Genomic DNA, 144,179 nt, shown 5'->3' with positions numbered 1-144,179 from the left:
ATCACAGTTATTACAGTTATCACAAATAATGAGAGCAACATGGTCGCTGCATTCAAATTGGAAGAAGCTCTGCAGATTCTGAAGAGGATGAGGAGAGTGGGGGAGAACATGAAAGTGAGGAGGCAATGTAAGTCTATTAGATTTGTTAAATGTCAACTCAAAGAAAAGTACATTAAAGCACATTAAAAAGTACATAAAAAAATACAAAAGTACTGAGATCTCTTGTTGCCCTTTGCTGACCACACAAAACAATTTAAAGTGATACAATGTTTCTGGTTTTGATAGTGCCAGCCTTACTGGACTTGATTAGTCACCTCTCTCAGTTCTCTGTTGTATCAGCTCACAATGACCTGCGTGTACTGGCAGATAAAATGAAAGTGAACCTGGAACAATGCTTCAGCTGCTCCCAATTTCCCAATGAGGCAAAGTTCTCTCCACATCACTCAATTGAGCTAGCTAGCTGCTAAATAGATATATATTATTAATAGCATACAGGGACGTGACGGTGAGGTAAATAGCTCTAGAGTCCCTAGCAAGTACCAGAGCCAGATTTGCACACAATACATGAGCCACTGGGTACATGCCGGCATTATACACATGTGCAGCAGTATATACTGCTGGGGATTCGCTGAGTTTTGATAAGCGATATGCAGAAAAGGTAACCAGGTGAGGCACTGCCTCACCTGCCATAGACTTTTTCCTCCAGAGTTTTGACTAAAAATTATTAGCACAATAAAAATAAGATTTTTTATATATATTCTTTGTATTTTTTACATAATTTATAAATTCAAACCACCAGCATATACGTTAGTATGACAGGAAAGGCTGTGCCTCACCTACCTCACCCCACCGCACGCCACTGATTCCATATGATATGCATCCACATTCTTTACAGCTCTATTTTTTTAGTAGTACTACCACTGCTTATTATCTTCTTAGGTAGGGGTCGGAGGATCAACCGGGTTGTATTTTTTGGCTGCACAACTCTTTGTCATGATGAGAATCACTCAATTGAGGTAGCTAGTTGCTAAATAGTTTGGGAGTAGGAGTAGGACAATAGTTTTATTGTATTATTTAAATTAATACTGTGTTTTTATTTATACATACATACATACATACATACATACAATCCTGGCTGGATCATACAAGAGAGAATAATAGTTTTCAGTATGACTTTGTATATGTAATCATACAGTATGTTCTAGACCAGTGGTCACCAACCTGTGGCTCTTGAGCCTCATGCGGCTCTCCACCTTGTAAAGTGCGGCTCCTGCTCCCACTGCTGCCCGCCGCCCACCGTCTGTCCCAGTCACCCCTGCTGTCGGTTCCCTGAATCCCTTCTCCTTCTGAGGGGAGGAGAGCGCGCATCGCGCATCTCTCCTACCCCTTACTGTGCATCCTTGTGACTGGGCCGTCCGCCAATCAGAGCTCGTGGGCCAGCAGCCAATCAGGAGTCGGCCAGTGAGCTTTGATTGGTGGGCGGCCCAGTCACAGGGAAGTGAGGGGGAAGGAGATGCGCGGTGTGCTGTGCTCTCCTCCCATCTGTGACATGACAGGACTGCAGGAGGACACCAGACTGTCCTCTCCCCGCCTGGCAGCAGCAGCAACAACAGTGAGTGCTGCTGATGGGAAATTTGCACTGTGGGGGCATAGCAGTTTGTGGCACTGTGGGGGCATAGCAGTTTGTGGCACTGTGGGGGCATACCAGCTTTTTGGCACTGTGGGGGCATACCCGGCACCGTGTGGGGCATACCTGGCACCGTGGGGGGCATATGTATATCTGGCACTATTGGGGGCATATGTATATATGGCACTGCACTATTGGAGGCATATTTTTTTGGGCACATGCGCCTTTGGCGCGCGCATGATGTCGGCTCTTTAGCTTGACTACCGATATTTTTCGGCTCTTTACCTCTGACCGGTTGGCCACCCCTGTTCTAGACTGTATATATTATATTGTAATTGTAGATTACTTTGTTTTTACACCTTGATGTATGAATGGAAGTGTACGTTCGTTGTCAACTTCTACTACCGTGTTTCCCCGATAATAAGACCTACCCCAAAAATAAGCCCTACCCTTGATTTTAGACATTGGTCCTAAATAAGCCCTACCCTGAAAATAAGCCCTAGTAAAATTTCATTATCTGGCGTTCAGACAATAGATTCTAAACCTGCTAAACCCCCCTGATCCCCCACTCACCACCCCTAACCCCCCTCACCTCCGTTGTGTAGGTAAAAGCACAGGCTTCTTCTGAAGCCGCTTCTATTCCCATGGATGCATTGCGGTGCGGTACGTCACTGCGCACATAACGCGGCTGCAGAACGGAGCTGTGTCACAGCAAAGAAGAGCTGGACATTATTGAGACTTAAAGGAGTACTGGGGTATGTTTACCTTTATCACGGAGGACTGGGGACATGTTTATTACTGTAAGGAGGACTGGGGGCATGTTTACCGGTATAATGGAGGACTGGGGGCATGTTTATTAAGGAGGACTGGGGGCATGTTTCTTGACATTTGCTGTCAATGTTTATTAAAATAAGCCCTACCCCTAAAATAAGCCCTATGGAGTTTTTTGTTCAAGAAAAAAAAATAAGACAGTGTCTTATTATCGGGGAAACACGGTACTACTAATTAAGTAAGGGTTAAGGACGGTCAAGGTTTAAATGCTTTTTTTTAGATTAAAGAACTAATGTATTATTACATTAATATTTGCAGAAAATAAATTAAAATAAAATAACATTTGTGTCTGTTATGTTGCACTTATTTAATACCTAATTAACAACAGTACTAAAACACAAGGGGCTAGATGGACTAAGCTTCAAAAAGTGATAAAATGGAGTGTGATAAACAACCAACAAATCAGTTCCTGCCAGACATTTTTCAAACTCAGTCCATTACATGGCAGGTAGGCTGGCTGTTTTTCACTCTCCATTTTATCACTTTTGAAGCTTAGTTCATCTGTCCCAGTGACCGTAGTTACAGTATCATTAAACTGCAAATCTATGATGAAATCAATGACTAAAATTAGACGAAAATGATTGTCAAGATGCACTGACCAAAACTTGACTAAGACGAAATATGTGACATAATCATAAAAATGTAAGGAAAGTGACTAAAACAATATTGTAAATCCCTGTCGAAATTATCACTGCCAGGCAAGGGATTGCTCAGCGTTTAATGGGCATTCCACTGGGAATGTAAATGGGCCTATGCCTGCTTGGGGCAGCAGCTGAAGTCATATGACACCAGCAATCACCCCATATTCGGCCATCTCCATGTGAAATAAAGTCAGTTTTTGTTCCCTTTGGTGCATGAGAGGGGATGTGTTCTCATACACATGTTGTCGCATGCTAGTGGGGGGGAAGGGGTCGGGCTTTCGTCGGGACGGCAGGCGGAGCTTACCTGCTCGCTAGACAGCAAATATATGCTGCCTAGGAAGTGGGTATGAATCAGGCCCAATATTCTGCACAGAAGAATGAACAAAAAGTTTCCGCACTTCTAAATAAAATCGCTAAAATAAATGTAACCTAAGCAACCGAACACTTTTTATTTTTTGTTTTAAATCAATTGATAGTACTATATTGACTTGTAAATGCCATTTAATTGGTACTGATGAATGAGTATTAAAAAAAAGCTATAATTTTACATAGACTATAATGTTTCGATCTTTGGAATAAAACCCTGTTTTTAACCATTTCAGTGTACTATTTTAGGCAAGAGAAAGGGAGATATTTGCATGGGTGTGTAGGTATGTAGAATACAAGAGGGTCAAAAATGGGCCTGAACATGTTTATGAAACTTTGCCAATTCACAGCTACTTAGATGAAGAACAATTTGCTGAATAATATTTTTATTACTGAGATTAAACAAGAATGATGCATGACCTAATGTTTAAATGACAAAATGTTTTTGATATTAAATGGGAAATATTTTTGAATTGAAATCCTCAAGACTTCTATTGCATTATCTGCAAATATTCCACTCTATCAACATAATCTATCACAAATCCAACATAATAAAAGCAGTTTAGAGAAATTTGAGCACATTTTCTTTTTTATTTTGTTCTATATCATTATGGAACAGCAATTTAACATGGAATAAAATTTCTATCCACGTATACCAACAAAATCATTATTATTCTGGCTATTGCAGAATTACATCTCCCATGATACTCAACCAGATTTATTAGTACAGTATTTAAAATAGCTAACATTTGTGGGAGGGGAGTTTATGCCCATTCATTTTGTAACAAATAGTTTATTTACTATAGCGTGTTGATTCTTGTCACATAATTCCCAAAAGCCAACACCTCTGCAAAAGCTTGCAATCAGTTACACATCAATGGACTTTATGTTCTTGTATGAGATAACTAAATAGGACACATTACAATCCCACACACCCCATTTCTAATGTATAACATATGCTGGCTGTAAACTGTCAGCTGTCATCTATACATAAGTCTCAACTAGCTGCATTGTGGGCGTGGGTCTTGGCCATTTCATACATATCAAAGAACTGGTAGCAGAGGTGCCACAGGTGAAACCCTAATTTGGAACGAAGGGGGTTCTTAAACATTTCTGTGTGGGACGATGGAAGTGAAGGGCATCAGACAGACGTTTCAAAAATTAATTTATGTATCCAAGTCTCTCCTACATACCAGGTAATGAAAATGAAATGGTCAACACCAATGTTCTAAATGATCTACATTTATATAGCTAAAACATTAAGGGATCTATTTAATCCAGTTTAAAAAAAAATATATATATATATATTTATTTTTTCTGCCATATTTTAGATGGTGAAAGATATAGTTTTCCCTCATTTTAGAAAACTGAGAAGGATTAAATGGGGCAAAGCAGAAGCAGTATTTATATAGATAAGTTTCATCATTTCTAAACATCATCCCCATTGGACTTCCTCTGTCACCTACAGTTATGGAGTCCCTGGAGAACATCTCTCCTGTTTATGTGCCATCTCGAGCTTCTCCGCTTGGACTATCCACGCTGTGCACAACCTCTTTTCCTTCTAGCTCAACTTCAGAACTGCATCAAAATGCATGTGTTCAGTGTGACACCTATATGCCTTTGTAATTAACCTTTTTCCAACCTCACTTCAACCCCACTTACATCTTATTTCTGCCAGGTACTGCATTAAGAATATTCGCAGTTCTACAATAGAACATTCACTGCAACACTGGACAAGGCAGATCCTTAAACACCCAAATTCAAACACTGGCTTTCTGAAAGACTCGCAACTGGCAAAAATGTCCAAGAACACACTTAGGATCCCTTGTCCTGCCTCTCCAGTTACAAGCGGGCATTAACTTCAAATGTAATCAAATCTGCATGCATACATGCATACATACATACATACATACATACAAGCATGCATACATACATACATACATACATACATACAAGCATGCATGCAGATGATTTTTTTGTGTATAACTAGAGCCATGTTGCATATTTTACACAAAAAATACTGACATAAGTCCAACTCAGTATTAACCCCTTTGTTTTACTTTATGTTGTGTTGCAGCCATCAATGACCACCCGTAGAATAATACTAGGAAAGCAACCTCAGGCAGTAGAATTTAATTTAATCTCCATGGAAGTTAGAACAGGGCTTCAATCGGCAGGGGTTTTTCCAAGATCCAATGGGACAACTCTTACCAATTAACACAAATAACTTCAAAGGGTGTAAGGCATGCTAAACTTCCCTTCCAGAATGGCTGGGAGCATTAGGTAGCACTTCCGGACCATGCACCACTTGCCGCCAACTTATAAGCATAAGTGGGAGCCCCAAGGGGGGCCCAATGATGCCCCCACTCTTCCCTCACTCAATGCATCTCAATGCTGGCCACACCCCCATGGGATGACCAGGCTGACCGCTTCTGGAGAAGGGAGCAGAGAAGTATTTCACCACTGTGTAAGGGAAAGACAAAGGGCAGTATTCAATGAGTTTTATGGCGATGTGCAGCGAATCCTGTTTAGCATTCGCTGCACAGTCGCCATGTTCCAGAGCCTCGCTGTCCCCCTGCTGTTCCTGTATTCAACGTCGCAGGGGCTCGCTGCCCCTGACGGCGATTCTTAACCCCTGCGGCAGATGCCGCAGGGAGCCGGGGGACGGTGGCAGGCAGGGAGACGAAAGTCTCCCTGCCTTCCCCAGAATGTATGTGGTGGGGAGGAGGGCTGCCCCCTGGGAGAGCTAGCAGTGGACCGGCTAGCACTGCTCCCGATCGTGCATATGTAATGATCGGGAGCAGTGAATATATGAATATATAATGAGCGGCTCTCGGCTCCCGGCCCCCTGCTGGCCAATGTGTATAAAAAAAATAAAAAAATAAATAAATTAGAAATTAAATATATATTCATGTGCAGTAAGCACATGAATAAAAATAGCATGCCCCTTCACATAATAAACTTCCTGATTTTTGACACCACATTTAAAAAAAAAAAATTTTAGGTACTTGTTTCCTATCTGGGCGCCCACTAAGTAAATTGAGCACCATGCTATTCTCCGTAGTGAAATCTGATCGCATCGCATCGTACACATACACGATATTGAACGATGCGATGCGATGCGATGCGATCCGATTCGATTTCCCATAGGAAACAATGTTAAATGGCTCAATTTAGCCAAATTATCATAGGAACAATAGTAAATGGGCCAAAAACACCCCTGAACATTGAAATGTCCCCCCAAAAGTAGTTGACGCCACCCCACCATCAACGTGAACCCGAAGCGTGGCGAGCGCAGCGAGCCCGCGAGGGGCGGCGGTACGCGTCCTCCGACCTTTTCATGCCCTACTATCCACTAGGGCGTGGAGTGAGAATAGAATAGTGTGGCGAGCGCAGCGAGCCACCGAGCCCGAAGCGTGGCGAGCGCAGCGAGCCCCGCGAGGGGACGCGGATACCTTCACAGGTAAACGCGTCCCTTTGCGGGCTTCCCAGGTGTCCGCGTCGCCATGGACACCTGGGAAGCCCGCGAGGGGACGCGTATAACTGTGAAGGTATCCGCGTCCCCTCGCGGGGCTCGCTGCGCTCGCCACGCTTCGGGCTCGGTGGCTCGCTGCGCTCGCCACACTATTCTATTCTCACTCCACGCCCTAGTGGATAGTAGGGCATGAAAAGGTCGGAGGACGCGTACCGCCGCCCCTCGCGGGCTCGCTGCGCTCGCCACGCTTCGGGTTCACGTTGATGGCGGGGTGGCGTCAACTACTTTTGGGGGGACATTTCAATGTTCAGGGGTGTTTTTGGCCCATTTACTATTGTTCCTATGATAATTTGGCTAAATTGAGCCATTTAACATTGTTTCCTATGGGAAATCGGATCGCATCGCATCGCATCGCATCGCATCGTTCAATATCGTGTATGTGTACGATGCGATGCGATCCGATTTCAGTACGGTGCCGTACGTAGAAAACCTGGGCGCCCAGATAGGAAACAAGTACCAAATTTTAACTTAAAAGTTCACATTCCACTTCACCATAAAAAGATAGCGATTGCTACACGGCGAAGCACTGCGATAATAACCTTGAAATGTATTCGCCATCTGGTCATTGAATAGGGCGATTCACTTTTTTAATCAAAAAATCGCCTTACAGCACGAAAATAGCACAAATTTGCCGTAGAACATGGCGAATCAGCCTCATTGAATACTGCCCAAAGATGTGTGGATAAATTTGTACTTAATACACACTTTAATTTGCAGACTGCACACACTGGGAAAATAATTTGATGGTGAGCACCTTGGCTATAGCTAACCTTGTGTTAGCTATTGTCCACCTGTGAAACCCCCTGACTCCTTTTTAGTCTGTTCTTTATCTGTTTGGATTTTTTGGATGTACTCTGAGAAATAAATTCTTTAATGAAGAACCTGTGGTGCATATGCATATGTAATGAGCAGCTACGGAAGGAGGGAAGCACAGGGACGGTCGCACTGCTGAGACACAGCCGGGCATGCATATAGAATAGATTCGGAACTTGTTTCCTAGCACGGCGCCCATCGCATCGCATACCATATGGCATACGATGGTATGTGATGCGATGTTAGTCGATGTTATGCAATTTTAAATAGTATACCATCGAATTGTATGCCATTGTATGGCATATACAATGGTACACGATTTTAACTTGTATAAGCACCCTACAGGGTGTTTTCAATGTTAAATGTGCCCTTTATAAGATAAATAATTGTATAAGCACCGTAATAGGTGCTTACAATGTTAAAAGCACCCCCATGCCACCCGTACTATCAACGCCAACCCGAAGGGTGGTGAGCGCAGTGAGCCTGCGTGGGTCGGCAGTACGCATCCTCCGACCTTTTCATACCCCCACTATTCACGTCGGCGTGGAGTTGAATTTATATAGTGTGGCGAGCGCAGCGAGCCACCGAGCCCGAAGCGTGGCGAGTGCAGCGAGTTTAGCGAGGGGATGCGGAATACATGTAAAGTAATGCGCGTCCCCTCGCACAGGGTCACCGGGGACAGCACCAGGCTTCAGCCTGGTCAGGTAAGTTCTGGAGGGGGGGGGACGACCCCTTTATTGGGGGGGACCCCACTTCCCCAGGACCCCTGGCCAGGCTGACCGGTCAGAGGGCTGAATGCTTTGGCCAGGGGGACTTGTATAAAAAGTCTCCCCCCGGCTGTAGCATTACCCTGCTGACTGGTTTGGCCTGGGGCTGGTTCTTAAAATACGGGGGACCCCTAGTCATTTTGTCCCCCGTATTTTGGGAACCAGCCCCGGACCTGGAGCCTGGGGCTGGTTTTAAAAAATCAGCGAAGCCCTATTTGTCGGGTTTCCTGATTTTTTAATACCAGCCCCGGCTCTTCAGCCTGGTGCTGGTTACAGCCGTGGGGGGGGGGCCCACTTCGGTTTTTTTTAATGGGTAAAAGGGTGACTAAAATGTAGACGCATAACCCGTCTATATAGAAGTTTAGTCACCCTGCCGGCTTCTTAAAATTTAGACGCACATCTATATGTGCTGTAGGAGAGATCATGCAGCTATGGAATGCCCACATGGGCGTTCCAGCTTTGGCAGTATAGTCACAAGGAAGGCCAGCATATCGATCGAACGTGCGTACACACTGTACTTTTGTTCCGATATGGGGCCGTCCTGTCAGCTGAAAATTAAACAGCAAAGAACCTTCGACCGAGTATGGACGGACAAGACTGATTTTTGCCGTTTATCGCTCCTACGGGACAGCGTACACACCTATACAATTGAACGACCGTCTGACCCAGAACGGAAGAATGGCCCGACAATTGTATATATGTGTACCCAGCTTAAGTTCGTCCATGTTGCCCAGAGGCAAGATAAATAGCTAGAGAGAGGGAGAATGAGAGATAGGGGGATTGAGGGAGAGATAGACATAAGGAATTATGGAGAAAGAGAGAAACAAGTGTGTCAGAGAAAAAGAATGAATGTCAGGGAGAGAGGGGCTTTCATAGACTCACTCTCACAGGCTGCTGCAGTGTCTCCCACCCAGCTCCCAGCTCTTGTTTGACAGCTGCTGCCTGCTTCAGTGACTTCAGTGAAGTGGACTGTCTCCCACCCGACTACTGGCTCTTTGTCACTGACAGTGACACTGTTGGCTGACTTGCTCAGGCCGACTTCCGTTCTAGCCAGCAGCCTAGTGACAGGGAGGCTACAGGGGAGAGGGGGCCACCCGCCCACACCACTGAACACAAGGATATGGGGGTGGGCCCATTTGCGCTGCTGCATAACATAACCGCCCGATGCTGAATTAGATAACTGCGGCAGTGGCACTAATGAGCGGAACAATGGAGCCAGTGCCCCCTTTAAGCCTGGTGGATGACTCTGGGAGTTCCGCCACTGGTCCTGCAGTTGGTAATAAACCTTCTGACTAACCCTGGCCACAGAGTATGGTCACAGGAAGTAAGATGCCAGAGCCATTGTAACTGCGTATAGTATCGCGATTGCGAGTAGTGACACACACCCACAATGCCTGCGAGATGCCTGCGTTTGATTTAACACTCCCGTATTGCCTCCCACAAATGCCCCCTGCCTGTAATTTACTTTGCAAACAAATACTCATCGCGACTGCGCAAGATAATCTCGGCACATGCACATCCATCCAGTGAATCAGGCCCACAGCACACCATATATATATATATATATATATATATATATATATATATATAAGCTCCCTTGAAGGGCCGGCGCTACCCACTCAGCAGAGGATGCAAAGCAGGTAGGCGCCGGGTAGGAGAGGCGCCCTCCCTGCTGTACATCCTCTGCTGTCCTCCGTGCCTGCCTGCCGGCTGCTGCTGCTGTGCCTGTCACACTTCATTACAGGCAGCAGCGCCGGAGGCACAGAGATCCCCCTGGCTCATTATCAGCTGGTCATCGGCAGGGGGCGAAAGGGGGCGGAGCTACACTGACAGAGGGGCGTGGCTATACGGACCAGAAGGGGAGGAGCTACAAGGGAGCAAGACTGCCTGAAGACAACAGGAAACAGGACAGGATGAGCTGCCACCATTGTAAAGTGTGAGTGTACTAATGTCGGCAACTGATGTGGGCATGTGTGTAGGCAGCACTACTAATGTCAGCAACTGGTGTGGGCACATGTGTAGGCAGCACTACTAATGTCGTCAACTGGTGTGGGCACATGTGTAGGCAGCACTACTAATGTCGGCAACTGGTGTGGGCACATGTGTAGGCAGCGCTACTAATGTCGGCAACTGGTGTGGGCACGTATATAGGCAGCGCTGCTAATGTCGGCAACTGGTGTGGGCACATGTGAAGGCAGCGCTACTAATGTCGGCAACTGGTGTGGGCACGTATATAGGCAGCGCTGCTAATGTCGCAACTGGTGTGGGCACGCATATAGGCAACGCTACTAATGTCGGCAGCTGATGTGGGCACGTGTATAGGCAGCGCTACTGATGTCGGCAACTGGTGTGGGCACGTGTATGGGCAGCACTACTAATGTCGGCAACTGGTGTGGGCACGTGTATAGGCAGCGCTACTAATGTCGGCAACTGGTGTGGGCACATCTATATGCAGTGCTACTAATGTCGGCAACTATTGTGGGCACGTGTGTAGGCAGCGGTACTACTGTCGGCAACTGGTGTGAGCACGTGTGTAGGCAGCACTACTAATATCGGCAACTGGTGTGGGCACGTGTGGAGGCACCACTACTAATGTCGGCAACTGGTGTGGGCACGTGTATAGACAGCACTACTAATGTCGGCAACTGGTGTGGGCACGTGTAGAGGCAGCACTACTAATGTCGGCAACTGGTGTAGGCACGTGTAGAGGCAGCACTACTAATGTCGGCAACTGCTGTGGGCACTACTTGTAAGCAGAGCAACTACTTTTCGCAACTGCTGTGGGTGTTATGAATAAGCAATGCTACAAATGTGGGCATATGCAGGAGTATTCGGGGCATTATGTGTAGCATAATGTGTGTCAATGTCATATGGGCATTATAGTGCATGGCATAATATGTAAGGGGAATTACAGTGTGTGGCATTATGGTGTTCTGCATATTGTGCAAGGGGCATCATGATGTGTGGCATTACGAATAATGTGCATTACTGTGTGGTTACTATAATGTGTTATGGGCTTTGAGGTGAGAAGCATAATGTGTTATGGGGATTATGGTGTTATTGGTACTTTTATGTGACCACGCCAATTCCCCATGAAGCCACGCTTCTACAATTTTGCGCGCGCCTTCGGCGCGCACTGTCCCTGTTTTTTCACACATGGCACCAAAATGGCTAGTTACGGCACTGGTGCTGTGTTAGGTGAATAGGATTGTGCTACTGTGTGGTGTCATTTGGAGTGGGAGCATTATTGTGTGGCCACACCCCTCCCTTTGTAAAGTTTGGGTGGGCGCAAATTTATAGTTTGCAGGAGGGCGCCGAACCCCCTAGCACCGGCCCTGCTCCCTTGTTTGCACAAACAAGATGTATTTTCATGTCAGCCTGACAGAAAATGACAGAAAAATTTCTCAAGTTTAGCTGGTTTTAAAATAGCAATGGAATAATTTTAGATGCCAATAACAACTGAACGTATTGCTCTCTGTATCATAAGCATTGCTATACATTCAGGGGACGTTTTACAGTGACCTGAAACACAAGGTTAACGCAGGGTTGCCGACTTTGAAGAAATCCTCTCCGGGAGAAGCCCGGAGAGGAATCTAGCATTACCCGTTTTGGGGGCGGGGCTTAACTGTGACGTCATTAAGCCCCGCCCCCATTACAAGAAATAGCCGAAATGGCAGTTATCCATGGAGGGGGCGGTGCTAAAACGTCACGATTGTGCCGTTTTAGCTCCGCCCCCTCCCCTGAGACCCGCGGATTGCGGCATATAAATGCCGCGATCGGGGGGCTCAGTGGGGGTCCCCCTGATTCCGGGAGGGTTGCCCACCCTTCCGGGGGCCGGGAGGAAGGACCCGATTTTCGGGAGACTCCCGCAAATTCCGGGAGGGTCGGCAACCCTGGGTTAACGTATATGGTTGCCCTTCTTGTACAGAGAAAGGCAACTAAAATGGTACATGGACTACACCACAAAACTTACCCAGAAAGACAAATAAATCTCAATATATATATTTGTATTTAGCGATGGGATATACATTCGTATTTATATTTACATATACAAATGTGCCTCAAATACAATTCTCCGTATTTTCACGGCTGCTAAATACAAATATGAATCATCAGCCTGCACAGATCAGTCAGATTCGTGCAGGCTGCAGTGTACAAAAAATGTATGAATAGATAAATATTTTTTTTAAAAAACGGTGTGGGGTCATCTCCACGGCCATAACCAGCCCCGGGCTCAAAGATCCAGTCCTGATTCTGGAAATTCACAGGGCAAAACAGGTAGGGGTCCCCCTGAATTTCTACAACCAGCGCCAGGCTCAAGGGACGGTCCTGGTTCCCAAAATATGAAGGACAAAATGACTAGGGGTCCCCCGTATTTTGTGAACCAGCAACGGGCCCAACCAGCCAGCAGGGTAATGCCTCACTCAGGGGGAGACTTTTTATATAAGTTCCCCCGGCCAAGACATTACCCTCCAATGAAGGGGTCCCCCCCTGCAGGATTAACCCTGCACGTGCTGAAGACCAGGGCTGACCCCGGTGCCCCTGGATGGTGGAATATTTTAGCAAGCCATTTTTAGACTTGCACAGGGCAGGATTTCACTGTCGGGGCAGCGGCTATCTGATATCAGGGCTCTGCAAAATTGCACAGCAGTGAATAGGTCTGACTAAAACCCAATGTAAGGTGCATGAATCAGGGATTTTTTTTTTCCTCAGGTGGCCAATGTCTAATTATGTGTATCTACAGTATAATATATTGGCACTGGCAGCAGGGCCGCCGACAGGGGGGTGCTGTGGGTACAGCTGACCGGGGCCACGGCCTCTGGAAGAGTCCGGGCAGCACATTTTTCTATTGTTGATAAAGCACCAACCTGTGCAGTTTCTTCAATCTCCTTTCCCTTTCATGAAGTTTCATTACTCGGACAGTGTACACCCTAATGTATGTGCTGCGCACACCTGGGTATCTAGGTATAAATGTATGCAGTGATAAGGAAGGAGAAGTGATAAAGTGCCTGGTACTTTATCACTGGCCAATCAGCTCCTGACTGTGAAGTTACAGGCTGGGTTTAAAAAGAGACAGTTACAGTAGGAGCTGATTAGCTGGTGATTAAGTACCAGCAGGGCCGGCTCGACCACTAGGCAGCTTTAGGCAGCTTCCTAGGGCGCCGGGATCTGGGGGGGGGGGCATCAAGTCTACAAATCAATAAATCAAGGATGTCTATGAGGATCCTTGTTGTCCTCTATACTTTCCCTTGAGTCATACTTCCTACATTGCTGCAGAGCACCTCCAGGGAAAGCAGGGACTTGGCCACCTTCCTGGGGGGAGGGGGGAATGGAGGACCACAAGATTAATTTTTTTTTGGGGGGGGGGTAAGTTGAAGTTTTGCCTAGGGTGCTGAGAAGCCTTACACCGGCCCTGAGTACCAAGCACCTTATTACTTCTCCTCCCTTATCACTGCTCCATACATCTACCCCTATTTAGATCTTTTTATTTCGGTCAGTGTAATGTACCAAGCACGATACATCCACCACACGTTGCGCGGATATTAATTCCATATGTACAGTGGCATAAGTTCTTCCCAGTGTCCCGGGGGCAAGATAAATATTGTTGCCCCCCCCCATTGGCGTATCTATAATACAGCAGCCCCTGCTACAGCTTGGGGGACCCAGAGCCAGAGGCGCGCACTAAAAGTACCTTACCCAAGGAGCCATTATAGACGGCCGTGCGTGGAGTAAGCGCTCGCCCAGATTGCCTCCAATCCCCTGACTACTGCTCTGAGGACCGCAAACTTTTTTTCGCAGGAGGAGCAAAATTTAAAGTTACGCCTCCTTCCCAACACACACACACACCATCTTATATAAATATATATTTGTATGTTATGACTATTATGTTTAGATTAAAGAGAGTGGGACAGCTATGATCCTGCTAGGAAGAGGAGACAGCCACATAAGTGATATCAACGGCTTTCAATTAACTGATTCAAACTCACAGGGGAGGAGAGGTTCCCCCTTGAGAGCAGGAGCCTGGCGGAAGATGACTTTATTGCCTCCCAGAGTTCTGACACTGCATATGTACCTACATATGCGTTTAGTAATGCAGAGGGCAGCTATCTATAAAAGAGCCCTTATTGGGCTGTCCTGAGCCTTACGGGAGGAGGCCCAATGGGGGAGGGGGTGACACCTAGGGATGGCCATCAACCATCGATGAATCAAAATCATCAATGGTTTATGGCCAATGTTGAATACTTTTGCCATCGATGGGGGAGAACCAGATGGTTTAACTCCATCGACGGTGTGTTTTTTTTAAAGTGTCAGGGCACAGAGCATAGCTCCGCCCCCAACACCCACAAAGCCCGGTCCCCGGATTTTGATTGTCCCACAGGTCAATCAGTCAAACACAATGGATGTCCATCGATAGGTCAAAATATCGATGGTCATCCATTGCATAGTTTAGCTCTATTGATGGCCAGTTGCACTATTGCCATTGATGGCCACCATCGATGGCAATAGCAACGATGGCCATCCCTAGTGACACCATGAGTCACTACACCAGGTGACGCCAACCCTAGAGACGCCTCTGCTCAAACAAATGGGCAGTACTTTAAAAACAGTCCTACTGCACTCATATCGGCATAACATGTAATTCTGGATTAGACCCTCTGAGTTTAGTAAATAATTCATTTTACAGCAGAGAGAGAATATTATGGAGGAGACATTAGCAAGACAGAAGAGGAGATGTGGAGAGATGACAGCTATTAGGAGACAGCAGCAACACAAGAGTCACCTGGATGGCTTCCTCGGGCCCAAAAGTTATGGAATGGATGAATCTAGTAAACAGCACTTGCGAACATAAGAGATACTTGTACGCCACAAGGGGGGTAGGTTCTAAGTTTCTAAAGATTTGGGGATACTGGAAAAGCTCAAGGTTTTATAAAGTAGAAAGAAAAGAGAGCCAGTGGGCGCCTTCTGTACACTAAAAAGATTTAATTGATATACACATAGATACAATACACAAAACACAGATTACATATGACGAATAGTATGCATGCATGCAAACAGAATAAAAATTGGTGCTTGTCCCACTGGATTTTACTTAATCACTTCCCTGATCCCCGCAAGTGGGTACCTTCATCCACTGTGATACACATCACCCCAGCCGACCGCAAACAACAGAGTCGACGCGGCAGACGCCGGCAACAGAGGTGGTACGGCAGACGCCAGTGGATTACAACTGAGGCGCAAGCCTATTTCCAGTGGGAAGGTAAAACCAGGGGATGGTGTAGTGCCAACTATTCAGCCCTGTCTAACACAAGATTTGAAGTGTCACTCTTGCGTGAATAAGTGCTATTTACAACACAGGTGCCACTAACAACTATCAGGCATCCAAATAGTGAGCGGCAAGAGGTGATTAACCCGTCTCGTTCTGCACATTATTATACAGCTCTTCCTATTATAACTCTGGAGAGGTCTGAACCCGTGATGGGACTATAAATATTGGCCCCTACACCATCCAATCAGGACTTGGTAAATATTTGCTGCAGTTCAGTTTTTATATCCATTTTTTCATTTTTATAATTTTTTTCAATTTTTAGAATATCTCTATACAGAATATACATTTTTATTCTGTTTGCATGCAGGGGCGGATCCAGGATAAAATGACAGGGGGGGCACCATGATAAAAAAGGGTTTGGGTGGGGGAGGGGCGGTGTTAGTGGTGCCAGTGTACATGCTAAGAGAGCGGCAGGAGAGGGTGGGAATGGAATTAAAAATAGGCCCTGGCATTTAAAGTACGCAGGCCCACCATGGCGACAAAAGTGAAGGATGTAGTTGTGCGCGCGCCAAAGGCGCGCTCCGGAAAAGGGTGTATGGCCACTCAACAGGGGGCGTGTCAACACCATATACAACTTCTACACATTATGCAACAAAATACTAGACCCCATTATACTTGCCCCTTACACATGATGCCACATGGATTGAGACAAAATTCAAATAATGCCACATGGATTGTGTCAAAATTCACATAATGCCACATGGATTGAGCCAAAATTTACATAATGCCAAATGGATTGTGTCAAAATTCACATAATGCCACACGGATTGAGCCAAATGCATAAAATGCCATACAGATTGAGCCAAAATTCACATAATGCCACATGGATTGAGCCAAAATTCACATAATGCCACACGGATTGAGCCAAAATTCACATAATGCCACACGGATTGGGAAAAAATTCACATAATGCCACATGGATTGAGCCAAAATTCACATAATGCCACATGGATTGAGCCAAAATTCACATAATGCCACATGGATTGAGCCAAAATTCACATAATGCCACACGGATTGAGACAAAATTCACATAATGTCACATGGATTGAGCCAGAATTCACATAATGCCACACAGATTAAGCCAAAATTCACAATACACTTCATAAACAGGGACATTGTCCACCAAAGGCGCGCATTAAACATTTACACCATAATGTCCATTACACGTTAAGTTACACGCCATTATATCCATTATGTGTTATGCCAAACACCATAATGCCTATTAAAAATTATGCTACATAAGTGCTGCTTCTCTACATGCTCATTGCCAGAGGTTCCATGCTCGTTGCCATGTGGGATTACATGCTCATTGCCAAGGGGTTATACATGCTCGTGGTAAATGGGGGACAGCCGCCGCCAGGCAGAAGTGATAGCCACTGACAGTGGCAGAGCCTGGCTGTATTCAGAGCACTGCAGGTCCTGGCTATTTGAAATAATACCCCTTTCACACCAGAAAATGCATTCCCAGGTTGGCCCCTTTTACACCAGCCTAGTCCCTGCATTTTCTGGTGTGAGGGGGAGAGAAAACCACCGCTCCCCCCTTTAACCAGTTATCTCATTTAACCGGCTATATATTCAGAACCAACTGACCCATTTACATGAGACAAGTATTATATTGAAGAACTTTTGATCGGGCTTTGAATGATTTTGGTCCAGTGAAACTGGAACGTTTGGTTCCAGAGTAATCTGCCCTCAAAGAACATGAACAGCTATGAAATTAAATTTCAAAAATAAAAAAATCGGTTTACACGCAATATCTCTGGAACCGATTGACCGATTTGGACCAGCCTGATATCATATTGAAGGCCCAGCGATTTGGAATTGAATGAAATCAATCACAAGCTTCTGTGATGCCAGGGCAGGAACTGGCAGCCGTCGGAACCGGGTGGGGGTCGGAATTGACGGGTCCCATATTATCCTATGGGAAAAAACGTTACAGGTTTGCCAGGCGATATCTCCGGTTCCCGGGGGGCTAGAGACACGGGACTGGGCTCGTTGGAAAGCCCTGGTCCTCAGCTACAAAATAAATGACAGGGGGGGCACGTGCCCGGGTGCCCCCCCCCTGAATCCGCCACTGTTTGCATGCATGCATACTATTCGTCATATGTAATCTGTGTTTTGTGTATTGTATCTATGTGTATATCGATTAAATCTTTTTAGTGTACAGAAGGCGCCCACTGGCTCTCTTTTCTTTGTAAGCACTCTTGTTAGGGCGGCATCCCTATACCAGAGGGCAGCATTCTGTACCACACAGCACAAGCGCCCCTAGCGCTCAAGAAAACCCCAATTGCTTTATAAAGTAGAAGCCTGGAAGAAAGGTTAATGAGGAAGAGTGGAGAGAAATCTTTTGTAGCAGGGCACATGATTAGAGGTGTTGATTCTCACAAATATAAGGATGTGTAGGAAGGCACATCATTTGTAATTTTGATGAAATAGTTACTGTAAATAGAACACTGTAATTTTTCGTATGTGTTTTTTGAGATAAAAATTTTCACAGTATGAATCACGATATGATACACTATAAGTTAGTAGACACGAATAAGTGGATAATGGATAAAAGTTCACACTGATAAATGATTAAACAAGAAGGTTGTTGAAATTGGGATATTTTTTTTTTTTTTAATATATATATATATATATATTTTTTTTTCCTTCTGCTCCTCCTATCTCTTGCGAATTAGCGGAATAAAAGGGCATTAATTGACTACAGTTACCCTTAAGTAAATATGGTAGAATAAAGAATAAAGGAAGTGATTAAGTAAAATCCAGTGGGACAAGCACCAAGGTAGAAAAATGAGTTTGGAAATGGAAGCGTGTGAAATCTCGTAAAAAGGAAAAAGTGAAGGGAATAAATAGGAAAGGAAGGAGGAAAGAAAAAGAAAAATCTCTTTCTCTCTCTCCCTCTCTCTCTCTATACATATATACCAAGAAGTCAGAATTAGTAAGAGTATATGGGCCCTGAGGGTCATGGCTAAAGTGAATGTTTTTATGTGGGTGGGTATATGTGGTATTCTATGTATGTAATGTAATGAAAGAGAAAATGTTTGTGATTTGTATTGATGTTTATGTGTACTTTTCGGAATAAATGAAAACTCAATAAAAACAGACAGCAGAGAGATAACTATTCATAACAGCTAACAGCAGGGAGTTAGAGTACAGCTGTCAAAGTTTACTGTATATTTAAAATGATCAGTACAGAGATAGAACACCACTGCCAGTGGCACTAATAATTATGCATTAATTAAAATTAAGCAGGACCTGGGACAGCCAGTATTCCTGCCGGGTGTGGTATAATACTCCGACAGTCGGGATTCCGACAGTCATTAGTCAGACGTCGGAATCCCAACTGCACAGCGTGGGGAGCGCAATGAAGCCCCTTGCGGGATGTCAGCCATAATGAGACAGCAGAAAGACTGTCAGCTAAAGAATATGGCAGAAATACAGGAATGATGTCAGTTACTGTAAAAGCAGAGCTATTTTTGCAGAAAAATAGGTTCAGGAACTGCGGGGCAGAAGTGGGTGGTGCTGTGGGTGGAGCTACCAAAAGGATGAAGCATCAATTGTTGTTGTATAAACTTTTTTTTAACACACAACGCCCTCAGCATTGCATACCCTTTGTGTAGGGCATAAATCGGTACATATTCGGGGAAGGGGGAGTGGCCACGTGTAAAGTGAGTGTGGCCACATGAAGTGGGCGTGGTCACATCCCCTTTCCAAATGTGTACTTTTTGCAAGATGCCTCTTGGCACTCCCCACCCTCCACATTCACCACTGCTTACCGGTGGATGTCTGGAGGAGGAAAGTGCTTCGCCACTGCAGACCCATGACCGCTCCCCCTTCCCTGAATATGGACTCCTTCTGAAAGAAGGTTCCCACCACGGAAGCCACCCAGCCCCTCTGTGGTCGCAGACGGGTGACATGTCATGTCTGCGACCAGAAACTAGAGCCCTCACAGGCAGCGTCACTGCCACCCAGCCTCTCTGTGGTCGCGGACGTATGACACATCACGCCGGCGACCTCAAACTAGAGCACCGGCATCTAAAGTAAGAGCCGCGGAGCGGGGTAATAGTTAACACTGTTAAGCTCCGCTCCTCCTTTCACCCCAAACACATGGAGCCGGACTCCGGAGACAATGGAGAAGTGGCGACTCCATTGCCTCCGACAGAAAACCGGTACAATCGGTACATCCTTATTTAGTCAGTTCAAAAAACGGTACTTTACCGTCTTAATCGGTACAGTTGGAGGTTATGGCTTTGCCATATATACAAATAATGCCACCAGTAATGACATATATACACATGCCACCAGCAGTGCCAGTTACACAATGCCCCCAATAACCACAGTAATGCCAGATAAACAACGCCCCCAGCAAGTGGTCAAGTCTAAAAAAAGACTTAGTGGTACTAAGGTACTAAACCAAAAAACAAATTTATAATAGGGGTATGCTATAGACCACCAAATATAAATGAAAGGGAAGAGGCTCTTCTTTTAAACCAAATCAAACAAGCATCAAATCAGGGTCAGGTATTAATTATGGGGGATTTTAATTTACCCGACATTGATTGGGAAAACGAAACAGGTAAATCAGCAAGAAGCAATGGGTTCTTAAGCTTACTTAAAGACCAGTTTATTACACAAACGGTAGAAACTCCAACTCGTGATGAGGCGCTCTTGGACTTAGTATTAACAAATAACACAGACTTAGTTTCAAACACAAAAGTAATTGAACAATTAGGGAATAGTGATCACAATATGGTTTCACTGGAAATCAACTTCAGTAAATTACACCAAAAAGGATCTGCAAAAATACTAAACTTCAGAAAAGCGAACTTTGAATTATTCAGGGAAGCCCTTACAGGAATTGGGTGGGAAACGGTTATGGAGGGAAAAAATGCAGAGGAAATGTGGGATACTCTAAAAAAGGTGCTTGATTCACTAACTATTGAATACATTCCTAAAGTAATTAAAGGTAAATTCAACAAAAAAAAGCCACCATGGTTGGACAAAGAAGTAAGGTCAGCTATCAACAATAAAACCAGAGCCTTTAAATTCTATAAAAATAACTTGAATGAGAAGGCGTTCGCAAAATACAAAGAATCAAACAAAACTTGTAAAGGGGTAATCAAAGCAGCTAAAATATTATATGAAGAGTGCATAGCCACTGAAAGCAAAACCAACCCAAAGAAGTTTTTTAAATACATAAATAGTAAACGTTTAATTAAGGAAAACATAGGCCCACTAACTGATACTAGTGGAAAAAGTGTTACTGAGGACAAGGGAAAAGCAAAACTGTTAAATGAGTTCTTCTCATCAGTATTTACTAAGGGAGAGCAGACTGTGGAACGAACATTTACCACAAACGGGACAAATAAGCCAGATCTCATTGTGGATTTCACGCCGAAGGAAATAATACTGAGGCTAAGCAAACTCAAAACAAATAAGTCACCAGGGCCAGATGGGATTCATCCGAGGGTATTAATGGAATTAAGGGATGAACTAGCTACCCCCCTACATTATATTTTTAGCAAGTCACTATCGTCAGGTATAGTACCAAAAGATTGGAGAATAGCAGAGGTAGTGCCAATATTCAAAAAAGGAAAAAAGGAAGATCCCGCTAATTACAGACCCGTTAGTTTAACATCAATTGTGGGTAAACTATTTGAAGGATTTTTAAGGGATGGTATCCAGGAATATTTAGATAATCACCGTCTACTCAGTACTGACCAACATGGGTTCGTGAAAAATCGTTCATGCCAAACTAATCTACTAGGGTTCTATGAAGAGGTTAGCAAAAACCTCGATAATGGAAATGCTGTAGATGTGATTTTCCTAGATTTCGCTAAAGCATTTGATACTGTCCCACACAAGAGATTGATTAATAAAATGGAGAACCTAGGATTGGGTGAAAATATCTGCAGATGGGTAGGGAATTGGCTATGTAATAGAGAACAAAGAGTGGTTGTGAATGGTGCCGTATCAGATATGATACCGGTACTAAGTGGAGTGCCCCAGGGCTCGGTTTTGGGGCCCATTTTGTTTAACATTTTTATTAACGATATTGGGATAGGGTTACTCAGCAATGTATCCATCTTTGCGGACGATACAAAACTTAGCAAAGTCATCAAATCACCAGAAGATGTCACCATGCTTCAAAATGATCTTGCAATTCTAGATGAGTGGGCTAAAAAATGGAAGATGAGGTTCAATGTAGATAAATGTAAGGTTATGCACCTTGGGAGACACAACCAGTGTGCAAGTTACAACCTTAGCGGAGAGGAACTGGGTAATTCCATACTTGAAAAGGATCTAGGAGTCCAAATAGACAGCAATCTAGGATGTAGTGCCCATTGTAATGTAGCTACAAAAAAGGCCAACAAAATTCTGGCATGTATTAAGAGGGGAATGGAAACTAGGGACTCAAGGGTAATTATGCCACTATATAAAGCATTGGTGAGACCTCACCTAGAGTATGGAGTACAGTTCTGGGCCCCACACTATAAAAAGGACATCATAGAATTAGAAAAAGTCCAAAGGCGAGCAACAAAGCTTATTAGGGGAATGGAGAATTTAAGCTACGGGGAGAGATTAAGCAATTTGGGACTATTTACATTAGAAAAGAGACGTTTAAGGGGGGACATGCTCAACATGTACAAGTATATCAAGGGCCAATATAAGGAACTGTCACACACCCTATTTTCTACTAGAAAGGAATCTAGGACGCGAGGGCATGAGTATAGATTAGAAGAAAAAAGATTTCATTCAGCTAGTAGAAAGAATTTCTTTACGGTCAGAACAGTCAAACTCTGGAACTCTCTTCCCAGAGAGGTGGTAATGGCTGGCTCATTAAATGCGTTCAAGGCAAAGTTGGACAAACATTTACTGGAGAAAAACATCCATGGGTACAAATAAGAAATATAATTTGTCTGTAAAATACCAGAACCTACCAAATCAGCAATGGATATCTATACCAGGTTGAACTAGATGGACGCAAGTCTTTTTTCAGCCTTACCTACTATGTAACTTTGTAACTATGTACTTTGGTGACTAGCTGATCATAGGACTCAGCTAAATAGACCAGCAGTGATCAGGTCTGAATTAGGCATTTGGGGGTGATTCAGGCCCGTCCCTTTGGGTCCGAATTAATCTCTGTCCCCCTTGTTCGGGGTTTGCTTATGCACAAACCCCAGGAGCGAACGATGAGCCGATCACTCCCAGAAGAGAGGCCTGGGGGAAGGCAGGGGGAAGACTCAGGGGTACACTCCCACAAAAATGGTGGGTGCGCCCATGAAAATGCTGGGTGTACCCCTGAGAACACAGGCTTGTTGACATCTGCTCGGAGCATTCGGCTGATGTCGACTGACGCCAGCACCCACCCCGAATTCTGCAGATATTGGCCAGAATAAAAGTTAGTCTGGACTGATTTTTATTACCTATGGGGAAAACAATTATTCAATGTTGACCGACCATCGAATGATTTCTCACCTGTTTGGTCGTATGCGAGTGGACTACCTGTTCGCTAGACTGCAAGTATACCCAGAGTACCGAACAGGTCTGAATCAGGCCCTATATGTCAGTTGATGATGAGTTCAGCTAAAATATTGTTATTTGTTGCTACTAATACTTCAAAAAAGGAAGAAAACAATGGGTGTGGGTTGTTGGGTCTACAACAACTAGGTCGACAAGCATTGGGTCAACAGGCAGCAAGGTCGACATGGGTCAAGGTCGACATGGGTCCATCTGATGTACAGAGTAGAGCAGGGGGTGGAGCATTTAGGATAAATCGCATATCCACCCAGGGTCGCATTGCAATATGTCATCCCATCGGCTGGATGTATAATTGGGCACACATAGGTTCAGGGACTCTGAGAGAAGCTCGCCCCTGCAATGTGCTGTGAGGGCTGCTGGGGACATACACAATACCTACTTCCGGGGGAACTTTCTGCACATCCAGATGTATATTGGTTAATCAAGCAGCATTGCATTCCTCAAAGAAAACTGTCTGAGATGTTGCTGTATGTGATGTGGGAATGGGTAGATCACAGGAGGCATCAGAGATTCTTGGGCGGTGACAGGGAGGTGTGCACAGAGATGATTCTAGTCAGCGCTGACCTTTATGCTAGGCTGCGAGTATAAGCAGCCTAGCGAACCGGTCTGAATCAGGCGCTGTGACTCTATGGTAATACAAAGCTGCAGTATTACACCAGTGGATCTGGCTTTTAAAGGTGTCCATACACTGGCTTTTAAAGGTGATTCCACAACAATTTGGGCTCTTTTCATTTGATTTGGTTGGGAAATCAGATGAAGTGTCAAAATCGCATATGTTTGACATCAGGTCTGGAGATCGCATGGGCCCATATTGCATGACAAAGCCTCGGGTAGGCTTGGGTGGGATCGCATACGTTACATTGGGCCTTATTCTAGTTCACTCTTAGAGGCAAATTCCTTCTTAGCTGGACAAAACCATATGCACTGCAGGGGGGGCAGATATAAAATGTGCAGAGAGAATTAGATCTGGGTGAGTTATTTTGTTTCTGTGCAGGGTAAATACTGACTGCTTTATTTTTACACTGCAATATAGGTCTCACTTTGAAGAAAAACCCCACCCAAATCGAATTCTATCTGCACATGTTACATCGGTACTTGTTTCCTAGCACGGCGCCAGCGATTAAAATTGTATCCATCGGGTCCTAAAAAATCGCGTCGATCGCATCGCATGCAACCAAATCGCATGCGATGCGATCAACGCGATTTTTACATTGGAGCCAATGTAAAATGGTCCCTGAGACCCGATTTTACATTGGGCCCAATGTTAAATGCCCCCCCAGACCCCAATTTTCATTGTATCCCCACCCTGATGGGTCAAATGCCCCCCCCCCCATTGTTAACGCCACCCCACAATGAACGCCAACACGAAGCGTGGCGAGCACAGCGAGTACTTGTTTTCCGAGCACGGTACTTGTTTCCTAGCACGGCGCCCATCGTGGGTCATCGCATACCTTAAGTTAAGGTATGCGATGGACGCAATTTTGTAATTGTCGGGAAAAAGGCTAAAAATATCCCTAAAATCGCGTCCTTCGCATACCTTAACTTAAGGTATGCGATGACCCACGATGGGCGCCGTGCTAGGAAACAAGTACCGTTACATCTGCCCCACCTGCAGTGCACATGGTTTTGTCCAGCTAAGAAGGAATTTGCCTCTATGAGTGAACTAGAATAAGGCCCATTGTATGCAAAAGGACTGCACATACGGTGTATCGCAGGGGACTTCTCCTCTTGGAGCCCAGTGTATTGGCGTATGTGGTCATTAGCTCTAGTGTCTACGTTGTCAGTCAAAAGGTCAACCACTATTAGTCAACAGACAGGAGGTCGACACATGAAAAGATCGACATGGTAAAAGGTCGACGACTCGACAGGAGTTTTTCAGGATTTAAGTTAAAAAAATGACTTGTTCATACTTAACAATCCAGGGGGCATAAAGGGAAAATAGTGTGCCAAGCGCTACCCTAATATGGTGTTCATGTTGACCTATGTTGGCATAGACACTAAAAAACGTATTTTTTATCTGTCAACCAATAGTGGTCGACGTATTTACTCCTTTGACTTCATCCAAATCATCTGTGGCGAAATCAGGAACTACAGCACTTTAGCCTTAATAAAGGACAAGTGACTATAGGAAACCTATCAGATAAAAGACGAACCCTGTATTTGTATCTAACCTATATAAGTATCCTTTACATTACAACAATAATCATATCTATAAAAAGAACCTCGGCTACCGCTTAAAAACACCTCATGTCAGACAACAAAAGTATCTGTGTTATCCCGGAGTATATAAAATCCCCATGACGTTTCCTCAGTACAATGTAGCATCCTCCTCATTACAGTTTAATTACAGATGCAGCGAGTGTCAGCCCCCATCTCAGCGCATTATTATAAGTGGGAATTTCCAGCCAGGAAGTGAGAACAGCAACTACTTCTTCTCTGAGCAGCGCCGCAGCAGCCGCCGCCGCACACCTCCAGCCCAGCGCCAGCCCAGCCACTGCCACAAGCAGCAGCAGCGGCGGGGAGGGAGGAGGAGGAGGCAGCGCAGTGATGCCATCATCTCGCCCACAGCAGCACCGCCCATAGCCCGGAGCACGGGGGGAACAAGGAAACTGAAAGAGAGAAGCGGAGAAGACGAGAACTGGCAACAGGCTGCAGTCGCACTTTATTTTCCTGTCACTGGCTGCAATGGAGAACCACTACAGCGCGGATCACTGGTGCTAGAGGGAGGCGACAGCTGCATCACTGCGGCCACTGGATTGCTGCCTGTCACTCTCACCTTACAGCCTGCTGTGGATGCTTACACCGGACAGTGGAGAGGAAGGAGCATCTCAGCATCTCAGCAGCAGCAGAAGCTGTGGCACCACTACAGGTACACCCTCAGCTCCAGGCTGCTGCTATGTATCTCTGCTGTGCTGTCACAGGGGCGAAGGAAATGCTGCTGCCGGGACACATGGCAGTCACTGTACAGGGTTGGCTGGCATTTCCCTACCCCACCCTCTGATATGCTCAGATGGGTACACCTATCTAGTTGTTAGAAGTGAGAGATGTTGCCCATTGCAACCAATCCGATTATTCTTATAATTTGTCTAGTGCCATCTAGGTAGAGTTAGATATGGGCAACATCTCCCACTTCCAAAAAACTAAAAATGTAGTGACTATATCCCCCTAGCCCGCACCTCTGTGGTGCACTCATGGGCAGGGAGAGATAATTTGTTTGAGGTATAGGCAGCACCTGCCTAGTCCCTGTACAGATGGTGTGGAGGAGACTAGTGCAATGAACACTCTGCCTTATCAGTTTATTAGTGGGGTTTGTTTCTAGTGTAGTGTTACCTTTGCTTTGGCACTAGAAAACTATTTTAAGAAAAAATAGATATTGAGATAGAACATACGTCATTTTTTTAAAGAGTTTTTGCTTTAGACATCATGTAGTTATGCTTCCGTTTGTATACAATCATAACATTTATCCAGCATTGTAGGAAATAGTATATTGTGATGTTTCTTTTATGCCTTTTGGTAATCTCAAGGGGTGTAACACGGTGCCATTGCTTTGCGAATCGTTATTGAATTGTAAGGCGAACACATTTGATTTGGACTATATAGTATATATTGTATCTGTACTTTAAGCCCTGTACACACTATTTTTATATTCGATTTTGCTTATGGAGTCAAAATCAAATCGAAATCTAACGGTTGAACGATTGAATTGAATTCTAATGCATTATTAGCAAAATAGACCAAATTGAACTGTGCCTATGGGGCAACAGAATATCATTATACTGTACAATTAAAGGCCTCTAATATAACAATTGAGATGAGATAGACTGCTGTATACATATAAAAACCACAAGAGGGTGTATACTGAAGTTCTGGATGTTCACACTGTGTTTGGAGACCACAAACTCAGTGTATACATCCAAATTGGGGTTATTTAAAAGTCTCTGCAGTTCTTGCTTATTGCTGAGAGCCCTTACCTTATCTTACCCTGTACTCACACCTCAGGCTAACCCACACTTCTCTTTCCAGCATCACACCTGCTCGCTTCCTCTCTCACCTCCCTGGCCAATTACATTGCTGCCTTTTAAGAACTTCTGAAAAAAAAAATAATGATGACATGATTTACAGGTCTATGAGGGTTATTCAGAGCTGATTTCTGTTGTGAGAATTTGCAATCTGTTAGATTATCAAACAACTGCGCATGTGTACAGATTGTAGCACATAGGCGCAATCCAAGAAATTGCAAAAATATCTCATCGCAATTCTCTCACAATTTGACTGACAAGAAGCTAGCGATTGGGGGTGTTAACCTGCCATTTTCTGGGAGTATCAGGAAAAAACATGTGTACCCAGGCATTTTAAGGGAGTATGTGTGACAACAGCAATGGCCTTGATCAGTACGTCTCGTCGCAGAATTGTGAATGGGTCAGACATAAGCCCTGTGCATATGCATAGATTTTTCCCTATTTTCGATTAGATTTTGTTTATAGAAGCAAAATCGAATTGAATCCTAAACAAAATCGAATGGTTTTTGTGTCACTTTCGATCTACATTCGATTCGATGCGTGCTCCCGTTTTCACAAAATCGAACAGAAAAATCTACTGTGCAGCCAAGGAAATATTGAATTCGATCTAGTAAATCGAATGTGTACAATGTACCATGAATGTATATCGAATTCGATATCTAATGCAAAAGTACACATCTAATGCCAAATCGAATGGAAAGATCTAATGCCAGATCTAATAGAAAATCGAATCTTACATCGAATCAAAAGCAAATCGATGTGTGTGTACAGTGCTATACATTTGCACAGACTGAGAAAAGCACATTTGATGGTGAGAATGATGCAGATGAATTGAGAGTAGCGTTCTCTTTGCAATTAATTTGCACAGGGTACTATTTTACTCTATTTGGGTGGTGGCTATCTACTTGCAGTCACCTGCAAATTAGTAGATGAGCGATGAGAATCAGGCCCTATGTTTTGTTTGTTAGTACTTTCTAATTGAAAGCCAAATGGATGATTGCATCTCACATCATTTATTTTAATGATTAATTTCTACACTTTTATTTAGGGTTTGTTTATCACATTGATTTCTTTTTTTTTATAAAAAAGTGCAATGTCACTATCTTGTGTTTCTGGAAAACTGCACAGTATCACTTCTAAAGGGGCCCATATACGGGGAGATTTGCTGAGCACTCAGAACGCTCAGCAGGATCGCTCAGCATACAGATGTGTTAGCGCTGTGTGCTGAGAAATCTGTCAGGGCCAGTGTTATCGTAATGGCCCCTACACACGGAGTGATGTACGGGCATTTTGTAAGCGATCTAGTTAGATCCCTTAGAAAAGGCCCTGTAATCGCCTCCGTGTGTAAGCTCCATAAGATGTGATTCATACACACTGAGCGGCTCTCCCTCTGCCCGGCGCCGACGTAGAGGGGAGGACGGCTTTGCATTGCGCTGTGCTATGCAAAGCCGTCATCAAAGCCGCTCATCTGCTTGTATAACCAGCAGATGAGCAGCTTTCCCAGCGATGATGCAGGAGCGCGCAGCAGTGCTCACCGCTCATCACCGGGGCATACACACTGGGCGGCTTTGAGCTGAAAGCCGCTCAAACCTGCTGTTTTTGAGCAACTTTCAGCTCAAAGTCGCCCAGTGTGTATGGGCCTTTACGCACCTCTATGGAGTTTGATTCAAAATCAGTAGAGATATTGGTTCTGCCTGACCTGAAGACACTACACACATATCTCACTTATACCCTGTTTTTACTTCCAAGCAAATGACTGTGTCCAGCATTTCCACCCGGTAATTTTGTCTCTCAACAAGGGTCCTAGTCTAGTGTGAACGGGTTAACCAGGGTCAACATTTCTGTGTCTTTGACCCGCGAAATATGGTTGAAGACCCTGGAATGTCGACTCTGGTTATCCCAACACTAGAAAAAGACAAGTGTGCTACCTGGTCAAAATGCTGGCGGAAGGGCGGGGGGGATGGGTCAGCCTGCACTTACAAAATTACCCGGCTTTCTAATGCTGGGTAAAAGCCAGATTGTTCACACTAGCAGTGTGAACATAGTATAAATTGAGTTTTCCCATTACTACCAGACATTACTACTGATTTCCTTACCAGGAAGCAGCACTCATATATACTGTACAGTGTCTGCTCTGTTTTAGTGTAGCCGCATGTACTTATGCCAACATATGGCAGTGCCACGAGAGCATGTAGAAAACAAAAAGCAGAAACAGTTCCCTTTACACGTACTATGAACTTGAACACTCCAAAGTGCAGAGGGGTGCATGTTGTTGCACAGTATACAGTCATTCAGTCGACACATATCATGCATTGCGTCAACTTGGCTTAGGTCGACACATGAAATAGGTCGACATGGTTGGAAGGTCAACACAAGCATTTAGTCAACAGTGGCAAGGTCAACAGTCAAAAGGTCAACATGAGTTTTTCACGTTTCATTGATCCGACATGTGCCGACAGGCGGTATTTCATGCCCTAACATCCACTAGGGTGTGGAGGGAGAATAGGATAGTGTGCCGAGCGTAGCGTGGCACCGTGCCCGAAGCATTGCAAGCGGAGCTACTTTGACGTTGTCCATGTCGACTATGTTGACTTTCGGGGGAGGGGGCCGTGAAAAACTAATGTTGACCTTTCCACGGTCGACCTAATGCTTACGTCGACCTTCCAACCATGTTGACATATTTCACGTGTCAACCTTAAGTGGTCAACCCAATGCATAGCGACTCATATCTAATGACACATACCTGTTGCCACACATGAACACAGCAGAGGGACATATAGCAGCACATTTGGACAGTGGAAGAATTGAAAGAAACAATGTAGAGCAGTGGTGTAAAGGCCCCATACACTATGCAATTTTGGGCCAATTTCATCCGATTTCGGCACTTTGTGCCGGGTAAAATCGGCCCAAAATCGCAGGTGTGTGACATCTGATCCGATCCAATGCGCTCCCCCCACATAAGGGGCGAGATTCTCTAAAACTCTCCGCCCCCATTCGCCGCCCATCGCAATTATAATTATCGCATATGTTCTAACATATGCGATAATTATAGCAAAGGACAGCTCTTTAGTTAAGAGCTGTCCTTTGCGGTGAGAGTCGCCGGGTCCCAGCAGGTCCCGGCGGCTCCCCCCTCCCTCCCACATCCGGCGCTGCTGCTGCTGCGCCGTGCTCTCCTCCTCCCTGCACCAGGAAGAGAATCAGTGCAGGGAGGAGGTCACAGGTCCGGGCAGCACAGCTCTTTGCTGCCCGGACACAGGTGAGGGGGGACGGGCCGATGTGAAGCGGCGGGTGTCCGTGCGGGGCGGCGGTGGGTTCGCGTTAGAAGCCTATTGGCTTCTATGGGGCATCGCCAGATTTTTCTGGTGATGCCCCCCGCCACGGTAACCCGGCGGGGGATGCTTGGAGCATCCCGAAATGCGGTAAAAAGTGGCTTCTATGGGGCATCGCCAGATTTGCGGTAAAAACCCAGATAACTGGGTTTTTACCGCATTTTCACCTTAGAGAATCTCCCCAAGATCACATCCGACTTCCCTGTATATATGCCTGACCGGGGGAGCAGTGGGGCGGGCGGTCATCATCATCTGCGGGACGCCGGGGTGTGCAGCGGGCGGCGAGTCCTGACCTGGCCGGGTGGTGAATGCAGATATCATCATCAGATATCATCGGCGGGACGGGCAGTGCAGTGGCGGGCATTATATTTTTAAAATAACCTGTCAAATGACTGGCCATTCTTTGATCTCTCTCACTGGCCAATCAGAGAACGGCCAGTCATTTGACAGGCCAGGTCAGGATTTACCGCCCGCTGCACGCCCCGGCGTCCCGCAGATGATGACCCTCGAATTTGCTGGGTCCAACCTGTGGTGTGAAAAGGTTCTGACCCGACTGGGACACAGATTGAGACTGACTAGGCATTTTGGGGCAGATGTATTAAGCCTTAACAAGAGATAAATGCAAGGGTGATAAAGAGAGATAAACGTCCAGCCAATCAGCTCCTTACTGACTTTTTTCAAACACAGCCTGTAACATGGCAGTAAGGAGGTGATTAACTGGACGTTTATCTCTCTTTATCACCCTTGCATTTATCTCTTGTTAAGGCTTAATACATCTGCCCCTTTGTTTGTTAAATGGGGTATTAGTAACTAATATAATTATTTACCTTCAGCAGTAGTAACTCATTCTATACTAAATCAGGGTTCACAAAAAAGCGCTTTAGGGTGTATTTTACTCTAAATTTGTCACTGGGGACCTGAAGGTGTCCCAGAGGATGTGCTTTGCTGCAGCTGTGAGACGCCCGTGAGCCAATTACTGCAGTGGCCATCAGGACCCAATCATTGAGCAGTGACCGTACTGGCAGCCACTCATTAGTGGCTTGTTTTACAGCTCACTGCGCGCTGCCCGTTTTTATTACTTATATATTACTGCCTTTTGAGCAGGTTTCACTGTGCGCCCTTCCGCCGCCACCTGCCATGCTGTGTAAGTCCAGTTCACTGCTAAGAGCAGTGGAACGGCACTGGATGGGATACGGCTGGAACAGCTGACAGCCACTCATTTTCTGTTTATGAAATTTCTTGTATAGTGTCCTGCTGGTTTTCCAATATATCAAAGATGTTACGCCTCATGGCAGTATAGGTGTGAATAACACTGAGCTGTATTTATTACAAATTTTCATGTCTACATGAACATGGGTACCTGCAGTATCCCTATAAGTTGGTAACTAATGTAGATTGAATTCTAAAATGAAAAATAAAGAGGATATATTTAATTAAGTATCCTACTATGAACGGAAATCTGCTGGGATCTCTCTATGTTCTCTCTGGGTTTTTGTCTAATGGTGTGTACACACTTGTACAATGTGCATGAGATTTTGACTATACAGGTTGAGTATCCCGTATCCGAATATCCGTTATCCGAATTATTCCGAAAACCATACATTCCAGAAAGTGAAAAAAAAAATGTTTTTTTGCTAAAAACTCACTGGGGACATTTGTAACAGCACTACTGAGGACATGATATGTAACTGGCACTATATATGTACAAGAAAATGGTTGCTTGGCCTTCAAATTCAATATCTGAGATAGTAGACAAATTTTGTTTCATGTTTTGAAACCTTGTTTTTTGAACAAATAAAATATATTTGTGTGCATTTCATGTGGTAATAAAATATATATGTGTGTATTTTATGTGTTTATACAGCATAAATGCAAGATACTTCAAAATACATCATTTAAATATTAAAATATTCCGAAATACGGAATAATCCGCTATCCAAAATTCTCCTGGTCCCGAGCATTTTGGATACGGGATACTCAACCTGTATAGTCAAAATCACATCTGGATCGCATGCAGATCGCATGGGTTTTAACCCTTGCGAGCCCGATGTGCGCTCCCGTTTTGCAGCCAGAAAGTCTTGGCTGCAGAGACTATATAATGCAGATCTGCACTATATAGTCTAAATTGTATGCAGATAGTCTAAACTGTAATATAGTCTAAATTGTACAAGTGTGTACACACCTTAACGTTACCATGACAAGATAAATGATTGTTCTGTTTTACAGAGTTTGTTGATTTGCAGAGAAATTGCCTTTTAGCTTTTAGGAATTATGTTATTACATTTGTTTAACCAAACTGACACTTTTAACCCTTTGAGTGCCAAGTGAATTTGTAAATAGGTGTGAAAATTGCCAAGACAACATTTTAGTTATCATAATGACGTGTAATGTTTATCTTATATAGGAGATATAGGGCGAGATGTACTAAGCCTTGAAAAGTGATAAAATGGAGAGTGATAAACCACCAGCCAATCAGCTCCTACCTGTCATTTTTCGAACACAGCCTATATATATAACAAATAACAAATGGGAGCGACGCTGGCACTCAATGGTTAAATATCTGATGCTGTGTGTTTTCTTTGCGTATTTTAAATAGTCTGATTGTCTTTCTTCTACTTCTAACCTGCCTGCCAGATCATGGCTTCATATGTTGGTTCCTTCTGTTTTGATTGGCATAAAATGACATGCTAGTAGACTTGTCCCTTTCTGCTTACCTATAATAAATTAAATTAACCTACCCTGTAATGGTTTGGTATGCCCAAAGTAATCATATGTGAAAAGTATTTAAACATATATTTCACTAATGTATCTTTTGGCAGTATTCCTATTGTTTTATGTCACTGTTATTTTCCACTCATTTTTTATTATCCATTACTGTTTTGTTTCATCATTTGATAACGGCCAATGACACATTGATCTTCAGCCCACTTTCCTGAAAAATGTATAACCAGTTGGGACAAGGAAGCTGGATCAAGATGAAGTTGTGGTCTTTTATTTTTGAAGCATACCAGTTCCACAGCATAGGCAAGTGTAATGACATCAATCAGCATACAGGTAATCACAGTATAGTTCAAACTCTTGAGAAAGCTCCAGTGGCCCCTACCATAGCCCACATCCTAGCCTATTACTTGGGTAGCTATTCCACCTTCAAGAGCAATGACCTCCTGCCCCGGAAACACTTCAGTATTCTGTACCATTTTCATTAAATCCCAGCAGTGGGCTTAATTTGCTCTTCAAAAATAGCAGGTCACCAAACATGTTTCTCATGCTGCTTTCACACCGCAAAACCTGCTTAGACCTGGTATTTAAAATATTACTGTTTAATTACCGTTTTTGTACCTTTCACATTGAACCGTTTCACCCATAGAAAACAGTTGTGGTGAAATAGTTTATAGAAATAGTTTGGTGCACCCCCCCCCCCCCGGCTGACAGTGAGCACTGAGGTCCCGCTCTGTGCATATCTAATGAGCGGGATCTAGCGCAGTGAATATTTAATGAGCGGGTCCCCGCCCCCTGCATATGGAATGCACAGAGCGGGATCAGCGTGTGCTCACTGCTGCCTGGGTCCTAAATACCGTTTCAGACCCGTTCAGACTGCAAAAATACGGGTAGGACCCTGCTTTTTTACTGTTTTGAAAAACGTGTTTTTTTAAAAACAGTAAATTCACTCTAGACCTTTCAGACTGCACATATTACCATTTTGAAACAGAAAAAAATGGCAAAATACCAGGTAATAAGTGCGGTCTGAAAGGGGCATTAGTTCCCCAAATTGGTGTACCTGGCTCCACATCAGTCAATAGGTGATTTAGCACAATCCTTACATTCTAGTGGGCCTTATTCTAGTTCACTCTTTCTGACAAAATCCTTCTTAGATGGACAAAACCATGTGCACTTCAGGTGGGGCAGATGTAACTTGTGTAGAGAGAATTAGATTTGGGTGGGGTTTTACTTCAAAGTGAGATCTATATTGCAGTGTATAAATAAAGCAGTCAGTATTTACCCTGCACAGAAACAAAATAACTCACCCAAATCTAATTCTCTCTTCACATTTTACAGCTGCCCCCCCCCCCCCCCCCCCCAAGGACTTTTTCAGGAAGAGTGAACTAGAATAAGGCCCATAATCCTGTGCTGCCTTACATGGTGTAAATGTATCAATAATCTTCTAACTTTTTGTTAGTAAAGCTGTGTTTAAAAATGTCAGGAACTGATTGGTTAGTAGTTTATCTCTCTCCACTCTCTCCAGCTTTTTATACATATACCTCCATAGTCAGGTGGTTTCCATGTTTTCTGCACAGTGCTCAGTACATACCTGTGAGAAGTGTCACAAGATGTTTTTATATCACAGTTCTCATAATGAACGACGTCATAGAAGACAAATAAAACATTGACTATCACCAAAGACAGACATTGGGTTTTTGATGTTTTCTTAGATGTTTATATGTCTATAAATCTGGAACTTTGGTGAAATTCCCCATGACATTTTATTGGAAATAAGTACCATTTTATTTATTCTTTTATGACCTTCCTCTTAACACAGGGCTCGTCAAAACCTGGGCGCCAGGTTGCCATGGCAACCAGATTCTGCTTCCTGGCGACCAGATTTGCCAGGAAGCAGATCGAGCCGGGCAGAGTCAGGGGTGGCTTTCGTTAATGCTGGACAACCGACCCAGCTCCTGCTGTATCAGATCTGGTGGTCCGCCACATAGCTATTTTGAAATTCCAGGCTTCCGCTGCTCGCAAGCCGATCGGAGCAGTTTGGCTTCCAATCAGGAGCAGGTGCAGTGATAGCTCCTTATTGGCTGTTCGCAAGTTTCCACTTTCCTCAGGTTTTGAAAATTGAAATAGCGCCCCGTGTCCCCCGTCATCTCTGCAGCCTTTTTCCATATAGTGCCACAGCAGCTACTAGTTACCGTGCGGTCATTGGAGCCGCACACAAACGATCCTGAGCTGTACATGACCTCCGGACTAGCCGCGGGGCAGGACCTGCCTGTGTCTGGATTTCAATGCTCAGTAGATGCTGCCGAGCTGTGGGTGAGGGGCGGGCACTGCTCACCTTCCTCTGCTGTGTCCTGACTGGGGATGCGCTTCTGCCACTACACTGCCCACAGACATCCAGGCCAGCCAAGCCGTGCAGCTGCTGGGTGAATAGGGGAGAGGAGGGGTTAGAATGCTGCTGCTGGCCGGTGAATGAGGGAGATGGGGTGGGGGGGGGGATACTGCTGCTGGCCGCTGAATGAGGGAGGCGGGGGGGGGGGGGGTTAGGATGCTGCTGCTGGGTGAATGAGGGAGAGGGGGGTTAGGATGCTGCTGCTAGGTGATTGAGGGAGCGGGGGGGGGGGGGCTAGGATACTGCTGCTGGGTGAGGGTGCACAGTTAGGACACTGCTGCTTGGTTAGGGGGGAACAGTTAGGAGACTGCTGCTGGGTTGGGGGGGGGGGGGGGGGCACAAGAGGCTGCTGCTGGATGCACCCCTGATGTTTGGTGTAACATGTAATGAGCATTTCAGTGAGTGGTGTATGTAATGGGCATTATGGCATGTGGTATAATATGTAATAGGTATTACGGTGTGTAGCATAACGTGTAATGGGCATTATGATATGTGGCATAATATGTAATGGGTGTGTGAAATGTGTAATAGGCATTACAGTTTAAATTTTTTTGTGCGCATTGGCCCTATTTTTTGTTTGTCTGGCTCCTAAACTTTCATCCTGGCTACTAGATTTAAAACAAAGCCCTGTCTTACCATATTTGTAGCAAATGCTGCTTGAGTCTCAAAGACTAGAAAATCTTGGCCCTTCTAGTCTGCCCCTTTTTTAAACATGTTACCTCTAACTATATTTGATCCTTACTGTACCATCAAACTGTACGCCTTTCCCCATTACCCCTTGAGTGGCATGCCCGGAAAATTTCCAGAGATGCGATGAGGTGCGATTTGTTGTGAATTTCTGACACATAAATGTGCAATTTTCCCCGCCGGTCGTGTGCGAGTTTAGGACCAACCGGAATGCAAATTACAATACTGTCTCCGCATGCCAAATAACCCCCTAACCTATTGGCCCACCTAAGTCCCCTACATTATGCATCACACCCCCTATATAAAGGGGCACAGGTGCCATTTTGATCTTTGAAAGGTAGTAAGGAGCATGGAGAGGAGAGGAGCGATGTCTGGGAGAGGAGTGTGAGTAAGTGCAGGTGGCAGAGGGAGCAGTGGGCCAGTCACAGGCAGCAGCAGCATCAGAGGAGCCAGGGGGAGAGGCAGCAGAGGCATGCTGAGAGGCAGCACAGTGAGAGGGAGAGGCAGCAGTGTGCCAGGCAGCATGACCACAGCAAGGCCTGCCCCAGCCCGGACCCCAGAGGAGCAGGCACAGCAGGAGGAGGTGGAGGACCCTTTTGCATCCCCATCCCATCCACTCACACATGACCTGTTCAGCACACAGTCCGAGGAGGAGCAGCAAGAGGCCCACATGTCTGATGCTGACTGGCCTGAGGTGGAGGAAGATGGAGGTGAGGAGGGGGAGGGTGAGACTGCCCTGGAGAAGGAGGGGGACATGCAGGGCCGGAGTAACAATGGGCCTGATGGAGCTACAGCTCCAGGCCCACTCACCACTGAGGGCCAGGGCTTTCCAACGAGCCCAGCCCCGCGTCGCTAGCCCCCCCCCCCCCCCGGGAACCGGAGATACCGCCAGGCAAACCTGGAACGTTTTCCCCATAGGATAACATGGGACCCGCTAATTCTGACCTCCACCCGGTTCCAACTGCTGCCAGTTCCCCCTCCGGCATCACAGCAGCTCGAGGTTGATCTTAGTCGAGCTCAAATCGCTTGGTTTTCAATCTGATACCTGGTCCATATGGGTTCATTGGTTCTAGAGATATTGCGGGTAAACCAATTTTTTTCAGTTCTGAAATGTAATTTCATGGCTGTTCATGTTGTTTGAGGACAGATTTCTCTGGAACCAAACGGCCCAGTTTTACTGGACCAAAATAATTTGAAGCCTACATGTAAATGGGTCAGTTGGTTCCGAAGATATAGCTGGTTGTTTAAAGGGGGGCGGGGGTGGTTTTCTCTCCCTCTCACACCAGAAAATGCAGGGACTAGGCTGGTGTAAGTCCCTGCATTTTCTGGTGTGAAAGGGGTATTATTTCAGTACTTGTTTCCTAGCACGGCGCCACCGATTTTAATTGTATGCAATCGGGTTGCAAAAATCGGGTCAATCGCATCGCATGCAACCAAATTGCATGCGATGTGATTGACCCGACCGACCCGAATTTTTACACTGGAACCAATGTTAAACGGTCCCTGAGACCCGATTTTACATTGGCCCCAATGTTAAATGCCCCCTAGACCCCATTTTTCATTGTATGCCCCCCCATTGTTAACGCCACGCCACGATCAACGTGAACCTGAAGGGGCGGCGGAACGCGTCCTCCGACCTTTTCATACCCCCACTATCCAAGTCGCCATGGAGTTAATTTTATATAGTGTGGCGAGTGCAGCGCGCCCCGCGAGGGGACACTCATTACTTCAGACGTTTTACGCGTCCCCTCGCAGAGCTCTCTGCGCTCGCCTAGCTTCAGGCTCGGTGGCTCGCTGCGATTGCAACACTATATAAAATCAACTCCACGCATTATAATACATGCGATGGACCCGATTTTACATTTGTCGGAAAACCTCAAAAAAAGCCAGAAAATCGGGTCCGTCGGGTCCCATCGCATACCTGAGATGGGACCCGCATGGGTCTGTCGGGTCCCATCGCCGTGCTAGGAAACAAGTACCATTATTTCAAATAGCAGTGCTCTGAATACAGCTGGGCAGCTCCCTGCTCTCTGCCCGGCTGTCAATGGCTGTCATTTCTGCCCGGCAGCGGCTGTCCCCAAGTTACCACGAGCATGTATTCCCCCTTGGCAATGAGCATGTAATCCCATATGGCATCGAGCATGGAACCCCTGGCAATGAACATGGAACCCCTGGCAATGAACATGTAGGTAAGCAACACTTATGTAGCATACATTTTAATAGGCATTATGGTGTTTGGCATAATACGTAATGGAGATTATGGTGTGTGTCTTAACATGTAATGGGCATTATGGTGTACATTTTTAATGCGCGCCAATGCCCCTATTTATGAAGCAAATTGTGCATTATTGCTCAATCTGTTTGGTATAGTGCAGGCATGTCCAATCTATGGCCCTCCAGCTTTTGTGAAACTACAAATCCCATCATGCATTGCCACAGTTTTGCTATTAGGGAATGCTAAAACTATGTCAAGGCATGCTGGGATGTGTAGTTTCACAACAGCTGGAGGGCCACTGTTTGGATATGCCTGGTGTAGTGTGTATTTTGACTTAATCCATGTGGCACAATGTGAATTTTGCCTTAATCTGTTTGTCATAACGTGAATTGTGACTCAATCTGTGTGCCATAATGTGAATTTTGGCTCACTCGGTGTGAATTTTGGCTCATTCCATGTGGCATAATGTAATAGAGGCAAGTACAGTATAAGGGGGTTACTATTGTGTTGCATGATTTGTATAAGGGGTATATGGTGTGGTAAACTTAGGTGACCACATAAAAGGTGCTGAAATGTTGTCTACCAAGTTTCGGCTTTCAGTATTTTTTTTATGACTCTAATGCCGCCTCACCCCGCAAGTATTTTAGGACATTGAAGTCCTGCGGGTGCACCTTTGGAGTGCACCCGCCAATATATCTCCCTGCATTTTTCTTATGCCAGCTCCCTGCCTTTTCCATGCATATATAGTTAGTTGAAAGTATTTACACAAATACAGACACACCCATGAGCAGACCATCCAAACAGAACACTGGTCACGCCACCCACATTATTAGGTGCTGGCCACAACCCCTATTATTGCACATAATAGGCCCTTGATCATTCAGCTCCAGGCCCATTTAGACATTAATCTGGCACTGCGGTTGCCAATAATAATACTTATAAATACAATAAGTGTACTGTAATGTATATATTGAGTAATAAAATATTAAAGGTTGTATACTTATAAAATCCAAAGAAAATCCAAAGAAGAGCAATAAAGCTTATTAGGGGAACAGAGGATTTAAGCTACGAGAATAGATTAAGCAATTTGGGACTATTTACACTAGAGAAGAGACGGGGGACATGCTCAACATGTATAAATATATTAGGGGCCAATATAAGGAACTGTCAAACACCCTTTTTTCTGCTAGAAAGGAATTTAGGATGAGTTTAGATTAGAAGAAAAAAGATTTTGTTCTTCTAGAAGAAAAAATTTCTTTGCAGTCAGAGCAGTCAAACTTTGGAACTCTCTTCCTGGAGAGGTGGTGTCAGCAGACACAATAAATACAGATGGAGCCCCTGCCATCCTTGGCTGGGGCTCGCCAGACCCTCCCTGCTGGCAGATGGGCTACACTGAACTGGGACGCGCGTGTGTCTCTCGGAGGGGACGCTGTGTGTCCCTGCCCGTCTCCGCTTTAGGGCTCGGGCGGCGAGGGTTACCTGTATTGACGGGCGGCGACGATGGGGGAGGTGGCGGGGACCGGAGGCAGGATCTGTAGCCAGGGGGCGCGCAAGTGTCTCATGCGCGCGCGCGCCCCCTGGCGGGGCTGGCGTGATGGCGGGGCTGGCGTTAGAAACGCCATCCCGGCAAAGAATAAGTAACATAATCTGTCTTTAAAATATCAACATACTATACAACAAGGGCTAAACTATTATAAACATAGTCTTTATTCAGCCTCACCTACTATGTAACTATGTAACTTAGTAGTACTGGAGTCCTGTTTGTTCTTGTGTATCTCCTATATAGATTAATAACTCCTTTTCCCACTAGGTGATTTGGCCATGATTGAATTAAGGGAGTCCATAAACCATGCAGGATCTTGAAATATCGCTGGAGGGTGAATGCAATCCTTGAGTCAAGGGAGTGTCCTCACGATGTATGCGGTATTTGTAATCCACAGTATGCAGGTGGTGGTGTACCATATGTTGGTATATTGCTGAGAAAGTTCTAAAGTTAGACCCAGGGATGAGATACAGAGATAAATTGTAGTAGGAAAAAACCAGCGCAACATTTAGAATCCGGAACTAGTTTTAAAAGTACAAGCGCCGCCTATGTGGGAGCAGCTCGACACAACACCCCACTAGGCGCCTGGTCTATTCTTGAGCCCACCCAAGTGCTCAATTATGCCCCCTTTTTTCTTTTGGGCTAAAAATTAACCCTACAATATCCGTGTGTGCATTTACATGTGGTAGGGAATATAGATTGTAAGCTCCACTGGGGCAGGGACTGATGTGAGTGTTCAAATATTCTCTGTAAAGCGCTGCGAAATATGTATGCGCTATATAAGAAACTGGTAATAAATAGTAAACAAATTTAAAATAATGACTTGGAGATTTATTGGCGATGAAAAGGGTCAGGTTTACTAGCTGAAGTACCCGGCGATGGTTTAAATGTTAAATGTTCAAGTATTAAGTAATCAATGAGTTGGATTTAATTGTCCATTTCAAAAACAATTAGCAGCTTAGCAGCTCTTCCAACACACCCATGAGATGGCTGCTCAATGTCGTTTTTTTTTTTGGGGTGTCGCCAGTAGCCCTAATCCCTAGCTTGTTCACGTCAATTTCCTCCAGTTTCAAAACAGAAAATTAAAATAATAGAAAAACACTGTAACTGTGTAACAACAATTGTTGGAACTGGAGGGATCAGTGACAAGTCTTATTAATAATTAGAAAAATACAAAAACTGTAAATTGAAAAAAACACTGTAAAAGTGTAAAAACTTTTGAACTTTAGAACAGGAGCTTACCGCTTTAGACCATGATCTTATGTTTGGTTGTTCTTCTTTGCTGGGGAGCCGTCAGTAAAGGTGGGAGAAATGATCCGGGTTGAAGAGTCTCATGCAGCACAGAGGGCAGATGTTGTTGACCTGCAGCCATTCTGTCAGACAGGGAACATGGAAGGTGTGGTGACAGTGGGATACAGCCATTTCTGTACCTACCTCAATGTCAGAGATGCAGATGGAGCAGTACTCTGGTTCCTCTCCATCTGCAATGGTGCGCCTGCTGTAGGTGGGGAGATGGGACAGGACGAGCCGCATGATGGTGTCCAGCAGGAGGTGATCTACTCTCTCTGCAACTTCCTGATGGTCTCTTCCTCTTCGTCCAGACCTTCCTCTTCCCGATGATGGTCCTGATGTTCTTGCTGACCGACTCCCACGGGATGGTCTGCGGCGTCCTGACCTCAGCCATGTCTCTCTGGTGTTCTGGCTGGGTCCATCTAAAATGATATTTCATATTTGTAGATATAACAAATAGCCATTTGTGACCTGTAAAGATATTGCTGGTGTACAATAAGACTTCCAGCAGTAACATGATTTATATGTTATATTACTATACAACTGAAAAACAGAGCTGTAACAGTATGAGTGTATGGATGCAGGCCCCAATGCTTAGCGGTTCCTGATCTGTAACTGAGAGCATGGGAGGTGCCAGCCAGTAACACAGGGACACTGGCCAAACACCACTTCTATAATCCCTCCCACTACAAAGGCCAACTGCTAGAGAAGAGACATTGGTCTAAGATTTAATTTACTAAACAAACATTTTACTGACCTTCATTTCCAATCAGCTGGGATAACTCTCGGCGGCTCATTGTAACCGGAGGCAGAAGGTGATCAAGTTTAAGAAAAAAAAAAAGGGAAAAAAGAGAAAGAAAAAGCACAGATGTAATTGTGCGCTGAGCTCCACTCACAAGTCACTCACTAGGAGAATCACTGGCAGCGATTAATAGCCTGCAAATTGATCTCACCTGAGAGGCCTTTTCTCATGTGTCCACATCAGCTGCTGTCCAGGAAATGCCAGTGATATTGCTGTGCACTGAGGATGGAAATGTGGCATGCGGGTGGCAGTTGGTGGTGGCAGTTGGTTATGGCCATGCAGCACATCACATGTACAGTATACCCCACATCATCCTCTACTGCCAGGAACACTGGACAGAGCCACATTGTAGCAAGGGGTCCACGTACATCCCAATGTTTAGTTAAAATGTCTCTTACATTACTACTTTCTAATATAAGAGAAATGTTAACTAAACCTTGGGATGTACTAACTGTCCACCCCCTGCTACAAACCTTTCTTCCTCCCAAGCCTCAATAAGTATTTAGCTGAGCTGCCATTCTGAAATCTGTCAAGTCGCCTTAAGTCAGCTGTTAAAATAAATTGGTTACTAGCAGCGAAGGTTTTTTCCCCATGCAATAAGTGCAAAACGTGCCAATATGTAGATGAAGATTATGGCACATATTTTGGGACATAAAAAATCATGGGTTATTAAAAGCTGCATGACGTCACACTACACACCTGACCTATATACTGTAAATGTGGAAAAAGAGATATCGGAAAGACCAAGCGTCAACTTTCTGCAGCTTTCAGTCAGAAAAGTAAGTCAATACTTACCTGTCAGATGGCTGCTGATGACGGAATTGGGGGCAGACGCTGCATCCCATGGGAATGTCAGTTCATGGGGATGCTGGGTGTTCCCCTGCTGCCTCCCCCGCCCTCCTCTGCCCATGCGAACGCCTTGAAGAGTGTGATACTTACTAAAGGCATTCGCACAGGGAGTCTGTACATGTGCAGATCCACGCATGCGCATTCACAGACCCCCACCTGAATCAGGCCCTATGAATCTTTAAGGTGTATCTTTGACAATCTCTCTCTCTCTCTCTCTCTCTCTCTCTCTATATATATATATATATATATATATATATATATATATATATATATATATATATATTGTTTGGTACTTGTTTAGTTTCACGGCGGCAGCATGAGACGCTCTAGCTTGAATATTGGCAGCTTGCCAGACTGCCTTAAGCTACGCTAGTAGCGTAGCGACTGTTTGAATTCTGTTAGCTTGCCAGCTGCCTAGCTGCCTTACATTATCAGGCTACTTGTTTAGTTTCAGGGCGGCATTGCGTGCCGCCTTACGCTGACTTCTCCGTTGCAGGCCAGCGCTGGTACCCCTAACCTCCTGTCAAGTGAGCGCCTCTCACACAGTGCTTGAGGGCCGCATGATATCCTCTCTCCTGTGGAGAGGGGATCATGAGGGCGCCGGCAGAGAGGCGCTCCATCTTTGTGTTACGTAGGAGCGTCTCAGACGCTCCAGCAGCAGCAGCTCCACGTGTGTGATAAGTAGGAGTGCCTCAGACGCTCAAGCAATGTGACTCTCCTGCGTCTGATGCAAAATGATGGAGGCAATAAACGTCCCCATAGGATAACATGGGACCCGCTGATTCCGACCCCCAACCAGTTCCAACGGCTGCCAGTTCCACCTCCGGCTTGAGGTTCATCTCAGTTGAACCCAAATCGCTGAGCCTTCAATCAGATACCAGGCTTGTCCATATCGGTTAATTGGTTCCAGAGATATTGCGGGTAAACCGATTTTTTTCATTTCTGAAATGTCATTTCTGGCTGTTCATGTTGTTTGAGGGCAGATTTCTCTGGAGCCAAAATCATTCGAAGCCCACTCAAAAGTTCTTCAATATGATACTGGTATCATGTAAATGGATCAGTTGGTTCCGAAGATACAGCCAATTGATTAAAAGGGAGGGAGGGAGGGGGTGGTTTTCTTTCCCCCTCACACCAGAAAATGCAGGGACTAGGCTGGTGTGAAAGGGGCCAGCGTGGGTAAGTCCCTGCATTTTCTGGTGTGAAAGGAGTATTTTTTCAAATAGCTGGGTCCTGCAGTGCTCTGAATACAGCCGGGCAGCCCCCTGCGATCTGCCTGGCTGTCAATGGCTGTCACTACACGGGATTAAATGTTCATTGCCAAGGGGCAATGAGCATGTATTCCCCCTTGGCAATGAGCATGTATTCCCACATTGCAATGAACATGGAACCCCTGGCAATGAGCATGGACCCCTGGCAATGAGCTGTTAAAATCTGCCTCTAGTAGATCGGTGTAAATGTGCAGTTAATATATTCTGTTTGCAGTTTGTATGTTCTCCCCTGGATCAGTACTCCGGGTTTTGCTCATCCAGCTCCCTGGGTTTCATGCATAGCCTGCTTCTTGAGTGGGGCTGCATGCAAGGCTATATAGTTAGGTTCTCAGCATGCAAACGCTGTCGGTTATAGTTCCCAGTGCAGTTCTGTTTGTCTTGGTTCCTGCTCCAGAGTGTTCCCAGTCCCAGCCCTTGTATCCAGCGTCCTGTGCCCAGCCTTGCTTGTGCTACAGAGTCTGTGTTCTGTTCCCAATCAGGGCTCCTGCCTGCCTGTTCCTGTTCTGCAGTCCCCTGAGTTCCTTCTGCTGTGATACCATCATCCCAGATAAGTCAGGGGTTCTCCCTGCAGCTCTTCTTTTATTTAAATTGTACTGTACCATCTCTGCATTGTTGCAGCAGCTCGCACTGGGGGTCTGGTTTGCCCTCTAGGGGTCATTCATTCCCTGTGTGAAGTAGTCAGGGTTTTGTTGTGTATTTACCACCTTACTGCATTGTTGCACCCGTGGGGTTACTTTTCCCACGCATTGGTAGGCTGGGTATGTACTCCATCTCAACCCACCTTGCAGTTTGTCCCACTTCCTGCGGGCCACCTTGTCCCACTGAAGACCAGGCGGCACCGTCTATTGCTGGACCTAATTCAGCCCCACAAACGTGGCTGTTATTGGTGAAGCCTTAGCCTGCAGTAGGCCAGCAGAACTGTGAAATCTCAGCAACCGGGTCCACACACCCAGTCCTACCTTACATGAGCATGTAGGTAAGCAGCATTTATGTAGCATAATTTTTAATACTCATTATGGTGTTTGGCATAATACGTAATGGACATTATGGTGTAAATTTTTATGAAGCATATTGTGAATTTTTGCTCAATCCGTTTGGTATAGTGTGTATTTTGGCTCAATCCATGTGGCAAAATGTGAATTTTGCCTTAATCTGTGTGGCTTAACGTGAATTTTGACTCAATCCATGTGCCATAGTGTGAATTTTGGCTCATTCCATGTGGCATAATGTGTAATAGGCAAGTACAGTATAAGGGGGTTACTACTGTGTTGCATGTTTTTTATAAGGGGTATATGGTGTGGCAAATTTAGGTGACCACATAAAAGGTGCTGAAATATTGTATACCAAGTTTTGGCTTTCAGTATTTATTTTATGACTGGAGTGCTGCCTCACCCCGCAAGCATTTTAGGACATTGGCGTTCTGCGGGTGCACCTTTGAAGGGCACCCGGCAATATATATAACTTAGCAAAGTCAATATATAACTTAGCAAAGTCATCAAATCACCAGAAGATGTCACCATGCTTCAAAATGATCTTGCTATTCTAGATGAGTGGGCTAAAAAATGGAAGATGAGGTTCAATGTAGATAAATGTAAGGTTATGCACCTTGGGAGACACAACCAGTGTGCAAGTTACAACCTTAGCGGAGAGGAACTGGGTAATTCCATACTTGAAAAGGATCTAGGAGTCCAAATAGACAGCAATCTAGGATGTAGTGCCCATTGTAATGTAGCTACAAAAAAGGCCAACAAAATTCTGGCATGTATTAAGAGGGGAATGGAAACTAGGGACTCAAGGGTAATTATGCCACTATATAAAGCATTGGTGCGACCTCACCTAGAGTACGGAGTACAGTTCTGGGCCCCACACTATAAAAAGGACATCATAGAATTAGAAAAAGTCCAAAGGCGAGCAACAAAGCTTATTAGGGGAATGGAGAATTTAAGCTACGGGGAGAGATTAAGCAATTTGGGACTATTTACATTAGAAAAGAGACGTTTAAGGGGGGACATGCTCAACATGTACAAGTATATCAAGGACCAATATAAGGAACTGTCACACACCCTATTTTCTACTAGAAAGGAATCTAGGACGCGAGGGCATGAGTATAGATTAGAAGAAAAAAGATTTCATTCAGCTAGTAGAAAGAATTTCTTTACGGTCAGAACAGTCAAACTCTGGAACTCTCTTCCCAGAGAGGTGGTAATGGCTGGCTCATTAAATGCGTTCAAGGCAAAGTTGGACAAACATTTACTGGAGAAAAACATCCATGGGTACAAATAAGAAATATAATTTGTCTGTAAAATAGCAGAACCTACCAAATCAGCAATGGATATCTATACCAGGTTGAACTAGATGGACGCAAGTCTTTTTTCAGCCTTACCTACTATGTAACTATGTAACTATGTAATATATCTCCCTGCATCCTGTGAGTGTTGGAATTTGTAATATGTATATATATGCCATTGCACTCTTTTGCTGGAGGGAGTGTGCATATATATCTTCCGATGCTCTCACATGGTCGGCACTGCAGCCCAAAGTGTGCAGCTGCCGATGGAAGGTAAGTCAGTGGCAAACGCAGGATTTTCAGAAGGGGGTTTCCACAGAGGGGCGGAGCAAAGCACGGAGATGGACACTTAGGTGACCCAGTATATGCCGGGTCAGTTAAAGTATTATAGATAGACCAAATGTATATAAATAATAATAATAATAATTTAAAAAAAAAAGTGATGGTTGCTGATGAAAACGAGACACTCTGCCAAGGGACACACACGGTGCTAATCTTTTCCAGATGGCAAGATCGACAGTCAAAAGGTCGACATCACCTTTTATTTGTCCCAAGTGTTGACATTATTGACATGGACATGCCAACCTAGCCATTGTTGACCTAATGCTCGTGTCGACCTTCCAACCGTGTCGGCCTAAGCCATGTCGGCATTTAGTGGTCGACCTAATAGGTGTTGACTTCACTGTATCCCGTGTGCAATGCAGAATGGGTGTTACAACAAGAACATTTTCATTTTAAGGGGGGGATGAAGCAGTTGTGCCAACTGGCACGCTTTGTCACTCCCATCAGCTATACTGGTGGGAAGGAGCACCCTTTGCCCCTGCCCCCTCACAAGTGTGTGTGCATTGGGGGGGGGGGGGTCAGGTTTTAATAATTGTTGGACTGCCTCATGATAGATAACCCTCAATAATGTTCCTTATGGCTGCAATATCCAGTAATAAAGAACATTGATTTCCAGGTGACTGTGCATTTCTAGATAACTAGGCCCCATTATATGTACAGACTAATTTGGGCCTAACTCCAAAGTGGCCTATATGCTGATAATTGCAGGGTTAGCTGATTTTTTTTATGCCGTTTCTCAGTTGTATTGTGCATCTGTCCCAATGGTTTACCAGACAGAATGATTGACAATCATTGTGTGTGGGAGGTAATGTTGGTGTGGCTTGTCAAATGGGCTTGTGATGATCGTTTTCTTGGCATGTCACAGCAGCAATTGTGGACAAAGCTTTACTTGCCCCGGCATCATCTTAGTTATAACAGACAGCGCTGGTGTGACCGCTGTAGGGCATTAATTCAGGCCTGATCACTGGGCTACTACTTTTCGGAGCCCAGTTATCAGTTAACCACCACACTGCTAGAGTGAAACCCCCCCCCTTCCCCCCCCCATCTGATGATTGGTGCAGTGGCTGACCGCTGTTGTGATCCTGGCTGATCAGCGCTGGCGTCAGAAATACTCCCTTCACACGGCCGGGTCCAACAGCATTTCCCTGCATACGGCCAGTGAGGTAAAACAGTTACTGGCTTTCATTGTAAGAACTCGCGCATGTGCACTACGAACTGCCCTTATTCATGTTTGTTTAATAATTGCTCAGGCTGCAAATTTTCACCCCAGCGAACGGGTCTGAATAGGCCCCTATGTCTGCTACTAAGTCTCTATCTCAGGTGCTGGATTAGAGACGTCTCTGTCCAAAATAAGTGGCTGCAGTAGTCTTATTCATTTCTCCATTCCTCTGCGTACAAAGATGCAACAGTAGTAATGGACATCCACTGATGAATAAGGCCCTGTAAGGGGAGCAGTTAGTTGCCATTCTGCCATTCATAACTAAAGTCTAGCCATATGGGCAGTATTCAATGCGGCTGGCGAGGGGGTTAAACAGCCAAGGATCGCCGAAAACAAGCCACCCTCGCAGATAAATTCCCACACCAGCCGCTCACCCTATTCAACGTTCCGGGGGAGTACCCGCTGTCAGAGGACAGCAAGGATTCCCCCAAATGGCGAGGTTTGTGGCTAATGCAGGGAGCCCGCTGCATTTAGCCACGAGCATCGCTGTTTTGGCGGACGTACATGTCGTTTCCACCAGCGTGTGCAGGGGGGTCAGTTGAGCTGTGATGGTGACCAATCAGCACTGCTAGCCATCACGGCTCACAAAAGAGCATTGAATACTGCCCATAGTCTAGTACTGGGGGAAGACTTTTTCACAGCTATGTTAAAACTGCAATGGACAAGGAGGGGATACTGAAACTATGTAGTAATTTCCAAACAGCTGCTCTGTGAATTCTATCAAGTAGTGTTACATTCATGTTTTGTACCCTGTAAACTATATACTGTATGTGTTTTACTATGTGTCTCTTTACTTTATGATTACAAAATGAGTATAAAACAGAATGGAAGCATTTCCTCTTTATTTGGCATTTGATAGATCTGAATTTGAATATTTAGCGTTGCTTCCTCTTGGATTGTGCAAACAAAAAAACAAGAAGGGTAACACAGATTATAATAATACAAGGCAGGTCTATCTGTGATTCACTAATAGTGCTTTCACATTGCCTAAACGTTTGAGACCCGGTAGTTTGAAACGGTATTTAAAACGGTATATTACCGTTTTAAACCCCTTTCACACTGCACATAAATACCGGATCTCAAGCAGGGTTGCAGTGTGAAAGCAGGACAGACAGTAGCTATAAAACAGCATAGTGCATATGTAATAAGCCGCTCATTACATATGCACATATATAATGATCTCAGTGCATATGAATGAGCCACTCATTACATATGCGCATATGTAATGAGTGGCTCATTACATATGCACTGCACTCATTACATATGTGCATATGTAATGAGCAGCTCATTACATATGCACTGCACTCTCATAGCTACTGCCTGAGTCCTATATACCGGTTCAGAGCCATTCACACTGCATAAAAAATGGCTCTGAACTGTGTAGGTTACCCGTTTGCTAATACCGGTTATTTGTAACCGGTAAATGCAGACTGGTGCTTTCCCACTGCAGCTCTAACCGTTTTAAAAGGCTAAAAAAAAAATCGGCAATATACCGGTTAAGAGCTGCAATGTGAAAGGGGTATAAAAGGTGTGTTGACTTTTATAACTGATTTGTTTCATTTAATGTTGTTTATTGAATTTGCTAGTAACTAATCACCAACAAAAATGTCTGACCTGCAACACATTCTTTGGCAACTTTTCTCTGAATCCCTGATAGGCTGATAGGCTAATGACCAGTAGTCAGTACATTCCCGAACTTTGTAGTTATTGTGCTACCACCCCCCCCCCCCCCCCCCCCCCCCCCGCCGTGTTCTCGTGAACTATTGCAGTGAGTCATCACGGTAACCCTAGTTCATATGACTAATACCAATAATGCAAAACTTTCTCCAGATTTAAATATATCATTACTGCTTATTTTACGTTTGTTTTACTATGATGAAATGTAAGAAAACATATACTTCAGATGCCAATGATTTTGTAAACTCTTTAGTCAGTGTGATAACTCTTTTAGCATAATCCAGAATTGTAGTGAGGTACAAATTCCAGGTGTGAATCTGAAGTCAGTTGTCAGATTCAAAAGTCTGACAGTGGAAGGTACAACATGAGCAGGCAGTGATCCAACAGGGTGTGGAATTAAAGATTAAAGGACAACATATGTTACAACTATGTGCCTGATGAACGTTGACTCGCTAAGTAGTGTAAATCCCCCCCCCCCCCCCCGTGCGTACGCTTCAGTGACTGCTGAAGGCATCCACACAGCAGTTCTGCACATGCGGATATTAGCATACACACATGCACAGAGCCAAAACATCAGTCCCCGGTGCAAATACACCAGGGACCGAACGGAACTGAATCGGGCCCTATATGCAATTAGGCTTCAGGGTTAGGAGATAGGAAGCTAACATTTTTTTGTCCTATATCTTCATGTATGGCAAGTGCTAAGCATGGTTTTTGGCCGATGTAGAATGCCATGGTTTTCCTCCACCAATGGCGCAACATAACCTAATACCGGTTGAGTATCCCTTATCCGAAATGCTCGGGACCACGCGCATTCCGGATAAGGGAATTTACAGTTTTTTGGAATAATTTTTTTTTTATGCATACTTACCTGTCCCCTGGTGGTGCCCGGTGGTCCCTCGGCATCCACGTTGTCCCCCGGAGTCCACAGCAGGCCTTCAGCACCTTCTCCGGTGTCTCCAGCGGTCCCAGGAGTGCTTTGCGCGTGTTCCCAGACACAACAGTGACGTCAGCGGCGCGTGCGCGCACCCGCGCAAAGCACTCCTAGGACTGCTGGAGATGCTGGAGAGGATGCTGAAGGCCTGCCATGGATGCCGGGGGACTTGGTAAGTATTAAAAAAATAAAGGGTTAGGGGGTGGTGGGGGGAAACAAAAAAAATGTTGAATTGTTCCAAAAAAAACATGGTTTTTGGAATAATTCGGATACAGGATCTACGGATACGGGATACTCAACCTGTATATATATATATTTTTCCCTTAAGGTGCCAGGATACAGAGCATAGCTTCGCCCTAACACAAAGGGGCAGATTAGATGGGCCAAATGCTTCTTATCTACTATGTTTATATGTAACACCTGTGAAGCTCAGCCCTCAGGTTCATCAGTCAAAGAAAGGGATGACTATCGTTCGGTGTCCTAATGCAGTAATACTCTCATTGATGTGGTGGGAGATAACAAGTTATCAAAGGTGGGGGGCGCAATTGATGTGTTGCCTTACCAGAGCTGCTGTGTACTAGAAAGGGGTGGTCAGACCCGTAAAGATGAACAAAACAAATGGATGGTGTACACTGCGCTTACAAATAAATATTCCAATTACATTCACAGACAGGTGCCAATATTAATCGATAAAAACAATTTAATAATACATGATAAACATATATATAAATAAAAACTGGATGAACATGAATAACAACACTGGATGGTATTGAGTGCTCACATATATGGAGCTTCTGGGAGGGAATAACAATGGTAATCAGTCCATACGGTACCGTATTTCTTTTGGGAGCGATGGAATGAGATCCGTTCCTATGGTGCCTTCAGATATGTCCTGATTGTAATCCCGTTCAATGGGGGGTCCTGTTCCTGTTTAGGATGGCAATGTTTGAGGGGATAGCACTCCCCCGGCCAGATGGTAAGGCGCCCACTTGAGTGGACTCAGGACAACTCCTCCACAACTTGGGGAAAAAGAGACAGGATGGATTTTTGAAATTGGCTGGTTCGGACTCAAATGAGATCTCCCGATGCGAGTCTTCTACAGTCTATATAAATGTGCAAGTGTTTCTTTCCCTGACTTCTTCTTGTTCCTGGGACCTTTGTTGTTGATACTCTCATTGATTGCATACTCTGATGATGGATCTTGTTGACCTCGTAGTCTTCTCCTTTAAAAAGTCCTGGATCACAAACCCCATCTCAAGTGCTAGCGATGCAGTAAGCAAATTGCTAACTAGCGGTTACGCGTGCACTATAAGGGTCAAAACAAAATGACACAGCTGTACAATCATTAGCAATCTGTCTCTGAATCATACCAATAGGGTCAAAGCATATACAGTAGTATTTATTAAGGGAGGACAGAGTTGGTGGACAGAATGCTCACTTTCTATTTAAAGCTGTGGGCAATATTAGTTATGACTCAAACAACTATAACAGAGCCACTGGTGTTGCGCGATAAAGTATCATTCAGAGGTGGTCACAGTGCAGATGTGTGTACGCAGTTGTAAAGCCTCCAGCCAATTACTTGTGATGGATATTCTAAACAAGAATAGGGTTGCTCAGAGGTCTGATAGTGTGACCGATGGAGCAGATCAGAGAAGCCATCAGTCAGAGCCTCTGTACATGTCCTCTCTGCAGCATCGTTAGCATATTTTCGCAGATGTGCTACCTGAGAAAACTCCTCCTCTGAGTCCGGTTAATAGTCTTACGGTGCTAGAGAACACAATTTTGTTTATTGTTCAAAGCATACAATAACAATGCACATCGCCATTATTATTATTATTATCCTTTATTTATATGGCGCCACAAGGGTTCCGCAGCACCCAGTTACAGAGTACACATAATCAAAACAGGAAAACAGTGACTTACAGTTGAAGACAATACAGGACAAATACAGAGTAAATGATTATAGGAACATCAGCGGATTGCTGCAACATAAGTATCCAGGTGGCAGCAAACAGCACGCTTTGGTGCAGTCAAAGACTACTGAAGTAAGAAAGGATAAGCACATGAGGTAGAGAGGTCCCTGCTCATGAGAGCTTACATTCTTTTACATTCATATTGCCATAGTGCAATATGACAAGTAAAAATAGTGAAATAGAAAAATATCCATAACTGAGGAACATGTTACACCCACTTAAAAAAATGTAATGTCACTAGAAATTAGAAATGGTAATATGAAGGAAAGAATTAACATTTAGGGGGAAATTTACTAAAGGAAATTTGTAAAAAAAATAGGTGTATTTGTATTTAGAAATACACTTATTTTTGACATTTACTATCCCAAAAATACGGCAATTCGTATTCGTATTGATGTGCTATCAATACGAATACGAATTGCCGTGTTTTCGGGATAGTAAATGTAAAAAATAAGTGTATTTATAAATACAAATACACCTATTTTTTACAAATTTCCTTTAGTAAATTTCCCCCTTAGTATCTCACATGTGCCTGGAAGCATACTTGCTGACTTTGTAAAGCCCTCCTCTGAGAGAGTCCTGGACAGGGCAACAGAGTCCGAGCTACAGGGAGGGGCAGGAGGAACACGCACGGTGACACAACTGCACCATCATGGTTGAATACAGTAAGAGGGAGTAGATTTAAGTGTAGCAATATCGCTGGACATGTAACCTGATTAAACTTTGCATCTCTAGACAAGCCTAATAGTATATCCCATGCAAGAGAACTGGTGTAAAGATACGGGATGCGGGGATGTTTCTATCATTATAAATTTGGCAATATTACTTGCACTGTCGAGATACTGTTCTTTTGCGCATAAGGTGCTTTAATGCATTAAATTATGTACAATAAAGTTTACGCTGGCCATACATTAGGGTGATTTCCATGCAATATGGGCTCTTTTTATGCGATCAATCCCATTGGAGCCTGCCAGTCACATCAGCTGCAGAAGCAGGCTTGGCTGGGATTGCATGCGATACTGTATATCGTATGCAAAGGTCCCAGGCAGCTCAAGGGGGGATTGCAAGCAACTTCTTCCAGGGGAAATTTTGCACAAGTGTAAGGGGGCCTTTAATGTGATTTAGGCACTTACTACTAACACTGTTGAACTACAGCTACATGCTATAATCGTGCATAATTATGAATGCACATATGGATGTGTTTTAGTATGACCTATCCCTCCTCCTCCTAACCTCTTTTGATCCTCCTATACTGCCTCTGTTCCCATCCGTTCCTACTTTCCTATTGTTTTTCGTTCGTCCACCCACCTCCTTTTAGTCCGTTAACTCTTATGAGTAGGGCCCTCCTTCCTCACGTACTCACCCTACCTCTTTACCTCACCAGTGCTCCTGCCCTGTTCTTCCCTTCCTCTACTTCATCTTTAGTCTCCTCGACAATCTCGACACCTACTTCAGAACTGATGCTGATTTGTTTGCTATGTACGGCGCTGCGGACACTTTGTGGCACCTTATCAATAAACAAACTACTACTATCTATAGATACTGTACATATGATTCAAAATCAAATGAAAGTTCTCAATTTTCTATCAAGTTTACTTGTATACTGTAGTATGTGCAGGTTTACACTTCATTTGTCCATTTTCTGTAAATGTTTTGCCTACTTGTTTTCCTTTATGGTTGGCAGCTTCATTGTGCACCAAAGTCAGCTTAAGGAACCGCCACATCCTACTGTTTACAAATTTGAGATCAGATTTGTGTTGTCTCCAAGGTCAATAGAAATAAGCACATATCTGTCTGTATAATATAAAGGTGGGGCATCTGTTAACCGCAGTATTTCAGTGATGCAATCACCTTTACAGATTTACTCCACATGCATTTCATTAAAATATGAATTCACCCGTCGTGAATTTAGTCATTTTACAGTGCTGCATGTGCAGGTCAAACTGTGCATTCTGGCCATCACATGAGAATGAATGTGCACATCCACAAAAGTCACCATATTTACATGCAAAAGCTATCTAGTATTAACATGTACCTGAAAGCATATTTACTGACTTGGTAAAGGCCTCCTCTGGTTGTCCGGTAGGGGGCAGCATAGTCTGAGATGCAGGGAGGGGCGCAGGCATGGTGCCGCAACTATATAGTTCTGCCTGCTGCTGTTTAAAAGCCATGATTCTTGTTGTATTATAGCCGTGAGTTCACAATGACACAATTTACTGTAAATTGCGTCAGCAAACCCCTAGGCTGAGCATATCACTCCGGAACAGGGTGACTTGTAGTAGTAGGTATCTACATCAGAAGCCAGGCATGGAATGGTAAAATTGATTCCTACATTGCATCATACAATGGGATAGCTGCTACAGTTGTATCAAAACTATTCTATGGTTAAAACGTTGAATTGGTTATTGCAAGTGCAAGAAACTCAAGGTTTTCACATGTACCTGTAAACTGCTTTGCTGGGTCAACTTGACATAAGTCAGGAACGCATATTTTACTATTAAATAAGCATCAGTAACATACAAACATCAAAACATATTCGCAAAATTTAATCAGAACCATTAGTGCTCAGCCTCCATCTTGTAGCTGCTGCAGGGTGTGTGCTACCACTGAAATAATCTCCAAATGGCTCTCTGACAGGGAGCAATTAATGCTTGTTCCCTAGTACGAATGGGAGGGTTTGAGACACGCTACCAATGAACAACCAGTCATTTTACACCATTTTAAGGGCAACTAAACAAAACAACGCACTGCCATTGCATGACCACCCATATGGGCATGTTGTTTAGTCTGAACTAAACCTCTTGATTAAGAGCAATACTATTCACCATTATTCCTGGTCAGCTAGCAGGGATATGTATTTTCCAGCAATTCTGTAGTTTTTAGACTGTGGGGTTTAGACTGGCACGTTGCGTTTATTATATCCAGTTGTCAACACCCATGCTGATAAATCTCACCTTCTGTGTACATTGTGAGACATGAGATGTGCTGTAAGCAAATAAAAAAAAAATCTCACAATATACAGCAAAGCCAATAAAAAAAGTACAGTGGAGGTACATTAAACAGCAGTGTTTTCTAAAACGGAAATTTTACTCATGACCTTTACATATGAGAAACCACAGTACAGTGCTCTACTAGAAAGCAAGAAAAATACATCTTGCTGTATGAATATGTAAATTTTCAGGTTGGATGTTTATAAAGCATTTATGTACAACATGTAGCCTTCCCATGATTGTATTACTTAGTGACAATCTAGAACCAGCTTAGGGCCTTATTCTAATCCACTCTTTCTGACAAAATCCTTCTTAGATGGGCAAAACCATGTGCACTGCAGGTGGGGCAGATGTTACTTGTGCAGAAATAATTAGATTTGGGTGGGGTTTTACTTCAAAGTGAGATCTATATTGCAGTGTAAAAATAAAGCAGCCAGTATTTACCCTGCACAGAAACAAAATAACCCACCCAAATCTAATTCTCTCTGCACATGTTACATCTGCCCCCCCTGCAGTGCACATGGTTTTGTCCGTCTAAGAAGGATTTTGTCAGAAAGAGTGGATTAGAATAACCCCCTTAGTGCGGTGCGCTAATTGCTTCAACAGCTTCAATATTTATGGCACCACTGTTTCATGGTGTAATAAGATCACCACCAATGATCTTTAAAAATTGAGTCCTATGCCAGCATAGTAGCCTTTGAAAATATTATTGTATACCATCTGTATTTGGACCAAATCAGTTGTAGCTGGGGTCAACACAAAGGTAAGGCTGGTTAAAATAAATAAAATAAAAAAAAACATGCTATTGTCTAATTAACTGTGCCTAAAATGAAGAGCATCCAAGTGATGACACTTAATACAGAGAGCATCCTAGTTTCTGACACACAATACAGAGAGCATCCTATTAACCACCACACAGTAAGGAGAGCATCCTGGTGTCCACTTCACAACACAGAGGGCATCCAAGTTACTCCCATACAATATATAAATAATCCTAGTAGTGTCTACCACACAAAACATAGGCCATCCTACTCGTAAACACACAGGCCTTTATTCTGGTTCACTCACAAAGGCAAATTCTTTCTCAAATGGGCAAACTCATGTGCACTGGAGGTGGGGCAGATGTAACATGTGCAGAGAGCATTAGATTTGGGTGGGGTTTACTTCAAAGTGAGATCTATATTGTAGTGTAAAAATAAAGCAGTCAGTATTTTCCCTGCACAGAAACAAAATAACTCACCCAAATGTAACTCTCTCAGCACAAGTTACATCTGCCCCCCCCCCCCTCAGTGCACATGGTTTTGTCCATTTGAGAAGGAATTTGCCTTTGCGAGTGAACCAGAATAATGGCCACAATACTGAGGGCATCCTATGAATATCCACACAAAATATATACAATCCTAGTGACTACCACACAATACCAAGAGTATCATTGTGACCACAGCACTGTACATAGAGCACTCTTGTGACCTCTAGTAGTGAACGGATGGTTCCAAATAATGGATTTTGATATGATTGCTTTGCTTTCTGTACATTTTCCATGCAGTACATTGCCAGAATAGTAGTTACTGTACCATGATATACAGGAACATACAATGTAAAGTTTATTTTTTTCCCCAGTCCATCTGAATGTCTCTCTTTTTTATATGCAGAGAGCAAATACTTGCTTGTTATTACAATGGTGAGTAGAGAAGCAAACCCCGGGATCGGAGGGATCCTGGGATTTTGGCCCAAAAATTATTTGAATTCCGGGATTGGATTGGACAAGTGGCAGCTTTGTCTGTGGTACTTTGGTGGGCAGACATTGGTCAGCAGCATTTTAAATGTATCTCAGGCAGCCGGTTAGTCAGGTAAGTGGTTGTGATAGCAGCTCCTGATTGGCTGCCAACCCACCACCTCCAATTGGCTGGTGGTTCACGCTGCATTTAAAATGTGGCTGGCACTGTCTGTGTCTCTGTGACTGCCCACCTAATAGTGCCACACTCCTTACATCCCTCATGTCTGTTTTCAGCATAGACTCACCCTCACTGCTCTCTACACTGACTGTCCCTCACTGCTCCCTACACCAAGTCTTACTTACTGCTCCCTGCATCCCTCCTCACTGTTCCTAACAGCAATCTATACTCCAATCCAAAGAATCCCAGGAATTAGTGTCTTTCAGTCCCAAATCCCCTAGCTGCTATATATACATATATATGTGTGTGTGTGTGTGTTCACATTAGGCCAGATGCACCAAGCTTCAAAAGTGATAAAGTGAAGAGTGATAAACAACCAGTCAGTTGACTCCTAATGGTCATTTTATAATATATCCAGTAACATGACAGTTAGGGGCTGATTGTCTCATTGATTTTTATCACCCTTCACTTTATCACTTTTGAAGCTTTGGGCATCTGGCCGCGTGTGTGATGATGGCCATTGACTGATTAAAATAAGGTCAAACTGTTGTGCTTGATAAAGCAACCATTGTTAGGTATGATGTTGTAGATCAGCAGTTCTCAAACTGTGGGTCCCGACTTTCTCAGCATGGGGATGCGACTCCATGTTGCTGGTGACTTTTCTACTCTGTCAGCGATTCAAGGAGTCTGAAAAATCTTTTGAGTTGTCTGTTATTTTAGTTTACTCCAATCATTTTGTCCTTCACAATGCCGCCATGTATGTGCTGTCAGCTGACTACACATGTGACGTGATGACCTTCTGCAGTAACGTGATGACCTTCTGCAGTAACTTGCTGGTCTCCTGTAATTATTTTTATTATTTAATGGGGTCCCAGAGCAAAATAGTTTGAGGACCCCTGTTCTAGATCATAAATACCACTAATGAAGGATTAAAAAACATAATGGAACATCTAAAATAAAGGGTATCCAGACTGATGATAGATTGACTCTAGGTCAACAGTTGTAAGGTTGACCACTATTGGTCGACAGTGAAAAGGTCGACAGGGTCCAAATGTGAACAACCAAAAGGTCAACAGTGAAAAGGGCGACAGCGTCTAAAGGTCGACAGCCAATAAGTTGACAGGGTCAATAGGTTCACAACTAAAAGGTTGACGGCCAAAAGGCCAACATTTGGAGCCGACTTTTACCGACAGGCAGTATTTCATGCCCTGCCATCCAGTACGGCGTGGATGGAGAATATAATAGTGTGCCAAGCGCAGCAAGACCTTTTGGCTGTCGACCTTTGGACCCTGTCAACTTTTTCACTGTCGAGCTTTGGACCCTGTCAACCATTTGGTGGTCGAACAGTGGACCCTGGCGACCTTGTGACTGTCGACCATTATTACCATATCATACCTCCCAACTGTCACGATTTTAGAGGGACAGTCCCGATTTTCGGGTCCTGTCCCGCTGTCCCACCCGCGGCAGGCATTGTCCCGCTGCGGGGGGGTGACAGTTGGGAGACCCCCAATCTAGTAGAATAGACGCTGCTTCGCCGCGCGAGTGTCCCTATTTCATACGGACAGAAGTTGGGAGGTATGCCATATGTATAATATATCATAACCATATAAAGCCACAGACAGCTTTCATATAACCACGCTCACTAAAATGTTCATGTCACACATTTACTGTATAAACCTATAGTGCACACAAAACATTCCAGTAAAGGTTTAATTAGAGGGAATAATGGTGGCCGGACAACAGTGATAGGCCTGGACCTGTACACACCCAGCAGACATATTCCCTGCTTCTTTATGGCATGTTTCTAGGTTAATTTAATGTACAACTAAAAATGCTCCCGCTTATCACTTTCCTGTACACTGGAAGGTGTGCTTGATCAGATTAGAACTTCAGCCCGGCATTTGCTATCTAAAAGCTCCACTTCTGGCTCAGCTTAGTTCATCATCAGTGGGTTGGGGAGGAGCCAGTGCTTGGAGCTGACAGCGCTGCCTCCTCCATACTGTGAACAGGACCCGGGTTGATTGACCCGGCCCATTCACACTGCACCTTGACCTGAGTCAGAGCCTCTTCAAACCTGGTTGTGACCAGGGTTGAAATCCCGTGTTGTTCGACCCAGGGTGGCGCTTTCACACTGCACCTCAACCAGGGCCAGGTTCATGACATAATGACCCGGTGGAGAGTTTGGTCTGAAAGGGGTATTAATGAAATCCTGCAGCAACCTTAATGACATAGTAGAGTGCTTTCCTGTCCGTCCTTGCCCAGGGGTGTGCCTTCTGGAGATGAGATGGAGAGGGGATGTGGTTAAAAAAAATTGAACTGGACCATACAGTGATGATGTACTCTCTCTCTTTTCGTCTCTCCGGTGACTGCTCCCCAGATGGGACAACCCGTGGAAGGGGATGGACAATGAAGTTCTCTATCTGTCTCCATAGATTGCTGCAGGACTCAAGTCCAGCATTTCAGAGTCTGGAGTGTTGCAGTTTTTACCCAATCCCAGTAATCATGCTGTGTCCACTTTCAAACCTACTGATTTACACATAATTTAAAAGTTAAAAGAAACCAATCATATTAAGTTAGTTGCTAGTACATGCAATATTGTGGTTTCCTGTGCAACAGTTTTCAGAGTCCTCAGTAAGATGATAACGTTTCCTTACCATTGCATTCCAGACCTGCTGCTGTATCATTGCATCATGCTGTATGATCATGTGAGGAAGCAGAGAAGGACTAGAGAAGCTTGCCTTAGGTGTCCTAATGCTCGCTCTGCTTTGCAACTGCTTGTTTGTGCTCTGGCGAATGATCAAAACTGTGAGTTGCATTAAGGAACCGATTCAGGATCACTCATCACTGATCTTGAAATTCAGCCCCAGCCCCGATGGTCTGGGTTTGCTCATGTGCATTTCTGCATATGAGCAAACTGCGACAGCGAAAGGCTTCGGCGAGTTACACACTTGCCGAGCCATTTGTTGTGGGGAGGGTGGGCTGGGGGTGATAATGGATCCACGACCAGGGGAAATCCCAGTGTTTCATGGGCGTCACCATGGAAATGCTGGGCGTAGTACACATCAGAGAACACCAGAACTACGAGCTACAATATTTTTGTAAAATCTATTCAGTAGTACAGTATTTGTCTTGTCCATTTCATTATCAGTGTTCATGTTTTATTATATCTTGAAAACACACTGGATTTTGAGGGGAAACTTAACCACTGTGGGCCTAATTAATTAGGTTGTAGTTTTGCGATTATTCTGCATTACAGGGACATAGACTTTGCTTTGCGGAGCCATCAACGTCGCAATGTGCGCCCACAATACAGAGTCAACGACAACAGCCGGCCCTTAGACTATTTAGGGAGTTATACTTGTGCTTTTGGGGGAATACCAAAATAAAATAAAAATCTAAAAAATTTGCAAGAATTATTGAATAACTACATTTTTTATACCAAGATGTAATAAAGTAAAGTGTGGGTTAATACTTTGTATAACCAATCTGGACTGATTCAGAGTTGCTTGCAAGCTGGCCATATAATAAATGAGTATAATACACCTGTACTCAGAGTTGCATTGCATCTATGTGGCCATAACTGCCCCTATCAATATAGGCATCATCCCTATCAATGAAAACTTTCAGCAGCCAATACTTAAGATCAGATGGAATATTGCATATGAATAACAAGTGGGGGCAGCTACCTTACAGTAAGAGGGGGCTGCCGCTGTCATCAATGCCAGCACCGCCCCCTCTCCGCCTCTTGGTTCCCGCTTCTAGACTTCTTGATATAGGCTGATCGAGGCTGGAGCTGACGTCACACACATTCCCTGAAAACGCCTGGGCATGCCTGCCTCTTCTCTGACACTCCCAGAAAATAGGAGGTTACCACCTTCTAATGCCGGCTTCCTTTTTATCAATTTGCAATAAAAATCAGCTGGATTTGTTTTTGCTGAATAGCTTTGCACATGTACACTGAGATCTGTACGCATGCACAGTCGATCAATAATCGGCCTACTTGCAATATGGCAGGACTACGATGAGATCTGAATCCCCCTCTCAGTATAGTACAGTGCATACCTCCCAACTGTCACGATTCCGTCGGGACAGTCCCGATTTTCGGGTCCTGTCCCGACGTCCCACCCGCGGCAGGCATTGTCCCGCTGCGGGGGGGTGGCAGTTGGGAGACCCCCAAATGTAGTAGAATAGACGCTGTGCGCATGCGCACAGCGTCTATTCTCGTATGAAAATGAGGTCGCGGCTAATTAGCATAAGCCGCGCCCTCATTTGCATACGCCACGCCCCCTTTTCGGGCGCTCGCGCTTCTTCACATGAAAAGTTGGGAGGTATGCAGTATAGAGAAATATTTAGCATGCTTTTATGAGCCAACGTGCTCGCATTTTGGTCAGGTGAATTTGTAACCACAGATTATTCTATTGCTGCTTTGTATGTATGTATATATGTATGTACTGTATGTATGTATGTATATATGTATGTATGTGTGTTTGTCTTCAGCAGCACATGCAGTAAAGCTCAATGTAGTTTTATTTTACATGGTTTCATACAGTATATATCAAATGTATATTGATACGGAAAAGGACAATGGGCCTCATTCAGACCTGATTCCAGGACAAATTTGTTCTCAAAATGGTCAAAAACCATGTGCACTGCAGGTGGGGCAGATGTAACATGTGCAGAGAGAGATAGCTTTGAGTGAGTTATTTTGTTTCTGTGCAGGGTAAATTCTGGCTGCATTATTTTTACACTGCAATTTACATTTCAGTTTGAACACTCCCTACCCAAATCGAACTCTCTCTATACATGTTACATCTGCCCCACCTGCAGTGCACATGGTTTTGCCTATTTTGCAAATAAATTTGTTCTGCAATCAAGTCTGAGTTAGGCCCAGTATACGATCAAAGTAACAAGTAAAAATGTTTATTCAGTTACGTGTACCTTAATTATGTTTCTCTAGATATGCTTTTTACAGTCCAAATGTGCTTGATATCAAAGCAGTTCTAACCTATCTACTTGTATGTGTGAGCTGCATCTTTATTGTCACAAAAGATAACTAGTCACACCTGTGATATCCCCGGCCCTACATTATCTTCCCTGTTCACCAGACTGGCAAGCATCCAAGACTTTTCTCTTTTTATAAACAGTACATTGCAATGTTGTACTTATTTAATAGCTATGTTTTGCCTTAAACTGGTACATTGGGTTGACCACTGAAGGTTGACAAGCCTTAGGTCAACACATTTAAAATGTTGACATGCGAGGGGACATGGTGCACTCTTTCGGTGTCCATATTGACTGTGTTGACATTCGGGTCCAAAAAAACACGAAAAATACATGTTGACCTTTTCACTGTCGACCTTCCCAAAGTCGACTTAATGCTTGTTTCGCCCCCTTGACCCTGTCACCATACTGCAGATCATCTAGTGTGTATGGCGCTGCAATATATTGTTACATTGCATTGCTGGGTCACAATGTCAATAAAATGGTAAGCTGTAATCAACCTAATATGTTTAAACATCATAGAATTTCAAAGTAAAACTATATCTCCTTTATCTGCGATCTATCTTATATATTGCAGTAGTTCCCAAAACTCTTTCAAGTCAAGAAATGTTTTCAGCCCAGGGCCAGTGCTAGGGGGTTCTGCACCCTCCTGCAAACGATACATTTGCGCCCACCCAAACTTTACAAAGGGAGGGGCGTGGCCACACAATAGTACTCCCACTCCAAATAACACCACACAGTAGCACAATCTTATTCACCTAACACAGCACCAGGCTGTAACTAGCCATTTTAGTGCCATGTACAAAAATGTAGAAGCGTGGCTTTATGGGGAATTGGTGTGGTCTCATAAAAGTACCACTAACACCATAATCCCCATAACACATTATGCTTCACACCTCAAAGCCCATTACACATTATGGCACACACCGTAATTCCCCTTACACCATATGCCATGCACTATAATGCCCATATGACATATACACACATTATGCTACACATAATGCCCTGAGTACTCCTGCATATGCCTACATTTGTAGCGTTGCTAATTCATAACAACCACACCAGTTGCAAAAAGTAGTTGCTCAGCTTATTCGTAGTGCCCGCACCAGTTGCCGACAGTAGTAGCGCTGCCTATATGTAAAAGTCCACACCAGTCGACATTAGTAGCACTGCGTAACCATATGACCACGCCAGTTGCTGACAGTAGCGCTGTCTATACACGTGCCCACACTAGTTGCCAACATTAGTAGCGCTGCCTATACACGTGCCCACACCAATTGCCAACATTAGTAGTGCTGCCTATACACGTGCCCACCTCAGTTGCCGACCTTAGTAGCGCTGCCTATACACGTGCCCACCTCAGTTGCCAACATTAGTAGCGCTGCATATACACGCGCACACACCAGTTGCCAACATTAGTAGCGCTGCCTATACTCGTGCCCACACCACTTGCCGACATTAATACACTCAAACTTTACACTTGTGGCAGCTCATCCTCTCCTGTTTCCTTGTATCTTCAGTCAGTTTGCTCCCTTGTAGCCCCACCCCTTCTGGGCCATGTAGCCATGCCCCCTTTCGGTCCCTGCCAATGACCAGGTGATAAGGAGCCGGGAGGGAGCTCTGTGTCTCCGGCAGTGCTGCCTGTCATGCAGTGTGACAAGCACAGCAGCAGCCGGCAGCAGGGCAAGCGACAGGGGGGCCAAAGGGGACACTCGTACCGGGCCCCGACCAGTTGAGGGGCCCCAAAGCTTTGAGGAACTCGGGGTCTGTAAGCATGACTGCCTAATCACCTGTCTGGCTACCCGTACTAATGAGTTTAATGACGCGACACACCAAACCACACAACGCACAATGTTGTGCCCTCCCATCTGCCCTTCCCTATTATATTGCATTGTGAATATTAATTATCTGTTTATTTCTATTAATAAAAAAATACATTAAATATGCAATGTAATAACAATCCGCGTTCGGTGGTGGGATATCAGTGTTCCGAGCCCCAAGATTTCTGTTGCCGGCCCTGCCCGGCAGCCATGGAGGGCAGCAGAGGATGTACAGCAGGGAGAGCGCCTCTCCTGCCTCCCTGTTTTGCATCCTCTGCTGAGCGGGCAGTGCCGGCCCTGCAGAGGCCAAAAGTTTTGTATTGAGAAATTTAGATGAAAATAGTATAAAATGTAAATTGTGTTTATAGGTCATCCTTGGGCTCAGTTATGTGGCGAGGGACAAGGCCCAAATATTTTAGGTTTGGAAGCCACCAGCCCTGGTTTTGTCTGTTACTTTGAACATAAAAAATACGGTATGAATTGGTCTTAGATCATCCATCTAAGCACCTCTGCAAGTTCCACAAGGTGCCACGGCACACAGTTTTGGAACTACTGATGTATACATTTACCAAATTGAAATAGCACTCCTAAAAGAAATTGCTTTCAGCTTCTCTTACTGCTTTTTTCTTTACTTGTACATGACCTACAGACAATTTGTGCTAAATGTAATAACTCCAGAGTTCCATAGATGTGGGACTGAGTCGGTTTATTTTTTTTTAAAGCAGCAATCATATACAAGGCAAAACCAGGTTGTGTTTGCATACCTCCCAACTTCTGTCCGGATGAAATAGGGAGCGCCCGAAAGGGGGCGGGCATATGCAAATGAGGGCACGGCTTATGCTAATTAGCCACACCCTCATTTTCATACGAGAATAGACGCTGTGTGCATGCGCACAGCGTCTATTCTACTAGATTGGGGTCTCCCAACTGCCACCCCCCGCAGCGGGACAATGCCTGCCGCGGGTGGGACAGCGGGACAGGACCCGAAAATCGGGACTGTCCCGCTGCAATCGTGACAGTTGGGAGGTATGCGTTTGTCATGTAAATGATTTCTGCTTTAAAAAAACAGGCAGACTTGCACAAAAGTTCCACATTTCCATATTTTGAAGGCTATTACATTTAGCCCCTTACCTGATTATTTCCTGTACAGTGTGATAAAACTTTGACTACTGTAAACACTATTTTTTTCACAGTGTAGGTAGGTCATCATTTTGACCATACCATATTCAAATTATTTATTAGAATCAATTATTTTAGTGTATCTGTGCTTTATACATAGAACAATACTTAAATAGTCTAGCTTTATATTTATGTTCTTGTGAATAAATGTTGGCAATTTATTTTGCAGGCGAGACATGGCAAAGCATATGTTTGACATGAATGACCCTGTAAGTATTTTTTCTAAAATTTCCCTTTGTTGTCATTGCACCTAATTCAGCATAGATTGGTAACCATAGAACTCACAATCCGTTCAATTACGCACAACTGCGTGTGTGCAACGTTTCGCAATTCGCATTTGCGGCCTATATTAGTGTATAAATACGCATAGTCACAGAGTAGTTACAGTTTGATTTTACAGGAAGCCATTGTTTTGGGTGGGAAACATGGTGTTTTCTGGGTGTATTTGTAAAAATGCAGGTGTACCCAGGTCTATTTTAGGAACTGTCTATGATGTCAGTATTGACCACTTACAGCCTGGTGTTTTGAGCAGATTAGAAAAAGTTCTATACTGGCACAGATGACAAAAAACGGTTGATGGTTTTTCTTATTTTGTAAATGGATCCGGGAATGGATCGCTTTTAGCAATCCATGATGAATTAGACCCATTAGGGGCATGTTCACAGCGTATTCCTGCAGCCTGAGGGGGTGCGCAAGTACGGCACATAAGGTGTCCTTCTTAACGTCAATACAATGGTGGGAGGTATGGATTGCCATTGCTGCCGGCTTGTTTCATAATAGCTGTTGTACACATTATGGTGCTGCCTGTCTTTTTTATTCCACCATACAGTACTAAAACCTGTACATTGCAAGTGAAGCATTGGCAGCCTTGTATGTTACACATGTTGCTTGTTGTGCACCATAGTTTACATCAGTGGTTCTCAATCTCCGTCCTCCGGACCCCACACAGTTCACGTTTTCCAGGTCACCCGACAGGTGCGCTCAATACTGACAGACACCTTTTAAAAGAGCCACAGGTGGAGCTAAGGTACTTGTGTAGTTTCACGGCGTCGCCGTCTGTCTCAGAAACTTGGCAGCTTGCCAGACGCTCTGTTTAACTGTGCGCGTGCCGCTCTAGCTGTTCTCAGCGTAGCGCGTGGCTGCTTTCCATATGTAAGCTACGTTATCAGCGTAGCGCCGGGCAGCAGCTGCAGCGCGCTGCCCAGGCGCTGACAGGTCACTGTGGAACTTGTAGTTCCACAGTGAAATAGGCAGTCCTGCGCACCGCTGACAACGGGGGCATGTAAAGTCGACACCCCGGCACACCGTTGACGTGCCGGGGCTTCTAAAGTACACACCCTGGCACACCGCTATCAAAGGGGGTGTCCCCCGTGTAGACGCTAAAATTTAGGCGCTAAAGCGTCTGAATCCAGGCTCCCTGCAAGCCGCTAAGAAGGGGGGTATCTGGATTTAGACGCTAAAGCGTCTAGATTTAGTAGAGTGTAGGGGTACATAGGGGTGCACTGTGCAAAACACTCTTAAACCTGTTCACAATGACACTAGTCGACGTAATAGCTGTCGACCTTGTTAATTCCACTATCCACGCCAACCCGAAGCATGGTGAACGCAGCGAGCCCGCGAGGGTCGGTGGTACGCGTCCTACGACCTTTTCATACCCCCACTATCCACGTCGGCGTGGAGTCGACTTTATATAGTGTGGCGAGCACAGCGAGCCACCGTGCCCGAATCGTGGCGAGCGCAGCGAGCCCCGCGTGGGGACGCGCATAACTTCACAGGTATACGCGTCCCCTCGTGGGGGTCGCTGCGCTCGTTGCCAAGTTTCAAAGACTGTGCGCGCGGTGGAGCCGTGAAACTACACAAGTACCGGAGCTAATTATTTCACTTGATTCTGTGAGAAGACCTGCAAAACATGCACTGTGTGGGGTCTTGAGGTTCGACTTTGAGAACCGGTGGTTTACATTGTTCCCATCTTATAGCTTAAAAACCTGCATTGCACGTATAATGTATACAAGATGAGCGAGCTGCAGATTGCTGGATAGTTTGATTTCTAAATTCATGTGCCCAAATCAGTCTAGAATTTGGTTTCGCATGTGACCAGATAATGACATTTGGTGAGAAATGCTAAGAAATGTAGAAAATCATGTCACTGTGAGCTTTTAGTTGAGCATGGACACTTCTGTTCCTACATTAATTTTATATCATTATTTATGTCTTTGAACAAATGAGTACATTTCTAGACTACTTTTTCTTTCCTATTATGCCACTCATTCTGTTATTGCCACACATTTGACTTGCATTGTATTTAGGAGCAGACACCCGATGTACTATAGTCGTACAATGTACATTGTCTATTTATAATCTTGCGTTAATAAGTAGGATTATATAAACATAGCTATTTACTGTAGAAGAAACACACATTTTATTGTACTGTAATTGCACAGGTATTCAAATCAAGTTATCTCAACAATTACTAATATCCTATAATCAGCATGGCATAAGTACAGGTGTTTCAAAGCAAATACTGGTACTGCTATTAGGCAAGTTAAGTAGTAACTCTTTCACATCGTAAAGCCGGGTTGGACCCGGGATCGCTGGGTTATAACCCGGGTCCACTGCCAGATTAGTCAACCTGGGTTATAAGCTGTGGTGCTTTTACACTGCACCTTGACCTGGGTCCAAATGTCCCCTACTCAGCAATAACCTGAGGTGTGATGTGAAAGGGGGTACTAGAGAGGCAACACTTCCAGAACACCTAAACCATTGACTGGACACATCACCTCTGAGTTTTGTGTCCAGAATTACAGTATGAGCAACAGCTCTTATTTTGCTGTGCATCCATCTTCGTGTTTCCTATGCTCTACCCAGATATATAAAGCATCTGTACATAGAACCTATTTTTTTTTTCCTGATGGAGAGATAACCTTCTGATGGAGAGATACCCTATTCTGTAATGTATTGCTTTCTTGGTACCATAGGCTGCCCTGAGAGGTTTGAAACCATTACTGCTCTCCATACACTCAGGAATCCCATCATTTGAAAATACATAATCTGGGTCTACCATGTGACTAGAATTTAGGTCATAAAAAGGACTCATACTTCCTAATACTGTACATCAGGGATAAGGTGATAGGGTAGTTAGAGGTCTCCGCCTGTATGTACTAGTCCAGGCAGCCAAAATTTGGATTAAACCAACATGCATGGGAATGCAGCCTATTAGTCACTGGTACCTAGTGTTCATTCTAACACCCGCTATCTTTGAAAAGCCATGCAGTTCCTGTTCTCTGCCTGGGGTGTCGCTGTCTGCTTGGTGTTTCTAGCACAGGTCTGGTTTGCATATCAGTGCTGATATACAGACCACACTGTGCCAGAAGCACTACAGCAGACAGTGACACCCCCAAAGTTAGCGGGTGCTAGAATGAACACTAGGTACCAATGACCTCCCTGAGGCACCTCATGGCCAATACTCACAAGGCAACAGCTCCTTCTGAGCAATTATTGGAAACTATTGGCAATTACAGTATTATAGCTCCTCTAATGTCACCTACACACATAGCGATTTTATGTTATTTTCTAAAGATCTGACTAGACTGCTTTGCTATCAAATGGTCACTAGACCATGTGTTCCCTTCCTTTCTTCTGTTTAATTCCCCAGTCACAACTAGATCATCAGAATTCAGAATATTGTAAATGCCTTCATGAGATGACCATCATGTCCAGCAGAATGAGTTTGTCTCTAGACAATGTGCCAGGTTCTCCAAGATTCTGAATTCTGATTTGGTAATATATTATGCATCAACCAATGATTGCCTTGTAGAATAGGCACTCTAATAAAGACTGCCTTCTAATTGGTCTTTTGCAGGTGTTGGCGGCCTATTTTTCAACAGACCAAATGACCGTATATGATGACCAAATCATACCCCATGAAACACCTTTTCGAACTGGTAAGCAAAATAGTATTATGAAAGGGACTTGCTCTATTTATCACAGAGCAATACAATCCATATTAATATGTTATGTTGCTATATACACATAGGGGTAAATTTACTAAGATAGGAGTTCTGTTGGACCTTATTCTGGTTCACTCGATCGGGCACGAATTCGCAAAGGGGACCGATGGTTTGCGAATGCGCATGTGCAGCTGAATGGGAGCGTGCGAACTCGGCGTAAAAACTGTTCGCCGAGCGCAAGCTCCCAGCCTTCCAAGCGGGGGGTGGAGAGGGGTGGGGGGTGCTGGCTAGGGGCATTAGTATATGCATACACCCAGCATTTTAATGGGCATTCTCAAGAAAACGCTGGGTGTACATATGGTAATGCGGTCGTGACGCACGTGCGGGGGAAAAGGAGCTGCCATAACCGGATTTCTTTGCTCATGTGTACAAGTGGTCTGGACCACTTGTACATACAGTAGGAGCAAGTTTCATCTTTGCTCCTTTGGCCATGGCTATTCTATTGTTCTCAGCTGCAATACGTATTGTATTGCAGCTGAGAACAATAGAATAGCCATGGCTAGCCATGACCAAAGATGAAACTTGCTACTATTGTACGTGTGTGCCTTTCCCATCATTCGATGGTCGTGACCATCGAAAGATGGTGGAGGTTCCCACTGGCATGCAAATGAATGTTTATGTAAAACAGCCATTGGCATGCCAGATGAATGAACCCAGCGAATGAAGGGGGGAGACTGTACCACCATTCACTGGGCAGGGTCTGGATGACTTACAAGGGGGCAAATTCGCGCCCGAGCGACTCAATCAGAATAAGGCCTGTTGTCCATAGCAACCAATTAGTTATTATCTGTTCTCTTTTAGAAGGTGCTAAATAAACAAGAATGTGTAGATATGGTTCATTGTTCTTCTATATGGTGCTGATGTCTAGACACCTCAAATGCTGCACTTCCCTATTCAAGGCTATACTTTGTCCTAAAAGCCAAAGCGTCAATGGGGTGAATAATGGTAGTGAGACTAGGGACTGTACGCAAAAGTTTAAAAGTAATGGTGAATCAAGCAAAGGTTTAAAAAACAATAGTTCTCTTTTACTTCCCTTTTTTATCTCATCTTCGCCTTTGACAGGCCACCATACAGTATGTCAAAACATAAAAAAGAGATATGGAAGAGACGATAATCTCTTCCATAGCCCTTTTTTGGGGGGACATACACATGTATAATACATCCGAAAAAAGTTTATTTTCTAAACACTTTATAGAATTCAATTACCCATAAAACATATATGATAACTTCAATAAAAATTAGGTGGAGGCTTTTACCGTACAAACGCAAGGATTGGTCGCATCTGATGTTATCTTATGTATCAGACTCGGATCTCTGGATGGCTCAGTCGCCTGGGACTCAATAGATACCCCGTACAGCTAAATTTGCCACTCCCTTTTAAAATCCCTCCTTCATCTGCAACTTGTTTTGGATCCTGTCTGGTTCCTTTCACAAACAGTAATGAAGTAGAATCTTATTGGTTGGCCACATGCCATCTTCAATAGAACTCCCATCTTAGAATATTTACCCCATATGGTGTATATGGGGCACTGCATGCGATGACACAGGACCCATTCTGCCCTTGCTCAGTCCACCCATTATTGGCATTGCATAAAAAAACCTCAGGACACTGCCAGCTAGAATCATCTCTATAGAAGAAGTAAGTCATTTTTAGTATGTAAAATGCTAATTCTATACTATTATATTACTCCCCTGCTACTTTGCCACCCAATCTGAGGTTGAGCAAGCGTAAATTTGACAGTAAATTACTGTTACAAGTCTTGCCTGAGATAAACCTCATTAGCCTTTGATCATGTAAAATCATTTATTTTCTGTCTTTATAGTGGATGGGCCATATCTCGAAATTACAGAGCAACCAAAGCAGGTAATGGAATGACTGTAAACATTACTTTGGTCTTAGTTGTTTTCTCTTCTTTAGTTATTACTAAGAGTGATTTGTCATCAATGAAATCATTTCAGCTATACTGACTCATAATATGAGAGATAGTAAAACTTCCACTTGAAGTAGTCAGATTTAATGTGTAATGCTGGGCATTTAACCTATTTAAATGTAAATAATAAACATATTCAGCTGGCAAATAATTGACTTGCTAAGTTCATTCATGGCTGGGACCCCCACATCGGCCAAATGACCGTATTTATATACAGCAAGCTCAGCCAAATTTGGGTGTACGAATGAGTACACCATCTATAGAACTCGGCCATATATAGCTATAGAGTTCCATCTGATCGGCATATTTACTGTCATTCATACTGCTGACTATGTCCATGAATTCAGCAGAAAATATGAATCTGCATTTTGATTAAGCCTTAACATATAAGTAAAAAAAAAAAATGGTACTTATATGTTAGTTGGGTGCCCACTAAGCTATTTGCTTCGTTTTCCGCGGCCGCTCGCCATGCTTCGGGCTCGGTGGCTCGCTGCGCTCACCGCGCTATATAAAATCAACTCCATGCCGACATGGATAGTGGGAGTATGAGCGTACTAAATATAGTGGGTGCCCAACTAACATTTAAGTACCAAAAAAACTATTTGGGGTACTCCTACTAGTATAACCAGCCCGCGCTCTTTGAGCCGGTGCTGGTTGCATAAATGCATGGGACCACTCATTTTTTTGTCCCCAGTATTTTTGTAACCAGGACTGGTCCAAGAGCCCGGAGCTGAATATAGAAATACAGGGGACCACTATTAATTTTTTTCTCCTGTATCTCTGGAACCAGCAGTGTCTCAAAGAGACAAGGACTTGGTTCCAGAGATACATACTTGGGAGGGGGGACCCCATACAGTTTTTCTTTTAATTTGTTTACTTTTTTTATTTTTAAAAAGTGAAGCGTCGCATGGATCTGAATTATCCATGCAATGCTTCAGCCTCATCCGCATTTTGCTGCTGGGGAACTTGACAGCCAATTACAAATGACTTTACCATCCGAAAATACGAATCCTTGAACTCGGCAGCTTAATTTACTGAATTCTCAGGCATATATCCAGGCCGATCATGGCCAATCCCGGTCATGTAATTGGCGATCTTAGTAAACTTCAACCTTTATCTTTAGACATTAAAAAAATCACAAGGTGTATCTAAAATACTTTTGGGGGAGTGGGGAGGCTTGGTGACCTTGGTCGGCACACCTTAGCTCCAAAGATAATCGGGGAAATGTACTAATATCGGAGTTTTATTTCACATGGGATGTTGCTATGGGCAACAAATCAGATTCTCTCAATTATATTCTAGAAGGTGCTACATAAATAAGAAGTAGCTTCTGATTGGTTGCCAATAGCAACATCCCATGTGAAATACAACTCCCATCTTAGTAAATTGACACCTGTGAGAGGTGCTATCATGCTTGGAATTGCAGCGCTACACAGAAAATAAATGCAGATGCCCGTTCTATAGAACCAATTATTGCTATTAAAAATAATTATAGTAACCTCTGCAATCTCACAAAGCACAAAATCTAAGCGGTTGGCATAATTTTTGGCCAAAGTTTACATCCAGGCTGCGGCAGTACAGGTCAACCACCTCAAGGCACTGCACTAGTGCGAGTCTAAAGTGTTAGTAAGTGTTAATAAGTAAGAAGCAAAACCTATATGTTAAGGGGTGCTGAATAGAGCGGAATACTAAAAAAGTATGACAAGTAAAAGAATTAAAATAAAGCGCTAGAAAAAAATGTCTAATTCAGACTGGATCGCAAAGCAAATTTTTTCTCTAATGGACAAAACCATGTGCACTGCAGGTGGGGCAGATGTAACATGTGTAGACAGAGTTAGATTTGGGTGTGGTGTGTTCGTACTGAAATTTAAATTGCAGTGTAAAATAAAAAGAAGCCAGTTTTTACCCTGTACAGAACAGAGTGATACCCCTTTCACACTGCAGCTCTTAAACGGTAAATTTACTTTTTTTAAGCCTTTTTAAATGGGTAGAGCTGCAGTGTGAAAGCTCCAGGGTGCTTTAAACGTTTAACAAATACCGGTATTTGTTAAATGGTTAAGAAGCAGTGTCCTACCCGTTTCAGAGCCATTTTTTTGGCAGTGTGAACGGCTCTATTTCTATGGCTTGAAATGTGTCCCTTGGGGGTTAGACGGGTTGAATGTGTGAATGGTATTAAATGCTTTTTAAAACGATGTTCACCTGCAATGTGAAAGGTCTTAAGGCTCAGACCCGTTTTAAAGTCCCGTTTAAGAATACCGTGTCTTTACAAGTTTCTGCAGCGTGAAAGCAGCATAACTCACACAAATCTAACTCACTCTGCACATGTTACATTTGCCTTACCTGTCGTGAAGCATGGTTTTGTCAATAGAAAAAAAAATTGCTTCGCGATCCACTCTGAATAAGGCCTATTGTTCCTGGGAATTTCCTTGGTCTATAGCTTTTATGCCAGACCCATGCCTCATTACAGTGTTATCAGGCACTACTGAGTAAACAGTAATATCCCTTGGTCATAAACTGTTTCATACAACAGCCAATTTGGTGAGACCCAGTAATGGATCTGGGTCAGATAATGTGTTGACTCATTCACACTGATTTATAATCCCAGCTTTTCCTTTAACAATAACAATGTTCTTTTGTTTGCTCACTATTGGGGAATACATATACTAATCTCAATTTCATGTCTGTGATTTTCAGCATTCCCTTCCTGTCGAATTCCATAAGTTTTCCTACTCACGGTTTTACAGAATTGTATTACAGTTAGGTCAAATAACGAAACAGACAAATCTGAGCATGTGGAAGCCGTTCCAAATGAATACTATTCTGTTCATAGAAAATTACATCCTCAGCACCAAATTCTGTTATTGTACTGTATATCTTTATGGATGATAATTATTTGAACCAAAATGCAGAGTTTATCATTTGTTTACAAATTGGCAGATGTATTTATACTGTATTATCTTTTATGCAGAGAGGTTTCCGTTTTCGGTATGTATGTGAAGGACCTTCACATGGAGGACTCCCTGGAGCTTCCAGTGAGAAGAACAAGAAATCCTACCCACAGATTAAGGTTAGATTTCTGTTTAACATCAAAAAATATTCTTAGATTTTTGTTGGATATTGGATTAGGTTGACTTTCGGATGGCTTTTTTACCTCTACTCAGCTTTAACTTAAATCTGCATCCATGGGAAAATAGTCAAAATCTGATGCATTTTTTACCAAAATGCACGCATTTGCTAGTAATTTTATGATCCACCAGATTTTTTTGACTATGCTGATTTTCTCCAAAAATTGGCAATTCGTTTGAATAGGTCAAATGTATATTTGACCTAATTTAAAAAAAAACTGATGATTTTCCAACTGGTAAAAAATTTGGCATGAATTGAATACCCCCTAAACCAGTGGTTCCCAAACTGTGTGCCGTGGCTCCCTGGGGTGCCTCAGGACACTTGCAGGGGTGCTCTGGGTTGGTGGTCCAGGACCAACAAAAAATATTAATGGTGCATTATTTATTAGAAAAAACAGTGCTGGTGGCTGCCAATCATAAAATGTGTACAAACAGAAGCAAACCCTGCCATTTACCACATAACTGACATGAAGAATCGCATATAAACACAATCTAATAAAATAAATTTTGGCCTAGGGGTGCCGTAAAAAAATTCTGATACTCTAGGGGTGCCTTGATTAAAAAAAGATTGGGAACCCCTGCCCTAAACTATAGTATACATTACTGTTATTAAACAGTAGTACTGTTTTTATAACCTATCCTCTTTGGATAACACTACTAGAGACTACTAGAGTCTACTACTTAAAATTTTTAAGAAATAAAGTGAATGATTTTTTGGGGGTATATTTACCAAAGATCATGGATTTTCTTTAAGGTCTGGATTAAAAGGGCGATAGTATACTTTATATTACTATTGCTCTTTTAAAGTCAGCCATCGAAAATCGACAGCTATGAAATACTGACCTTTAGTAATAGATACCCCTATGCTTTGATCTAAACTGTTTACATTATACGTATATCTGGAAGCTGATAGAAAATGCATTACTGTTTTTGAGCAAAACATATAAAAAAAATAAAAAGCAATTAAGTTTTGCTAATAAACAAATCGATAAAATATTATATGGTTTCCTGTATACGGTATACAATATACATGATTTGTAGCTTATGGATGATGAACACTAATATATGTATTTTTTAAGCTGCTGGTGCACAAAATTCTATATATAGTAATTGTCATGTTGCTGACAACATATTTATGAATTATTTCCATAGTCAGGTAACGTAAAGTTAATTTAGTACTAGACATAAAATGCTTTTAAATTATTACATTTTAATAGTTTCAGAAAGGGGAAGTCTTAGTTTCTCTAAATAGTGTGGTAATAAAAGGAACTGGAATATCAAACAAGTCATCTGTGATTACTGTGCTGCGCTGTTTTGGTCTGTACCCACAGAAACCGTACACGTCATACGGTGTGTGGCTATTAATAAACAAGACTGTATATGTAGAAAATTAACCACATTGCACAAAGTAAAAGGGAAAGGGGGAACAATGTCCTTAGATTATCCTAAAACTGTTTTGTAAGTATCACCCTCCCGCACCTATAGTTCGTTGTCGCACAGGAGTTGTGTTTTTCCCATGCAATGTCAAAATTTAATTAAAGTTAATTTTTAATTTAATTTAAAAAATTACCCAAAAATCTTTCTGTATGCTAATTGAGGCTTATAGAGCAGATTGTATGTTATGTGCATGTGTGTTTGAGTGGCACAAAAGATTTGGTCTGAATTAGGAACCCAGTGAACATTTCGGAAGGCCTTGCACATCAAAAACAAAAATGTGGATACATTTTGAAAAATTTTCAATTTGACCTATGACTCAATAGGTAAATTTGTACACACATTTTGAAACAACTTCACATAGATTCACATTTTTAGATAAAGTTATTACCTGTGATGAAACTAGTCTTCCAAATAGCTCTTGATACAAAACACCAGTCCATGCAGTGGAAAACACATAATCATCATCACCTAGAACGATGAAAGCACGTCAAAGCCAATCCAATTTCAAAGCCATGTTAATTGCCTTCTTTGATATCAAGGGTGTTATTTTGGCGGACTGGGTAACAGAAGGTACAACCGTGAATCAAGATTTCTACAAAAAATGTTCTAGGCGGGGTGCGTTCAGTGGTATTGTGGTCAGGATGCCAACTTTCACTATAACGACCCCTAATACTGAAATATTGACTACCACAAGGGAAACCTGCACTAGCATCCTGACATCCATTAGGATTGAGGATTGTAAAAATGAAAAACAAAAAGAGTGTCATGGGCGTGCTTGTGCAGGCATCTGATTTCTCTCTTGCGTACCGCACTGCCACAGTGGCCATATTTAGTGAAAGTTACACAGTCCAATCTGAGTGACCCATGACTTACTTGAGCAGTCAATGTTGGACTGGCATGTAATCATCTTAATGCTTCCTGACCAGTACTTCTGAGCTCTTGTTATTCCTACAGCAACAGATTTTCAAAATGGGCTTTGTGATATACATGTCTTGTGTGAACCACAATTAATACTTTGCATGTACAGATGTAGCACCTGTCATTCAGCTGGGGGCTGGCAATAGAATTCCCAACCCCAACAAGCCGGCAGAAGGGGGCACACGCGCGTTCCATTCTGACGGAGCTCATCGTCACCTCCTTGCACCCTCCCTAACCCTGCCTGTCTCCCTGAAGCGGAGATGGGCAGGGTTTCTGCCCCCCTCTGACGCTGAGTGACTGGGAATGACGTGATGAATAACTATTCATCTTCTGGCAGGCTGGTGAATATGGCTTTAGCGGATGCCAAAAGAACACTTTCTGCCTGAAGGCATACTGCCGACGGTATAGTTTGGAGGATGAGGAAGAAGGATCTTTGGCTGTTTTTCAGGATTTGCCCTTCTTTCCAATAAAGCAAGATCTATATTCTACAGTGTCATTCTAGAGCAGCGGTTCTCAAACTGTGGGTCCCCACCTTCTCAGCATGGGGTTACGACTCCATGTTGTTGACCATCAGGCTGATGACTTTTCTATTCTCAGTCAGTGATCCAAGGAGTCTGTAAAATCTGTTGAATTCTCTATTATTTTAGACTCACATTATTTTCTGCCTTCACAATGCTGTCATTAATTTTATTGTCTGATGGGGTCCCAAAACAAAATTGTTTGAGGACCCCTGTTCTTGAGCAGTGGTCAGGGAACCGGGGTAAATTACCCCAAATGGAGTAAAAATGAAATTCCTGGGGGTAATGGACGGTCAGGGGCAAACGCAGGATTTTCAGAAGGGGGTTTCCAGAGGGGCGCAGCAAAGCAAGGAGAGGGACACTAGGTGACCCTATATGCCGGGTCAGTTAAAGTATTATAGATAGACCAAAATTATAAAAATAATAATAATAATTATATATATATATATATATATATATATATATATAAACAGCAGTGTAGACCCCTGGGCATAGCAATGTATTGGGGCCCCTACCGATCCTCCAGCGGTAAGGGTGGGGGAATCTTTGATGTCCCGCGGGTGGTAGGGGGTATTATATCAACCGCTCAGCATGTAGGGCCTGGATCAGTAATTTCCACTAATTACCCCTTTACTGTACAGATGGTGGGAGATGGAGTGGGAGAAGGGGGCATTGGACTGAATGAAGGGCCCTGATACATAACTTCCAGGGTTGAACAGGATGTTTAACATGCAGAGGAGGGGTGTATAGCGGAGTGGGCTTATTATTCATAATTTTCTGGTTGGAGGATAGCTTGCTTGACTGCAGATATCTCCAGTTCTCAGAAATAGATTTCTTAGATTTTAATGGAAATAAAACTAGAGAATCCCACCTACCAAATGCTATTGGGTACTAGGGGATCAGAGTTCAGGAGGCAGAGCAATCCGCCAACGAGAATATAAAACTACATACCAGGTGTGTAGAGCTGGAGCAGTAATCAGCTGCTGGAAGGCTGATATCTCTGGTTCTGGGAATAGTAGAGACAAGCTTCTAGTGTCTATCAAAGGGGCAAAGTCCCAGCTTTTGGAATATACCCTCAGAAAAACTCTCAGTCAGACAGAACCTGAAATATCTGACTGGGAATAGCAATTAACAGGCTTGGATGGGGACCACTGCTTTGAAGTCAGATATCTCTGATTCCCAAGGGCCGATTTTTAAAATTCTTGAACCCATGGAAAGAGGGGACCCTCAGCTTTCAGCCTAGGGTCCTTAGACTCCTGGGGGGGGGGTTTCTGGGTACTCAGAAACCCCCCCTGCGTGCACTACTGACGGTCGCGCTGCCGAAACACAGCCGGGCATGCATATGAATCTATATACATGGCCGGCTGTGTCTTGGCAGTGCGTCCATCCATTAACCCCAGGAATTTCATTTCATCTATATATAGATTCTATGGGGGTTATTCTGGTTGATTCACAAGGCTGCGAATTCGCAGCCTTGCAAGTCCACCAAACCTCGCCTTGCGAAGGGTGGCTGGCCCCCACACATTCGCAAGGCAAATTTGCTCGCAGAGCATGCGAATGGATATTACACAGTAACATCCATTCGCATCCTGGTGGGATCCGCCCCCATCATTCGATGGTCTCCAACCATCAAATGATGGTGAAGACTCAGTCATATGTAAGGTTGCCTCAGAGCAAAATAAAAAAAACATTGGTCCCTGTGTGAACGAGCATATAAACGGTGCAAAATAAGTCAAACAATGATTTTATGATAAAACAAAAAATTTATTCACATGCATTAAAAATAAATATAAAAACAATTCAATTTCATGGGACAATGGTACCAGAAACAGGCCCTTGATTTGCTAATCAACAAAACCATGTGCACTGCAGGTGGGGTAGATGTAACATGTGCAGAGAGAGTTAGAGTTGGGTGAGTTATTTTGTTTCTGTGCAGGGTAAATACTGGCTGCTTTATTTTTACACTGCAATATAGATCTCACTTTGAAGTAAAATCCCACAGAAATCTAATTCTCTCTGCACAAGTAACATCTGCCCCACCTGCAGTGTACATGGTTTTGTCCATCTAAGAAGGATTTTGTCAGAAAGAGTGAACTAGAGTGGTGGCTTCGGGTGGGGGATGGGAGGGGGAGGGAGGGTGAGAATAGTGTATGTAGAGGGTATGTAATAATAAATATAATTATGGAATAGATTGTTTAGGGGAAAAAGGAAAAAAAATATATATATATAAATTTTTTCTCTTTTTTTCGGAAAACAACAAATAAATATGTATATATACCCCTAAGATATGAAAGGTCTGGGGAGCTGAGCATGCCTTAAAAAAGGTTAACCTTAGTGGCAGTGTGTAAATGCCTCCAAAGGGTCATTGTGTAGTGGGGGGAAAAAGAGGTATGCCTAGAAGGACAGGTTATACAGGGATGGGGGAGGGGGGAGGGGTATATGTTATTGTTATACGTTGTGTGAAATGTGTTATGTGTAAAATCTGCAATTCCTGGTTGATAGGAGATTTGGATACGGAGATCCTATACTGCTGTGTAAGGATGGAGAGGTGTGTGAAAACTGATAATGGTTAGTGTACTAACATGGAATGTCAGGGGGTTAAATGAAAAAATAAAGAGGTCACTGGTGATGAAGCAATGTAGAACAATGGCCGCCGACATATGTCTTCAAGAGACCCATTTATTTGGGGATAAAACCGTAGCGCTAAAAAGGCCATGGATTGAAAATTCCTACCATTCTCAGTTTTCTCCCTACTCAAGGGGGGTATCGGTGATTATAAAAAAGAATATTGGATTTGAATGTATAACAAGTAAAATTGACCCGCAAGGGAGATTTGTCTTTTTAGACGCCTACATTGCGACATGTAGATTCTGTATAATCGCAGTATATATCCCCCCGCCATTCTCTTACGAGGTACTTAGAAAAGCAGTTGACTTTATATCAGATAGACCTGCTGCACATATTATCTGTTTAGGGGATTTTAATGCGGTTATTAATCCAAAATTGGATAGATTGCAGATGAATACGGTAAAGGCTGTGAATAATAGGGGGATAGCTGACTTCTGTATCCAGGTGGGGTGGCGGGATATTTGGAGAGAGAGACACCCCAATGTCCAGCAGTACTCCTGCTATTCAGTCCCACATAATTCCTTTTCAAGGATCGATATGATTCTAGTGTCAGCAGAATTAACAAATTATGTGGGACGAATAGAGTATAAAGGGCGAGGTATATCAGACCACTCGCCAGTAATAATGCAACTTGATTTAAATATGGACAAAGGGTTTTCCTACTGGCGCTTTCACCCGAGTTGGTTGCCTAGATTTAAAAAGGACGGAATAATGCAAGTAGAAATTGACGGGTTTTTCACACAAAATATTGCCACCGCAAGTAATCCAATTGTATGGGAGACATTTAAGGCCTTCCTTAGAGGTATCCTCATGAAGGAAATTGCGGGGGAAAAAAAGAAAACTAGGGAAACAGCTAATATATTGGAGGCGGAGATGATTAGATCAGAAAAACAGTATCTAAGTGATAATAGTGAGACCTCTAAAAAAACGTGGTTAAAAGAACAGCAAAAATGGCTAGATCACCTCCAGGTAATGGCAAATTTTCGAATGTTAAAAAGTTCTCATCAACTTTATCTAAATAGTGATAAGGCAGGTAAATATCTATCTTTTCTAGCTAAGGCGAACGCTCCCTCTACTAATATAAATAAGATTTATACAGACGACGGGCAGATAGTAACTACCAACCCAGAAATAACGGAAGTATTTGTGCAACATTTTAAAGATGTGTATAGGTCCAGACTGAAAATAGAGACGGTAGATTTAAAAATTTTCTTGGCGAAGCCCCAGCTTCCGATTCTGCCGTTAGAAAGCAAAGAAATGTTGGAAAAACCTTTTTCTATTGAAGAAGTTGAAGATGCCCTTAGGTCGATGCCCCAGGGAAAAGCCTCAGGGGTGGATGGCCTACCGAGTGAGGTATACAGTTTTTTTGGGAAAAATCTGGCTAAGTATATGTGGCAGGCATTTATGGGAATGGAGCTGGATGGCAGGCTATCTCACTCAATGACCGAGGCCGTAATTAATGTTATCCCTAAAACAGGTAAAGACCCCCTAAAAGTAGACTCCTATAGGCCAATTTCTTTGATATCTGCAGACGCTAAGGTATATGCGAAGATTATGGCTGTAAGGTTGAGCAAAGTGATCCATTACATGGTGCATCCGGATCAAACTGGTTTTATCTGTGGTAAATCTACAGCCATTAATCTCCGCAAGGTGTTTTCGTATATGCAATGGGCCGGGGTCATGGATAAAAGTGTTGGAGTAGCATCATTTGATGCTAATAAAGCTTTTGATTCTATAGAATGGCCTTTTTTGCGACAGGTCCTGAATAGTTTTGGCTTCGGACCTCGGTTCATTGAGAGAGTGTTCCTGTTATACCAATCGCCCACGGCAAGGATCCTGGTTAACGGATATGTATCAGAACCCTTGAACCTTAGCAGGGGAACCAGGCAGGGGTGTCCGTTGTCACCGCAGTTATTTGCGTTGGCAATCGAGCCCCTTGCCTGTAAACTGAGGGCAGCTCTGGAGACCCGTGGGGGCCCAGATGCCTATAACATCATTTCACTATACGCTGACGACTTACTAGTGGGTTTATCTGATTATCAAAGAGATCTAGATGAAGTGTTAAAAGTTATACAAGAATACGGGAGCTATTCTGGGTTAACAACTAATCTAAGCAAATCGCAGTTGCTCATTACAGGAGGAGATGGTAACCCGTTAAATCTGCCACTATGTTATCCGCCAAGGATAAAACAGTTTAAATACCTGGGTATTATCGTGGCGGAAGATATGGGGAAATATGTAGTCAATAATCTAGACCCGATAATTACAGAAATGAAAGTAAAATTTAAAACATGGTTAAAACTTCCCCTCAATGTATTGGGTCGTGTCAACCTGGTCAAAATGGTCATCCTGCCCAAAATTCTATATGCAATACAGCATGCACCAATTTATATTCAAGATACGGTATTTAATAGGATTCAGGGAGCTATCTCCTCCTTTGTATGGAAAAATAAAAGACCTAGGGTTAGGATGGACTTGACTAGACCACGGAAAAAAGGGGGACTTTCACTACCCAATTTCAGGCTACATTATTATGCCTCACAACTGGCACAAATAAAGGGTTGGATGAACGGGCAGGAACACCCCAAAGAGCTTCTCAGGTTGCTTGCCAAGGTGGCACCTAGCCACACTCCCCTACAGATATTATTGACAAAAGGGAAAATCAAAATTCAGGTGCCCATAATTAAGCAGGCCAGGGAAATATGGCAGTGGGTTAGCAAGATGCAGGGGGTAGAGGGTACGGACCCGGATACATTCCTGTTCTCTCTTAAAAATTTGGAAATAACGAAAGAGCATGAGGCAACACGTATATGGAGCCAATATGGTGTTAGATCCATGGGTCAAGTTTATGTAAATAATCAGCTGAAGTCTTTCACTCAATTGCAGGAAGAATTTGAGATGCCAGGGCGAATGTTTTTCAGATTTCTGCAATTGAGGAGTGCGCTTTCAGTGCAGGAGAGAGAATTGGGATTTGGTATAATTGAATCTGCTGTTAAAAAATTCATAAACAAGATGGGAGAGTCCAAAAAGGTCTCCAAATGCTACCATTACCTATTAGAAATTACCCAGGCTGAAGATCTGGAAGGTCTAAGAGTTAAATGGGAAAAAGAGGTAGTAGGGCTAGACTCACAATCTTGGAAGATAGCTCTCAATTCTGCTACTGTTGCAACAAACTCTGCTAGAACACAACAAATTCAGTTTAATGTCCTACACAGGACATATATGACCCCGGAAAAGATCAGTAAATACGCGCCTGATTATCTTAATAACTGTCCTAAATGTAATGAGTTAAATTGTGGTTTTTTTCATTTAATTTGGGAGTGTAAAATAGTAAGGAAATATTGGGAAAAAATTGAATATATAATGATACAAAGTGGCATACCGGTTCATAATGCAACGCCTTTGGCATATATACTAGGAGTTTGGTACAGTGATCAAATGTCGGCTGCGCAAAGGCAATTGGCTATATATCTGAGCTCTATGGCAAAAGTTATTATTGCACGTTCATGGATGGCTAAAACCGGGCCAGAGGTGAGAGCTTGGATCAATCTGGTGAACCTCACCTGTGAACATGAAAGACCTATTGTCAGCACTGGGGTTTTCTGTGTTCCCGGTTGTGACCGTGGTGGGCCAGTGGAGGGCGCTGGATAGCAGAACGCTGGTGCTTTAAGTATGGACATGCACTGGGGTGCAGAGCACAGTGAACCAGAGTGTTGACGGAGACCAGGAACAGGGGCGCGGAGTCTAACCTGCCAGCGGTATTCACCAGGGAGCCCCGCAAGGAGCTTTGGACTTAGCTGCGTCTGACAGGCAGGTCGCGGCCCCCTGCCCTGGCCCTCTGGATGCAGGCTGGGGTGATGACACTTGAACTTGGAGAGCTCAATGAGGGAAGTGCAATCTGGGAATTGCTGGGGATGTCAACGTGAGATGTCGACCGTGGTGTCGACAGATGAGGGAAGGCCCCGGGGTACTTGCTGGAAGTATAGGACAGATGATGTAGTCACTATGAGAGCAGCAGGGAGTAGTCAACCCCGGAGTCGACAGAGTCTGTCGGCAGTTTTCAGGACCAGGTGGGAAAGTCACTGATGGGCTGAAAAGCCAAATGATGTTTGTAGCGGAACACCGGCTACTCAACTGCAGGGATGGAATCGCAGGAGTCTTCTGGAGATGGAGAGAACCAAGTAGTATCGCAGGGGTACGCTGGAGATCTCGGAGCCTTGGAAACTTCTCTGACACAGGAGATTCTGGGAACAGGTAAGCAATTGTTCAAGGCAAGGAATGAAGGCCCAGGGCCTGAGTTATATCCCCCTTGCCTTTCTGTGATTGGCTGCCAGCCGCAGCACTAATCAACACTGGGGAAAGACAGACACACCTGATTACTGCACAGGTGTGTGTGGGTCAGGGATCAGGCTGCAGAACTCAGGGAAGTTCACTGGAGAGTTAATCACTGGGAATGCAGGGCAGCTGCAACAGCAGCAGCTAGGAGCAAACAGGCATAGAAACCTCAGAAACTGACTGAACCAAGTCAGGTTCATGACAGTACCCCCTCCTTTAGGGGTGGACTCCGAACACCCCAACGAACTTGGTAGGGACGGGAGGATCGGGCCCTTGAGGCTAGGACTCCACTATCGCTTAAGTTGCATCTAGTAAGATAGCCAGGGGCTTTTGGATAGCAACTTGTAGAATTCAATTTAATTTTTTCCTGAGGCAAAACATAGTTTTCATCTTCGGAACAGGTGGACCATCCATCATCGATGGAAACTGAATTTATCGGAGTATCATCCTGGAGAAAAACATGGTCGTGGAGGATAGGACCTCCTTGGAAAGGAATTTTATGCTGTGTACCCTCTGGACAGGATGTCACACATTCTTTGATATCTTCTCTGATCTGTGGCCATCCATCGGAGCGTTGCAGAGTCTCGAGGGTGTTTTGGGCACCAGGACGCCCGGGGAACAAAGATTTATGAACCCCTTACAACTGTCTTGGGCGGAGCTCAGGGGGCACAAATGTCTTACCAGAAGGAGGTGTAGGAGATACTTGCGTAGGAGCAAATGCGATGGAATCAGGAATGGGGTAGTCTTCCTTCATGGAGCAAGATAGGACATCAGTTTTTACACTCAGAGTACCAGAACGGCACATAATCCTATCATAGGGCTTGTTTTGTCTGAGCTGACGTGGAACCTCTTTTACTGGAGAGCGATGGGATTCTACGTCTCTGGAATCAATACAAGATCGGAGACCACCTTTTTTCTTTGCAGGGCAAACACCTATACCAGCAGGAGGATTAGAAGGTCGGACGAATCTCTTTTGAAGATTCTTTCTATTACCAGATTGCATGGCCTGATTCTTAGGGACTGATACCGGGTAGGTACGGCCTTTAGGAGGAATTTTCCCTGGGCGCAAATTGATGGAGCAATCCCACTCCTGAGGTGGTGGCAGGGTATCGGCAGCATGCTTATCCATAAGGTCTCTGTAGGTGTCAGGCCAACCAGGAAATGGTGCGACATTCGTGGAACCGGTTGGCAGCGCCGGAACAGTACAATGCTGACGACAATATGGACTCCAATGTTCCAACTGTAAAGTGGACCAGTTGATACTGGGGTTATGGAGTCGGAGCCATGGAAGCCCCAGCACAATGTCATAGGATGCTTTGGGAATCACAAAGAATTTTATTAACTCTTGATGCAAAGTACCAACTTTTAAAAGGACAGGTTCAGTACGGAAATGAACCTCACTGCCAGGAATCTTGCTGCCATCCATCACGGTAACAGAGATAGGCGGAGATATGGGTACCAGAGGAATTTTCAACTTGGAGACAAGGTCATAAGAGATGAAGTTTCCACCTGACCCGGAATCTGCTAGGGCAGAACTGGGTATGGGTCCGGCTGGAGTCTCGAGGGACACTGAAAGGACAAAGTCATTATCGTGATTAGATTTCACAAGTTGACCCAACCTGACTTCTCCATTGCAGGTCAGGCCTTGGCGTTCTCCTGAACGCTTAGGACAGGCATCAATGAAATGATTGGAAGCAGCACAATATATACACAATCTATTGCGCTGCCTGCGGGCACGTTCGACAGGAGTCAGGCGTGATCTACCAATTTGCATGGGTTCTTCACGGTCAGGAGACACAGAACGTGATTCAGGAATCTCTCTAGGAATTAACTTCTTTTGTTTTTCAAGACCTCTCTCACGGAGGCGTAAGTCAATCTTGACACATTGGGAGATAAGGTCTTCCAACCGATCTGGAAGATCCCGGGTTGCCAGCTCATCCTTGATGCGATCTGATACTCCTAACCAGAACGCAGCTGTCAAGGCTTCATTGTTCCACAGTAACTCGGATGCCAAAGTCTGAAAGTGGACCACATATTGCCCCATGGGCCGAGATCCTTGTTTGACCTGAAGGATATCTGTGGAAGCAGAGGCTGAGCGACCTGGTCTATCAAAAATACGGCGAAAAGTCTGGATAAACATGTCATAGTCTGCAAGGAGAGGATCAGACTTCTCCCACAGCGGTGATACCCATTCGAGGGCAGTTCCGGAAAGCAATGAGACGATATATGCAATCTTTATTCTAGCTGTGGGGAAGTTGTGAGGTAACAGTTCAAATTGAATTTGACACTGATTAATGAATCCCCTGCAGGTTTTGGAATCACCGTCGTATTTGCTTGGTACCGGCAATTGGAGACTGGAATGGGAAGTGGGTGGTAAAAAATTTTGGACAGTCGACACATGAGTTGACAATGACTGCTGCATTGTATCCAATCGACTGGATACCTCTTGAAGATATTTTATCACTCGCTGCTGAGTGGCTTCTTGAGTCTCTATCCGAGCGGTAACATTTTGGATGACCGCTGGTCCCACACTGGGGTCTTGAACCGAGTCCATCGGCCTTGAACAAACTGTCAGCACTGGGGCTTTCTGTGTTCCCGGTTGTGACCGTGGTGGGCCAGTGGAGGGCGCTGGATAGCAGAACGCTGGTGCTTTAAGTATGGACATGCACTGGGGTGCAGAGCACAGTGAACCAGAGTGTTGACGGAGACCAGGAACAGGGGCGCGGAGTCTAACCTGCCAGCGGTATTCACCAGGGAGCCCCGCAAGGAGCTTTGGACTTAGCTGCGTCTGACAGGCAGGTCGCGGCCCCCTGCCCTGGCCCTCTGGATGCAGGCTGGGGTGATGACACTTGAACTTGGAGAGCTCAATGAGGGAAGTGCAATCTGGGAATTGCTGGGGATGTCAACGTGAGATGTCGACCGTGGTGTCGACAGATGAGGGAAGGCCCCGGGGTACTTGCTGGAAGTATAGGACAGATGATGTAGTCACTATGAGAGCAGCAGGGAGTAGTCAACCCCGGAGTCGACAGAGTCTGTCGGCAGTTTTCAGGACCAGGTGGGAAAGTCACTGATGGGCTGAAAAGCCAAATGATGTTTGTAGCGGAACACCGGTTACTCAACTGCAGGGATGGAATCGCAGGAGTCTTCTGGAGATGGAGAGAACCAAGTAGTATCGCAGGGGTACGCTGGAGATCTCGGAGCCTTGGAAACTTCTCTGACACAGGAGATTCTGGGAACAGGTAAGCAATTGTTCAAGGCAAGGAATGAAGGCCCAGGGCCTGAGTTATATCCCCCTTGCCTTTCTGTGATTGGCTGCCAGCCGCAGCACTAATCAACACTGGGGAAAGACAGACACACCTGATTACTGCACAGGTGTGTGTGGGTCAGGGATCAGGCTGCAGAACTCAGGGAAGTTCACTGGAGAGTTAATCACTGGGAATGCAGGGCAGCTGCAACAGCAGCAGCTAGGAGCAAACAGGCATAGAAACCTCAGAAACTGACTGAACCAAGTCAGGTTCATGACACCTATTAGTCTCACACGTAACACCACAAAAATTTTTTTTCTCAACTTGGGAGGGTTGGTTTGAAACTAAATATTATGGTAAATGGAGGTAGGAGAGAGAGGGAGGAAAGGGGGAGGGAAGAGGTAGAAATGCTCGATTGGGCTCTTACACACGAATGCACGTAGATATGCAATTGTAAAGGAAGGGTAGGTGGGGGTAGAGGGGAATAGGGAGGGAATGGGGAGAGGGAGGGCAGGGGAATAGGGAAAAGAAAGGGGGAAGGGATGGGATGGATATATGGTCAGGGTAAGGGCCTCTTAAGAAAGATATGGGGGAGGGGAGGGAGGGCGAAGGGGGAGGGAAAGATAGGGGAAAAGGGTAAAACACACAGAATATGCACTATTTTGTCGGTAGATGAATAATAAGGGGACAAAAATAGTGGGACACCTGGTCACTTTCACTTGTAAAAAATTTTTTTCTTTTTTTTTCTTCTATTCTTTTCTCCTTTTCTTTACCTCTCTTCTCCCTCTAATGTTATATATAACCTTAGATTGCTCTGACGAGATAGTAACCCACAGAGGGGAAAAAAGGGGGTACTCTAAACCCTTAAGAAATGAATGCCCTTGAATAATAGAAACCTCTGTATCAACCAGATAAAATAAACCAGTTGTAATAAAATGGGCCCGCGTTGGTCCTACAGCGACAAGTATAGCCATCGAACACGGAAGGTAGATGATTCTCCATATTGTTTATGAAATATGAATAAATCGTAGAGACTGAGGAATGCAGGTTGTGTTTGTATGTTAGTCTTGTATAAATATTATGTAAATGTATGATATTGAAATGTCTGCTATATGTAAAGTCCTTGTTTTGTATATTGTAGTGTAAGTATAAAGTGAAACAAATAAATATTAAATTAAATCAGAAAGAGTGAACTAGAGTAAGGCCCAATATACACAATTTGAGCACAAATAAGGAATGGAAATCCCAATAAATGGGAATACCTCACCCTGGTTATGTGTTGTGGTGGGCTTTGATAACAAAAGCAAATAATTTTGGGTTCGAACGGTTGGACTTTAACAGAAAAAGCCTATTGCGGTGGTGCTGAGCCTAACTGTGTGTACCCATAATTATTGGGGTTGGAACGGTGATACTATATATTATCTTCTAGAAGCTGCTAAATAAATAAGAAGTTGATTGGTTGCCCATAGCAACATCCCATGTGAAATAGAACAGCCATTTTAGTAAATTTCCCATATTATATTACCAGACCCCAACAACAACAACAACCCTGTTTCATTGTTAGTCCCTCTATATAGAACTAATGTATACTACTACATTACATTAAAATCCTGATTGTTTCCCATCTGAGGGGAAGTACTGTCACTGACCACTAGAGACCACTCGATGGACCAAATTACTCCTTTGTGCGAAGTGAGTGCAATTTTTGCAGGGACACTGATCTGTTTCTGACCATCAAATGATTTTTCCTGTTGGGTGCGAGGGGATGTTTTTTCATAAGGGGATTCAACAGGAGGGGGCAGGTTTTCGGTGGGACGGGCACTCTGGGACTTACCGACTCAACCAGAATCAGGCCCTGGGTTTGCTAATGGATAAACCATGGGCATTTGCAGAGAGAGTTAGATTTGGGTGGGGTTTGTACTTCAAACTTATCTATATTGTAGTGTAAAAAAGCTACAAATATTAGTTACAGGTCAACACTGGCATGGTCTGATTATGGTCCGAATTCTGGTAAACTCACAAAGCACATTTTGGGCCCGATTCTGGTTCACTTGCAAAAGCAAATTCTCTCTTTAATGGACAGAACCATGTGCACTGCAGGGGACAGATGTAACATGTGCAGAGAGAGATAGATTTGGGTGGGTTTTTACATCAAACTGAAATCTAGATTGCAGTGTAAGAATAAAGCAGCCAGTATTTACCCTGCACAGAAACAAAATAACTCACCCAACTCTAACTCTCTCTGCACATGTTACATCTACCCCACCTGCAGTGCACATGGTTTTGTCGATTAGCAAACCAAGGGCCTGTTTCTGGTACACTTGCAAAAGCAAATTTTCTCTCTAATGGACAAAACCATGTGCACTGCAGGGGGCCATATGCACAGATGTAACATGTGCAGAGATAGTTAGATTTTTGGTTCTGTGCAGGGTAAATACTGGCTGTTTTATTCTTACACAGCAATTTAGATTTCAGTTTGAACACACCTCATCCTACCAGAATCGGGGCCTAAATGTGCTTTGCGAGTGAACCAGAATTAGGCCCATAATCAGAACATGCCAGTGTTTACCTGTAACTAATATTTGTAGCTTATAAAGTATTTTCAAGTATTTATTCTCATGTGAAAAGACACATTTTATTTTATACATAAATTATGAAACAAGCAATCAAAGTAGTTGCTCTTGCACATCAATCTGCATTACAATATATACCAACAACGTCACAGGTGGATCACTTAATAAAATGTGAAAGCATATAGCCACATACTCTTTTGCATAGAATGAGATGTCACAAGTCATCATTTATTACAACTGATGCTATCATTCCTCATAAATTTTAGCGTATACAGTACAGTTGTTTTCTGCAGACATTGATTTGGGAAATTCCATGGAGCGGTTGGTGTACTTTCCATTACAGGGAAGTAGATATGCATTGGCTGCTATCCAGATATGGATATGACTGCAAGCTACAGTACAGCACCTACTCCACACACACACGCTGTATGTAGACAAAGATTTAGCTTTCTGGTAGTACTTCTTTTAAACATACTTTGGGCAAGATGTAATAGGGTCCGATTCTTAAGAAGGTACAATTTTATTTGGTCAAATGCAGAAATCACACGTTTACCGAAAATCGTACATGTAGTACTGGGAGATTTTGCCGTAAAAAATGACACTTTTGCATTGACCAAAAAATTGCACTTCAAAAATCGCATATAGATGTTTTCTCATTGAAAGCATCAAAATCACAAATGTAAGAGGGTGTGATTTGAAAATATGGACCTGCTTCTGGCAGGCGAGTTTGATAGAACCATGCACAGATTAGTGAGATCTGTTCACTACACTAGTGAAGATGAGGGTAAATGTGAGTAGCAGCTACTTGTCACATAGCAGCGAACCGCTGAGTCTCTCCATCCTGTCAACTACAGCACTGACCATCAACATATGTCACATGTAGCACATGTTGAGACATTGAGGAGAGAGCCCACCCCATGCAGTGCCAGATTGTGAGGGTTGGTGGGCATCAGTGGCATTGACCAGAAAGTCCTTGCTCTTTATTGAATTGTCACTGGTCTGCAGGCCGCCTCTTGGGGGCTGGGTTGAGGGCAGGCAGCCAACTTTACACTCCGCTGCTCTGTGAGCATGTGAGTCAGCTTCTTCTAGCGCAGGCATGTCCACGGCCCTCCAGCTCTTGTGAAACTACAAGTCCCATCATGCCTTGCCACAGTTTTGCTATTAGGGAATGCTAAAACTATGGCTCTAGGGAAATGCAGGCACAGACTGTTTCATGGACTGTATAGTATGTATTTCATGGAATAAGTTAGATATAGATCCTTAAAGTAATCTTTCTGATGGAAGATTTTATTTTAGTGTTATAATCAACATTTGTTTTCTAACAGATCCACAATTATGTCGGCCATGCCAAAATCATTGTCCAGCTGGTGACCAATGGCAAGGATGTCCGGTTACACGCCCACAGCTTAGTGGGGAAGCACTGTGAAGATGGAGTCTGTTCTATAAATGTCGGACCCAAAGATATGATTGTGGGGTGAGTAGCTGTCAGAGATTCTCTTCCCTAGACTTTTGTGTTTCAGGAGTTTTGATTGCCCTAGAACTAAGGTTTTCAACTTCATCCTCAAGAACCCGAAAAGTTAATTTTGTAGGTTTCCTCACTGAGGGGTAGATTTATTATAGCGGCGCTAAACGGTTCCTGCTTTGCCTCATCAGCAAAGCAGGAGGGGACACCAACAAGATGTATCAACATCTTGCCGACCAAAGCGGGGGAGCGCTAACTCCCCCCTCCGGCGATGTCCCTCCTGCGCATCAGTTATTACTGATGCGCTGCCTCCTTCTACCCCCCCCCCCCCCCCAGCCGGGATCTCGCTACTCAGATCCCCAGCGCAGCTCAGAGCCAGCAGCAGGGACAGCACTGTCCCTGCTGTGGGCATAGGGCATCGCCGCCTGCAGCTGTCGAAGTCGATAGCTGCAGGCGGCGAAAGGGTTAGCGATGCTGACCGTTCATAAATTAGGCAGGAGGCAGGCGCACAGCACAAAATATCGTAGCTGCGCTATGCCTCCTGCCTTACACCGTCGCCGGTAAAGTACCCGGCCAGCGGGTTTCATAGATGTAGTGAAGCGCTATCCCCTGCTTTAGCGCACGGGGATAGCACATATGCCTCACACCCCCGGATCATAAATCTGCCCCTCAATCACAAGTGAAATATTTAAATCCATCTGTGAATCTTTCAAGTTGTGTCAATAAATAATGAGCACACCTGCTGGGTGACCTGAAAATCAGGAAATGTTTGTCCTAATCAGGATAAAGTGTAGTAAATATAGGCAGATTATCAAGGATGCACACACAGCATGATATTGAGACTTTTTGGCCAATATCTGTTATCTAGACTGACCAATCAGATTATCTGTCTCTAAGCATTTTTTGACCATTTTATCAGCAAAACGCTGAAATGCTCATACCTACACACTACACAAGGGCGGTCTTTGAAAACCACTGCCCAAGGAGTAGCTCAGGAAGGAACTGTAAACCTCTATGCACAAGTGTTTCTGATTTTCCTAAGCACAAAGTATGTGAAAGTATGTTTTCCACACAGAGTGACATTTAGTGGTTTATGTACAGCGATATGACACTACCCACACTATGACTAGTAACACTGATACTCATGAAGCATATTTTTCTGACATGCTAGAAAGACTTAAACACGTTTCAGTTTCAAGTTAACCTGGACAGGAAAACATTTTATTTACATGCTATGAATGGACTTTCCTAGCACTCACTAATATATATAATAAAAGCTTACAGAAATGGGTGTTGTCGCTACTCCACCCTAATATAATATATATTGTATTGAGTAGTTCTCAGCACTGTATTGAAATCTAGAAACATAGTACACTTTAATATGAATACAATGTATTCTTCCATAATTCCTACATATAAGGCCCCATATAATCAAATGTTATAGATGCTGACATTTCAATAAGGAAAAATAAAATTCATAAATCCATTGGTTCGACCACTGGCAGTCGACAGGGCTTCCGTCGATACCTGAAATAGGTCGACATGACTAAGGTCGACACGGTGGGAAAGTCAAACAAGCATTAGGTCAACAATGGGAAGGTTGACATGAGTTTTTCACATTTATGTCGACATGGACACCGTGTATCGTGTACCACCCCATAGTGGATGGTTGGGTATGAAATACTGCCTGTCGGCACATGTCGGCTCAAAAAATAAACTTGAAAAACTCATGTTAGTGTTTTGACTGTCGACCTTCCCATTGTCGACCTAATGCATGTGTCGACCTTCCAACCCTGTCGACCTAAATAGGGTTGACCTGTTTACTATGTAACTGACACTACCAACAAGACATTGCTTACAATAACTAATACTTTGGCAAATGAATGCATTCCAACCATTTCTGCAGCTGGGCACTGGGTGACTGACTTTTTCACTGAGAGACTAACCATTACTAACGTATTGTCTCTAATTACCAATACATATAGGCCCTCATTGTAGTTTATGCGCCACGTTGTGAATTAGCAACAGGGACCAGTGGTGAAGATCTGCGCATGCGCAGGTCTTCACTCCGGGCGCCCTCGGAAACTTGCATAGTCTCCGAGGCACATGCAGCGGGTGTGTACCCACAAAAAGTCAAGGTGTGCCCAAGAAAACACTGAGCGTCCCCATGCGAACGTGGGCGGCCACCTGCCTGCCCTGTTCTCGGAGCATGGTGCCGATAATCTGTCACCAGAGAGTGACTTAAATCAGCGAGTGATACAGAAAACATCAAACCATCATATGATTTCGGACACCCATGCAGCACTGTTGGGAAAAATCGTCCAGTAGAGGGGCGGGCGTTCGTACAGGTGGCGTTACATGGTTCGTAAAGCAACGAACTAAAGCTGCTTTGCGAGCCAACCAGAATGAGGGTCATAGTGTGTGAACCTCTAAAGGGACAGTTGTAAATACTTACCAACTTAGCGGACTCGCATCTTTTGGGCCCTTTATTTTGTCTTATGCAGAATGTTGCTAGAGCGGTCTATTTCTGTGTTTTTTATTTGTTTTTTGGGGGGGGGGGGATTGAGTGTTCTTCACGCCCACCTAGCGCTGACCTATTTCATATTCTAGTTCTTGTTAATGCTATTATGCTTGCATAAAAATTACAATCTCTTGAAAAATATAGACGTAGGAAAGTATGCCCACAAAGTCATATAATATATGCATTACCAATAAAGGAAGCACCAATGCACTTCAGTAGTGAATCTGTAATCAGAACGAAGCAGCTTAGGTATGTGTAATTGATATGGTTTTGGCTGAGCTATATGCATCGCTATGCAGGTCTGCATCTGTTTGCAAATAAGCAAATCCACTCATGCTGTACTCACCCGTTAATAGACCCTCTCCAGTCCCCCCCCCCTTAGTTTGTAGGTATGCCGAGGTGAGGGTCTGTGTCTTCTGACACTAATTTCCTGACCCTGGCAGCATAATTTCCCTGGTTATCCTGAGTAACTTGAGGGTTACTAAGGTGGCCAATGTCCACACAGGGGGATCCAGTGCTGCATCTTCGAGAGCAGCAGCGGATCACAGAAGCTACCAGGAGGCGCCTGTTTACACAATATGCCTCCCGCCGCATTTGCATATGTTCATACAGCAGGTGCGTTCGAGGTATATTTTGGCTAATCAGTTCTACATAAGGTATTGCCGGCCTTAAGTTCAGCTGTTGCATATGATCTACCAAGACTAACAGCCATCATTGCCCTATGTTTATGTTTTTGCTGTAACTTAGCAACCTGTATTGTTTTTCTGACTATAAATTCATGGGTGAAATGTAATACGATGAGAGATTTAGAAAGTGAGAGATTTGGGAAGAAATCTCCAGTTTTTTTTAAGTGGCAATCAGGGGCGTAACTAGATATTCGTAGGACCCATAGCAAAAGTTTTTAAGGACCCCCTACTTAGCAGTTGATGATGACAAATGTATGTAAAACATATTACTTATACAGTAAGATGGGCCCCCTTCAGCTCTGGGCCCCATAGCAGCTGCACCCCTTGCACCTATGGTAGTTACGCCCTTGGTGGCAATCATTTACACTGCAAAACCAGTTTGTTTTTGCTGTGTAAATGATTGCCACTTTAAAAAAAACTGAGATTTCTTCCCAAATCTCTCCCTTTCTAAATCTCTCATCCTATTACATTTCACCCATTATGTGCTATTACCTGGCAATTGCTCTGCTATGCTGTTTGGCAGATGTGTATGCCCTCTGCAATACACCAAGGTTTTGAAATTATAGATTAAAGAATACTTACATCAGGCATGTCCATACTATGGCCCTCCAGCTGTTGTGAAACTACACATCCCAGCATGCCTTGCAGTTGTTTCAGCATTCACTAATAGCAAAACTGCAGCAATGCATGATGGGACTTGTAGTTTCACAACAGCTGGAGGGCCACAGTTTGGACATGCCTGACTTACATCATTTCTTTTTTGTTCCACAGGTTTCCTAATCTAGGAATTCTTCATGTCACAAAGAAAAAAGTAATGGAGATACTAGAGGCACGTATGGTGGATGCTTTCAGGAGAGGATATAACGCTGGCATCTTGGTGCACCCTGAGTTAAATTATCAATTTTCAGCAGATAGGACAATGACTGGTGAGTGACATGTACACCCCATCCTGTACAGCAGGGTTGCTGATAATCTGCACTGCCTACATCTGGTTCTTAGATCGGTATTGGACATCCAACTTTTCCCCAGAGATAGTGAAAGATTATCACTAGATTGGGGACTGTTAGTTTTCCAATCGTTAACTACATCCAGGCTTGTGGGTAGGACGTCCAGCTTTAAACTCCGCAATACATTTGTACTCGTTCCCTATTCAGATCTGCAGAGCTGAAGAGCATCACTTTTCTAAACCTTCCATAGGAGTACTATTGTGTTTAACTACATATGCGACAGCAGGGAAGCGCAGGATATATTAAATATATATTTTATCACAGTCTATACTACCTTATTTGCAGTTCCCAATCCAATGCCTACATCTAGTTTACAATCCCTAACCCTAGCCATAATGAATAGGAGCCAAATTACATGGTTCTTCGATTATTCTGTAACTGTGATTTAGTTAATCTGGTAAATTGTGCATTATAGTGTGAACAGTATTCTAGTTATTGCTTTATGCTGTTCATACGTATAAGCACCAGCAGTGGAACCAATTTGAAATTTGTAAAAGCACATTTTTATTTTGTTAAATATTTTGTGGATTTTGTATTCCAGAGCGAGAAAGAGATGTAATACGACAAGCAGCGTATCAACAGTCAAAAGACATAGACCTCAGTGTAGTAAGACTGATGTTCACTGCTTTCTTGCCCGATAGCAATGGGAGCTTCACAAGGCGACTTGAACCAGTGATATCTGTTCCTATCTTTGACAGTAGTAAGTCGTGTGAATCTGTGCAACATTTCATTTGAATATTTAATTGTATTTTGATATTAAAACAAGATTATTTTAGCAGATATCTTACTGCTTCAAACACATTTAGACAATTTAGACACTGTGACTAGGATATCAAGAGATCTTTTAATTGACCTCCCCTCACTCATCCTTGGTGACTTCAATATCTCACTTGACAAAAACACAGATTCAGTTTTTTCTAAGTTTCTCTCTCTATCTTCCTTCTTTGACCTAACTGAAGGGATCTGCTGCCACTGATTTGAATTGAAGTTTTGTAATCTCCTGCCTGCCCACCTCTACCGCTGCCTGTTCCCTGCCGACCTTTCTCTTTGGCTGGCAGTGGTGGTGGTGGGGGTGGTTTTGAGGGTTCTCGGAGTGCTGCCAACGCTCCTGCTTGTCAGACTGACATGACAGGCACAGCAGCAGAAGATGCAGAGTGGGGAGAGCGCCTGCAAGACACCGCTGGCACACACCTAGTTACGGCACTGATCAGATGCAATACATAGCACCTACTATGTACCGCTGATGGTCCGATTCCAATTTATCTTACAGTATTTGCTGCACGTAAGATCTCCAGGCTCTGATACAATGTGCACGGGAACACCCATAGCATCAAACCTGATGTCAGAGACCTCTGAAATGGCCAGTTATAATTTAATATATAATATAATATATCTGTCGTAATTGGATGAAAACATGTCAAATCAGACCTGTTCCCTTTTGCCTATAAGTCCCTTTACAGCAGGCATGTCCAAAGTGCGGCCCGGGGGGCCAATTGCGGCCCGTGCTGTAATTTCAAGTGGCCTGCAGCCTCCAGCCAGAAGCGGGCAAACGATCCAATCTCATTAACGATTTCCTCAGAACTCCTGGACAAACAATTTGGTGTCAAATAGTGAATGATTGTACAAACGATTGCACATGAACATTTAATCTTTAACGATGGTGGAGGGGAGTGGGAGCCAGTCGATCAGCTTTACCAAATCGTGCATACACATCAAATGATTGGCACACATCGCTTTCGATTGGTCTATGATCTTTCTGCATGCAAGAAAGATCATCGACCTCTACCAACGACCGGTGGGGATGTACATCATTATCTATATCGTTCATACACACGGAACAATTTGAGCGATTGGTCGTTTCAGTCGGTTGGGAATGCTCAGATCTTTTGCCAAATCTATCCGTGTGAACGCACCTTTAGTAATAAAAGTAAAGTTTTAAACAAGGGTGCCCCGCAAAAAAAACAGAGTACTTCCCCTTTTTAAAGAAGATTAATGACATTCACAAGAGCGCAAGTTTCACTTATACAAGATGAGCGAATGTCTGCTTACTACTTTATCGTAATGAGAAAATCCACTCATGTATAGTAAAAATCAGTGCAACTGTGTATGTAGGCATCATTGTTCTCATTAGTATCAGGACTTATACCAATCTCATGCTAGGAGCAGAACATAATTACCAACAGCTGCAGTTTTTTTCTCTTGGAGAAGCAGGTAGGGGGTTACGGGGGCGGGGGTGGACTAGTCACCTCTTTAGGCCCAATGATGCAATTCAGTTATCATAGAATTGCGTCATTAGACCCTGCCTCTTCCCAACAATATTTATCTCTGCATTCTGACAACTTTCTAGTGGATATGGGAAGCGTGCTCACTCATCTGGAGTTGTGAGGGAATACCCGAAAAATCAGATGTCTTCTGCAGAATCCAGGAAAATAGGCAAACATGGTTCAGAAGATCAGTCTGATAGAGATGTCCCATATCTGCATGCTGCAATTGAGCACGGCAGCTTCCTGACACAAACACGTGACACTCTCATGAGATGGAAGCGTTCTATGGAATGGCATGGTTGCTGCCCAGTAGTGCCTACAGTACCTCTCAGCATGACACTTTCTAGGAGGGACAAAATACTCTGTTCTTGGACTTCCTTGCTTGTGGCAGTTGCAAAGGTGGATCAGCAGCACAGTCCAAAATTCAAATAGGGAGGCCACACCTACTGTCAGTGAGTCCTGGACTGTGGTGTTTGGCAGTGTTTGGGTGGCATTTGAATTTAGGATTTCTTCTTCCCATTTTACACCCAAGTTTTATATTTGTATCTTTGTGAATTGTTTGGATGTTGTACCGATGGATTAAAACTGTACTTCACTATGCAGATATCTCAAGTCTCATTTCCTCCACATGATATACCAGGCAACCAGTTATATAACGGAGAGAAAAACAGAGGGAGAATCACATAATTCTTGAGCAATGGTTAAGCGATGGTCTTCATACACAACTATAGCGATGGTTAAGCGATGGTCTTCATACACAACTATAGCGATGGTTAAGCGATGGTCTTCATACACAACTATACTAGCTGCTGGTGCGCACTGTTACACCATTTTGTTTCATCAGAATGTGTATATTTTCACTCCACATCATGGATCACATCTTTTCATCTGTAATGTTTTGAAGATGTCACTTTCTCTAGTATTTTTAGACAATCTTTGTGTTATTTTAAACTTTTGAAAATGTTATTTTTCTTTTTGTTAACATTCTGTGCATTTCTATTCTGTCCTCAGAAGCTCCAAATGCATCTAATCTAAAAATAGTGCGAATGGACAGAACCTCTGGCTGCGTTACAGGAGGGGAAGAGATTTATCTACTGTGTGATAAAGTACAAAAGGGTATGGGCAGATTTTTCCGACACAGCTAATATACGGGTGTTATCTGTTATGATTTATTCATAAAGTAGCATGATTTCATCATTTACTCCACTGTGACACAACAGGACAACTGTGCTCAATGAATTTACAAGCTATAGACCAGGGGTAGCCAACTCCAGCCCTCGTGAGCTACCAACAGTTAACGTTTTTCATGTCTCCTCACATAGGGCGGGATGTATTAACATACTGTACATCGCCGCCCCTCGCCATGCCTCCGCCGCGATGCCAGCACATATTTACTAACATATGCGGCTGGCATCGCGGTCCGTCACCTCCTGGGCTCTGCGGCATCCCCGACATATCCTCCTGCTTCCTGCAGCAGGAAGGACATCCCCGGCTGTGACATGCTGCTGGGGGAGGTGGAGCAGCACGGCAGACAGGGGAGGGTGGTGAGGACGGCAGGCAGGGGATGCGATAGAAGCCCATAGGCTTCTATAGGGTATCACCACCCAAAAGTGGCGATACCCTGCCTCGGTAAATTTGAAAATGCAGTAAAACAGGGGTTTTACTGCATTTTCATCATAGTACACCCCGCCCAGAATCACAAGTGAAATAATTAACTCTACCTGCGGACCTTATAATATGTGTCTGTGAGTAATTAGTACACCTGTGCACCTGCTGGGTTACCAGCAAAACATGCACTGTGTGGGGTAATGAGGACCGAGTTCCCTGACCACTTATTTAGCTCCAACTGTGGATCTATTAAAATGTGTCAGTCAGTAATGAGTGCACCTGTGACCTGTGAGGTGAGCTGGAAAACATGAACTGCTGATAGCTCTCGAGGACTGGAGTTGGCTACCCCTGCTATAGACAGATCACCTCTGAATATGCTGATGGATTACACGTCAGCCATCTTGTCTCAGACATGAGATTAGGAGATAACACTATATACAAGGAAGTTCATATATCTCACATACAAGGAAGTTATTTATTTCCATCTTATTATTTTTTTTACATTTTACGTCACACACTTGCCCAATAGCTCATGTTATCCTATTGAAGGCCATCAAACAGCAGTTTGACAACTATACCTATGGGTTTAGCAAATGTTACTTTTCGCATAAAATTAAGAAAATAGAGTATTACATGTAAACATACCAAATCAACAAATTCCATCACTCACATTAGCAGCCTTTAAAGTACATTCTTTCACAGTTCAGCCAAACTCTAGAAATTTCCCTTGATGAAGTGGCTCCAGCTACCTGTCACACTCCACGTAGACTTACTCTGATTTAGACCTGTTAGCAAGGCTGCAATTTTTGCAGATTGACAAAACCATTGTGCACTGCAGGTGGGGCAGATGTAACAGGTGCAGAGAGAGTTAGATTTTGGTAAGTTATTTTGTTCTGTGCAGCATAAATACTGGCTGCATTATTCTTACACGGCAATTTAGATCTCCGTTTGAACACACCTCATTCTAATCTAGCTCTCTATGCACCTGTTACATCAGCACCACCTGCAGTGCTTGCTTAAGGCAAGCAGGATACATGGTGCAGGTGGATATGGCAGGTTTGGGCTGCGCAGCATGACCTCTGAAGAGTTTTGGGCTGCAGCCACTCTGTGTAATGCCCTCCCAAACACTATAAGACTCTCTATACTTTAGTCCCCAAACCTTCAGGCTTTACTTTCATTCTCTTGACCTTTGTGAAACATTCAGGTTATTTAGGCCTGATCGCATGACTGCGTAATTTGAAGGCCTGGTTAAAAATCAATAGACTGAGCATGGGTCTTCCTGCTATAATAATTTTTTAATTTCTGGCCATACACAAGTTCTGGGTTACGCACAGACTGCACAAATCATTAGATAGGGAGTAAGTTGCGTATGGATTGGCAGCTAGGTGCAGATCAGCGTGATTTTTGGAAGCCATTCGCAGACCTGCAAGGGATGGGATTTCACTCTCTCTGGGTATCGTGTACCTGTTCACCGGGCTCTGCAAATTAGCAGTCCAGTTACCAGGTCTGAAAAACCCCCATTGTTGTGAAATAGATTGCACCTATTAATGACTGTTTTTCTTAAGACTTTAAGCTTATGAGCAGGGCTTACCTCTATATGGCCCTTATTCTGATCGGTGCGGATATTCCCGCATGCGGACGGACCGCCGATGTTGATCGTCTGCGCATGTGCAGAGGTCACTCTGCGCATGTGCAGGCGATTTCGCCGCACGGATTCTTTATACGCCGCACAGGGGGCGTAGAGGGGCGTGAGGGGCTACTTAGCCTCATTACCCTATGCATACGCCCCCCGTTTCATGGGCGTTCCCATGCAAACGCGGGGCGTATGCATGGTAATGAGGCCGTGACGCGTGGGTACGGGGCGGGCATCTGACATCGCCGGATGTCAGCTGCCCGCCCCCATACATGATTTCACACGGACAAGTGTCCGTGTGGTCTTGTGTTGCGGGACCTGGTGGAGCGTGCGGCCCTGCATTCGATGTTCGGCGACCATCGAATGCAGGGGCTGCTCCCAAGACGGAGGAGGCGTATCCCCGTCCAATTTCATGCGGATCGCCACATATCCGCGTACGGACGGCAGGTGGCGATCCGTATGGAAGGCGGGGATTCGCCTGCATGGTCGCGGCCGCATATTCTGATCGGGCCACACCGATCAGAATAAGGGCCTATGTTATTACCCAGTTTTGTTCTATTACTGTTGTTCCAATTGTGAAGCGCAATAGCACATATATATACAATTAACCCCTTGGGTGGTATGCCCGGAAATTTTCTGGGCTCAGCTGCACTGCCGCAGCGGGCTGTCCCAGAAAAACTACTAATATGGAGTAGGTGCGTGGCAGTGGTGTCCAGGTGTGCACCACTGGAACTCGCCACCCCGGCGTACCCCCCATTACCTCCGCTATGGCAATCGTGCGCCGGAGCTCCTCCCTGCCGCTACCCCATCCACCAGCTTCTATTCACTGCAGTGATGAAGGTGGCAGGCTCGGGGATGTTCAGGGGGACTCGAACATCCCCGAGCCTGCTGCCTGTGGTCACTGCTGTGACTGACAACTGGGGCATCGGCGGCTAGGACAGTGGCAGGGGATGCCGGAGTGAAGGTGAGAGGGAGCTCCTACGATCTGTGGTGGGTGAAATTTAATATGGTGAGAGAATCAGAAAGTGAGAAGATTCTAATAAGATATCTCCAGGTTTTTTTTAAAGCGGCAATCATCTACACGGCAAAACCAGTTTGATTTTGAAGTATAAATGATTGCCGCTTTAAAAAAAACTGGAGATTTCTTATTAGAATCTTCTCACTTTCTGATTTTCTCACCATATTAAATGTCACCCTTTCAGTTAATTGTTCTTTAAATGAAATACATATAATAATTCAATTTGTTTATTGCAGATGATATTCAAATACGTTTTTATGAGGATGATGAGAATGGACATATCTGGGAAGGATTTGGTGACTTCTCCCCTACGGATGTACATAGACAGGTATGCATTTTAGGGCTGTATAGAGATTGCCAAGACCCTGGTAAACGGTTGTGGCCTAATCGATGTTACATCCATTTAAATAAAAACTTTGAAAAAGTACTGTTTATGTGCCATAAGCCCCTTAGCCAGAGGCAGATCCTATGTGGAATGGGGTATCCGTGACACTGCGAATCCCCCTTCAGGCAGAGGAGACTGTTGTTCTCCGCTTATCCGGTTGCCGGATCGATGATGTCTAGATCAACAATCACTAATAGTGGGCCACTAATGATCGAATGTGACTAATTACACACTTAAACATAGTTGGCAGCGTCTAGATCGAACAAATTCGATGCAAGGAAAAGGTCAACAGTGACAAAGTTGACATGAGTTTTTGGTACTTATGTAATATCTGGGCTCCCGTTTTTCTTATGAGACCGCGTCCCCTCGCGGGGCTCGCTCCGCTCGCCACGCTTCGAGCACGGTGGCTCGCTGCGCTCGCCACACTATATAAAATCAACTCCATGCGGAGTTCGATAGTAGGGGTATGAAAAAATGGGGTGCATTTAACATGGGAGCCCAGATAATACATAAGTACCGAGTTTTTTATTATTATTTTTTGCGTTAACTGACTTGTTCATAATTTCCTATGCTAGTGGACATAGAAGGAGAATAAAATAATGCGCCAAGTACAACGAAGCACCGAGCTCGAAGCATGGTGAGCACAGGGAGCCATGTGAGGGGACACTGTTCACTTATACAGTGTCCAGGTCAACCTATGTTGACATAGACACTAAAAAAACATGAAAAACTTGTGTCGACCTTGATACTATTGAACAAGTTCCCGTCGACCTTTTGAATGCGTTGATCTTCTGTTACTGTCGATCTAGATGCTGTCGGCCACTTGTCGATCTAGACATGGTCGATCCGCTATGCCATAACCATACTCAGTGGGAAGGTGTGCTGGCACGGTCCGCCTCCAGGTCCTTCAATAAGCCTGGTAAATTGGAACCCGCTTCCACACCCTACTGATTGTATTAATGATGACTGTCAGTACATTGGTGAATGTGGGGAACCAGACACGAGCTCCAACATAGATATGGCTCTTGTTAAATAAACGTATGTATATAATCATTTATCCTCTAAAAATCATCTGTGTTTATTCTGTTTTGTTCATCTCTCTAGTTTGCTATAGTGTTTAAAACCCCAAAGTACAGGGATGTCAATATTTTAAAGCCTGCGTCAGTATTTGTGCAACTCCGGAGGAAATCCGATTATGAAACTAGTGAACCCAAGCCATTTCTTTACTATCCAGAAATAAAAGGTAAGAAATACAAACTTGCATGTCTTATATATGTTATCAGATCATGGGGCACATTTACTAAAGTGTGGGATTACAAAAGTGAAGGTGTTGTCTATAAGTACCAATAAGAGTTTGGCTTTCATTCTAGAAAATGAAAGCTAGACTTTGGTTGCTACACCTCTACTTTTATAATTCTGCACTTTAGTAAATATTCTGTATTCTTAGGTCTTAACCCTTTGAGTACTAAGTGAATTTGTCAAAATAGGTGAGAAAATTGCCAAGCAAACATTTTTATTCATCATAATGTCCTGTAATGTTTACCTTATATAGGAAATATAATCATTTTTTATTTGAATTTATATAACAAATGTGAGCCAATGCTGGCAATTATCTTGCATGTTTTTCTTTGACTTGATGTTTACCCGTCAGATCCAGTTGATGGACATAATCAAATTGATGTTCAGTATTAGTTTGGTGTCTTCAGTCAGTTCTAAACTTTAACACTTATAAATATATAATTTAAACCATGTATGTCATAGAATAAAACCACCCTTTCCTTGTGTTATATGTATTTGGCTGAAACATGCACAATTGCTATCTATACCTAAAACACACACAGAAAGGGCCTAATGCAGAGCTGCATGAAAATTGGCTCCAATTGCTCTCGCAATCCGTGCAAAGAGATAAGTTTAAATATTCTGCTGTATGCAAAGTGTGCTATGTGGACTCCCCCTGTAAATATGCTTGTGGAAGAAGGCATTATCACTATCAACACACATTTGGACTACACTTTTACCTGAGGCAAGAGGCATTTTCCTGAAATCGGATGGTACAATCGGCAGTCTGCAGTTCCACCTACATGCCCATGGTGCACACTCATGACACTTATTCTACATGCAAATGCCCTGTTGCCACCCAGTTGTGCCTCCTGTCCTGGACACACATATAACAGGAGGCCACATGTACTGCTAATTAGCCAAACCTTGATCACATTAGTTTCAGAAACCTGGACTGGATCTAATTTTGCTGCTGCTGCTCTAAAACCAGGAATGGATCATCCACATAACCCTCATGTGGAAATATGCCGTCTCTGCCACAATATATATATATATATATATATATATATATTACAATACAACAGAATACAAACAATGGCGCTAAAAAGGGCAGCACTTTCCTAGCCAGGAGTTACCTTCCTGGTATACAGATACAAAAAACAATGGAAAGTAAGGAAAAGCGCCCACAGTTAGGCAATGGTGCTTACGTCCCAAATTCTGATAAATATTTGAGGGAGTCTGTTACTTTCTTCCTCGGTGGAGCATGTGGGAAAAAAATGGGAAAAGAAAACAAAGAAACAATGTGTAGTCCAATTTTTCAAATGTAGTCAAATACACTGTGGGTTTCTTGGAATGCTAAAAAATTTTCTTTCCCAATGTGCGTATATCTTTAGGGGTTCACCACGTGTCTCCTGATTATTCCAAGGGTAACGTACATGTATGCTTACACTAAGAAGGTGTTTGAAAAACACATCAAGGTATCTTTAATTTTCTCACATGTATGCTTACTTTCTTTTATGTGGGGGTCCTCTCATAAAGGTATCTTTCAGTAATGGACGTCTTTCCAAAACGTATATCCAAAAACGTTTTTATTGGTACAAAATATACTAAAAATGATTTTCTTGACACAAAATATAGGCTGTATACAAGTTTTGGTGGATTGCTAGTGGCCTATGCCTGGGAGCAACAGATGTTAAATGCCCGGGAGTGCTCACCAAAAACAAAAGGTCTCTTAGCAAATGCCATAAACTAAATATACCTTAAAAACTTAGGCAACACCGCACCAAATTTTTTAGCATTCCAAGAAACCCACAGTGTATTTGACTACATTTGAAAAATTGGACTACACATTGTTTCTTTGTTTTCTTTTCCCATTTTTTTCCCACATGCTCCACCGAGGAAGAAAGTAACAGACTCCCTCAAATATTTATCAGAATTTGGGACGTAAGCACCATTGCCTAACTGTGGGCGCTTTTCCTTACTTTCCATTGTTTTTTATATATATATATATATATTCACATACATACATACATACATACATACACACATACAGATAGATAGCAATGCGGCCTGGCACTCCCGTTACCCGTGTGCTAGAGCCCCGGTGCCCTCCGAACAATGGGATATATAGCAGCAAGTAAACTCTTGAAAAGAGTTTTATATTGTGGTCACCAAATATATATATATATATATGCAAACAAGACCTGCACTCTCACCCTTGTGTCTAGGTAGCCGCTGGGGTGCCGTATAAATAGCAGTGTTCAACAACAGTGCTATGTAGATACAGAAACTCCCCTAAGGGAAAACAGCACTCACCAGACTTCATACAGTAAGGTCACCAGGGTATGGATGTCCCGTGTTTTCCATTCTCAAGGCAGTGTTAATCCAAAGCAGCAAAAACATCAGTGTAGGTAGGGTAACAGGGAGTGCTGTTTTCCCTTAGGGGAGTTTCTGTATATATATATATATATATATATATATATATATATATATATATATATATATATATATATATATATATACAGAGAGAATAAGAGTGCGCTATAGAGAAGTACACAATTTTAAAATACAAATATTTAATTAAAAAAAGCCTCAAATTGGCTATGAAAATACATAGTGATACAGTCACTATACAAAATAATTTCACAAAGAGTGTATATCGATCCAATATATGTTTGTATTTAGAATCTAAAATATCTTATTGTGTGTTTATGCAGTTTTTAATATTTTTTTTTGCCTGTCTTTGTATATCAAGTCAGTTTTAAGCTGTGATTGATGCAGTAATATATACAATGTATACTTTAGCTCACATTACTCCATTGAGAACTGTTTCTATTAGTAATCATTTGACTTTTCTTTCACTAGACAAGGAAGAAGTGCAACGAAAGCGTCTGAAACTCATGCCTAATTTCTCTGATGGGTTTGGTGGAAGTGGAGCAGGATCTGGAGGCGGCGGGGGAGGTGGTGGTGTATATGGAGGTGGTGCAGGAGGTTCAGCAACTGGCGGAGGTAAAATACTATATATGTAACATAAGCACTTAGTTTTCTTCTATACTAAATATTTGAAGTAATTTTTGTGAAAAAATATGGGGCTATCACAGACCAGTTTGGAATTCATCTGGATTGGATGGCATGTCGATAAGGATTACTGTACAAGCTTTATATAGATGAGCTCTCCTTTTAAACTACAGCTCTGGAGCAGATCACACCAAGCCTATAAATCTGCTCCTAACTGTCATGTTATAGGCTGTGTTTGAACAATTAGGAGTAGATTGGTTGGAAGTTTATCTCTCAACATTTTATCACTCACCAAAGCTTAGTACATCTCCTCCTCTCTTTTTTTGAGAGTCCCACAATTCCATTGCCTATTTTCTTCTGTGGGCTTTGGCAGTTATATAAGAAGCATAGAGGCACTTACAGATGTAGCAGGCTACAACTTTGCAGGGGCTGGCGTATCCCACATGCGTATCTCTGTGCATGTGGGATACCTCCCTTCCATCCACCTGTTCAGCCCTCTGCCCCCATATTTTCTCCACAGGGGCGTGGCCACTGCCCTCATGTAACCACTCCCCCTTTATTTTACCAGGGCCCCGACGTCCTATCGGCGGCCCTGTGTATATCACAGCATTCTGTACTTACAGTGGCAACAAACCAGAGCCCTCATAGCTCATCTGTCTCTTCTATATTGACTGTCCAGAGCAAAGGAGAGCTCCAAGTGAAGGATGATATCTAGGCAGCTGGCTTGAATTGTAGGGTTGATTGTTGTGCTGTCAACTAATGCAGCGATGGCCACTGCTGGGAATACTATCAGTTCCGTTTTTGAGTTTGATGTAACAACAGGACATCACAGATGAAATGGTAGAAAAGCCATCAGTAACATAGGCCAATACTGAGTGTGAGATATTCAGGAGGGTAAATTAAGATATCTGCATAAGGAATATGTTGACATTACATTTAACTTTTTAGTGTTCCAAAAGTAAAAAACATTAAACGATTATTATGATATAGAGAAGTGCAGAGTACATAGGACAGTGTCTTCTCCAACTGAGGTGGTTCCAGATAAATGAACACTGTATATCACAGTTTCTCCAACTCCGTCCTCCCGAAACCATGCAGTTCTTGTTTTCCAGGTTATGGGCGAGATGTATCAAACTGAAAATGCAGTAAAACCCTGGTTTTACCGCGGTAAAACCCCGGTTTTACTGCATTTTCCTATGTATCAAAACCCGGCCGCACCGATACCGCATTGTGGGGTATTGCTACCTCGCCGACCCCCCCTCCGGCTTACCTTCCTGAAAGGTCCTCCTGGACCCCGGAAGGTAAACCCCTCCTCCCCCTAGTGAAGCAGCCGGACATCCTTCCGGCTGCAGTGGGGAGGAGGAGGTGTCGGGGACAGCCTGCTTAGCTGTCCCCGGTGTGAGGGGAGCGGGAGGTGGCAGGAAGGTGACAGAGACCCCCTGCACACCATAGTACAGGTATCGCGGGGGCCTCCGTCACCGCACCGCGATGCCAGTCGCATATGTTAGTACATATGCGGTAGCATCGCGAAGGGCGGCGATGTATTCTAATACATTCCGCCCTATGTGATGATTTTTAAAATGTGGCATATGGGGATAAATAGTGCTGCTGCTGGATGACCTTGATAACGTGAACTGTGTGGCGTCCTGAGGACTGTGGGGAAGCTTTATTTAGCCTGGAGAAGTGATAAAGTGGCCAGTGATAACGTACCAGCCACAGGGCCGTATTTTCCACTAGGCCCGTGAGGCATGGGCCTAGGGGCGGCACAATGTATGGGCGGCAGCGGGCAACATTGAGATCAGATGGCAAGCAGTGCAGCAGCATGGCCAGGCGGAGCGGGCATTAGCAAATGATGAGCAGCGCTGCTGGTGTCATCATCGGTGGCGGCGTCACCGTCTGGTCTGGAAGTTCAGCTAGCTCAGCGTGCTGATGCTGAGCTCAGCTGAGCCACTGCCCCCCCTGCCGCTATTGGCTGCTGTGTCAATGGGCATGCAGGGTGGGCGTCATACTGTGTGTGTGACTGTGTGCCTCAGCTCCAGGCTCCCGCCCTCCCTCCCTCTCGAGACGAGTTCACTGCACTACAGAAATTAAAAAAAAAGGTGCGTACCGCTGTGGCTGAAGTTTGATTATATATATATATATATATATATATATATATATATATATATATATATATATATATATATATATATATATATAGAAGATGTGGGCTAGGCACTCCAGACAATAAGCTATATCTTGCGGCCAGTGCCTTCACAATGGTAGTAACAAACAGGTGGCAGGTGCGGCACTCGGTCGGCGTTCAAAGAGTCAGAAATAATCACACAACGCAATGGTTGTATATAAAATCAAAGTTCAGCCATAACAATGATTATGTGAAAATAGGGGGGGGTGTATCAGGATGCGCCTAGGGGTGGCCTGATCCCTAAATTCGCCCCTGACCAGCCAATCAACTCAAATTACATTTCGGAGCTGGCTGGTTTGAGCATTATCATTGGAAATGTTATCACTTCACCAGGCTTAATACATCTGCCCCCATTTGAGAATTACTATAGGTGGTAGGATGAGAACCAGAATCGTAGTGTTTGTATGAGGAGAGAATGGTCGGTACTTATGTAGTATCTGGGCTGCCGATTTTGAAACCGGGTCCATCGCATCGCATCGCATACGACCATATCGCATGCGATGCGATGCAATGCGATGGACCCGATTTTTCCATAGGATTCAATGTTAAAATGGACTGAGTCCATTTTAACATGGAATTCAATGGGAAAAAGGGGTCCTTTTCATACCCCTACTATCCAAGTGGGCATGGAGTTGGATATAAACCTGTGGCGAGCGTAGCGAGCCACCGAGCCCAAAGCGTGGCGAGCGTAGCGAGCCCCGCGAGGGGACACAGAATACCGTCCCCTCGCGGGGCTCGCTTCGCTCGTCACGCTTCGGGCTCGGTGGCTTGCTACGCTCGCCACAGGTTTATATCCAACTCCATGCCCACTTGGATAGTAGGGGTATGAAAAGGACCCCTTTTTCCCATTGAATTCCATGTTAAAATGGACTCAGTCCATTTTAACATAGAATCCTATGGAAAAATCGGATCATCGCATCCCATGCGATATGGTCCCATGCGATGCGATGCGATATCGCATCGCATCGCACTGATTGTATGCCTTAAGTTAAGGCATACAATCAAAAAATCGGCAGCCCAGATACTACATAAGTACCGAATGGTCACAGTGCCAAATTCAGCAGGGACATCCAGGAGAGATGTATGAACAGTTATTATGTGAGAGAAGTGGTTGGGGCACTGAGACTGCTTCTCCATCTGCAGAGAAGTTCAGTGGGCTATGCTAACCTCTCTATAGCCGCACTGACCTACACCTGCAGTTGTACGCCACCTCCCCCCCATTCCTCCTTCCCTGGCAGCGGCAAGCGTGTATGCACCGCAATCACATAGTATGCTTCAATCGCATACTGGCTTCGATCGCATAGTGTGCAAGGGTAAAGTACCAACCAACCAGCTCCTGTGATTATTAAACACAATCTGTAACATGGCAGCTAGGAACTGATTGGCTGTACATTCAGACTGATTCAGTCCTGCTTTCTAGGCTGCATATTCTCAAAGCCTAGCGAACAGGTCAGTACCACCCAGCCGAGCGCCCTTCCCGCCACCCACGTGTGTGCAAGAACATATCCCCTCACATACAGCCGAAGGGGAGAGAAATCATTCAGTGGTTGCCAACCGTCAAATAATTTCTCTCCCCTTCAAAAATAAAAGTCAGTCTAAACTGATTTATTTCCGCTGCTGACCTCCGAATACGGGTTCAGGCGCTGATGTCATCTGACGTTAGCCACCTGCCCCATCACCACGCCTGCGCTCCCAGGGGAATGCCCAGAGTTTTCATGCGGATGCCCATTCTCCTGCTGCCACCCCCGCCCTCCCCTGCCCGTGCAAATGCCTCGGCAAGTGTGATACTCGCCAAGGGTGTTCACACAGGGCGTCTACACATGCAGACGAATGGGTCTGAATCGGTCCCATTATACAGATATGTGAAAGAGCTTGAAATGATTTTGAGGAGGGGGGGGGGGGGAGTGTCCTGCCTGGGTTGGGGGCAAGGTGTGAAAAAGCCTGGACCAGTGCATCTGTATTTATGTGAGTATGAGTATTGTAAAATATGTGTGAGGGTGACATGTCATGGTGTAAGGTGGGGAATGAACTTGAGCAGGAAGCATCAGGGAGAGAGTTACATAGTGTTACCAGTGGAGTTCCCAATAGCATACAGTAGTGATATGAAATAAATGTTATACATACTGCTGAGGAGACCGTGCTGCTGGAAGGAATATAAATGGGAGGAAATGAATATTTAAAACTGTACAGATGAATAGTTGAGGTTACCTGGCTGTTATATGTTACTGCCTCCTGCATGCCGCAGCTTGTGCTGCTGAACTGAAGAATGCACATTAGGAATACCCATCAGCAGCGACTCGCATCTTCCGCTGCAGGAAAATATTTTTATATATGTTAGGACCTAGAGAACTAAGTTGCTCTACAAGCTGTGACATGCCTCAGTGTGATGACAGAATTTATGTAGTGCAAATGTCATTTAAACAACCTCCAAACGGAAAATACAGCCTTTTGTATAGTTCTCACTCAGGGAAACAAAAAGAAAATCTAATTGGACAAATGCAGGAAGTAAGGTGAAAGTACGAGAGGATGTGTAACATGTCTAGCGCGACATAAAGTACTGTAATATAAAAGTACTTATATTATGCATATACTATATGACAACCTAACCTTCATCCTAAACCATTCTATGTTAAATATTAAATTACTTCACCAAGTAGTGCCCACTTTGCTGTGGTAGTGGTGCATAGGCTGGTCACTTGCTCTTCTGGGAGATGTGGAGGACTCCTCAATATTAAGTAGGTTCACAGACATTATAGGACAGTAGGAAATCATGCTTTAAACCCCTGTGCTCAATAATAGCCTAACGTAGCCTAATCAGTTTATTCAGTGTAATTGGCTTTAAATGAAAAACAAAAAAGTATTTATATAGCAGGCGTCATTAAAGTCTTTAATGAAGTCTACCTATAATAGTTTCACACTAAAATCCCAGAAGCAATATCCGCCTTTATGGCTGTAGTCATGGCAAAGACTAAATGCATAATACGTTATACAAGGAAATACTCTAGAGATACTCAACCGTTTCACCAATGTCACTCTCTTATTTGCAGGTTATGGATATACTACGTTCAACTATACTAATAGTTTGGTAGGACTGAATTTTCATGGTGGCACAATGAACTCCAACACAGGTATGATATGCACTTAATGTACTGCGCTAAAACTCCCCATCAGGAATAGCTTACATTATATATATGTGGGTGTGGTATAGTGCCCCGACAGCCCAGATTCTCAGTGGCTTACAGCGCTCACCACAGGTGTAATTCTGCCTGTATGGGGGTCATGTACCCCCATAAGGGATAATAGCCCCTCTAAGTTGGAATTCGAACTGTTGGGCATTGAATCCGGCACCCATATATTTTGCCAAATTTAGAGAAAAACATAATTCTGTTGAGAAATAATCGTTTCCCATGGTAACAGCAAGCTTGTTTTATTTAGTTATGAATTGCACATGATTAGGTATAATAAGCCTATAGTAATGTACAAATATAATTATGAGGTTTGCAGAACAGAAGATGTATGAAAAGGCCATTGTTGTATAGGGAAAACTATTTTCAATGGCCCTTGACTTCCTGTTTGTAAAGGCCCTAGTCTGAAGGGCAAGTCGGACACGATTTCATGTGAACTCCCCTGACAGCACCCCGGGATTTGTCCTCACTTAGGGGTTTATTCTAGTTCATTCTTTCTGACAAAATCCTTCTTAGATGGACAAAACCATGTGCACTGCAGGGGGGCAGATGTAACATGTGCAGAGAGAATTAGATTTGGGTGAGTTATTTTGTTTCTGTGCAGGGAAAATACTGACTGCTTTATTTTACACTTCAATATAGATCTCACTTTGAAGAAAAACCCCACCCAAATCTAATTCTCTCTGCACAAGTTACATCTGCCCCACCTGCAGTGCACATGGTTTTGTCCATCTAAGAAGGATTTTGTCAGAAAGAATGGACTAGAATAACCCCCTTAATGTGCCTCTTTTTACATGCAATAAATCGCATGTAATTTACAACACATAAAAGGACTCCCATAGAGCTGCCGGGGGAGTTTAGGGGAAATCGTATATATTGCGGGTGCTAAAAAGCACCCATGTTTGGAATTTTGATTGTTGCAGGGTTTAAATTTTTTGTATTTGTTTCATATTACATTAATAACACAGTAATGGCCCCCATACATCAGCAACATATTGTCACTATTTGACAATACCCCGATGGCCAGTTCATGTTTTAAACTTTTCCGATCCCGACCAAAAAATGATCTCAAATCGTGGATTTTTAACATGGTTAATTTCCCTGATTCCCCAGTGTTTTGCTCATCATCAATGGCTGTCAACCGGCATGGCCAGTACATCAGGGAAACGGCAAAATGTCTTCCAGATGTATAGGGGGCTTAAGTTGTATACATTTTGTAAGGCCTTGCCACTATCTACTCTGAATCATACAATTTAATATAATAACATTTTAAATATGTAAATTCTTTAAAAAAAAATTAATAGAGGCAAGCCATAACCTTATTTGTAGTACATACAAATCATTTGTTTGCCTGCAGCTTCACAGCCTCATTGTGGGGAAGACCAGGAATGCACTGACACTGTATGCTCCCAGCATATACAGAGTGAAACTGGTGGTGAGTGTGTGGAGGCCTCCGGCACAGAGAATGACACACAGCGAGACCTTGTGAAGGAGGAAGTGGAGACATGCAAATCACCTGGTAAATGTAAACAGAGAAAAACCTTTGGTGATTATCACTTTCAGTAACTTAAAATTATGTCTGGCTGTTGTCTGTTTTTCATTTGCAAAACTTCCGTGATTCTTGATAATGCAATTGGAATTATTTGAATACAGCCAAATATTCTCATCTGTGTATAATTAAGGTAGTTGAGAGAGTGTGGCCCTCCTGTGTAATGTAGGGGTGATGTTGGTGTGTAGCACTGTTGTGTAAAGTGGGTTATATAGGTCATATAGGTATGATGCCAGTAGGTAGCCCTGTATTGTACAGGTGTGATATCAGTGTGTAATATAGCTGTGATGTCAGTGTGTAGCCATGTAATGTAATGTAGATGTGATGTCAGTGTGTAAGCATGTAATATAGCTGTGATGTCAGTAGCTGTGCTGTGTGATGTAGCTGTGATATCAGAGTGTATCCATATAATATAGTTGTGATGTTAGTGTGGAGTCCTGCTGTGTAATATAGTTGTGTTGTCAATGTGTAGCCCTGCTGTGTAATATAGTTGTGATGTCAGTGTGTAGCTTTGCTGTGTAATGTAGCTGTGATATCAGTGTGTAGCCCTGCTGTGTAATGTAGTTGTGATATTAGTGTGTGGATATTTAATGTAGCTGTGATTTTCAGTGTATAACCATGTAATGTAGCTCTGATGTCATCTGGTAACTGTGCTATGTAATGTAGCTGTGATTTCAGTGTGAAGACATGTAATGTAGTTGTGATGTCAGTGTGTAGCTATTTAATGTAGCTGTGATGTGAGTGTGTAACCATGTAATGTAACTGTGATTTCAGTTAGTAGCTGTGCTGTGTAATGTAGCTGTGATGTCAGTGTTGCCATGTAATGTAGTTGTGATGTCAGTGTGTAGCCCTGTAATGTAGTTGTGATGTCAGTGTGTAGCCCTGCTGTGTAATGTAATTGTGATATCAGTGTGTAGCTATTTAATGTAGCTGTGATGTGAGCGTGTAACCATATAATGTTACTGTGATGTCAGTTAGTAACTGTGCTATGTAATGTAGCTGTGATGTTAGTGTGTAGCCATGTAATGTAGTTGTGATGTCAGATAAATCTAGTTAGATCACTGGTCAGGGCCAGTGCTAACACTGTGCAGTGCTAAGTGATCTTGCTGAGAGATCTGAGCGTTCTAGCATTGCTCAGATCACTCGGCAAAATATCCACGTGTGTATGCCCCGTTAGACTGCCAATAACTTTGCATACACCTTATTATTGGATTGCCTTATATTATTACAAAGAAAATGAATATTTGGTTCCACAGTTTGAACTCACTAACATAAAAGATATTGACGGCAATGACTGCCCATAGCAACATCCCATCTGAAATATAACTCCCATCTTAGTAAATTTACCCCAAAGTCTGTAAATGACCCAGAGAATGAAATGGAAATTAAATCACTGCATTGTCTGTGAGAAGCTGTAACCCAGTATATTAGAACATTGTTTGCTATCTTCATCCGACAGTTATGACTACGACACTTTCATTTTTGTACAGGTTGTTATTTCCTGGGGAATTCCTTGCAACTTGCGAAGCAACATGCTGCTTCCCTGTTTGACTATGCAGTGACAGGAGATGTCAGAATGTTGCTGTCAGTACAGCGCCATCTAGCTGCAGCTCAGGATGAGAACGGGGACAAGTAAGAATTACAATTTTAGCTACAGAATTTTCTTTAACTACAAATTCTGTTTAATAATTTATAGTGTAAATTATTGTCCTAAAATGAAACATTTGTTACCCTGGTTGTTATCCGCTCTGTTTGTAGCTGGCATTTTGTGTAATTACTAAATTAGATAATATTTATTGTTTGTTTTGATTCCAGTGTTCTTCATCTGTCTATTATCCACCTTCATGCCAAACTAGTTAGGATCTTCCTAGAAATTACCTCTGGGGTCGTATGTGAGGATATTGTCAACGTACGAAATGATCTTTATCAGGTATGTTGCTATTTCAAGGCAGCAGAACACACAATTATTCTTACAGCAAACTCATTTTATATTTTAAAAAGGATGTATGATAACATAGATAGTATGAAAGATACTTGTGGTGAAATTTAATAGGCTGAGAGATTCAGAAAGTGGTTTTGCAGTGTAAATGATTGAAAAAAATTGGAGATTTCTTACCAAATCTATCACTTTCTGATTCTCTCATCCTATTACATTTACCCCTCTGTATTTGTAAATACCTGCAGTACAAGTACACGTGACTGACCGCATGTAACATGTTTGCATCACTAGCTAGATCTGCAGCTAGCTTGGTACTACACACATGGAACATGTTTGCATCACTGGATGAATCTGAGGCTAGCCTGGTACTGCACGTGACATGTTTGTATCACTGACTAGATCTGTGGCTAGCTTGGTACTACATGTGACTGCCCACATGCAACACTTTTTCATCACTGGCTAGTTCTGCAGATAGCTTGGTTCTACATATGACTGCCCACATGCAATGTGTTTGCATCACTGTCTAGACCTGTGGCTAGCTAGATACTACACATCACTGACTACATGCGACATGTTTGCATCGCTGGCTAGATCTGTTGATATCTTGGTACTACATGTGACTGACTACATGTCAGGGCCGGACTGGCCGATGGCCTTGTGGGCAGATTTTGTGCAGAAATGTCACCGCAGCGTAATGACGTCATCTGGCCACTGCCTCCTTGTCCATCACTGTGCGCCTCGCCGCGTCATTTGCTTATTGCATGGCCGCTTCTGAGCCCACTGAGCTGCCTGCAGCCTGGCCACCCATCACTGTGCGCCCGCCTCCCTGCCCAGCATTAGTGTGTTGATCCAGGGACAGTCCTGAGGGGGAGCTGAAGGGCGGCCCCACCACGTGAGTCACTGTCATCAATCAGTCATGCTGGCGGGAGAATCTGCAGCAGACCACCAGGGCGGGGTGGTGGTGCTATTCAAGTAGAGGGCCGGGCAGAGCAAGCCACGTGGTGACTGTAGTCAGATCCGTCCTGCAGTGCCAGTGCCGCCCACAGAGCAAGCCAATACTAGTAAGTGTCCTGCTTGTTTTTTGTCCATGACTGACTACTAGTCCTTATTCCTACCCCTACCCTACCCTACGAACCTCTGACTTATGTCTACTAGTACTGCCTGTGACTGCTGCAACCTGCACTGGCCGTGGCCCAGAATAATGTGTAATGAGCATAAAGAATTTGTGCCTTATTCTTTAATGGGCGTTACAGTGTGTGTCATAATGTGTAATGGGCATAACAGTGTGTTCCATAATGTATAATGGGCATCACAGTGTGTTCCATAATGTGTAATGCCTCCTTTTTCTGATGCCCCGCCCCCTCTTCATGAGGCCCAATCCCCTTTTTCGCCGACTTCGCCACACAAGGGTCCCGCCTCCTGCAGGTGAGCCTGTGTGCTCAAAATGCCATGGCCGATTTCTGGTCCCAGTCCGGCCCTGCTACATGTGACATGTTTGCATCAGTAGCTAGATCTGTGAATGGATTGGTACTAGTAAACAGATTTGCATTTATCTGTCTAGCTTAATTTCTTGCATCATTTCTTCTAAAATTCGTAATCTTTTGTGTCTGATAACTTCATGTGATTTGATTGCTTTTCAAATGATTGCTACTTTTAAACATTCATAGCTGGGAGCCCACTGATGCATGCCGTTAGTGAAATATAAAAGTATTTTTTGTAACATGGAATGCATTGCACATCCACATTAAACGTTAACATCCTGTGATCAATAAGACATTGCAACAATGTAACCAACAGCCATTGGTAAAAAAAAAAAAAACATCAGATTTTTGCTATGGAATTTAAAATGCAGGTTTTTAAGCAGAAACATGTTTGGTTTTGCATTTAAAAATAATGCTACTTCCAATCCCTCCGCAAACATTGCAGAGAATCTGGGATATAACACACTGCCATCATGTTCTGTAAACACATGAGGATAGAACAATGGACCTTATTCAGGTCCATTCGCACACGGCCGATGTTTTGTCTTTGCACATTTCTGTGCGTGCGGCCATGGCGAACAGTGTTTGCCCGGTGCACGCACCCAACCTTGCGGCTGCTGGGGAGGGGGGTGGCGGTGCAGACCATTAGCATATGGGAACGCCCAGTATTTCATGGGCGTTCTCATGGTAATGGTCCAATGACGCGGGTGCGGGCAGCTGACATCACCGGATGTCAGCCGCCCGCCCACTCCCCTCAGAATGTGCACACATATCTGCATGCACGTTCCACATCATTCGATGGTCGCGACCATCAAATGATGTGGGAGTTCCCTTTATGTAAAACATCTATTCACAGCCAGTGGGAACATATGCACCTTGCGAATGGTTGGCCAGCGTACTACCATTCGCAAGGTGGGGTTTGGTTGATTCGTAAGGATGCAAATTCGCATCTGAGCGAATCAACCAGAATAACCCCCAATATGTGTCCCTGACTATCGTTTCAGTTGTCTGGACATCGCCACCTCATGCCTTTTGAATCTGACCCCATCCTCAGTTTGCATTCAATAATTTCATTGGTAAACAGATGGGGGAAAGGTAAGAGGCTAAGTAGACAAGGGAACATTTCTGACAGAATATGCTATGAGGGTGTTTCAATAAGTGAGGTAACAAGACCTACCACGTGTGTAATGTCTCTGTTCTTGTTTCCTGTCAGGCCATTGCAGGCACATCAGCAGTTATAATTCATTGCCAACTTGTTGAGGTGTACAGTAAAGCTGGGTACACATATATACAATCGTCGGGCCGTTCTTCCAATCTGGGGGCAAACGGCCGTTCGATTGTATAGGTGTGTACGCTGTCCCAATTGCTGCTGTGCGACCGATAAACGGCCAAAAACGCTCTTGGCCGTCCACGGTCGGTCGGTCGAAGGTTCTTTGCTGCTTAATATTTCATCCGACAGGACGGCTCCATATCGGAACAAAAGTGAAGTGTGTACGCACCTTCGATCGATATGCTTGACAGTTTGACAAAGCACGGTGGTATGCTGCATTATGAGAGACCCTGTAACCCTTTGCCTGCTGTTTTAACTAATGTGTGTTTAATGTCTCACTGCTCAACACTTTAGACGCATCACTTTAAGACATTAATCAATGTTGAAGTTTTAATAGTGTTTTATGGTGCCCTGAAAAGAGCTTCCAGCCCACTCTATTAAAACTTCAACATTGATTAATGTCTTAAAGTGATGCGTCTAAAGTGTTGAGCAGTGAGGCATTAAACAGACATTAGTTAAAACAGCAGGCAAAGGGTTACAGGGTCTCTCATATACTTCTTCTTGCGATTGTTTGGACGGGAGTACATCGGACGTCGCAAGTAAAATTGTACATATGTGTACGCGCAGAACGGTCGTATGTTTTGGACGGCCGAACGTGTATTCGGTCGATCGAACGGTCGCAAGAAAAAGGAAATTGTACATATGTGTACCCAGCTTAATAACATCCTGCAAAAAGGTGTGGTGCACAGCATCACTGCTCCTTATTAATGACTATCCTACCATTATTAAAGGCATTGCACCTAACCCAAACCTGATTTTCGGACAGGATGAGTGACATGAGGCGCAGTTTATGGCTGTGAGGTAAAGCAGTGGTCTACCTGCTCTTGCCTGGAGGGAAATTCGAGGGAAATTCGAATGAGAGAATATTACTTGTTACCTTACTTCCTGAACCACCCTTGAATGTACAATATATTTGAAATGTAATATTCCATTACAAATGCATTAACTCCTGATTCCAAGGTAAATTAGAAACTGCATAATGTATCTTCCAAGTTTTTTTTACTAATTTAATATTATGGAGTTAAAAAAAATCTTAACTATAAAATGCAAAGCTCAACTAACCTCTTTTCCTTCAGTTATATCTCCCTCTCTGAGAGGGTTCCCTCCCTTATCAAGCAATCCATGGGACCCTTTCTATGTATTGTGCATCATGACATACCCCTCAGAAATGAAGGTGGTCATGGGAATACGAAAATAGATGTTGTGTATATTAATCAATGATCATATTTTACATCGTAATGTTTATGCTAATAATGTCTCTGAAATTGTGCAGACTCCATTGCATCTGGCTGTCATCACTCGTCAATCTGGTGTTGTGGAAGATATTCTAAAAGCAGGCGGCAATCCGATATTGTTAGATCGCAATGGGAATTCTGTTCTGCACCTCGCATGCAAAGAAGGAGATGCAGCCACCCTCCGCATTCTGCTTAATCACCCACAGATACATGAGATTATAAATCTTCCAAACAATGATGGTGAGCAGCTATATTTTAATACTGATCACATTATAGTCATTAATGTAAATTAAATACCTTCTCAACAACTAACACTAAAGCTGTGTATACACAGGGGTGATATATTGCTCAGCAATATATTGCTAGCAATATACAGATGGGGCAGGTCCCATCTTTGCAGGGGATGGTGATGGCGATGCCAGCCGCAATCCCCCGCCAGCGCCATCTCTATAGCGAGAAGGGGACACGCGCGCACGAGAGGCACGCGCGTCCCCTTCCGACGGCGCTTCCAGCGCTTCCCCCGGGTCACCGCCGGCTTGTCGGCGGTGACCCGGGGTCCCCGCCGCCTGCCCGCACCCCCCTTCCTAACCCTGTCCGTCTCCCTGAAGCGGAGACGGACAGGGTTCCTGTCGCCCCGCCGTCTCAGTCAGATGGTGAGGCAGGCTGCTGGCGGATCGCCAGCGCTGACGTTCTGGCGATTCGCCAGCAAAGAAGAGGCCTGCCCCATCTGTATTGCTCCCTGTCTCCTTTTCATCAGCGACCAGAGATGGTCACTGATGAAAGGGAACCTCTGCCAGGGGAGCTGCAGAGGGAATCAGCTGGTTGCAGGAGTAAGCTCCTGCGACCAGCGATCATAAGGGGGCTAAAAACGGGAGCGCGCACCTGGCGATTTATTGCCGGTGCGCACTCCAATCGCTGGCAATATGGTCGCTCAGCGACCATATTGGCAGCGATATATGCTGAAGTCGCCCCCATGTATACACAGCATAAGAGGGAGATGAAACACACATAAGAGAGGAGGCTGGCTTCCTGAGAAAGTATGGGAGAGCGGGAGGAGTAGCAAGGGATGCTGAGTCGCTATAGGGAGTTGGGAGTATGGGGAGTTATGAGTTAAACTGCAATTGAGTAGGGTGGGGCTTGTTAAAGAGGGTGTGGCTAACCAGAAAGGCGGCAGGGCGGTAGTAAGGGCGCAGACACTGAGGTGACCTGGCAAATATGCTGGTCCCTTATACTAGTTTTATATACTGGGCTGGAAAATGAAAGGTAGAAGCTAATTGGATGTTATCCACAACCACTCCAATTTATCTCTCTTAGGGCGGGATTCTCTAATAACCCCCGCAGCACATCGCCGGCATTCGCAGAGTTAATAATCGCATATGCAGTAACATATGCGATTATTAACTCCAAAGCGAAGACCGGCCATGTGCTGCGGGTCCCCCCTCCCTCCCTGAACCCTCACACGGCTGTGTGAGGGCTCCGTTTCCTCCTCCCTGCACTCGGAAGCTGTGCAGGGAGGAGACCACTGGTCCGGGCAGGAGGCTGCCCGGACACAGGTAAGGGGGGTGCCTCGCGAATCGGCGCGGGGGGGGGCGCACGGGGCGGCGGGGGACGCGAAGGGAAGCCCATAGACTTCCATGGGGTTACGCCATCTAGAACTGGCGTAACCCCTCGCAGCGAAGCCCCGGCGGTGGGGCTTTGCTGCATATCAAAATGCGGTAAAAACCCCGAAAATTGGGTTTTTACGGCATTTTTAGTTTAGTGAATCTCGCCATTAACCCTTTGAGTCCTAACATTTTTGTGAGAGCAAAATATAAGCTTAAAATGCCAGCGTTGGTCACATTTGTTATATAAATTCAAATAGCTTTTTTTACACAACATTTTCTATTTCCTATATAAGATAAACATTACAGGTCATTATGATGAATAAAAAGGTTTGCTTGGCAATTTTTACACCTATTTTGAAAGTTGCCTTGGCACTCAAAGGGTTAAAGGAGTGACACATCTCCTTCTAGAGAAAGCATGGTCTCTCAACTTATACCGCTATTTTCCTGGGTTGGCCCCAGGAGCAACCCGGGAGTAGCACTAGTGTGAAAGGGTCCCGAGACCAAATCCCGGGATTTCAGCCCTGCTACCTAGCAGGGTTGCTCCCGGGACCAGCCCGGAATACAGGCCAGTGTGAAAGGTACTCACCCGGCTTGCTGCTGCTGGCCACAGTGCATGAAGAGAGCGCAGCTGCTGGGGAAGCCGCCAGGTCATTGCCTGGGGATTGAGCTGCTGCCTGAGGACCCCCTCCTGCCGCTGGGGGAAGCCGCCAGGTCACTGCCTGGGGATGGAGCTGCTGTGTGCTCCCTCGCATCTGCCTTCAGGTAATGTGACATGGAGGGGGAGGGGGATTTCTCTCCCCCCTCACACTAGAAAATGCAGGGAATAGGCTGGTGTGAAAGGGCCATCCTGGCAATGACCCTGCATGAACCCTGCCTGGACTGTATTCTTGGTTAAGTCCCTGCATTTTCTGGTGTGAAAGAGGTATTACAAATCTGTCTCTGCTAATGTTGCACTGCAATTTGAATGTACAGTTAGTCCGAGTTAGATCTACTTCTTCACAAATTGCCATTTGTTTGGACACCTGCATGTACAGTTACTGACTGGCAACAAAATGAGGTCATCTGTCCACATTGCTGTATGGCCAAATTGGACATTTATCTTTCCACATTATTTAAGTGGCTTGATCTTCCCTTACATGTGCAGCCAAATGGAATAAGGCTGTGATAATTGGTGGAAATAGCTGGTTCCTAAATATAGAAACATAGAATTTGACGGCAGATAAGAACCACTTGGCCCATCTAATCTGCTCCTTTTTAAAAATGTTACCTCAAACCATATTTGATCCTTATTTATTTTTAAGGATATCAATATGCCTATCCCAAGCATGTTTAAATTGCTCTACTGTACTTGCCTATACCACCTCTGATGGGAGGCTATTCCACTTATCTACTACTCTTTCTGTGAAGTCATTCTGCCTCAAATTTCCCCTGAATCTTCCTCCCTCTAGTTTCAGTGCATGTCCTCTTGTTCTGCTGCTCCTCTTCCTGTGAAGGATGTCTCCCACCTGTACCTTGTCAAAGCCCTTGATATATTTGAAAGTTTCTATCATGTCCCCCCTTTCCCTTCTCTGCTCTAAACTATACATACAGTATTAAGATCTTTTAGTCTTTCCTGGTACGTTTTGCATACCTCCCAACTTGTGAGTTGAAGAAATAGGGACACTCGCGCGGCGGGGCGTATGCAAATGAGGGTGCGGCTTATGCTAATTAGCCGCAACCTCATTTTCATACGAGAATAGACGCTGTGCGCATGCGCACAGCGTCTATTCTATTAGATTGGGGGGTCTCCCAACTGCCACCCACCGCAGCGGGACAATGCCTGCCGCGGGTGGGACAGCGGGACAGGACCGAAAATCGGGACTGTCCCGCTGTATTCGTGACAGTTGGGAGGTATGCGTTTTGTGATGTAGGCCATGCACCATTTTAGTTGCCCTTCTTTGTACAGTCTCTAATGTATTTATATCCTTCTGGAGATATGGCCTCCAGAACTGAACACAGTACTCTAGATGAGGTCGTACCAATGACCTATACATTGGCATTATTACTTATTTCTTTCTACCGCTGATACCTCTCCCTATGCATGGAAATGGAAGAATAGTATATGTACAAAAATAGTTCAAGCATTGTAATTAAGATCATAATACATGTGAGTGTAGCTTGCCATTGAATTTCTTTCTTTACTGTGCAGTCTAAGGAAACTGTTGTATCATAATTATTGTCTTTAAAGTTATATATGTCCTAAACAACACTGTTTCTGTCATTAGGATTACATGCAATTCATGTAGCAGTCATTGCAAATAGCTTGTCCTGCCTCCGATTACTGATATCAGCCAGGGCCAATGTAAACGCTCAGGAGCAGAAGTCGGGGAGAACCCCTCTACACCTGGCTGTGGAACAAGACATCATTTCCCTGGCCGGCTGCCTTCTGCTTGAGGTGATCCTAGGCACAGTTTGCTAACCGACTACACTATCAATGAAAACATAGCAAATGGAGTTTCTTTTTCCCAAACATTGCATTAACAAATACCCTACATGGATTTACACAGTTTTGTATAGAAGTTTAATCCATAAAACCCTAAGGGCAAGATGTACTAAGCCTTGAAAAGTGATAAAATGGAGAGTGAAAAATCACCAACCAATCAGCTCCTACCTGTCATTTTTCAAACACATGCAAGACAGAGGGGTTTTGCAGGTGCACTATGCACTCATTACTGCTAACATATATTCCTTTTATGAGGTTGTTAGCATACTGTACATTTGGCCAAAAATATGTAACTGCCCACCACGTTAAGGTCACCACGTGGTCATTCGGGGGTGCCGCAATGACCGTGCCGCACGGGGATTGCCCAGAGTTGCCGCTGATGACCACCTGGGGGGTGTGTTTTATCACTCACTCACCTGCTCCCCACTCCTGCACCCTGCTGGGATGTACTGCTACCGTCCTTGGCAGCTTCCTACGGCACCTGCTCTCCTTGGCGGCTCAGTACCGCCCTCCAGTGGCCAGCACCCTAGGCAAATGCCTAAAGCTGCCTAGTGGTGGCGCCGGCCCTGCACCCCACCCAAATGTAACTCTCTCTGCACATGTTACATTTTCCCCACCTGCAGGGCAAATGATTTTGTCCATTAAAGGAGTTTGCTTTTGCCTCTAAATGAGGCCCTCCGTCTGATGCAGTTTACACTTTCAATCCAATCCAAGACCTCAGGCCGGAAAAGTAACCCTATCAGGCCGGCGTTCAATGGCCAGGGATGCCGGTGACAGCCCTGGGCTCCAGCCCCGGACGGGTAAAGCCTGGGGGGGACCCCTTTATTGGGGGGTCTCCACTCCCCCAGGTACCCCGTCCAAGGCTGACCAGCCACGGTGCTCATGGTATGGCCGGGGGACCTTATGTAAAAAGTGTCCCCCGGCTGTGGCATAACACCGTGGGCTGTTGGAGCCCGGTGCTGGTTTCAAAATATGGGGGACCCCTAGATTTTTTTATCCACCGTATTTTTGGAACCAGGACCGGTCCAAGAGTCCGGGGCTGGTTTCAGAAATATGGGGGACCCCTACGCTTTTTGTCCCCCGTATTTTTGGAACCAGGTCCGGCTCAACGAGCCCGGGTCTGGTTATGCTCAGAAGGGGGGTCCTCACGCTATTTTTCTTTCTTTTTTAACACAAATTCGCACATTACCTCATATTCGCAACATTTTCATGACTTAAAATAGCACATTATCTCACTTTTTTGCCCGGAACACGCAGCTCATTAAATATGTGATTTCACAGCAAAAAATGCAATTTTAAAAAGTGGGATAATGGGCGATTTTGGAAAGTGACTAAAACTCTCATCCTATTAAATGTCACCCATTGACTCTAGGTTGACAGGGTCAAAAGGTCAACATGAAAAAGGTTAACATGAGTTTTTTTACAAAATTTTGAGCTGACAGATGGTAGAGAGAACATAATAGTGTGCCAAGCGGAGCAAACCATGCGAGGGGACGCGGTACCTATGATGACACCAAAAAAAACATGAAAAACTCATGTTGACCTTTTGACTGTCAAGTTAACCCTATGACCCTGTTGACCTTTTGACTGTTGACCAATAGTAGTCGACCATATGACTGTAGAACTAGTCATTGTAATGTAGCATATACCATCCAACCATATTCTGCCACACATACACGCCTCCTAATTTAGCAATGGGAATGGAAGAAGGGCTTCAGCAAAAATAATAATAATAATAATAATAATTTTAGCTACTCCTCTACACTGGACCAGACCATCTGGTGCTGTAAGGTGGGTGTATTATAGGCCCCTAATCCATGTGCTTTATATGGAGTAGACTTAAGAAATAAGGGACCAGTTCCGATAGTGACACAATCTTAATTTAGCATTTCATATCCATCATCTTCTTTTGTTAGCCTGTACTTCGTTGTAAAGTAGCTATGTCACTGTTTGTGGTATGATTAATATTATTATGGTTATTATTGTGTTCTTTAATATTTTCTTCATTGGAACAGGGAGATGCTTGTGTGGACAGTACAACATATGATGGCAGTACCCCCCTCCATGTGGCAGCTGGAAGAGGCTCTACAAAACTGACTGCTCTCCTGAAGTCAGCAGGTGAGTCTGCACCATCTGTGATTCTAAGCTGTGACTCTCCAGTTGTTGGCTGAGGATACTGGGCCTAATTCAACACCGCTCGCTAAGCAGTAGTCGCACGCTGCATAGAAAGTGGCTTAACACCGCCCGGACAAACGAGAATACATCCCATAACATGCAGCCGGTAGCAGGGGAAATCATTTAATGGTCGCCAACCATCGAATGATTTCTCCTGCCTTCACAAATAAAAGTCAGTCTGAACTGACTTTTATATACGAGCGCTAGGACGAAGGTGGGGTGGGCATCGGGGAAGCCCATAAAATGCTGGGCGTTCCCCTGGTCAGGCCCTGTATCTGCCACTGGCCCTCCCTTCCCGCAGTGAATGGCCCGGTGAGTGTGTAACTCGGAGTTTGAATATGCACATCGAGACTGGGGCCAAATTCAGATCTCTATAAGCAGTCCTGAATCGGCCCCAATGTGCGATCCATGAACTGTTCAGTATCAGTACAATAGCACTCATTATATGTGTGATGATATACAGTTAGAACCAAGTAGTACTGATCAACTTTATCCATATGAATGTAACTATGAAACACACGGAGCGATGTTGTGCTATTTTCTAAGTAATCTGACTACATTGCTTAGAAAGTAAGCACAGATCTCTCCGTGTGTATGCCCAAGAGATTCATTATCTCTTGCTAACTAAAGGGGCATACACATACCTCCCAACACGACCCTCTCCAGGAGGGACACATTGCTCTGCTCCTGGACTTCCCTCTTAATTTTGATTGCCATCACCTGTGGAGAAACACCTTTCTTATTATTTAACCTGTTCAAAAACAGGTCATGGCAATTATACATTAAAAGGAAAGTCCAGCAGCAGAGTAGTTTGTTCCTCCTGGCATGGGTCATGTTGGGAGGTAAGCATACACCCGGAGCAAATTTTTGCTATTTTTTTAAGCAATCTGACTAGATTACTTAGAAAGTAAGCACATATCTCTCTGTGTGTATGCCCCGAGAGATTTCTCCTGCTAAGTATAGATCTTGCTATTCTTTATTTGTTTATCTTTAATCTTAGCATTGCACTGTCTTTGCAGGATACATGTTCTAATTTTCAGACATGCCTTTTGTATATGACACATATGTACAGTATTCTGACCATAGGTGCTGCACATTCAGAAATTCAAATTCAAACTGCCACCTCAAACGCTGCAAAACACATTGCTGGATGGGACTCACTGGCAGTAAAAGCGGATGATTATTATCAATTGGAAATGCATTTGTTTCTTCATAAACTTCCAGGTGCGGACTCCTTCATTGAAAACTTTGAACCCCTGTACAACTCTGAAGAGACAGAGGAAGAAAATGATGTAGATGAAGGAATTGTTCCTGGTACAAAACCGCTTGACATGGCACTCAGCGATGAGGTTAGTTACTGGTGCTTGCTTCGGACACAGAGGGGGTGTGGGACATTCATTTCCCCCTCCATTATGCATCCCTGCCTCCTACCCTTTTTTCTCCCTTCAACACTGCCACTCCCTTCAATCCCTCCCACCCTCACTACCACGCTCCCGCAACCTGTCCTTAAATCCCCCCCACCCTACCTAACACACTTTCCCATACACCCACTCCCTACCTCTTTCCCACTTTCCCTTGATACCTCCCTCCCCTTCATCTCACACTCCCACTTCATTCTAAATTCTCAAAGAGCTGTTTAACGGATGTGTGTGGACACATCTGTATGTGTGAGTCTCCTATTTCTGAAATTATACTTATAAAGAAGCTTAATTTCACCGATTCTTCACCCTCTGCAAATGTGGATATGAGCAGTGCAAGTAAAGATGTGACATAATAGAAATTGAGGATGTGCAATAGGATGAGCGGATCATTTGTGTACTACAGTATCTGACATTAACTGGGATGTTGATTGAAGATATTGTTTGTGTTAGATTGCTACCAGTAGCAGTAGTTCTGGAACGTGATAAAAAGGCTATTGTCTGGACATAAGACCAAAAAGCCACCTCTTGTGTGTGGAATTATTTTTAACCAAATCCTGACAACATTTTTTAGGGACATTAACCGTCTAGGCACCTCCTCCATGTCACATCATTTGCGGCGGTTTCTTAAAATTTATATGAAAATATAATAATTTATAAAATAATAACAAGCTGTCCTGTATCAGCTACCAGCACTTTGGACCAGCAGATGTAATCTCCACCGCCAACACCCTCATCATCCTCCTCCTCGTTATTGATGGGAGGTATTCCTTTGAAAAAACGATTTTGTGGAATCCCAAACAAACCAAGCTCTTCAGCCACAAAAACATAAGGGTGGGTGGGATGGAATGCGGCCAAAATCATGGTGTTCAGGATGCTAAAATTCAGTATACTGGCGCTGGAATCTGGACTGCCATCGACACCAGAACTTTGAAAGGATCAGGATGCAGAAAGTGGAATATCAACAGCTGGCTTCCCGATCAGTAAATATGTGGGGTGGTCTAGACTACAGCCAGGGAAGGGGGGATTAGGTTTAGGCACTAGTGGGGGGATTTAGGGTTAGGCTGCAGAAAGATTAGAATTAAGTGAAGTGAAGGGTAGGTTAAGGCACTTAGAAGGGGGGGTAGGTATAGGTGGCGGGGCACAAGGGTTAGGTTTAGGCACTAGCAGGTAGGGCTGTGAATACCCTAGCAATACTTTTTACCAAAGACTTTTGCTTTTTTAGAACTGTACTCCTTTAAAAGAAGCGCCCATGAATCAATTATGTGTGTTTTTCATTGTTACTTGTAGTAGACCGTTGTCATATCACTACATACTGTACCTGTGTCATCCATATATGTTTTTGACTTTATTTGCATGTACTGTTACACAGAGTATTTGAAAGATTTAAACTGAAATAGGCAGGAGATTATGGTGTGGCTGAGAGAAGTTTTATATCGTAGTGAGTGCAAATAGATGATTGTAGACACGCCTGATTGACACACCCACTGGGCAGTGTTAGACACTCCCAATAGGTGGTGCTAGACACATCCCTTTGACAGTGCACCCCTAATAAAATTTGCTGTGCATGCCAATGTTCAGGCTGCAGGGGGGGTTGAGGGTGGTTAGGGTTAGGCTGCTGCAATAGAGGGTTAGAGGAATACGGTTAGGGTACATACGGACCCCAGTTGGTATATCAGGATACCAAGGCCAGTCTTTGGGCCACCGGTATCCCCCCCACTGGGATATCGTATGTATCCCGGTGGCAGTGCCCAAGGACCATCCCATCTTGCACCACTTGTGAGCTAAATTTAAGAGGGAAAACATGAAATTTTCCTTCATATTCAGACTCTCTGGTGCACATCATAAATGTACTACAGGGATGTTTTAGACAATGAGGAACTGGGCGGTCCAGTATGGCCAGCAAGTCAGTCCTTTATTATTTATTAATGTAACATAGGCCGATTAAACCATTGTCAGAAATCATTGGCTATTAACATTCTATTTTCTTATGGCCTTGTTTAAATTAAGTTTAATAAATCAATCAGTCCTTTATCTGCCTGCCACTACATACTCCACCTCCAATTCTATGGGGTTGTATAGTTTATTAAACTGCCATCGATGTGTATATATGTGTATACATTTTTATACACCGTATTTGCCGGCGTATAAGATGGCAAATACGTTGGGCCCTCCTGGCCCTTTTTTAAATACAAAAAGGGCCAGGAGGGCCCAACAATGAAATTCCCACGGGCCGAGAGGGCCCAACTATCATGCCCACAGGCCGGAGGGGCCTGATCTGTACCCACGGGCCTAGTGCCTGATCACCCGGTGGTCTAGGGAGGGGTAGGTGGCCTGGGGCCGCCTACCTGCTGTTGGGAGAGGCCACTCCGGATCCGGCCGCCATCTTTCTTCTGCCGCTGGCCTGTCCTGGTCAGCGGCGGCGCCGCTTCTCCTCTTCCTGCAGAAGGCGCCAGAGATCTTCTTTCTTGATTCCAGTGTCTTCTGCCCTCTTCAGCAGCCACAGGAGCTCTTCTCCCCGCCGCAGTCTTCTGCGCCGTCCTCCAGCGGCTTCCGGCGTCCTCTTGCTCCTCAGCCGGGAGACTTCCTTCCTCGCCCTCCCGGCGGCATCAGACGCCAGGAGCGGGGCTGAGTACGGCGCTTGGCTCGCGGATTGGCTCGCCGCAGCCGTCTGCCATTGGCTCCCGACTCGGGAGCCCTGATTGGCTCCCGAATGGCGGGAGATTCAAACCGCTGCGAGCGGCGCTTTGGATTGCCGGCCGCAGCGGCACCAGATTCAAAGCACCGATCCGTTCGCCGCCGCTTCCATCCCCGCAGCACCTGTACTGTGGGTGCGGGGATCATACAGCTGATCCCCACGCCCGGCTCCCCTCCATTAACCCTGCGCATCCTGGCCTGATCCCAGTGTACCCGGCGTATAAGATGACCCTCCCACTTGGAGGCATGTTTTTCAGGGGGAAAAAGTCGTCTTATACGCCGGCAAATACGGTATATGTATATTTGAGTAATTTAGAATTCTGTGATCATAGCTTTCTCATGCACCAGGTAAGCACATTTATCTTAAACCTCTGACTTTTGCTTCCTTAGTGGTATTTCGGGAGTTGTGTTGGTGATTGTTATTTGGCAGTTGAGCTTTAAACCAGGAAATAAGCAAATGTTCAGTTTAGCTATTTGTGAGCAGTTGCCAGGTTCTTAAGAGACGAGATTGGCTGCAAGTGCTTTGATCAATTCACAAACTAAAAACCCATTATTTATGTGATTATTTGTGTATTACGGTGAGGGAGTTTAGTATGGGGAGTGTTGAGCCCTCTATTTATTTGAGCATGTGGTTACAAGCCACTGCACCCCAACCTGAGAATGGTGAGTGGCAGCTCTGCATCCAAGAGATATCCAAGTGTGATGTCTTCATTTTGATGCTGTTCGAAGTTCTATATTTTTATTGAGGCTTGAAATGTAATTCTTATCTTTTTAAAAGCCTTAATCTCATGTGTTTTAGGTGTTTGAATTGCTGAACGGAAAGCCATATACATCACCAGTGTTGTCTGAAGACTCCATACCACAAGGTAAAACAATGATATAATTCTCTCTCAAAACAAAAAAACCTAGCTACTGCTTCCTACTAATTTCTATTGGACTAAACATATCACATGCAAGGAGTTGCTGTGTTTCTTCAGTCAAGTGGGGATTTGCATGCTACAAGAAAGTAGATGATGGTTTACATACTGAATATCTCTGAAGGGGGTGACTTTTGATCAACCTCCTCTGGTTATTAGTAACAATTGCAGTAGCTGCCTCCTACACAATGATAACATGTGAAGCAGGAGCTGTTTGTACTCAATGATAACTGTATTTTTAGTGCATGGACCCCAATATACCAGAAATATTTAACCAATGTTTGGTTCAAAGTGCAATATGAAAATAAACTCTCTGTTATCTAGGAGACATGAAAAACCTCAGTGAAGATTCAAAGCAGAAACTTTATACATTGCTACAAAATGAAGATACAGAGAAGAACTGGTCCACATTGGCACAGAACCTGGGTCTGGGTATACTAAACAGTGCCTTTAGGTTAAGTCTTTCACCTTCGAAAACCTTATTGGACAATTTTGAGGTGAGCACCATAAAACATACATTGCATCTGATTGGTCTGTAGCCACAAGGTGCGATTTGCACTATCGATTTTGACTATGTAGTCAAAATTGCATATGCACATAGTGTAAATCGCACCGTGCTTTGCCGGCCTTGATCCTGATTTGCGGCCCATCGCATCAACATCAAATGTCAAATTAGATTGTGCAGCACAGTGTATTTTTACTATCTCAGAACCATGTCCCTCCCTCCCAGCTGATGCCAGCACCCCACCAGGACCGTCCGTCTGCTGAAATCGAGTCGATATCAGCGGCTGCCACATTGGCCCGTGTAGACATACCATTACTCTTTGTTCTAGGCAGATATCTGCACCAACTAGAAGCATGTCTGAGTGTGTGGAGGTGTGGAAAAGTCACCAGAAGCTCATTTAAATAAACTAAAAATATGGACTCATTGCCCCACTATAAGTATTGGTCCGGTCCTTTCCTGAAGGATGTCTGTCTCATCTCCATCGATTGCAGTCTGGGCTGTTGGATGGCTACCACTGCCAGCAATGAAGAGGGATTCATCTGCACTAATGCAAATGTATATTTATTGCTGGTGCCAGACAGGTTAATTTGAATATCTCAGAAATTGCTGATTGTCAGGAAATTCCATGCTCAACAGCCTCTAGTGCATGGGTCTTCAAACTGTGGCCCTCCAGATGTTGTGAAACTACAAATCCCAGCATGCCTTGCCACAGTTTTGCTATAAGGGAGTGCTATAAGGGAGTGTTAAACTGTGGCAAGGCATGCTGGGATTTGTAGATTCACAACATCTGGAGGGCCACAGTTTGAAGACCCATGCTCTAGTGTTTACAAAGAATGGTGCACAGATCAAAAATATATTCAGCCAGTAGCAACCCATCTCCCCCACCCCACCTGTAGTTTTACCATACCCCCCTTCTTAGTACATAACCCTAATCCTACTCTAGTGCCTAAACCTAACACCCCCTTCCCCGGTGTATTCCAGATGCCAGTATTCCAGCGCCAGTGTCTGAATGTGGGAAAAATGTCTGATGTGATCATACATTACATACTATGCCCCATACTTTTATGTTGTGTTTTTATGTTTTGTCCAAAATGTGGGCAAGTTGCAGCTTCATGTGTTGTATGATGGAAACATTGAGGCATGTCTATGTACTTCAACAGTAGGATATTCTATTGTGGCATTTCAGGTCTCTGGAGGGACAGTAGCCGAGCTTCTTGGTGCCTTGAAAACAATGTCGTTCACAGAAGCGATTGGAATCATTGAGCAGTCACAGCCATGCCTCACTAGGACGTCCCCAGTGGCTGATCACTATGCCAAGACCTCTTGCATCACACAGGCAGAAGGTGATTGTCTTCTGTGTACACAAAACACATTTCACAGATCCTGGAGTGACCATTAAAACTTGGGTTGTCCATCGATGCAGTGGCAGCTACTCTACATAGTGCTCCATGCAGTAACGTCTGCTAGGATACCTGGCAGTACACACTCACTGGGAACTAGTGTATAACGCTATATTGTAGAACACAAACCCACATAGGCGTAGAAACATTAGTCCTGTTCCTGATTCATCGTTCGGGGGAATGGGCTTAGGGCAGACTCCAGGTTGATGTACTGCCGCTATTATTTTTGTTTGCTAACACAAAATTATAAATGATAGGTTCTTGTACAACACTAGCAGATAAATTACTAAATAGAAGTGGCTTTATGTCAAATAAAGCCTCATAAAAATACCATGTATGGGAATGCTACCAACTCCCCTTTCAGATCACAAATATAACTTGGGCACTTCCCAGGTTGCTGCCATGTAGAGGTGCAGTGTGAAAGCACCTAATAACCTGGGTCATTCAACCCGGGTTATAAGAAGGGTTAAACCTGGGTTTAGTGTGAAAGTGCCAGCCCCTGGTCGTAGCTGTGACAAAGACCCCGAGTCTGACCCGGCATTATGATCTGAAAGCAGTACAACAGGATGATTTATCGCTCCCAGAATATTTTCCAATTTAGGTTTATCTTTTATTATTTAACAGCTTTTATTAAAAAGCATAGATCTTGCTTTCTGTATATGGAAACTTTTCATTGCTACCACATCTATTCCAGTACGTCTCATGCTCTGTCTTTTAGTAAGTCATTATTTTGCTGTTTGAACATATTATTAGTCTTATGCCACCAGCAGAAGAGATCCCAGTATATGGACAAGTGTAGTCCCTAAATCCTCAACGCCATATTACTATGTATCTGAAAAATATGTATAGTTCTAATATCAGAAAATGAGAGATGCTACTCACTGCTTTAAATATTACCTAGAACACCCAACAAAAATAAGGCAAGCACTCTTATAGGTGCACTGAGGATAGAAAAAATGTACATTCATAAAATATAACTTTTACTATTATTTATTAAAACTAATATTTCACAAGGCCTTTACTTTTAATAAACCATAGTAAAGGTTATACATTTTTTAATTCTCAGTGCACCTACGAGCGAATGTCTTCCTGGTGAGTGTAATAGATTATTAATCTTCCCTCAGGGTCCTGTAATAATGCCTAATTTATGCCGTTTTGTGCTTAGATCACCAAAGAAGACTATCGGAGGAATATAAGCAGCAGTTTATGGAGAGCATGTGTGACAGTGGGGTGGAAACGTCCTTCAGGAAGCTGAACCTTTCACACTGTGAATTTCAGAAATCGGGTAATGGACACTCAGAACTCCTTTCCGAATGTGATGCCCCTCTCATCTGCAACAAGTGATGTTGTGAAGAAAGAAAGGGCTCGGACACTGGGACAGTATTGAGTGTGACAAATCACTGGTTGCACAGTGATTTTACAGCTGATAAATAGGACACTGGGAATGCTAGAGACACTGAAAGAGGACAGGTGTGAATCAAATATAAAACATAGATACAGTATGTTATACATGTACAACAACCTACTGCAGAAGCGGTGCAATCAAAGATTATGTGGGATTCGCTGAAATTATAGTCCATCTGATCTGGAGGACTGCTTCCTTTGACGTTTGTTGATCCTTACCGGATGTTGCGCATAATATATTAGTTTCAGATTGCTATGCAGATTGTCAGTAGAGCAATCTCTGACCTAGGAGAGCAAATAATGACTGCCATGGCATATATGTCATCTACCCCCTTGTAACCACTGTCTCATGACTTTGTTTTAATACAGTATTATATATTTCAGAGATCTTTTTATTGTGCTTTTTGTAATAAAACTTGTAAAGAAATCATTGTCAGCAGATTTTATCATTATGTCAATAGTTTTTTTATTTCCTTTCCATTTCATCGTGTGTATGAGATTATATATATTACATATACACATACACGGTCTATAGGTGCCGATTTATGTTTTTGCTGGTGGGTGCTCAAGCCAAAAATATAGGGGAGTGGCTTCATGGGGAAGGGGCGTGGCCACAAAATAATACCAAATTTATATTACGCAGCACAGAAATAAATGCCCCCACAGTGCCAGGTACATTAATGCCCCTCACGGTGCCAGGTACATAAATGCCCTCACAGTGCCAAATACATAAATGCCCCCACAGTAGCTGTGCCGGCGATGAGGGAAGGGGAGTGCGGTGGGACATGGCTGGGAGGGCCGCTGCTGAGCTACTCAGGCAGGTCTGGCGATGCAGCCACAAATTAGCAAGTTAATATGGTGGTCCAGCACCAGGACTCGGGTCCGTGGGTGCTCATCAATTTCCGTGGGTGCTCGGGCCCTTTGGCACCCACAGAATCGGCGCCTATGACACGGTCTTCAAACATTTACTCAAAGCAATTGAATAATCTTAATGGCAAAGAAAAGATGTGTTTTTTTTTATTTCACATGAAAAGTAATTGGCACAACTATGAATATAATGGATGAAAAATTGGAGTTGGTGAAAGAAAAATGTGCCGGGAGGAAATGTCACGGTGAAAGCTATGGTGAAGATTAGGGATGACGGTTCAGAAAGGGGGTTATTATAAGTACTGTATAAGAGAGTCAACCCAATGTACACACACCCATATTTAGATTCTTGACTTTACGCCGTATATACCGAAATGTAGTCAAAATGTCAATAATTACAGTGTCAACATTCATAATGACAACAGTGGAATGTTAACATTGTCATAATGTCAACATGAGGGTTATTTTCCAGACAGGAGGGTTAGTCTTAGGCACTAGAGTCATGGTTAGTGATGAAATGTCAATATGTTTTTACCCTATCTACATGAGATATGGTCCATAATGCTGACATTCATCATGTCAACATTATGGCAATCAACATATTGTGGAAGCAGGGAAGAACATACTGACCCAGCAGAATAGGGTAATTTACTGATGGATTGTTAAACCTCTGCATTGTTGAACCCCTGTTGTGGCAATATGTGCTTGATTACAACACATATTATTGCATAGGTAGTCTGTGCAAAGTGTAGTGTCAGGGGAATGAATAATTATGTGAGCAGCTTTATAGAACTGCTCAGTAACATGGTATTCCTGAATGTGACTCATGGGACAGAGATCAAATATATCCATGGACAGAAGAAGTGTGATGATGAAACAGGTGTGTTCTGTAGGAGAGAAAGAGGCATCAGAAGAGTTGGGTTATCAGGCACAAAATTGGGACAACAGAGAGAACAGCTGGATTGTGCTGTAGCAAAGGTTACACAAGTACAATTCCATTGAGTAATATTGTAAATAAGAAAATGACTTATTGGAGCGGACCTTGCCCTGCTAAAGAAGTTGATCAAACCATCATAGAAACAAAGAATTTGACGGCAGCTAAAAACCATTCGGGTTATCTAGTCTGTCCCTTTTTAACCATATTGTTATCCTTAAAACCTATTTGATCCTCTTTCTGTGTTAGGATGTCCTTATGTCTATCCCAGGCATGTCCAAACTCTGGCCCTCTAGCTGTTGTGAAACTACACATCCCAGAATGCCTTGCCATTGTTTTAGCATTCCATAATAGCAAAAATATGGCAAGGCATGATGGGAATTGTAGTTTCACAACAGCTGGAGGGCCATAGTTTGGACATGCCTGGTCTATCCTAAGCATGTTTATATTGTTCTACTGTCTAATGGTGTGCACACATGGTAGATGTGCCGTTAAGATCCTATCCACTATCCGATCAGATAGGAACGTGGATAGGATCTTAAGGCACATCCGATTTGCATCCTATCTTGACTATATAGTGCAGATCTGCACTATATAGACAAGGCAGCCAAGACTTTCTGGCTTACGTGAACGCGGATGGGGATCGCAAGGGTTAAAACCCTTGCGATCTGCTTCCGATCCGATGCCGATCCGATGTTGACTATATCGTCAACATCGGAAAGGAAATCGGACCGTGTGTACACAGCATTATCCTCTACCACCTCTGATGGGAGGCTATTCCACTTGTCCACTACCCTTTCTGTGAAGTAATTTTATTTAGATTTCCCCTGAACCTGCCTCCCTCCAGTGTCAGTGTAGGTCCTTGTGTTTGAATACTTCTCTTAATTTGAATACAGTGCATTATAACTTTATCTGCTGCTAATTTCTCTCCCTATGCAACCAAGCACCTGACTTGCCTTCCTCATTGCTTCCCTGGCTTTAAATCACCTGACTCCTAGATGCTTTTGCTGCTCTTTAGTTTCCAATATAGTGCCATTAATACTAAATTTAGCCTTCAGATTTTTGAGACCCAAGTGCATGATTTTGTATTTTTTTGGCATTAGACTGTAATTGCAATGCTCTTGACCATTCCTCTAGTTTTAACATTCCTCCGTGTCTACCCTGTTGCATACCTTTGTGTAATCTGCAAAAAGTCATACTTTCCCTTTCATACCATTTGCAATGTTAACAATAACGATATTAAAAGGCACTGGTCAAAGAACAATTCTCTGGGGTACACCACTGGTAACATTTCCCTCCTGTAAATGCACTGCATTTACTACAGCTTTCTGTTTTCAGCTAACTTAGTATTCAATTCCATGCTTTTGAATTTATTTAGCAGTCTGTGGGACAATGTCAAAAGCCTTAGTAAAGTCTACATAAGTTATATCTGCAGCTCCTCCTGCACCTATAACTTTAGTCACCCTGGCAAAAAAGTAATTGAGGTTTGTTTGACATAATCTCCCCTGAGTAAATCCATGAAGTTTGGGATCCTGTAAATTGCTAGATTAACCCTTTCATCTCCAACGTCTAGTCAGGCTCAACAGCTCTAGCGCTAGTAGCAGATCCATGTGGTGAACCCCTTTAAAATAAGAACATTAACATCATTCAACATTCAATTTTTGAATAATAAAAAAAATAACAATTTAAACCAGGCTGTTTGAATTGGTTTTTGTAATGGAAACTTGCGCTAGTCTAAGCAGCTCTTGTAGAAAAATAGTAATGGGTTGATTGAAAGAGCGCTAAAAAAAATATATAGTTAATGTGAATTATGAGCATCAAAATTACTGGGAAAAAAAGGTGAAAAAATGCGAAAATGATTATGGGATAAGATGACTAAGAGTGGTACCTGTAAAGAAAAAAGGTTAGTATAATGTTTACACCCTTTTGGGGACAATGTGAGTGGATTGGAAGAAGTCAGCTGTACTCTGTCCCTAGCTTACCCTATCTTCTATGTCTGCTTGCTGCCGTGATGTTACAGGCACGTGCAGGTTAGATGGTATTCCTGCCGTTGCGTGCGTTGATCGGCGCTGTCCGGCCACTGCTGTAGCGGTGGAGTTCTTCTTCTGCTGCAGCCGCTGTACACGCTGGCCGGGTCTTCCGATGGTGTAGGAAGTCTCTCTGCGCTGTTGGTGTTTCTAGCGCTGTCCGCCGTGTACCGTGCGTACCGGAAGTCGCCGGGAATCGCCGCTGATAGTTCAAGCAGACTAGTAGATGTCAGGGAATGAGGTCTCAGAGTTCTCCTGGGTCTTCTTCCTGGCTGTCCAACGCGTTTCGTGAGACCTGCGCACTTTTTCAAGGAATAATGTTTGGTGGCCAGCAATGTCTATTTATAGAACAAAAACTTTATTGAAAAAACAGGAAGTGATCTTCCGGAAGTCTTAAAAAGTGGAGGGAACCACATGTTTTCCTGTTACTCACAGGAAAAAACAAATGTCCTTCATATATTCAAAGGAAAAAAGGAAATAAAAAACAGGGAAATGAATAAAAGTAAGGAAAATATATAAAAGACGGGTACCACTCTATAAAAATGCATTTAATTCTATATCAATATTAAGGCCTGCAGGTTCAAGTGTCTTCATGTCGAAAATCCATTTTGTTTCCTTTTTTTTAAGCTCACTCACTAAATCGCCTCCGCGCCAATTCCTGTTAACTTTTTGTATAACTGTGCATTTAAGCCCTGCTGGGTTTTTTGCATGTTTTTCACAGAAATGGTTTGAAACACTATGGGTTTTCAGTCCCTTTGAGATGTTGTAGATGTGCTCTGCAAAGCGGATCTTGGCTTTCCTTTTTGTTTGCCCGATATATTGCAGGCCACAGTTACATTCTAATAAGTAAATAACTCCTTCTGTATCGCAAAAAAAGTCTGTCTTTAATTCTATATTCTCTTCCAGTTTGATTTGATTTGAAAGAGGTTGTTGGCTTAGTTGATGTTTTCTTATTTCTGCATGCCTTGCAGTTTAGACAATCAAAAAAACCTTTATTTTGAACTGAAGTGGTGTTGGGAAGAATCTTTAGTGTAACTTGTGACAAGGTGACTTTTTATGTTTTTTGCTTTGCGATATATTATTTTTGGTTTATTGGGAAGAATGGGTTTTAATGCTTCGTCCAAATGAAGGACGTGCCAATGTTTCCGGATCATGTTTTCAATTACTTCAGTATTGCTGGTGAATTGCGTGAAGAAGGCCAAATTGAAGTCTTCCTGTTTCTTTTCTTTTATTTTGTAGGTAATGAGATCTTTCCTATCTGTATTATTGATTTTGTCAAGTTGTTGGTCTAGTAGGGTTTCTTTATATCCTTTGGCCATAAAGTTATTTTTCATTTCTTCACTTTGTTTTTTAAAAGTTGTCTCGTCTGTGCAATTTCTCTTTACTCGACGAAACTGCCCTACTGGGATGCTTCTAATCCAGTTCTGGTGATGATTACTCGTTGATGGGAGAATGTTATTCCCATTGACTTCTTTAGTGTGAGTTCTTGTTTTGAATCTATCATCTTCAACGAAAATCTCTAGATCTAGGTACACTACCTCTGATTTGCTTGAAGTGGTAGTGAATTCCAAATTAAGGTTGTTTAAATTAAGGTATGCAACGAACGTCTCCAGTTGTTGCTCCGACCCTTGCCAAATAAAGAAGACATCGTCTATGTACCTGTACCACTGTACGATGTGTTCTCTGTGCTGATTCTGTGCCCATATATAATCGTCTTCCCATTTCGCCACAAAGAGATTGGCATAGCTAGGGGCTAGTGGAGTCCCCATAGCTGTGCCTCGCTTTTGTAAATAAAAACGTCCGTCATGCCAAAAATAATTGTGGGATAAAATAAAATGAATGTTCTCCATGATGAAATTTACCTGTGGGTTCTTGATTGTTTGATCTGTTGATAAATAGTGCCTTGTATGCTCGCATCCTTGGGTATGTGCCGTAAAATCCTTGTACACCTGTATTGCACATACCCAAGGATGCGAGCATACAAGGCACTATTTATCAACAGATCAAACAATCAAGAACCCACAGGTAAATTTCATCATGGAGAACATTCATTTTATTTTATCCCACAATTATTTTTGGCATGACGGACGTTTTTATTTACAAAAGCGAGGCACAGCTATGGGGACTCCACTAGCCCCTAGCTATGCCAATCTCTTTGTGGCGAAATGGGAAGACGATTATATATGGGCACAGAATCAGCACAGAGAACACATCGTACAGTGGTACAGGTACATAGACGATGTCTTCTTTATTTGGCAAGGGTCGGAGCAACAACTGGAGACGTTCGTTGCATACCTAAATTTAAACAACCTTATTTTGGAATTCACTACCACTTCAAGCAAATCAGAGGTAGTGTACCTAGATCTAGAGATTTTCGTTGAAGATGATAGATTCAAAACAAGAACTCACACTAAAGAAGTCAATGGGAATAACATTCTCCCATCAACGAGTAATCATCACCAGAACTGGATTAGAAGCATCCCTGTAGAGCAGTTTCGTCGAGTAAAGAGAAATTGCACAGACGAGACAACTTTTAAAAACCAAAGTGAAGAAATGAAAAATAACTTTATGGCCAAAGGATATAAAGAAACCCTACTAGACCAACAACTTGACAAAATCAATAATACAGATAGGAAAGATCTCATTACCTACAAAATAAAAGAAAAGAAACAGGAAGACTTCAATTTGGCCTTCTTCACGCAATTTCACCAGCAATACTGAAGTAATTGAAAACATGATCCGGAAACATTGGCACGTCCTTCATTTGGACGAAGCATTAAAACCCATTCTTCCCAATAAACCAAAAATAATATATCGCAAAGCAAAAAACATAAAAAGTCACCTTGTCACAAGTTACACTAAAGATTCTTCCAACACCACTTCAGTTCAAAATAAAGGTTTTTTTGATTGTCTAAACTGCAAGGCATGCAGAAATAAGAAAACATCAACTAAGCCAACAACCTCTTTCAAATCAAATCAAACTGGAAGAGAATATAGAATTAAAGACAGACTTTCTTGCGATACAGAAGGAGTTATTTACTTTCTAGAATGTAACTGTGGCCTGCAATATATCGGGCAAACAAAAAGGAAAGCCAAGATCCGCTTTGCAGAGCACATCTACAACATCTCAAAGGGACTGAAAACCCATAGTGTTTCAAACCATTTCTGTGAAAAACATGCAAAAAACCCAGCAGGGCTTAAATGCACAGTTATACAAAAAGTTAACAGGAATTGGCGCGGAGGCGATTTAGTGAGTGAGCTTAAAAAAAAGGAAACAAAATGGATTTTCGACATGAAGACACTTGAACCTGCAGGCCTTAATATTGATATAGAATTAAATGCATTTTTATAGAGTGGTACCCGTCTTTTATATATTTTCCTTACTTTTATTCATTTCCCTGTTTTTTATTTCCTTTTTTCCTTTGAATATATGAAGGACATTTGTTTTTTCCTGTGAGTAACAGGAAAACATGTGGTTCCCTCCACTTTTTAAGACTTCCGGAAGATCACTTCCTGTTTTTTCAATAAAGTTTTTGTTCTATAAATAGACATTGCTGGCCACCAAACATTATTCCTTGAAAAAGTGCGCAGGTCACACAAAACGCGTTGGACAGCCAGGAAGAAGACCCAGGAGAACTCTGAGACCTCATTCCCTGACATCTACTAGTCTGCTTGAACTATCAGCGGCGATTCCCGGCGACTTCCGGTCACTTCCGGTACGCACGGTACACGGCGGGCAGCGCTAGAAACACCAACAGCGCAGAGAGACTTCCTACACCATCGGAAGACCCGGCCAGCGTGTACAGCGGCTGCAGCAGAAGAAGATCTCCACCGCTACAGCAGTGGCCGGACAGCGCCGATCAACGCACGCAACGGCAGGAATACCATTCTAACCTGCACGTGCCTGTAACATCACGGCAGCAAGCAGACATAGAAGATAGGGTAAGCTAGGGACAGAGTACAGCTGACTTCTTCCAATCCACTCACATTGTCCCCAAAAGGGTGTAAACATTATACTAACCTTTTTTCTTTACAGGTACCACTCTTAGTCATCTTATCCCATAATCATTTTCGCATTTTTTCACCTTTTTTTCCCACTAATTTTGATGCTCATAATTCACATTAACTATATTTTTTTTTAGCGCTCTTTCAATCAACCCAAGGCTGTTTGAATTGCCAAAAAAGTAAAATCTACATCTCTTTCTTTTAAGAGTGTTTTTATCCTTTTCCCTATTACTGATGCAAGGTTCACTGGTCGGTAGTTGCTTGCGTCTTCCTTGCATCCACTTTCGTGCAGTGGTGCACCATTCGCTCTTTTCCAGTCCTCTGAAATTACTCCTGTAGCTAGTGACTGGTTGAATAATTCTGTTAAATGGTGCTATTAGCACCCCTTTAGGCACTTTTAGTATTCTTGGATGTATTGCATCTGGCCCCATTGATTTATCCACTTTTAGATTTAAATTAAAATTCAAGAACCTGCATCCAAATAACAATTAGTATAATTTGATGTTAACAGAGAAATGATTCATTATTGTATGGAAGAGATAAGAATCTTAGCATCTAGTGCCTTGATGGCTAACCTTGACACTCCAGCTGTTGTTGAACTACACATCCCAGCATGCTCTCATATTTAGCATGGCCAAATAGCTGGGATGTGTAGTTCAGCAACAGCTGGAGTGTCAAGGTTAGCCATCAAGGCTCTAGTGCAGTGGTGGCCAACCTGTGGCTCTTGAGCCTCATGCGGCTCTCCCCCTTGTAAAGTGCGGCTCCTGCTCCCACTGCTGCTCACCGCCCACCGTCTGTCCCAGTCTCTCTTGCTGCCGGTTCCCTGAATCCCTTCTCCTTCTGAGGGGAGAAGAGCGCAGAGCGCGCATCGCGCATCTCTCCTACCCCTTACTGTGCATCCTTGTGACTGGGCCGTCCGCCAATCAGAGCTCATGGGCCAGCAGCCAATCAGGAGCCGGCCAGCTAGCTTTGAATGGTGGGCGGCCCAGTCACAGGGAAGTGAGGGGGAAGGAGACGCACGGTGTGCTGTGCTGGTGACATGACAGGAGGACACCAGACTGTCCTCTCCCCGCCTGGCAGCAGCAACAACGGTGAGTGCTGCTGCTGGGAAATTTGCACTGTGGGGGCATAGCAGTTTGTGGGACTGTGGGGGCATAGCAGTTTGTGGCACTGTGGGGGCATACCAGCTTTTTGGCACTGTGGGGGCATACCCAGCACCGTGTGGTGCATACCTGGCACCGTGGGGGGCATATGTGTATCTGGCACTATTGGGGGCCATATGTATATATGGCATATTTGTATCACACCCACCCAAGGGGTCAAAATAGACTACGCCCCTTATTTTGGCGCATGCGCCTTTGGTGC

The 144,179-nt window shown here is 43.8% G+C and overlaps 1 protein-coding gene across 5 annotated transcripts; it reads left to right on the top strand.

The window, feature by feature from the left end:
• Window positions 1-25,734: 25,734 nt before the first annotated feature.
• NFKB1 (nuclear factor kappa B subunit 1) lies at window positions 25,735-135,408 on the top strand. 5 transcript variants are annotated; one of them, XM_083179017.1, is made up of 24 exons: window positions 25,735-26,321; window positions 66,048-66,087; window positions 69,738-69,819; window positions 71,709-71,749; window positions 74,785-74,883; window positions 91,921-92,069; window positions 96,036-96,190; window positions 96,813-96,971; window positions 99,547-99,651; window positions 103,031-103,122; window positions 104,284-104,422; window positions 107,323-107,466; window positions 112,708-112,788; window positions 114,203-114,364; window positions 115,885-116,026; window positions 116,210-116,324; window positions 120,418-120,619; window positions 124,248-124,417; window positions 126,481-126,583; window positions 127,865-127,989; window positions 131,555-131,621; window positions 131,997-132,169; window positions 133,364-133,520; window positions 134,743-135,408. In XM_083179017.1, exons 1-24 carry the CDS (start codon window positions 25,750-25,752, stop codon window positions 134,919-134,921), a joined length of 3,453 nt encoding a protein of 1,150 aa, XP_083035143.1. In that variant the 5' UTR covers window positions 25,735-25,749; the 3' UTR covers window positions 134,922-135,408. The 5 variants fall into 5 exon arrangements, with proteins under 5 accessions (XP_083035143.1, XP_083035142.1, XP_083035144.1 ...); XM_083179016.1 differs by having other exon boundaries at window positions 114,203-114,391; XM_083179018.1 differs by lacking the exon at window positions 114,203-114,364.
• The last annotated feature ends 8,771 nt before the right edge of the window (window positions 135,409-144,179 follow it).

This window comes from Crinia signifera, chromosome 1 (assembly GCF_055691185.1).
Source record: "Crinia signifera chromosome 1, ASM5569118v1, whole genome shotgun sequence".
NCBI classification, from domain to species: Eukaryota; Metazoa; Chordata; class Amphibia; order Anura; family Myobatrachidae; genus Crinia; species Crinia signifera.
This window is presented reverse-complemented; position numbering and strand designations above follow the sequence as displayed.

Excerpts from the sequence above, each read along its gene's own strand:
- NFKB1 (XM_083179016.1), top strand. The coding sequence starts at position 25,750 with ATGACGTTTCCTCAGTACAATGTAGCATCCTCCTCATTACAGTTTAAT. Across the intron at positions 26,322-66,047 it reads AAGCTGTGGCACCACTACAG|GCGAGACATGGCAAAGCATA; the intron begins GTACACCCTCAG and ends TTTATTTTGCAG. Across the intron at positions 99,652-103,030 it reads GTGTGATAAAGTACAAAAGG|ATGATATTCAAATACGTTTT; the intron begins GTATGGGCAGAT and ends TGTTTATTGCAG.